General features: G+C 40.5%; 2 protein-coding genes and 1 pseudogene across 7 annotated transcripts in view; 1 reads left to right on the top strand and 2 right to left on the bottom strand.

Annotated features, from left to right (window-relative positions):
- Window positions 1–64,151: 64,151 nt before the first annotated feature.
- On the top strand, window positions 64,152–122,704 carry Aass (aminoadipate-semialdehyde synthase). Of its 2 annotated transcripts, none has more exons than XM_055608188.1 (24): window positions 64,152–64,241; window positions 72,463–72,687; window positions 75,452–75,628; window positions 77,043–77,127; window positions 81,647–81,714; window positions 81,812–81,958; window positions 83,119–83,197; window positions 83,314–83,441; window positions 88,274–88,422; window positions 89,912–90,034; window positions 90,400–90,511; window positions 102,614–102,673; window positions 102,910–102,977; window positions 106,901–107,022; window positions 107,177–107,303; window positions 108,306–108,416; window positions 108,505–108,613; window positions 109,555–109,695; window positions 114,427–114,594; window positions 116,136–116,231; window positions 118,451–118,566; window positions 119,214–119,302; window positions 119,793–119,969; window positions 122,042–122,704. In XM_055608188.1, exons 2-24 carry the CDS (start codon window positions 72,478–72,480, stop codon window positions 122,158–122,160), a joined length of 2,781 nt encoding a protein of 926 aa, XP_055464163.1. In that variant the 5' UTR covers window positions 64,152–64,241; window positions 72,463–72,477; the 3' UTR covers window positions 122,161–122,704. The 2 variants fall into 2 exon arrangements, with proteins under 2 accessions (XP_055464163.1, XP_055464164.1); XM_055608189.1 differs by lacking the exon at window positions 64,152–64,241 and adding an exon at window positions 69,489–69,552.
- On the bottom strand, window positions 97,553–98,181 carry LOC129677488 (mortality factor 4-like protein 1; annotated as a pseudogene).
- Window positions 122,705–131,835: 9,131 nt separating the features above from the next.
- Ptprz1 (protein tyrosine phosphatase receptor type Z1) overlaps window positions 131,836–144,179 on the bottom strand; it is a 176,234-nt gene continuing 163,890 nt past the window's right edge. For 2 of the 5 annotated variants that reach the window (XM_055608131.1, XM_055608132.1), the window contains 7 exons: window positions 141,481–141,574; window positions 141,101–141,174; window positions 138,864–138,992; window positions 137,592–137,738; window positions 135,861–136,003; window positions 134,430–134,565; window positions 131,836–133,029 (listed from right to left, as the gene is read on the bottom strand). In XM_055608131.1, the coding sequence (XP_055464106.1) occupies window positions 132,889–133,029; window positions 134,430–134,565; window positions 135,861–136,003; window positions 137,592–137,738; window positions 138,864–138,992; window positions 141,101–141,174; window positions 141,481–141,574 (864 nt within the window). In that variant the 3' untranslated portion in view covers window positions 131,836–132,888. The remainder of the gene's footprint in view (window positions 133,030–134,429; window positions 134,566–135,860; window positions 136,004–137,591; window positions 137,739–138,863; window positions 138,993–141,100; window positions 141,175–141,480; window positions 141,575–144,179) is intronic. The other 3 variants (XM_055608134.1, XM_055608135.1, XM_055608133.1) reach the window with 2 other exon arrangements.

The following is a 144,179-nucleotide window of genomic DNA, read 5'->3' as shown; positions in this document are numbered from 1 at the left end:
TGCTTTTCTGAGAAGCACATCCTTTTGCATTGTTAGCGTGCTGTATGTTTTCACAGCTTTTGGAATTGTGACTAAATTAGCTTGAGGTTACTGACCACAGGAGTTCTATATAAATGTTTTGTAAAAAAATATCATAAATCTTTTGTTTTCTGTCTACAAATATTTATATGTATTGGTAATAAAATATATGCATTTTCAAAAAAATGCAAAAGGCACAAAAATGGTACAGTTGTAGCAGTCAAGTGAAGAATTTAGCGTAGTAGCTATTTTTGAAATGTGTCTCCAAGCCAAGTGACTCACAGGGTTTATTCTCTTGTTTTTGTGTTAAAATATACTTAGTGTTACATATATATTTGTATGCATCTAATATTACATGATCAACCATCATTAGATTCTCCCACACCAAATAAATAACTAGACATAAAAAGAGATATGGCAATAGAAGGCAAAGACCTTCTCATTTATGTATACTATTTCAAAAGTCACTGGTATTTTATAACCCGTGATCTATCCTTCATGAAAATGTTCTGAACTACAAGTACATATTTTAAATATATATTAATTTTATAATAATCTATATTTACTGCTAAAGTATAAGGCCAGCATAAGGTTGTTATCAGCCAGGCACTAACTAGAAACCTGGGCAGGTTTGATTTTCTCTGATTGCTACTTATGCAATTTCAGGTAGATTTTTAAAAAATCTATCTAAACTTCCATTGCTTTAACTGTAAAATGGCACTAATCAGCCACAGAGAGTTGTTTATAAAGTTGAATGTCTTTCATGCAAAACATACTCCTGGCCTACAGTACTCAGTAAATACAAACTTTAATTATTATTTATGAAAAGAAGTATTGTAATGTCCATTTCAGTTAGATTTTTATAACAGTCTTACATGTTTGCATTTTTAAAAGATTTATGTTTATTTATGTGCATGTATGTGCATCTGTGTGCATGCCCACATGAGTGTGTGAGGACCTGTACAGAAGAGGGTATCAGGTTCCCAGGAGCTGGAGTTATCAGCAGTCGTTAGCTGCTTCAAGTGAGCACTGGGAACTGAGCTTGAGTTCTCTGGAAGAGCAACAAGAGCTGTTAGCTCCTGATCCACCTCTTCAGCCTCTTGTTTAATTTTACACTATTTCTGAATAATATTGTTATATATATATATATATATATATATATATATATATATATATATATATATCTTACTCAGAATTTGTAAATTTCAAAATTTACCCAGTATGAATGTTTATCTTTGGAAGATGAATTTATGTCATTTATATTTATTATTTATAAGTTATAGTTTTAATTTCTTGCTTTTTTTATTTTAGATTGAGAGCTTTACCAAAACTATTTCTTTTAGAATAAAATAAAATAATAATTCACACCCTGTCTTTCTCTTTCCTTACCTTCCACCTTTCCAATGTCAGCTATGTTAATTTTATGAACATACAATGTGTGCTGTATGTATATGTTCACATGTGAATGTATGTGTGCAGGTATCTGTGTAAGGAGACCACATGTCAAGTGCCTCCTTTGATCACTTTTCATCTTATTTTTTGAGTCAAAGTCTCTCAGTGAACCTGGGGCTTACCAGTTTGGCTAGACTGTCTGACCAATGAACTCCAGGGATCTGAAGGCAAAGCTTCTGGTTTCCTTGAAGACTCAGTTTTGTCATGTTTTTCTGCAAGCTGGGCATGTGATGTTCTGTTGTAGGTTGGCTTGTGAGAGGGCACGTGATGATTTAGTGTGAGATCTCTCATATGAGTGGCCTGACTTTGGCCAGCTGAGAACATCTGTGGGTGGACTCTGAGGAGAGGAGCTATAAGAGGCCTACACACAGTGAGACATCACTTTTTGGGTGGATATCATTATGCTGATCTTCGTGCTTTGACACTTGACTTCGTAGAGAGAAATGTTTCCAGAGGGCTTCTCGAGGTCATCCAACTGAGTCTTGCAGCTTTTGCTGACTTGATGCTTGGTGTTGGCCTTTGGACTGGACTGCTGGTATCCTGAAGACTGAGTTTGGTAATCCCCTAAAGACCATCAACCCTAATCAGCAGGAAGTAGACAAAGAGGTCTACAGCCTTTTCCCTACTAATTTCCTACCTAAGGTTGGAGGGTTTGAAAGGAGGTAAAGGTGTTTAAGAACCCTAAACAAAGTAGGTTTGGTAAAAAATCTAAGCCTACAGAGATCCACTTGTTTCTTTCTCCCTAGTCTGGAGTGTGCCATCAGGATCAGCTTTTATATGCCTTCTACAAGTCCAATGTCAGCTCCTTATGCTTGTGCGACAGGCACTTAACCCACAGAGCCATTATCCAACCCCTCCACACCCCATGTTAACTACATTCTTATTTTTAATCTATTTCCATAGCTTATTTCTTTTTTTCCATAGATACCTTGATTCATCAAAAATTATTATAGCTTTATTTACTGAGAAAGCTGCTAAAATTGTAGAATTAATATTTATTTCATTTCCTTTCTGTAAATTTGCTTTGATATATAGGTTTTAATTGAATCAGTATTCAAACTTCTTTCTCTGCAAGGAAGTTGCACAGTTGTTTATATTATTGATATATAGACTCAATCCATTGTTACTTGAACTTCCTTGTCTATTAAAGTTATATTTGTGTTTTTATATTCATATCTTTTGTGATATATTCTGATAATTTTCTTTCTTTTTTGCTTTGTCAAATGTGTTTATATAGTGATCCAAGGACATATCATTACTATTGTTATTAATTGATTAATACATTTTAATTATTAGTATTATGGTTCTTGGATTTAGTAATAATTTTCCAAAAGTTCAGTATATATATTTTAAAATTTATTTATTTATTATGTATACAATGTTATGTATGTATGTATGTATGCCTGCAAGCCAGAAGAGGGCACCAGATGTCACCATAGACGGTTGTGAGCCACTATGTGGTTGCTGGGAATTGAACTCAGGACCTCTGAAAGAGCAGCCAGTGCTCTTAACCTCTGAGCCATCTCTCCAGACTCCGCATATTTTTTTTAAGACTAAAAATAGACTGTTCTTGAGCATATGATTATTTTGAATTTTGAGTCAATGGTTGTGACTAGGTAAATTTAGCGGATATAACTTTCAATGAAAAGACTTCAAGTAACCTCAGATATTTTAATAGCTTTTTTCCCCACTTGAAATATTTTTATTTTGAAGTATTTCCAGTTGAATACATTTGAATTATGAGTCTTAATACAAAACAGCACATTAAAACAACAGACATGAGATATCACTACATTCTTCATACAGTCAATAACGTAAGAATGACTAGCAATATCAAATGTTGACAGACATACCCATGCAAATAGATGGTGCTGAGAGTAGAAGATGGCTCCACCTCTGTGAAAACACTGGCCACATCAATGGAAGCAAACTCATGCTTCCCGTGTGACCCTGCAATCCTACTCCCCACCTACATGCATACACATACATTAAACATGAATACAGACTCGTCACAGTACCATTATCCTACATTACCACTATGTTACAAATTGCTACAGTAGCGTTATCATGGAATAGCTCCAAGAACCCACCGACATTAGGATAAATCATAGTTTAGTTACATAGGAAAGTGAGAAAAGCAAGTGCAATGGAAACACGATATAGATTAATCTAAGGGTATAACATTTAAGGGACAGAAGCCTGATGAAATACTAAACACTAGGAATTCCATTTATTTTAAGTTGAAGAATGGGTACAAATACTTGGTAGTGTTAGAAATTAGTATATAGATTACCTTTAAGAAAAAAAAAGACTGTAAAATGGAAAAGCGTGTAACAGAGGGGACTGTCTGGAACACTACTAATGTTCTGCTTCTTGATTTTGCTTCATAGGTATATATTTTTATATGTAGGAAATTTATTGAGCTGCTAGCTAACATTATGACTGTGTACTGTATGTATATGTTCTTCAACAAAAAGCTTAAAATTAACCCACTTGAAATTCATTTTCAACTTTAATTGGACTCAAATTGGCTTTCTGAGTTATAGTCATCTAACATTTGCTGTTTACTAAGTAGAATACCAACTGTGTAGTGTTTACTGTTGCATCTTTTTAATCATTGGGGAAGATAAACGTTGGGCCTATTTTGTACATCACAGGTTAAGGGTATAAGAAATAAATTATCTTTCCAGGGTCACACGTAATTATCATATGCTGCCCTAAAAATGTTTAAAGTTCCCAATTAATTTTTAGAACTAAAACAACTAGGAACTTTAAGTTTTGCCTTGCGCTATTTGGGATGAATGACAAGAAAATGAATGCTGATCACAAGTCACAATTTGAAGGACATGAACCCAGAAATGAGTTCCTTTTCATGGGTATTTACTAGCTATATTAAAAATTACCATGAAATGCAGAGTGATGTATTTTCCCCCAAAATTTGTGAGCTTCAGTGAATGAAGAAAAAAAATCATAAACCATTGATAGCACTAAATATTTTAATGTAAATGTATCTACTTGATTCGCTTTTTAAATAGAATGATTTGGAAATTAATTGTTCTTTCTACATCTACTGTTGATCAAAGAATTCCATCCCCTAACTGGGCTAATGAGGCTGCGTGATACATAGTTGCTACTGTGTTTGGAAGGCTTATGCAGAGAGGCACACTGCCTAACACTCCAAACAGGTTCTCTTTCCACTCTGAAACATATTGTCTGACATTACATTAAGTAGCTTGAAAATACTGTAACCATTGATGCACAGTTGTTATTAAAATATCTTAGAATCAATGAAAGAAATTAATAAACAGAAAACTCAGTCTTAGGTGAGATCTTCTCATGGTTTTCTAGTTAAGAAAAAATAAATTAGCACTCTCAGCAGGAGGAAAGCCACAAATTGTGTGGGACTCTTTTGTCAAAGAAAGTCTTTGCTCTCAATGTTAATTTAATTTGCATGCACTTCTGAAGAAGTCGTTTATCACTTTACTTTGAATATACCTTGGATAATATTTATGCTTCCATAGAAGTTCTTAATAAAATATGCTACTTTCTCTGGAATACTAATTTAGGGTGAATTAATACAGGAAATAACCAAAGAAAAATCTGATAATTTTATATAAATTTATAACTTATCATCTCAGAGACTGTTGGATCAGATACTGATCCAAGTTTGAGAACAAGCAATTTCTGATGTATTTTACCCTCTCTTTGTCTTATTTATGATGTCCTTGGCTTCTCTTTGATTCCTCAAATGCACGCTGTTTTCAGTCTGTTGGCTCCATTTTCAGCAGTCATGCATTTGGGAAGCTCAGCTAACTTAAAACGATGACGAGAGCCGATTGGCCTTGCAGAACGTAAGTAGCGTAGCTGCTGTGTTGCGTGAACGAAGGCATGGGCATAGATACTCAACTCTCGGGGTGCACTGAACGGACAATTCAATCAGAAAATGAGATGCACTCTGAACTTGCCAGCGACTTTCCACCCCAGCTGAGATTGGTGCTGAGAGGGCCCCTCCTGTCTTGCTCCTTTTATGTCATCTGAACTCCACATTGCTCGCTGCTTAAGCCCAGAAAGATCTAGTTCTCATTAGATATCTGAGTGGTTTTGTCTCATTTTCTGCATAAGTTGTGTCTATTGCAAATAGTTTTTGTTGAGCCAATCACTGAAGTGGGTCAGCTCCACCCACTGAGGTGGGTCCCTTCCACCCTTGTCTGGCTTGTCATTGTTATATTGTTCTTGCTTTTTGAGACAAAGTCCCACTATGTAATGATGCAGGCAAGCCTCAACTCATAAGCACGTATTGCCATGCCCATATAGATAGGGAATTTTTATAAAGCCATGACATGCTGATGAGATCAGAACCAACCATATATTCTTTGGGCCTTTCACAATTTTTACAAGTGTGATATAGCAAATCTCAAAAGGCAGGAAGCTAAGCTGCTTGATAGCAGAGGAGGAGGACAGACTGAACTCTTTTCGCTGGAAAAGGGCCGCTCTTTCCACTTCTGCTATTGTTGCCAGTCACAGGGCTACAGAAAAGTGACCTTCTCGATTTGTCACGGAATCGTCGTTTTGGTTGGAGTTACCCAGTGTTCCTCAAAGAAGCTTTTAAAAAATTCTGCTTCACAATTAACTGGAGTGCATTGTTTGGATTTTATTTATTGTTCATGCTACTTTTATTTCACCGCTTAAGTGTGAAGTAAAAATGTAAATCCTAATGGCAGTCTTCTGAGTTGATGTGTGGTAACACAGCTTGAATGATTGAGTTACGGGAAGGATTTTGAGTCTTCAAACATTTTCTTACGTCCATTTTCATGCAGCAGATCGCCTCCATCCAAGCTCAGTGCTCAGGTCTTAATTCTGAGAACAGCACTTCCAGAAAGCTTGCTCTCCCTGTGATAAGCCTGGAGGGTGACATTTAGTAGTTATGATTTTGTTCTTTAACTAGTTTTCTGTTACAGTCAAACCCATGAGGGGTCATTGGTCATTCTAATATCTGGCCCATTCATGGCTTTTCCTCTCTACACGACAGAAAACTGCCCATATTAGAAAATGCTGCAAGAAGCAGTGGGTTCTGAACTGCCTGCTGCCATCTGAGTAAATAATGCTTTTTTTAAATAAAAAGATTCTGCGATTTAAAGGTCACATTATAACTACTCACTTTAGCCTTTAATGCGACCAGCCATCGAAGATGGAGCTAGCAGTGAGGTCTGGATGAGAAAGTCCTGCACTTCTGATTTTCACCTGTTCTCCTTGGCAACCCTTCCTGAGAACAGTGTGAACAAAATTCCAAGACTAAGTAGTCAGTGCTATAATATGGTTTCCAGCACGCTGAGAACTAGCGCGCGGAGCAAATTAAAGCTCTGATGGTTTCCTATGAAATATTTAATAAATTATTTCCTGGAACAAAACTGAAGTTGAAAACAGCTGTCACGACTTAAAAAAAAAAATACTTGTACTAGTTTTAGACTGGGGACAAAAGTTCAAAATTATGAGTTCTTTACACTGATGCTATAACTTAAATCTTAAATGTGTCTGAATATATGAGTATGTATCACATATATGCGTATATTTTGTTCTGATCCTTTTTTTTTTTTTTTTTTTTTTACTCAAGGACTCGCCATATAGCCCAGGCTAACCTTGGATTCATGATCTCCTGCCTCAGCTTCTCACGCACTGTAATTTATAGGCATGTACCGTTATGTCCCACCCTGAAAATAGTACGTACTCTCTGTCAGGCACAGAGATGAGGGGCTCACTAGAGTTAGTTCACTCTGTCCTCATGATGGAACAGGTGGGTGTTCTGAGCTCCATTTTATAGGTGAGACGCCGTAGCAGAGTAATCAGAGCTTTGGCCCAGTTCTTTTGACCACAGAGACTAGGCTGTTGGTGATGCTGTTCAATTTCTTTGTCTTTTTTTAAGAATAAATATTCACAAATGTATTGCTTCCCACAACTAAGCACACACCCTTCTATTGTTCTACACACACGCACATTAATTTTTATTGTTTAACCTTTAGGAGAAAGTAATTATAGATAGGAAAGAAGCTTGCCCATCTAAAGTGGATCAGGAGGTACTGCAGTAAAGGACCTGTTCGTTACCAGCTCCCACCAAAGGTACTACCAAGTATGGCTATAGCACACACTGGAAACCAGGAAATGGCTATTTGATTAAATGCGGCATCAGTACATCCATGCCCATTTGATCAAACCAATTTTACCAGCACTTTATGTGCCATAGTTCATGATAGGCTTGTAACCCTTTCTACAAATGGAAGCTATTCGTTTTATCTAGTCAAATATTTATATATAAATATAGTTTTATTTATAGTTTTATAGTTTTATATATATTTTCACACATACATGACTTTCATGACATACTTGCAAAGACTTTCTCATACTCGAACATATTTCTTAGCATCTTCTATTTTCTCTTAGTATCTTCTATTTTCTCTTAGTATCTTCTATTCTGGTATGTATTTTTTTTTTTTTTTGTATTTGATGAGGCAGGTTCCTATTTAGTATCTCTCCTCCCCTCCCCCACCAAATGTGTGATTGCTGAGGTACTCCTGAGCAGTCTGTCCTCACCTACTGATGGGAATGCCATGTAGTTGTACATCTCCATTTTTCTTTCTTTCTTTCTTTCTTTCTTTCTTTCTTTCTTTCTTTCTTTCTTTCGCTTCTTTCTGGCCATATAACCAAGATCATGGAATTTAAATGTAATTTTTAAGGCTGTAAATATTACACATGTGACACAGAGAAAGCATTGGTATAAGGTCATGAAACATAAATAGCTTTTCTTTCCCCAAGTCCAGCATGTTCCTGTGGAAGACTGTCACTGATGGGTCTCTGGGTATCCGAAACATATGGTTGGTGGATTGTCCCATGAAAGAGTGTATGTGTCTCTCCAGAAGGTGTTTCCAATGGGGTTTTCAACATACCTTTCTACCCCCAAATGTGTGTTTTTCCAAAGGTTGGCCTCTGGTCAAGTAAAGAGAATTCTGCAACAACTTTCTGTCTTCATCACTTACTAGCTCTGAAAAATTTGCAGTTGGTTTCCTTATTCTAAGAAGGTTGTGGCATTTACCTGCTGGGTTGAACACTAATTATTACATGAAACAATCTGTATAAAATACTATGCATGTATCTTTTATGTGCCTTTTACTTACTGTATATTAGTAAGTTTGGGAGAGGGAAATCAGGGTCTTTCTACACAGTTCTAGCTGTTCTAGAACTCACTGTGTAGACCACAGGCTGGTCTCAAACTCACAGAGATCTACTTGCCCCAACCTCCCAAGTGCTTGGATTAAAAGCATGCACTGCCTTGCTGGGCTTTGCTGGCGGATTTTAAGTGGTGATTTAGTACAGGAGAGAAGCCTGTCTTTTGATCTAGGCAAGGACTGCATATATTGCATCTAGGCAGCTATGTCTTTGAATATTGGTATTTATTATTGATTTATCTTTCAGTTAAACAGTGGTTATTCCTAAACCAGCTGTATAACCAAGTCACCACACAGAGACTAGGATTTATTTAATTTACCTAGAGCATAATGCTGGGCAGTAATTACTCCATCCTAAACCTCTAAGCCTGCATAGTTTCCTCCCATTCAGATTTTCCACATTACACTTACTTTTAGTCATATCTTAGGTCTAGTTCATCTCTCCTGGTCGTTCCCAGTCCTCTCCTGCTGATCTCTCCTCTCTGACTTCTCCCACTTGCTTCTTTCTCCTCCCCTCAGGACCAGGATGTCCCACCCTATTTTCTCCCTTCATCAGCATTGGCTGGTTGTTTTATTGACAATACATAGAACAAATGGTGACATGTTTACACAAACTTGAGACAGGTGATGTTTAGAATAAACATCAGAAAAAAGGGTCCAGTGTCCGGATTGAAAGCAGATAATGGGGTAGAGAAATCAGCACTTGAATGAACACGGGTAAATTGTATACATTCCATAAGAACATTATACCAACACAGCTAGAAAACTTGTAAATACAAACTTGTTTATAAACATTCACATAGAGCAGTTTTGAAGTATTATTTGACAAATGTAACTAGTTGTTAGATGCAGTTCTTATTCTTGTTAAATTTGTGATCTATAGACATTATAGAATATAAATGTCCTCTTTCTCTTCTTGATTTTGAGTATTCATTCTCAGTTCTTACGTTGGCTTGGGGTTCACCCAGAGATAAGCATTTATGTCATGGATCTAACTTTTGGACTCTTACTAGTTCTTGGGTTTTAGTCTAATCTGTACATGGATCCCAACTCAGATAAATGAGTTTTGATATTTTCCATAGAGTCATTAAGAAAGAAATTCACATAAGTTGTTATATTAGTAAAACTTAAACCCAAAGCTGATCACGAATCATAACTTTACCTCCTTAACATGGAAACAAAATGCTTAGGAAGGAGTTGATGGCAGAAGATGCCTGAGTTGGAAGACTGAGAGACAGGCCAAGGTTGGTACCATCTGGAACTCTGCCTATTCAGATGTATATGTCATTTGAACTTGTGTTTGCCTTCTTGGTATAGGTCATTGTGGGCTTCACTTAAGCTACTTTTAACTATGAGTCCTGGACATATGCTAACACCACACAGAGATAAAAAAGCATACAAGAAAGCTTAAGAAGCAACATGAAGAGTCCATCTGCAAGAAATGAGGGAGTCCATTTATCGTCTAAGTAGAACTGTTCCAGATTTGATTTAAAGTGTGTGTGTGTGTGTGTGTGTGTGTGTGTGTGTCTGTGTGTTTATGCATGCAAATTGGGGTCATGAAATTAGAAAAGACGTCATGATAGGAAAGAAGGAATTTTCAGGAGGCAGAGAATAGAGACTAATGGAACACATATAATAAATAAGCAGAAAGGTGGCTAACGGGGCAAAGGGAAAGCCAGCTAGAGAGGGAAAAAGGAAAGGTAAGCAAATGAAAGTGAAGTAGAATGATACACATGTATGATGATGCCACAATGAAATCTACTACTTCATGATACCTTAGAAAAGGGTAAAGAATATTCTTAAAGACCAAGGTTTCATGGATCTTCAAACCTATGCCTTCATGTCCCAGAATGATCTGTGTGCAGCTAACCACGTTTCAGCCTATTTTCTGACTAATTCCCATGTATTTCCTTGAGAAATGTGTAGGTATGAAACTGAATGAAAGGTTGGAGCAAGAGTTCTAGTTTTTGTACAAAAAATTTCTTCCCCTAGCTAGTGTTTCCCATCTTGTCCCCAGGAACGCCACTGAACATGAATAATTGCTGCCTGCTCAACATAGCTTCCTCGTCTGGCTCAGGGCCATGTTTCCACCTCATGTGAGTCATTTTATCTTTGCATCAACATGATATTGCTAAGCACTTATAATTGTGCTTAAGATAAACATTAGAAGGCATTAGGAAAAGATGCCAAGCTGCTCTGAGGTTCTTCTGGGTAAGCCCACCTCTCCGAATGCAACTTTTCTTTTGTTCTGTCTCTTTCAGATGGTGGCCAGAATGTAAATATACTTTTTCAGATACCATGGGCCTCCTTACTCCTTTTCTAAAGCCTACCTCCTCACCACCTGGTTGCCTGCCACTGTGTGATGGGTCTCCATGCTGGTAGCTCAAATGGCATGGCTCTTTTCTTTTTCTTCTCCATTCACCTCCTCTGGGTGGTTGCAGAGACTTAGAGATTGCTTACCCTATGGTTTATTTTTTCTCTTTCTTAAACTTTAATAAAGTTATCCTCAGGAGTAAAAAAAAAAAAGAATGCATTAGAAAAAAAAATTTGTCTGAGAGACCCACCAATAAAACTTCCAGGTCGAGAGATAAAATGTCAAGCTGGAAGGAGATAAGGCATTTAAAGCAAACAGAAGGGCAAGCTGTTGTCGACTCTGGCTTCTCTGTGACAATACGTGAAGGCACTTAGAATTAATCATGACCCTATGTTTACCTTGAAAGTTGCTAGAAACTCAGTATTATCCTCTACAAATTGGAGTGATAATAATATATATAATAATATTATAATGTCAGTGGTATCTAAAGTCTTTGTCCTAAATAAGCATACATTTCTATTGTTTGGAGGTTTCCTTCTCCCTTGAATTACAATTAATTCTGCCATAAACAGAAGTACCTCACTGCAAGAGCTGTCTGTGCTCTGACGCATTCTGATGCCTCTGTAGTTCTCAATTATCGATAGAATGTGAAGCACCCAGCCTGGGCTTCGCTGCGAAATCGCAAATGTCACCTATTTGGAAGGACTGACTCGTGTGACTGGATTTACCCTTTGTTTTCGTAGAGGAATCAGCCAGCCAGCCAGAACCTAGATCCAGAATGACATGGAGGTCAACCAGCTTCCGCCTTCAGTAGTTCTCAGCAGAAACAATATTTGTATTTGTATAAATTACGTACACGTGAAACTAGCACAGAATAAGGGTTGCAGCTTCTGGAGTCATGTGGACTAAGGTTAGACTTCCACAGACTCTTATTAAGCCTGTGAATCTGCCAGGCTCCCCTAGCTCCTGAGGTGAATTTGTCTCATCTGTAAAGCACAGATAGCCTCTGCTGTGACCAGGGGACAGGTAGGTCAAAGCACTGTCATACCTAAGAAAGACTGTGGCACGACGGCGCTCCTCAAAAGTCGAGCGGAACACAGACAAGACAACGATGAAAACCAAGTCAAGCACCTAATCCACGTCTCTTGCAGCCTGTAGTGCCTAGCAAGTCTACTTCAAGAATGTTAGTTCGATGTATACGCCCACATGCATGCAAGCAAACTTAGGGAACGGTCACTCAAGTATTATTTTAAACTTTTCTGGAGCAAATCCTATGAGCTTATCTCGGGTCTGCATAGAATTGTTCAGAGAGCTGCCGTGCTGCAGCTGATTTTAAAGGTGAGTCCTCGTATGGAGAAACGCTTGAAGATGAGAGCTACAGCACTGAAGTAATTTACAGAAGGCTGTGGCAGCGCGATGCTGTCTGTGGAAATGGCAGGTTCACACACAGCTCTCAAGAGCAGTTGCTACTGTAAGGAAGAAGACGGTGGCTTTCTACTAATTCTACTAATGTTTGCATTTTAGGCGGGATGGACTTCACTATTATGAGCGTGGATACATGCAATGAGGAACTATAGGGATTCCATCTAGAAAGTCACAAATCAGTGCCGTTGGATATCACCCTGAACAGCATTGCTGATCGGCTGTGCTGAGGGCAGACTGAAGGCGGCAAGGTGGTGGCAGGGAGAACAGTTAGAAGGCCGTGGAAGAAAGGATGGAGGCTTGTGCAGAGTCACAGCAGGGGTGGAAACCCGGTCCTGCATTTATGTTCAAGGCAAACTCAGTGAGGTCTGGCAGTGCATCGCGTCTATCTTTGCTCTAAGCCGTGGGCAGAGTAGCTGTCCAAGAAGAGAGTAGCCTAATGTTTTTTGATGTCCCTCTTTCTGCTATGCTCTTCCTTGTTTAGTAAGGAGGAGCAGTGCTCTGCAAACACCCAGCTTGTAAAGTACAATTTGGATTGGGTGTGTAAATTGCCATCAGAAGGAAGAGAAAAGAGAAAACTTGAGCCAAGCATTACCGCATCTTGGATGTTGACTGCCTTTGATATGAAGATCAAAAGATAGCTTGATAGACCTGGGAAAGCCCACGAAAACCCATCAAGAGCACAGAACATCAGTGTGATCACCAGTGCGGATCGTCAAGAAAGCAGGCGGCTTTCCTAAGCTTTAGATATCCTCCAACTAGACGCGTGTAACTGGAACCTCTCTGCTTCATGTTTTGTATCTGCACTATGAATTTCTTCATGTTTGTTGTGACTTAACAGATCTGAACAGTGTCTTCGGGATTAATCAAATGTCAGGTTTAAGTACTCAGCAATGTCGCATGCAACTTGAACGGGCTCTTTTGAACTGTGTTAAATACTTATGCACGTCAGTTCTTTCTTCAGTTACAACCAGTATGGTGCAAGTGTTGGTTTTCTGCATTGACATAAGGATTAGGGTACAGCTTTACCCGATTAAAGTATTTAATTCTTGACTAACTCCTACAACTTAAATATTTACTTTACAGCTGTGTGCCAAGTGCAAAAGGAAAACAAAAAAGTAAAAATCTGGTGCCACCCAGTGGCAAATTTGTAAATTGCAGCATAGAACTTTTTTTTTTTTTTTCCCCAAATAGAAACTAATTACAATCCACAGACAATTATAAGTGATTTGGAATCCTACTTAACTAAAGTGCAGAATTATAAAATGAGCTAAAGGATGGAATTAAGAGCAGGAGAGGCTGGAAAGATGGCTCAACAGCTGAGAAAGTTTGCTGCTCGTGCAGAGAACCTCAATTTGGATCTCAGCAACCGGCTCACAACTGCCTGCCTGTGACTCCAGAGCGCCAACGGGTTCCACGCCTCCTGAACAGCTTCTGCCCGGTCCCGTGTGCACGTATCAGGTAAAAACTCATGCAGGCAAACACACACATGTATAAATGAAATAAAATAAGTCGTAAGAAGAAAGATGATTTGCTATGGAATTCTCAAGAAAACAGCACCATGCTATGCACGTAATGAGCATGAAGTTGCTGTTTTGTTTTTATCCGTTTAAGATGTAAACACCAAACACAGTGATCTGCCGACTTCCACAGTAGGTAGATAATATTTTCACACTAAGTTAAATATTTGTCTCCACTTGAGAACTTTGTGGATTTTGAGCCACTTAGAAGCGACAATCTCCCGTAAGTAGAATGGCACGTGTATCTACATTCAGGCTCTCCACACGGGCACTTTGTGCAAGCACCAGGAGGTATTTATCTTCTAGGGAGAGTAGTGACTATATATGTATTGGTGAATACCTTTTTGAATAACAAATGTTCCTTTAGCAAGACTTCACACCCAGGACTTACCTTTGCTGGAGCATGGGCTTGGTTGTCGAATGAGACAGCTGAAGAATGGCTGTGGTGTCAGCACAGCATAAGGGGGAATGTTCCCCCTTACGCTGATGTCTGGGCAGGCAATTCAGGTCCGAAGTGCTGTAGCAGCCGTCTCCTCCGGAACCCAGGCTCCTCTGTCTGTGGCTCTGCGGCCTCAGACATAAGCTTTCCCCTCAAGGTGCATGGTGGCTGCCCAGTTCCTCCTCATCCTGTCTCCTTTACACCTACCCACTTTTTGTTTTGTTTTGTTGAGACAGGGTTTCTCCTGTGCCCCACATTTTTGCCTCTTTTCTATGAAAACTGTTGCTTCCAACGGCATAAAAAAGTCACCAATTTCCACCATGAACAGTATATTTAAATTGTCTAATTTATTTACACTAATATTTAGGTAGAAAGAAGCCCATGCAGTCTCTCTCACATACTCAGTGGTCCAGAAGGCAGCGGCTCTCCACGTTGGCTGAACACTGTAGTCATATCCCAGGGAGCTTGAAGCGAATCCCACAGTCCAACATTGTGCTCTACTTGGTCTGTGCTGTGGCTTGGACTTTAATTCCTCCTCAGGTGATTCTGAATGCAGCAGGATTTGCAACGATTGTCCTGGTCACTTGTAGACATTCGGATCATCTAGCTCACCCTCCACTCTCCCTGGTTCACTGTGGCACAGCAAGTTCGCAGTAAACTGTGGCTCTGTTCTCACTCCACTCCTTCTCTCTCTCTCTCTCTCTCTCTCCCAGAACAATTCTAATTGTAGTTGTGGGTGAGACAGCTACACATTAAAGATATTTTTTTCTGTGACCTTTCTGGTCATTGTATGTATACTGAGTCATACCTGAATACGTATGACTATTCTGATCTATAGGTGAACGTTATGGTATAGGAGAACTACAACTCTAACATGTATATATGAAAGTTTAGCCCTTCACACATGAACATATCTTTTAAAATCTTAAACTTCCTTCAAGTTTAGTTGGGATGCTAAAGTAGTTTCAAAACTGAAATTATCATTAATTCTTTTTTAAGTTAATTAATTAATTTATTATTTACACAGTGTTCTGCCTGCATGTGAGCCTGCAGGCCAGAAGAGGGCACCAGATCTTACTATAGATGGTTGTGAGCCACCATGTGTTTGCTGGGAATTGAACTCAGCACCTTTGGAAGAACTCTCAACCTCTGAGCCATCTTTCCAACCCTCTTTAATTCTTAAAAATACAATATACCTATCATTTTACAATGATGTAGTTTACAATGATGTACATCTAATTTTACAATTAGATGTAGTTCTCAATTGTTACATATGTTTGAACATCTTGATCACTTTTAAATGATAAACATTTGTCATTTTGTCATTCGAGGATCTCAGAGACAACTTTATCAGAAGGCAGGCTCTTCAGAAGCCGTGGCTATCTCTGTACCTACAGATTCTGCACTAACATGGAGGTTTTCCAGTTTATTTCCAAAGCTCTCATTCCCCCTGTGCACAGTGATATATTCCTGAAAGCCTGGTGTTATTTCACTATTACAAAGCCACTGGGAACCTGAGAATTTGGTCCAACAGGAGTTCAGCCATGCAGCCCTTTTTGCTGCAGCTGATATGGGCTTTTCCTACAGGGCTGTGCTTTCCAATCACACAAGCAAGCATGTTGACTCATGGATTATTTGGGACATTTTCAATTTAGAGACATTTAATCACAGACTCCTTCAAGTCCCATTTCACTCCAGTTCCAACTGTATGTGGTAACCTCACACACAGAAGGAAGGCTGACAAAGCGCGTGAGGACAGATGTCTGGAAACTGAGCGGAGCACAGGCATGCATCCGCTGCTGCTGACTTGAACGAGGTAACTCCAAAGGGGTTAAAAAAAAAAGTAATGTCATTGTTGGTGAAATCTTTTGCTTGCTCTTTTTCATGTTTTAATTCCTATTGTAAGGTCCATATGTCAAAGGAAATTATGTCTTTAAACCTGGGAATGCAGAAATAAGTGAAGATATGAAATTCTTCTAGAAATGCCCCAGTTTAAGAAGTGAGACCAGGGGAGGGGAAGAGGGGGGAATAGGGAGGGAGGGTGGGAATGAGAGGAGATGAGGGAGATTTGTGGCAACAATCAGGATATAAAGGGAATAAATATAAAAAAGATAAAAAAGAAAATGACACACACACAAACTCGGGGGTGGCTGGTTAGCACGATGGTTAGTAATTGCTCAGGAGGTAACAGGAACGTGCCTCATATGCAAGCGAGTCTCTCTGATTTCATCATAAAATTCTGCTCTGCCTTTCAACCCTGTCATCAAGACAGGAAAGAATTCTTCAGTGACATTGTAATATTCTCATCATTACCTCCACAGAGAATTGTTTTTCAGTTGGATGATTATAGTAAGAAACAAAATTTGTAATAAAAAGTGCTTTATTTTTGCTTTTTTTTGCCTTTAGACTTTCTATCAAAAGTTTTAGTTTACTTTTTTTTTAAAGAAGCTGCAGGTAATTTTCAAGGTGTGATGAAGATTCCCTAAGCTCTGATGGGATTTTAACGGAAGCCCGGTGTAAGTGTTGTGAAGGGCTGTTGGTAGACACCGTCTTTGTCTGCAGTTCACTCGTGGGCACATAATTAGGTTTAAAAATGAGAAGTCTGAATTGAAAGAATTTAGTGTCATGTTAGACTTATATAAGATTCCTTGGGAGACCTACTCAAGTGCTTTTGATTTTTAGCGACCGTTCGAATGAATGATTAATGAAAAAAAAAACCCAGAAATTTAGAAATATAATTACAAAATGCCTTTAGAAGCCCCAAATTTCTTTCTTTTTTTAAAAAAAATTATTATTATTATTTAAATTTTATTTACTTTGTATACCAGCTCTAGCCCCCTCCCTCACCTCCTCCCAGTCCCACCCTCCCTCCTTCCCTTTTCCTCCTCTGTCCCTCTCCCCTAGTCCACTGATAGGGAGGTCCTCCCCTACTGTCTGACCCTAGCCTATCAGGTCTCATCAGGACTGTTTGGATTTCCTTCCTTTGTAGGCCGGCTAGGTCTCCCCACCAGGGAGAAGTGATCAAGAAACAGGAAAATGAGTTCATGTCAGAGGCTGTCTCCTCTCCACTTAGAAGAGAACCCACATGGAGACTGAGCTGTTTATGAGCCATATCTGAGCAAGGGGTCTAGGTCCTTTCTATGCATGGACTTTGGTTGATGCATCAGTCTCGCAGGCCCCTCTGGCTCCAGCATTTCTTTGGCTTTGGGATACAGAAGGACCTGGAGGGGACAGGAGCCACACAAGAAAACCAACAAAGTCAAATTTCTTTGTGTCTCAGATTTCTATTGCTAGGAGTGGGGTGTCAGTTTTTTCCGTTATAGTAAATATAATGAATCCCATTAGAGATTTTTTGAATATTTGCAAAAGATTGGATAGTTTCATTAAAAATTAAGAACATTGGGTTTGTGAGGGTCCTGTATTACATTGTGTAGTTTGTGTGGCTTACTCAGGCACTATCGTGTGTGTGTGTGTGTGTGTGTGTGTGTGTGTGTGTGTGTGTGTATGTGTGTGTGTGTGTGTGCTTCCTTATATATCAGGAAAGCACCTACCCCTCTCCCATGGCAGCTTTTTATTGTCTTAGAAGGAAAAAGATTTCTATCTCTCTCACAAGGGAAAGAGATGCTGCCAGCTTCTCCTGCCTCTTTGCTTTTTTTCTACTTGTGGAAGACTGGCTTGCATAACTCGTGAGTTTTGTGGTAATTGAATATGCTTGGCTCTAGCTCTTCGTGTTCTCTTATTTTCAGATGTGACTGCACAGAAGAGTTCTGCCCTGGTCCTCTCTCACAGAACATCTGCTAATATATTCACTTAAGATTGCTCTTCAGTGTTTACCAAGCTCAGGCGGTTCTCTGGATGTTATCACATTTTCCCCAGTTCACCCAGGCTTCTATTTCCCTAGATGAATACTTTATATCTCTTCTGTTCTCCGACCAAATATGCAGCTCTTCTTTCCAGAACTACATTATCAACTTAAAATCTTGTTTCACTTTTTGCTGTGAACATAGAAGTTCTCAACAAAGAACATCCATAGGCTCCTACCAGTTCATCTACATGTACACCCATGTCTAAGCCCCATACCACCTTCCTTCTGCTTAAAGATTAATAACTTGTTATTCAACAAGTTATTCAACAAGCCAGCTTCTCCCTCATACCCTGAGTCTGGTTTCTTTTTCTCTTCCCAAGGGCATTTCCCCACCAATTCTCAATTTTTATATTGATCTATGAGGTCATTCACATGGCTATGTATGTATTTGTATACCTATCCATGTATGTTATGCTAGTTCTTGTCTTTCAAAAGCTGTTTTTATCCCATGTCTCCCATCAGTTTCAATTTCTCCAATCTTTTTTGATGGTAAAATTCTTCTGAAAAGTGGACTGTAGTATGATGTTCTGCTTCTCAGTTCCTATGCTTTCAGCAAACTGCTTTGTCAGGATTTTATCTCCCTCAGTTAATTGGTTCTCAAAACGAACTACCTCAGAAATGACCTCAAAATGACCTCTCCATTTGCTAACTCCAAAGGGAGAGTTCTAGCCTTCACCGGTGTTTTAAAGAGTATTTAATTTTCATTAGTTGGTTGATTAAATGGTTGTTTCTTGCTCAGTGGTAAGGCATGTGATTCTCCTACCTCAGCTTCCTGAGTGCTAGTATTTTAGGTGTGTGCCAGCAGGGCCTGCTCAATGAGATATTTTGATTGTTGTAAATATACAAAGACTTTCTCAAGCTAGTTGTTTTAGTTCGGGTTGCTATTGCTGTGGTAAAACATCGTGACCAAAAGCAACTCGGACAGGAAAGGGTTTATTTTAGCTTATTTAGTTTAGGGTTTATTTACTTTACAGTTTAGTTTACAGTTGTAGTTCAGCATGAAGGGTCAGAGCAGGAACCTGGGGACAGGAACTGAAGCAGAGATTATGGAAGAATTACTTACTCAGCCTACTTAAAAAAATAGTATCCTTTTTTTGTTTGTTTTTTGTTTTTGTGAAACAGGATTTCTCTCTGTAGCCTTGGCTGTCCTGGACTTCCTTTGTAGATCAGGCTGGCCTGGGACTCACAGTGATCTGCCTGCCTCTGCCTCCCTGAGTGCTGGGATTACAGGTATACGCCACCACACCAGGCTAGTACCCTACTTTTTAAAAGTATCCATGACTACCAGTCAGGGAGTCATGTCCACAGTGAGCTAGGCCCTCCCCCATCAATCATCAATCAGGAAAATGCCCCACAGTCTTGCTCAGAGGAAATCTCAACTGAGGTTCTGTTTCTGTGACTCTAGCTTAGTTGGTATACCCACGACCTCATCTACTGGCAGCAGTGATGATGGTGAGGATGTAAAAATATACCTTATCAGTTTTGTAAGATACCATATGTTAACTTAGTGCAATAGACTACTAAAACTTACTCCTCCCATTTATTTTTATCTTTAAAAATATTTATTTATTTTTATTTTTGGCGCATGAGTCATTTGTTCGCATTACCTTCGTACACCACATGCATGTTAGAGCATTGAATCCTCTGAAACTCCAGTTCCTGATGATTGTGAGCTGCCATTTGGGTGCCAGGAACTGAACATTTGTGCAAGGGCAGTGAGTGCTCTGAACTGAGCCATCTCTCCAGCCCTTATGTTCCTTCAGTTTAAATGAAACATTTACAATTTAACCAATGTGTTCCCCCTTTCTAACTCTCTCTCTCCTCTTTAGAAGTAGCTGGTACAGTTGGACACCAAGTTCTGTACCTCACTGGATGATCCCTTTCAATCTCTTGGTGGATTCTATTTTTTTCTTCTATCCTCAGAGGTTACTTATTTTCTCCTTGTACATTCATCCCCTAAGTGACCATATTGGGTTTTCATGGCGTACAACACTTTCCCCTTTCACCTGAACCTCAGACTTATAAAGTCAGGTGTTCACCCACTTCTTACGTCCAGAACAAGTTTCAAATCAGCATTGTTTCAGATCCCTTTTCGTGTTCTTTCAGGTCTGTTTAAACTCAGCTATTTTCTTCATAGCGGAAGCAGTCCCATTTTACTAGTTTCTTAACTCAGACTTGGGGGACATTTTTGACTCTTCCTTTTGTACCCTAAATCAACATGTTAAAATGTTGTTTTTACATTGAAATATAATGTATGGATACACACGAGGGAGGCAGAATCACTGTGAGATCCAGCAGCGTCTAGAAGGGCTTGCTGTAGTGGTCTGACCTGATGTGATGATGGTGGGACGTAGTTAAGGCATTAGGAGCACAGTGGTGCTGGATCGCTGAGTCCACTGACCGGGTAGCTAGGAAGAGACACGCACACGTGCACACATGTCTGTACACACACAGACACGCTCAGATCTATTTATTTGATATATATGGCATCTGCTGCCTTTATTTACAGATAGATGTATAAATATACATTATTCCTCCCCAGTCTTTTTACAAGAATCTTTTCTGACCCACTCACGTTGTTTAAACTTACGTGAACTGGAATCCTGAGAAATGGAATTCAGCCTAGCCAAGTAGACAAATGACTACAGTCCAGTCCTCCTCATCATTTGATCTCTGGTGGAATATTCACAAGGGTTCCCTGACGCGCAGACTGGATGAAGGTAAGCGTGGGGGAAGGGGCAAAGAGAAGCAGGCATCCTCATGGTGCTCTGTTCTAACTAACACCAGACTAGGTGTTGTTGCCACCTAGTCTGAGGAAGACAACGGTAACGCTCGACCCCAGCTTCAAGCCTTACCTGTAATAGCCAGAGGACTCTTTTTAAAGTAGAAGTCAGTTGTGTCATTTCCCCTTTCTAATGCTCCAATGACTATTAGTTAAATTTAAGCCCTTATCTCTCAAACTGTGTATTTATTAGTTCATTTCCTTTTTCCTTATCAGTTAGATTGCAGCTACATAAAGACAATGAGTTTTGTTTTCACTGTTGAATTCTCAGCTTTGAACCATCTATGGTCCATAGTGGACATTAAACAATTGCTTATTGAAAGAATAAATAGGTGTCTCTGCAGGAAAGGGATATAGTTTACTTTCATTGTTTCTGGGTAAATTTAATACTGGGCAAAGTGTTAGAAAATACATGGAGGTTGAACATCTAAGCTACATCTCTTCATTCCAGCTTTCATCAGTGTTAAGCTCTATGTGTCGATGTCTGTACCTCTGTTAAAGTAGGGAGAGAAAAGATAGGTTATTATTTTCCTCATCTGGAAACCACAGCCACATTTCAGGAAAAGTGAAAAAAGCATTTCATTTTAAACTATAATTTAAATTACTTTTAACAGATACATAAATCTCAAAAAAATGCAGGAAAAAAGGTGACTACATGATGTGTCAATACATTTAGACACTGTGTAATGTTGAATACACACATGTCTTTGAGGATTTATCACTTTTGTGAGTAGCCATGTGGTTGCTGGGAATTGAGCTCAGGACCTTTGGAAGAACAGCCAGTGTTCTTAACCAGCCATCTCTCCAGCCCTTATCACTTTGTTATAGTGAAAGAATTCAATGCTTTCTTCTAGCTTGTAGGACTCTATGACATATTGTATCCTTCAGTCACCCTGCAATGTAGGACAGCACACCAGAATTCTTCTATCCTGTGTAACTGGAACTTAAAACATGTCAATCACCTCTGTCCCCCCCACAAGTCTCTTTCCTTCTGGTAACCACAATTCCACTTTTAACTTCCATGAGATCAATGGAATTTAGACTTTCCATATGAGCGAGATTGTGTGGTGTTTGTTTTTTCTGTCCCTGGCTTACTTCACTTTATATAACCATCTCCATGCCTGTCCACATTTCCACAATTTCACATGGTTTCCTTCTTTTTTATTTTAAAAATTTATTTATGGATGGACGAATTATTTTTAGTTCTTGTCTACTGAGAAAGGTGCGCTGCCATGAACACAAAAATTAAGACTTTTCTTTGAAAGACTTTTCCCCCAAATACAAACCCCATAGTGGGATTGCTGTATCTATCACATGGATGCTGTATGTTTAGGTCTTTAATCAATCTCTATAATGGTTCCGGCAATTTTGAGCACTTAAAATGGCCGATGTTGAGACTTCCATCTTTTCTTTAAGAGTTAGACTAAACTCCCATGTTGTGATCCAGCATATACAACCAATCTCTGAGAATTTAGTGCTTCATGAACTCCACTGAGGACCTAAAAAGCTAGCTCTCCAAGAATTCACATATACACACTCAACAGGAAAATGTTCAACTATAGGTTCTGATTCTTATACCGGAGATCCCTTCGGCACGATTTTCTTCTCAAATAAAAGACTATACTCTTGTCAACACTTTTAAAGTATTTAAATGAGTAACAGATATAACATTAATACACTGAGAGTAGCAGATATAAAAAAGACAATGGATATAAAATGCCAGTGGGGATGCAGAGAAACTGGAACTCACATACCGTTGGTGGGAATGTACATTCATACAGTCATCATAGGAATCAGTATAGAGAGTCATTAAAAACCTGGTCTGGAGAGGCGGGGCAAGATGGCAGCGCCGGGAGGACTCTCATTCTGAGGAGCAGCACAGCAGGATTGGCACAGTGACCAGCAATCAGAACTCGCGGCCATAAAACACAAGTGGTTGTGTTTCTCAGGTGAGAGGATACCCCACGGTGGGGGATTCGATCAGCTTTAACTCACCCGGCAAAACCGCGGAAGAGATCCCCGTTCCGCCAGGCGCTTGGTCGCCAGCCCAGAGCTACCCGCCAGCGCGATCTGGTCACGGTCCCAGACTGAACTGTGGGCCCACAACACCATAGACTGGATCTCCCAGTCGAGAGATAACCCCACGGAGCAGGAAACAATTGGGACCGACCCCAGGTTACCCAGACATCCCCTGGAAAAGACTCGGGTTCCGCGGGTGCCCCAGGAGCCAGCCCGGACCCAGAGCCGGGAGGGACAAAGGCGCCTGCCTGCACAGAGCCCTGCCTGTGCGCGTGATTTGCCGCCTCAGATAGAACTGTGGGCACCAGGGCAACAGGGCACCAGACTGCGTGTCTCTGGCAGGAGGAAACCCCCACAGAGGGGGTCAGCAGCTCTAACGCTTAGGACACCCAGCACCAAAACACTTCCTGGACTCACGCAGACTCTAGTGCAGGCAGAAGCGCTGTGCTCTGCCGCCATTGTTGCGTTCCCCTGGGGCACTGGGACACACAGCTGCATCCTCGGACCTGCAGGAGTCGAAGAGCCATTACAGCAGCCCTCAGATACTGTACCAGGGATCGGCCAGTTGTCCCTGGCTGGACTGCCAAAACTGTAGGAATCCCTGATCCTTCAGGGGGGCTGCACCCACAGCGTCTGGACCAGAGCAGTGCATGTAGCCGCCATCCCAGACAGAGACACACAGCTTCTGGTCCAGAGTGAGGCACCCAGCCTCCAGACCAGAACAGTGCCCCCAGGCGCCAAATCAACCTAGGTGCACATTCTCCAGGTCCAGAGCAGAGCAATCAGCCTTTGGCCCAGAGACTTGCTGAGTGCACCTCCCACTTTCTCAGACAGAACTGTGCGCCCCAGGATAACAGACTGAGTTTCCCTGTTGGGAGAAAACCCCATAGCTAGGGAATCAGCAGTTTCTTCAAGAGGACTGTACATGGAAATTTAGTGAGCAGCAGCACACTAAATTTATAACAAGAAACCCAGCAGTGGGGCAGCTGTCTTGAGAAATTTTATGGGTAAGAGGAGATTCCCCCCTGCCTAACATAGACCACAGCTACTACTCAGGGCTATAAACCTGAGGTGAGCAGTGGCATCTCCGGAGAAACACTGGCCATACAGTGACCATAACCAAAAAGCAGAGAAGGACTCCTTCAGGAAAAATCATCTTCCGGCCAAGGGGATACTCCCTACCTCAGGACTCCAGGAAGCACAGAAACTAACAGCCAAAACCTAAATCAGCCCAATGGGTAGAGGTCAGCGTAAAGGCTCAACCAACAAAAGACAGAGCAATATGGCATCTCCAGAATCCAGCCATCCAGGGGCGAACAGCCCTGAACAATGCAGCATAATAGAAAATCAAGAAGAGGACCTTACATCTATGTTGATGAAGAGGATAATAGAGGAGACAAATAAAATACGTAAAGAATTAGAGGAAGATAAAACCAAACAGATCATGGCTATCCGTAAAGAAATGGAGGAAGATAAAGACAAGCAAATTAGGGCCATCCGTGAAGAAATACGGGAAGATGCAGCCAAACAGCTTGTGGCCTTCAGAGAAGAAATAATTAAATCACTGAAAGAAATCAAAGAGACAGAGTTGAAGGAACTAAAAGAAAAAGAGGAAAATACAAGCAGACAGGTGAAGGAAGTAAACAAAACAACTCAAGACCTGAAGATAGAACTAGAAAAATTAAAGAAAACACAAATGGAGGAAATAATGGAGAGGAAGAATTTAGGGAAGAAAACAGGAACTACAGAGGTAAGCATAACCAACAGAATACAAGAAATGGAAGAAAGAATCTCAGGTGTAGAAGATACAATGGAAGAAATCGATGTATCTGTCAAAGAAAATGTGAAATCCAAAAAATTCCTGACACAGACCGTCCAAGAAATCCAAGACAATATGAAAAGACAAAATTTGAGAATAATAGGAATAGAGGAAAAAGAAGACTCCCTTCTCCAAGGCCCAGAAAATATTTTCAACAAAATCATTGAAGAAAATTTCCCCAAGTTAAAGGAGAAGCCAATAAGGATACATGAGGCCTACAGAACACCCAACAAATTTGACCAGAAAAGAAAATCCTCCCGCCACATAATAATCAAAACAGGAAGTATACAGAACAAAGAAAAAATACTAAAAGCTGAAAGGGAAAAAGGCCAAGTAACATATAATGGCAAACCCATTAGAATCACACCTGACTTTTCAACAGAAACTATGAAAGCCAGAAGGGCCTGGACAGATATCATGCAGACCCTAAGAGAACACAGATGTCAACCCAGGCTACTATACCCTGCAAAACTCTCAGTTCTCATAGACGGAGAAAACAAGATATTCAATGACAAAAACAAATTTCAACAATACCTACACACAAATCCAGCATTACAGAAGACACTGGAAGGGAAAATACAACCCAAGAAAATTAGCTTCTGTCAAGAAAACACAGGAAATAATTAACCTTACTACAGCAAAACAAAAAGCAACCAAGCACACAAACTTATGAACACAGCCAACATCAAAATCAAAGGATCTAACAGCCACTGGTCATTAATCTCTCTCAACATCAATGGACTCAACTCTCCAGTAAAAAGACACAGATTAACAGAATGGATACGTAAACAAAACCCAGCAATCTGTTGCATACAAGAAACACACCTAAGACACAAAGATAGACATTACCTGAGGGTAAAAGGTTGGAAGATGACTTTCCAAGCAAATGGACCCAAGAAACAAGCAGGAGTAGCCATTCTAATATCTGATAAAATAGACTTTCAACCAAAAATAATAAAAAGAGATGAGGAAGGACACTTCATACTCATCAAGGGAAAATTCCACCAGGAAGACATCACAATCCTGAACATCTATGCCCCAAATACAAGAGCACCCACATTTGTAAAAGAAACATTGATAAAATTTAAACCACATATAGATCCCCACACATTAATAGTGGGAGACTTCAACACCCCACTCTCAACAAAGGACAGGTCAACAAAACAGAAATTAAACAAAGAAACAATATCTCTGACAGAGGTCATGAATCAAATGGACCTCACAGACATCTACAGAACTTTACACCCAAACACAAAAGAATTTACCTTCTTCTCAGCACCTCATGGAACCTTCTCCAAAATAGACCATATAGTTGGTCACAAAGCAAGCCTCAACAGATACAAGAAGACTGAAATAATCCCTTGTATCCTGTCTGATCACCATGGAATAAAGCTGGACTTCAACAACAACAGAAATAGCAAAAAGCCTACACACTCATGGAAACTGAACAACTTGTTACTAAATGACAGCTGGGTCAGGGAAGAAATAAAGAAAGAAATTAAAGCCTTTCTAGAACTCAATGAAAATGAAGACACAACATACCCTAACTTGTGGGACACAATGAAAGCAGTGCTAAGAGGAAAGTTCATAGCACTAAGTGCCTTCAAGAAGAAATTCGAGACAGCTCATTCAAGCAACTTAATGGCCCACTTAAAAACCCTAGAAAAAGAAGAAGCAGACACACCAAAAAGGAGTAGACGGCTGGAAATAGTCAAACTCAGGGCTGAAATCAATCAATTAGAAACAAATAAAACAATTCAAAGAATCAATGAAACCAAGAGCTGGTTCTTTGAGAAAATCAACAAGATAGACAAACCCTTAGCCAAGCTAACTAAAAGGCAGAGAGACACCACCCAAATCAACAAAATCAGAAATGAAAAGGGGGACATAACTACAGACACTGAGGAAATTCAAACAATCATTAGGACTTACTTCAAAAGTCTATATGCCACAAAATTTGAAAATCTAAATGAAATGGACAATTTTCTTGATCGATTTGACTCACCAAAGCTGAATCAGGACCAGGTAAATCAACTAAATAGTCCTATATCCCCCAAAGAAATAGAAGCAGTCATCAAAAGTCTCCCATCCAAAAAAAGCCCAGGACCAGATGGCTTCAGTGCAGAATTCTACCAGACCTTCAAAGAAGAGCTAACTCCAATTCTCTTCAAACTATTCCACAAAATAGAAACAGAAGGAACATTACCAAACTCATTCTATGAAGCCACAATCACCTTGGTACCTAAACCTCACAAAGACTCAACAAAGAAAGAGAATTTCAGGCCAATCTCCCTTATGAACATTGATGCAAAAATACTTAACAAAATACTTGCAAACCGGATCCAAGAACACATCAAAGATATTATCCACTATGACCAAGTAGGCTTCATCCCAGGTATGCAGGGGTGGTTCAATATACGGAAATCCATCAATGTGATCCACCATATTAACAAACTGAAAGAAAAAAACCACATGATAATCTCCCTAGATGCTGAAAAAGCATTTGACAAAATCCAACATCCATTCATGTTTAAAGTACTGGAGAGTTCAGGGATACAAGGCACATATCTAAACATAGTAAAGGTGATATACAGCAAGCCTATAGCCAACATCAAACTGAACGGAGAGAAACTTAAAGCAATCCCACTGAAATCAGGGACAAGACAAGGCTGCCCACTGTCTCCATATCTCTTCAACATAGTGCTGGAAGTCCTTGCTAGAGCAATAAGACAGTCGAAGGAGATCAAGGGGATACAGATGGGAAAGGAAGAAGTCAAATTATCACTATTTGCAGATGATATGATAGTATATATGAGTGACCCCAAAAACTCTACCAGGGAACTCCTACAGCTGATAAACACCTTCAGCAAAGTGGCCGGATATAAAATTAACTCAAAAAAATCAGTAGCACTCCTGTATACAAAAGACAAAAGGGCTGAGAAAGAAATTAGAGAAACAACACCATTCACAATAGCCACAAATGACATAAAGTACCTTGGCGTAACCCTAACCAAGGAAGTCAAAGACTTGTATGAAAAAAATTTCAAGTCTCTGAAGAAAGAATTAGAGGAAGATATGAGAAGATGGAAAGATCTCCCATGCTCATGGCTTGGCAGGATTAACATAGTAAAAATGGCCATCTTACCAAAAGCAATCTACAGATTTAATGCAATTCCCATCAAATTGCCAACACAATTCTTTACAGACCTGGAAAGAAAAATTCTCAACTTTGTATGGAATAACAAGAAACCGAGAATTGCTAAAACAATCCTCTACAATAAAAGATCTTCTGGAGGTATCTCCATCCCTGATCTCAAGCTGTACTATAGAGCAACAGTTATAAAAACTGCATGGTACTGGCATAGAAACAGAATGGTGGATCAATGGAATCGAACAAAAGACCCAGAAATAAACCCACACACTTACGGACACCTGATTTTTGACAAAGATGCCAAAACCATACAATGGAAAAAAGATAGCATCTTCAACAAATGGTGCTGGTCTAACTGGATGTCTACATGTAGAAAAATGAAAATAGATCCATACTTATCACCCTGCACAAAACTGAAGTCCAAGTGGATCAAAGACCTCAACATAAAACCAGACACATTAAATCGGCTAGAAAAAAAAGTGGGGAATACCCTAGAACTCATTGGTACAGGAGAAAACTTCCTGAACAGAACACCAACAGCACAGGCTCTAAGAGCAACAATCAATAAATGGGACCTCATGAAATTGAAAAGCTTCTGTAAAGCAAAGGACACTGTCATCAAAACAAAGCGACTGCCTACAGATTGGGAAAGAATCATCACCAACCCTCTATCTGACAGAGGACTCATATCCAATATATATAAAGAACTAAACAAGCTGAAAAGCAACAAACCAAGTAATCCACTTAAAAAATGGGGAACAGAGCTAAAGAGAGAATTCTCTGCAGAGGAATATCGAATGGCAGAGAAGCACTTAAAGAAATGCTCAACCTCATTAGCCATTAGGGAAATGCAAATCAAAACAACCCTGAGATTTCACCTTACACCCATCAGAATGGCCAAGATGAAAATCTCAAGGGACAACACATGCTGGAGAGGTTGTGGAGAAAGGGGAACGCTTCTCCACTGCTGGTGGGAATGTAAACTGGTACAACCACTCTGGAAATCAATCTGGCGCTTTCTCAGACAACTAGGAATAGCGCTTCCTCAAGATCCAGCCATACCACTCCTAGGCATATACCCAAAAGAGGCGCAAGTACACAACAAGGACATTTGTTCAACCATGTTTGTAGCAGCTTTATTTGTAATAGCCAGAAGCTGGAAACAACCCAGATGCCCCTCAACTGAAGAATGGATGCAGAAACTGTGGTACATCTATACAATGGAGTATTACTCAGCAATGAAAAATAAGGAAATCATGAAATTTGCAGGTAAATGGTGGGACCTGGAAAGGATCATCCTGAGTGAATTGACCCAGAAGCAAAAAGACACTCACGGTATATACTCACTCATATAAACATACAATATAGAATAAACCCACTAAAAGCTGTACATCTAAACAAACTAAGCAAAAGAGAGGACCCTAACTAAAATGTTCAATCCCCATCCTGAAAGGCAAAGAGGATGGACATCAGAAGAAAACGAAAATAGGAAACAACCTCGGAACCCGCTACAGAGGGCCTCTGAAAGCCAGAAGAAAACAGGAAACCACCTTGAAACCTGCCACAGAGGGCCTCTGAAAGCTTCTGCAGTATAGACTGTCAAAGCAGATGCTGAGCCTGATGGCCAACTGATGGGCAGAGTGAATGGAATTTTATGTAAGAAGTGGGAAATAGTAAGAGCTGGAGGGAACGGGAACTCCACAAGGAGAGCAACAGAACAAGATAATTTGAACACAGGGAACTTCCCAGAGACGCATACTCCAACCAAGGACTATTTGTGGAGATGACCTGGAACCCCTGCACAGGTGTAGCCCATGGCAGTTCAGTGTCCAAGTGGGTTACATAGTAATGGGAAGAGGGACTGCCTCTGACATAATCTGATTGGCCTGCTCTTTGATCACTTCCCCCTGGGGGGGGGGAGCAGCCTTACCAGGCCACAGTAGAGGACAATGCAGCCACTTTTGATGAGAACTGATAGACTAAGATCAGAAAGGAGAGGAGAACCTCCCCTATCAGTGGACTTGGGGAGTGGCATGCATGCAGAAAGGTGAGGGAGGGTGGGATCGGCAGGGGAGGAGGGAGAGGCTTATGGGGAGATACAAAATGAATAAAGTGTAATTAATAAAAAATAAATAAAAGATTATAAAAAAAAAAAAACCTGGTCTGCTGATAGGCTAGGGTCAGACAGTAAGGAAGGAGGACTTCCCATATCAGTGGACTCGGGGATGGACATAGGGGAGAGAAGGGGGAGGGAGAGAGGGTGGGGCTGGGAGGAGATGAGGGAGGGGGCTACAGTGGGATACAAAGTAAATTAGTAACAACAATAATAATAAAGAAAAATAAAAATTTAAAAAATTGGGGAAAAATTGGTCTGAGTTATCTCACTCCGTACAATTGTTTCTAGCTCTGTCCACTTACCTGCAAATTTTGTACTCATTTTCTTAACAGCTGAATAGTATTCCATTGAACAAAAGGACACCTCATCATTATCCACTTACCAGTTCACAAACTTCTAGGCTGTTTCCCAGTTTTGGCTATTATGAACAGAGCAGAAGCAGCTGGGATTCCTGGCATATCTGCAAAAGGAAATTGTGGGGTGAGTCACTTTGAAGCAAAGACAGCGAGCTTTCTAATCAGAGGAAGAGGATAGACACGTGGGGGGAGAGCCAAGGAAGGAACACACCAAAAATGCTTCCAAAGCCGCTACGTTAATGATTGTGGGCCTTCACATTTCAAATGTTTAAAGGAGAGGTAGTTTATAACTAATGTCAAGGAAGGAGAGAAAAGTGTATAGGTATACTTATTTTGGTATTAAAAGATTTTTCTTTAAATAAATGTAACCATAAATAATTTCTGAAGGCACTGGGTATGCTTACAAATAAGGAAAAAAATGTCATTAAGGCAAAAACGTGGATAAAAAATTTAAAAATAAAACTAATTTTTTTTGTACATGTGTGACATGAAGAAGTTAAAATATGCTTTTTAAACTGAGCGTGGTTCACAAGTCATCTTAATAGTATTGCTTGGGAAGGGAATCTAATTCTGAATTTGTTTTTTTTTTTTAAAGACATCTCCATTTAGTTGTGTAGAAGCTTAATTCAGCCAACAAGAGATATAAGAAAGATCCAGGTAGGAGAAGGCAGAGGCTCTTTTCCTTTACATATTCATTCTGCCATGATTTAGTCCTGCACAGTTACGGAAAATGTATGTCCCTGAGGGCTAACCACAACCCCAGCTTTCTGACTTGAATGAAAAGTATGACCCAGGAGTGTGGAAAATATGAGGAAGGTCATTGAAAGTGGAAATTAACAACAGCCACAGAGGATGGATTTTGAATTGCTGGGCTCAGATCTGAGGTGCATATGAGCAAATCTGATCCACAGACTTTGTCAACTGACTAAATATTTGCCAGGCCGTCCACTGGGTGGCACACATGTGACTCTGAAAATAGAATGATCACCTAAACCACAATTCAAACACAAACTTGTCTAAACTCGCCACTTAAACACATAGGGATCATTTGACAGATAACAGAATACACTCTCCAGGACTTAGACCAAACCCAGGCTGTCATGGTCTAGTGTTTAAATGTCCATGTTATATTATAAAAATATTTGTCATGCAGTGAACTAGGAAAGTCTCAAACTGCTGGATAAAAAAAAAACAAAAACAAAACAAAAAACAAACAAACAAACAAAATCAACTAACGTTAATGCTGAGATACTCAGATATTGAAATTATCTGACGAAACTTTAAAATAGCTATTCTAAAAATGCCCAAAGAGGTGGTAGGCAAAGTCTCTTAAAACAGAGTGAGAAGGTGCAAAGGCCAAAAAACTACAGGTGCTGCAAAGAACCCAGCAGAAACATTGTGGAGAAAGGGACCCAATGGAGATGACAGAATGAGTATACCAGATACAATGTCCTTTTCTGGACACTAACGAAGAAATAACTACAACAAAGCTGAAGGGGCTCATGAAACAAACCCAAATGTCTCACTTTATGTGTTTGCTGTTATAGAGCAAAAAAGAGAAAGTGTGATGTACAGAAGATTATTTGAAAAAAAAAAAAATGACCAAAACCTTCCCAAATCAATAAGATAAATAAACCTCTAGAGTCGAGGCAAACACTGAGTTACCCTAAACAGAAAAGCTCCAAGAAACTCATACCCCAGTGTCTTAGTCACTTCTACTGATGTGAAGAGACAGGACAACTTGGGCAACCCTTATCAAAGAAAGCATTACATTAGGGCTTGCTTACAGTTTCAGAGCTTAGTCCATTATCATCTTGGTGGGAGCAAGGTGTCACATAGGCAGTCCTGGAACAACAGCTGAGGGTTCTAGGTGGGCAGAGAGAGAGAGAGACTGAGAGAGAGACTGTTCTTGCAACTGGCTTCTGAAACCTCAAAACCCACCCTCAGTGACACACCTCCTCCAACAAGGCCACACCTCCTAATCCTTGTAATCCTTTCAAGTAGTGCCACTCCCTGGTGACTAAACATTCAAATAGTTGAGCATATGGGGGCCATTCTTATTTAAACCTCTCCTTCCTGTGCAGAACACGGAGCTATAATCTCAAGACAAAGCAAAGAAACTGTTTTCATTTTTTTAATTTTAAACACAATCTCACTGTCTAGAGTATGCTGGCCTCAAACTCACAGATGTCCTTTTGTCTCTTATCCTCAAGAGCTAAGATAAAAGGCATATACCACCACATACAGGGTGGAAAAACTCTTAGAGGAAAATACTACTATTTCCAGGTAGTATTGATATTGATACCACTGACTAAATCAGAAATTAAGGAAGGGAGAAAAGAAATGGCCCAACTTTTTCTTTTGTTTTAATCCCACCTCACTTCTCCTTTTCTTCTTCCCCACTTTCTCTCTTCCTCTCGCTCTTCCTCTCCTTTTTTCCAGACAGTATTTTATTGTGTAGTTCAGGATGGCCTTGAATTCAAATTTGCAAATCTTCCCACCTCTACCCCCAGATCACTGGCATCATATGCTTGCACCAGCACGCTGAGTTCATTCAGTAAGTAGTGAAAAACAAATTTGTCAAGCCCTGGCTCACTCTCTAGCACCACAAGAAAACAAAACGGAACAACCTCCCCATGGGACTTAACGTGAAGTAAAGACATTCTCAGATGAGTGGGTACTAAGAAAGCTGTCACTAGAAAACCTCTAGAGTGACAGGAAAAGTAGGCTTTTCAAATAAAAGAAAAATAAGAGAGAACACACACATCAGGAATGTTAAAATCATATAAACACTAAGTTTACCTCATCTTAAATACTTATTTACGTGTGTGTGTGTGTGTGTGTGTGTGTGTGTGTGAGAGAGAGAGAGAGAGAGAGAGAGAGAGAGAGAGAGAGAGAGAAAGCACATGCATGTGGCATTCACATCACAGTGAGTGTGGAGGTCAGAGGAAAGCTTACAGGTGTCAGGTCTCTCTCCTCAGGTTTGGCAGCAAGTGCCTGTATTCCATCAGGCATCTTTCTGGCCTTCATTTTCTAAGTTCTGTAGTAAATGTTTGATAGTTGGAAGCAAGGCATAAAAGCAGCATACAAAATCTTTTATATTTCTATGTATTAGCAATAAAAAGTTGAAAAAAATCTCTTTAGTAACTCTAACTTTTCTTATGAAGCTAACTAATTAATCACTTATAAGATCACTAAAATCTATAAATGACGATGAAGGAAACATTTTCTTTTTTGTTTTATTTATAGCTCTTTCAAGTATTTTCTTAAATTTACCTTTAAAAATGTAACGGATTCTTTTCTCATACAACAGATCCTGATTACAGTTTCCCCTCCCTCTTCTCTTCCCAGTTCCCTCCCTCCCCACATACCTCCTCTCCCATCTGGAATCACTCCCATCCTCTCTTTCATTAGAAAAGAACAGACTTCCAAGGGATAACAGCAAAACAGAACAAAGTAAAATATAATAAGCCAAAACAAAACCCATCACATTGTAGCTGGACAAGGCAAATCAACAGAAGAAAAAGAGCCCAAGAGAAAGCACAAGAATTGGAGATCCCTCATTCACACACTTAGGAGTCTCATAAGAATAATAAACTGAGAGCTATAATAAACATGCCTGGGCTTGAAGCAGACTCAGGCAGGCTTTGTGCTTGGTGCTTCAGTGTCTGTGCATTCATATGAGCTTTGCTTAGTCGATTTACATGGACGTATTCTCTTGGTGTCCTCTATCCCCTCTGGCTCTTACACTTTTTCACCTCCCCTTCTGTGGCATTCTCTGACCTCTGAGAGGTGGGAATTAATGGGGGCGTCCCATTTAGAGATGTCTGTTCCAAGGTCTCTCTCTGTAATGTCTGGTTGTGGTCTCTGTATGTGTTCCCACCTGCTGTAAAGGGAAGGTTCTCAGATGATAACTGAATAAGGCAACGATCTCAAAACATAGCAGAATAGCACTAGGAGTCGTTTTATCATTACTTTAAACCAGTTTTAAAAAGTTTTTTAGGCCAGTACTATTTGGTTTTTACCATATGTCTCTGAAATAGCTAGTCTCTGTTTCTTGTAAGACAATATTATCCTAGAAATAAAAGACCTGCTGCAGTACGTCTCACAACTCATGCTTTCAAGCCGGACTACAAAGCTGTAGTAATAAAAACAGCATAGCACCGACATAAAAACAGACATTTTGATGAATGGAATTAAATTGAAGACTAAGACATAAATCCACAAACCTATGGACGCATGATTTATGATAAAGAAGCCAGAAGTACACACTAGAAAAAAAAATATCTTTAACAAATGGTGCTGGTCAAACTGGATTTCTGCATGTAGAAGAATGCAACTGAGAAAGAAAGTTAAAAAACAACAACAACAAAAAACTAAATATAAAAAGATATGTTCAAAAAGTAGGGGACATAATGATAAATATATCAAATATTCTAAACTTTTATCTACAGAGTTGATACAATTCCAGTAACAATCAGGGCAGAAGTTTTTGAGATATTAAAATGTGTATGTATTTATAACAGTGAAAACCATTTTGAAAAGAAACAATATAGCTAGAACAGTTTCAATATTTGATCTAATGACATTATAAAATACCTATTTAAACAGGTATTTATAAAGTAGAACCAGTTAATAAAAAATAACTGTCAAAGTTATCAGTTTACTATTAACAAATACACAAAGGCAAAGCACACAAGAACAATTAGAAAATCTTATTAAAAAATTACAGGGCTGAGGAGATGGCTCAGTGGTTGAGATCACTTACTGCTCTTTCACAGATGTCCTGGGTTCCGTTCCCATGTGGTGGCTCACAACCATCCATAATTCCACACTTCTGACTCCCAGAGCTATCGGACATGCATGAAGTGCATAGACAAATACACAGGCAAAAACCCTTGTAAACATAAAGCTAAAACTTTTTTTTTTTTTAATGAAAAATGCTTTTTCTCGATAAAGTTGATTATCACAGTTATTTTATCTTTATTTCTATCATGGTAGAGGGAAGGGAAACTGATATCAGGAAAGTAGCTAATTTAAACGAACAAAGCAACAGAGAACAAATTGCCAGGGATTAGGAATGTGAGTAGGATGTTATTCAGAAGAAAGTTTTGGGAGACACATAACCGTATTACATTTTATTTTTTTTTGTTATGGTGTAGGTTACATAAATCCATACGTGCCTTACAATTCATAGAACTGGAATAAAAAGAAGACGCATTTTATTGTATCTTATTTTAAAAATAAAATTGTGGGTGAAATTTTTTTTAAAGTCAGGTGACAGATCAGATTCATTGGTCTTACTTCTCTTGCTGACAAGCTTCTCAGGTGAATATTGGATACCAGAAGTTGCCAACCCGGTTTATTCAGGGAATCTGTTCCAAGAGGAATTAATAGTTTTGATGAGAAAAAAAAATTACCCACTCAGCTCAGTCAAACAGCTCCTCTCCCCTCCCTTCCCCTCCCTTCCCCTCCCTGTCCCCTCCTCTTCCTCTCTTCCCTCTCCCTTCCCCTTCCCACTCTCCTCCCCCCTCCCTCTTTACCTCTCCCCTTCCCCTTCCCCTCCTCCTCCCCTCCCTCTCTCCTTTCCCTCTCCTCACTTCTCCTCCTTGAGCTTCCGTGCTCACCCCCCCTTCCTTTGCAAGGGCAACAATAACATATACAATCAATCATGCCTCATACTGTACCTCCAAATACACCATGAGGAACTCTGGAACTCCAGGGTATGGCTTCTTCCCATTAATTAATTTATTTATTCACTTTACAGTCAGATTGCAGCCCCTCCTCCCTCCTAGCCTCTCCCATTCCTCCTCCCCTTCTCTGAGGAGAAGGGGTACCACCTCCCTGCTCCCCACCCCATGGGTACCAATCCTCCCTGGCACATCAAGTTGCAGCAGGACTAAGCACATCCTTTCCCACATCCTGCTCTTTGGTTGGTGATACGGTCTCTGTGCGCACCCATGGCCCCAGGCTAGTTGACTCTGTAGATTTTGCTTGTGGTGTCCTTGACCCCTCCAGCTCCTCCAATCCTCCCTACTCATCTACAAGACTCCCTGCGCTCGGCCTGATGTTTGGCTGTGGGTCTCTGCATCTGTTTCCATCAGCTACTAGGTGAAGCCCTTCAGAGGACAGTTTTTCTTGTCTCCTGACTGCAATATACCAGAGTAAAACAGTGTCAAGGCATGGCTCTCTGGTGTGGCCAGTCATTGGTTGGCCATTTCCTTAAACTGTGCGTTAGCTCTGTCCCTGAACATCTTGTAGGCAGGAAAAATTTTATGTGGAAGGTTTTGTGGGTAGGTTTGTAGCCCCACCCAGCACTGTAAGTTCTGGTTACAGGAGGTAGTTACTTCAGGCTCCATAATCCCCACTGCTAGGAGTCTCAGCTAGGGTGACCCCTGATAGACTTCCAGAAGCCTCTCCAATCCCAGGTTTCTGGCTCTTCACAGGGATGCCCTCCCCTTCACTAATTTCAGTTCTCTCTCTCAACCTTTTCTCCGTATACATGATCTCCACCCTGTCCACCTTTCCACACTCTTTCCCTCCTAGCTCCCTTTCTCCATCCACCGCTGATATCTATTTTATTTCCCCTTCTGGGAGAGACTCAAGCATCCTCCCTTGGGACTTCCTTGTTTCTTAGCCTCTTTGGATCTGTGGATTGTAGTGTGGTTACCCTGTAGTTTACAGCTAATATCCACTTATAAGTGAGTACATACTATGCACGTCTTTCTGGGTTTGGGTTATGCACTCAAAACATTTTCTAGTTCCATCCACTGCCCTGCAAATTTTATGATGCCCTTCTTTTTAATTGCTGAGTGGTATTCCATTGTGTAAATGTACCACAGTTTCTTTATCCATTCTTTGGTGACAGACATGTGGGTTGTTTCCAGTTTCTGGCTTTTAAGAATAAAGCTCCTGTGAACAGAGTTGAGCAAGTATCCTTGATGTATGGTTGAGAATCTTTGGGTAATGCCTAAGAGTGGCATAGCTGGGTCTTGAGGTAGAACTATTCTCGATTTTCTGAGAAACTGCCAAACTGATTTCCAAAATGGTTATGAAAGTTTTCACTCCCACCAGCAATGGAGGAGTGTTCCCCTTTCTCCACTTCCTGGTCAGCATATGTTGTCACTTGAGTTTTTGATCTTAGCCATTCTGACTAGTATAAGATGGAATCTCAGAGTCAGTTTGATTTGAGTTTTCCTGATGACTAAAGATGTCCAATATTTGTTTAAGTGCTTCTTGGCCATTAGAAATTCCTCTGTCGAGAATTCTCTATTTAGCTTTGTACCTTATTTTTAATTTGGTTATTTGGTTTGTTGGTATCTAATTTTTTGAGTTTTTTATATATTCTGGATATTACTCTTCACTTGGATGTAGGGTTGATGAAGATTTTTTTCTCACTCTGTAGGCTGCCAAATTTTCTTCTTGACAGTGTCCTTCGGTTTACAGAAGCTTTTCAGTTTCATGAGGTCCCATTTTTTAATTGCTGATCTTAGTGCCTGAGCTATTAGTGTTCTGTTTGGGAAGTTGTCTCCTGTACCAGTGAGCTCAAGGCTCTTCCCCACTTTCTTTTGTATTAGATTTAGTGTATCTAGTTTTATATTGAGGTCTATGATCCAACTGAATTTCAGATTTGTGATAAATATGAATATATTCGCATTCTTCTACAAGTAGACATCCAATTATACCAGCACCATTTGTTGATAATGTGTTGTAGGCGGTGATTAATATTTACTATTGGCTTATCTTCTTGTAAAGCTTAAATCTTAAACAGATGTATTGCCAAATCACCACACAGAGACTGGGTTTTTAGTTAACCTAGAACACAATGCTGGGCACTATTTACTCCCTCCTAAACCTCCAAGCCCTCAGTTTCCTAACATTTAGATTTCCCACATTACACTTGCTTTTTGTGAAATCTTAGATCTGGTTCATGCTACATCCTCCAAGCTCTCTCCTCCAGCTCTGCTCTCCTCGATCTCTTCTCGACCCTTCTCTTCCCACTCCTTCCTGCTCTCTAGCTCCTCCCCTCTTTCCTGTCCTCTGGCTCATCCCATTGTATCTAGTTGCTTTATTTTGTTCTGTTTACACAAGAGTTGAGACAGGATGCTTATAATGAGTATCACAATGCAATATCCGGATTGAAACCAGAGAGTTGGGGGTGGGGAATTCAACATTTGAATTAACAAGGGTAAGGCATATACATTTTAAAAGAACATTAGACCAACAATAATGCTATCTTTTTTTCTACTGTATGTTTTTGGCTTCTTTGTCAAAAATCAAGTGTTAGTAGGTATATGGGTTTATTTCTGGGTCTTGGATTCAATTCCATTGATCTATCTGTCTGTTTTTATGCTAGTACCATGAAGTTTTTATTACCATTGCTTGAAATCAGGGATGGTGGTACCTCCAGAAGTTCTTTTATTGTACAGGATTATTTTAGCTATCCTGGGTTATTTATTTTTTTTCCTTAAGAAGTTGAAGATTGCCCTTTCAAAGTCTGTAAAAAAAATTGTCTTGGGATTTTGAAGGAAATTGCATCAACTCTGTAGATTGCTTTTTGGTAAGATGGCCATTTTTACTTTGTTAATCCTATTGATCCAAAAGCATGGAAGGTCTTTCCATCTTCTGATATCTTCTTCAATTTCTTTCTTCAGAGACTTAAAGTTCTTGTCATATAGGTCTTTTGCCTGCTTGGTTAGTTACACTAAGATATTTTATATTATTTGTAGCTATTATGAAGTGTGTTGTTTCTCTAATTTCTTTGTCAGACCATTTGTTGTTAGTATTAAGGAGTGCTACTGATATTTTTGAGCTAAATTTGTATCCAGCCACTTTGCCAAAGGTGTTTATCAGCTGTAGGAGTTCAGTGGTAGAATTTTTGGCGTCACTTATGTATACTATCATATCATCTGTGGATAATGATACTTTAACTTCTTCCTTTCTAATTTGTTTCCCCTTGATCTCCTTTAGTTGTCTTATTGCTCTGACTAGAAATTCAGTACTATATTGAAAAATATGGAGAGAGTGGGCAGCATTGTTTTGTCCCTGATTTTAGTGGGATTGCTTTAAGTTTCTCTCCATTTAATTTGATGTAGTCTATAGTCTTGCATTATATTTTGCCTTTATTGTATTTAGGTGTATGCCTTGTACCTCTGATCTCACCAAGATTTTTAACATGAAGGGGTGTTGGATTTTGTCAAATGTTTTTTTAGCATCTAATGAGATGATAGTGTGGTTTTATTTCTTCAGGTTTTTATATGGTGGATTACATTGATGGATTTCTGTATATTGAACCACCCCTGCATTCCTGGGATGAAGCCTATTTGATTATGGTGGATGATATTCTTTATGTGTTCTTAGATTTGTTTGTGAGTATTTCTGCATCAACGTTCACAAGAGAAATTGGTCTGAAATTCTCTTTCTTTGTTGAATCTTTGCATGGTTTAGGTATCAGGGTGACTGTGGCCTTATAGAATGAGTTTGGCAATGTGCCTTGTTTTTCTATTTTGTGGAATAGTTTGAAGAGTATTCGTATTAGCATTTCTTTGAAAGTCTGCTCTAAATTTTGCTCTAAAACCTTCTATAAAAGCCCTGGTGTTTTTCTTTTTGGTTGGGAGACTTTAAATGACTGCCTCTATTTCCTTAGGGTTTATATGTTTATTTAAATTGTTTACCTGATCTTGATTTAACTTTGGTAAGTGGTGTCTATAAGGAAAATGATCTATTTTGTTTAAATTTTTCCAATTTTATGGAGTACAGGCTTTTAAAGTAAGACCTAATGGTTCTCTAGATTTCTTCAAGTGTCTGTTGTTATGTCTCCCTTTTCATTTTTGATTATGTTAATTTGGATACTCTCTCTATGTTAGTCAGTTAGTTAGTTTGGCTAAGGCCATGTCTATCTTGTTGATTGTCAGAAAGTACAACCTCTTGGTTTTATTACTTGGAGCAATTGCATTCCACATTGGCAGAAGCAAGCAAGTGAGCTTCCTGGAGGCAGCCTGCTTGTTTTTGCATGGCAGAAGAATGAATATATTCCTGGTGTCAGCAAGGCCAGAAGACTGCTTATTGTTGCTGTACTGCCTTTCCATACTTGTCTCATATATCTGGCCTGTCAGAGACCCTCATTGCTTATTGCTTCACTGTGTTGGACAGATTTTTTGGAGATTATTTTGAAGATGTCTCTTCATGACATATTGCTGTTTAAACGAATTGATGATTTCATAACCCCTGATGATGATTTTAAAGAATTTCTGACTTGGTTTAGGTAATTTAAAAACCCTCCTGCAGTATAGCAAAAACTGCTAGGAGCTCTGTGGACCGCCTATGTCAAGCGCTTAATTTACAGCAAGAAGAGAAACAAGATGGAAAAAAATTAATAATCAAAGAGATACGTTCATTCTAGGTTTAGTCCAAGGATAAGGCCCAGGTGTACACCATGAGAAGAAAGACTATATGAATATAGAAACAAAGAATAAATGCTTAGCTATACAAGATGAGACAGATACTTGTTTTGAAATAAAAAAAAGGCAAAACTTCTGCTTTGACCTCATAATGGGCATATGGATTGAGTCATTGCTTTAAACTTATAATAAACAAAGTATCTAGTTAAGATATTAGGATCAATAGTCCTATGTAACTCTACTTTTATGTAATGATTGTATCTATTTTTGAATGATGTATTTTTTTCCATACATAGAGAACCTTTGAATTAGATAGTATAAAAATCCAAGACAGATTTAAACAGTTGTTGGGGTACCTACTTCATAAAAAAAAAAAAAAAAAAAAAAAAAAAATTGTCCGTCTAATTGTTTGTATATGTGTATGTATTTCTATTTATATCTGTATGTTTACATATATGTGGATGAATGGTGTCTTCAGGAGCTCCCTTGTTTTGTCTATTGTTTGAATATGCGCAGGTGTGTATGAGGTTCGTAAAGAACTGCTCGCTTTGTCTGCCAAATGTGCGTATGTTTTTGCATTCTTCTAAGTTTAGTACATTTAGTAATGATAAGCAGTCCAGAGCGTTATTAGGTTTCTACCTTCAGCAAGCCACTCTTCACTGCTGAGCCATTAAGTTAAAAGGAACTAAAGTTTTTCTTCTCACAACCCCTTGCATTTACAGTTAGAAAATGTCAGGGCTGTGGGCCACTTGTACTCTGCGTTAAAAGAGCCACTGGCTTAACTGATTAAGACCCTCTGCTGTTAAACAACAAAAGTTTTTAGCCAGAGAGCTGTTTGGTGGCAGAAAACCCAGAAGGCCTGAATAGCTCTATTGACAAAGCTTCAGACCCTGAATCTGATAGTTCAGGGTCCAATTTCCTGCTACCTCTTTTCTCCTTTAGAGGCTCTCACATCAGTGGCCCCTGGGAGTTAAACAGTATATATAGCTAAACTGTATATATAGAGAGAGCCCTAAATAGCAGGGCTACCAGTCTGAAAGATTAAGAGTTAAAGTACAGAGAGAAACACCAGCCACCAGCTGGGCATTGCCAACACTGAGATCTGCCTTGCTTCATCCTGTGTGCTGGAGCTGGTCTCTAGTACTTTGTTGATTCTTTGAACTGCTCTCTTTGTTTCTAATTTATTGATTTCAGTCTTGGCTTTGAGTATCCCCTTCCATCTACTTCTCTCGGGTGTGTTTGTTTCTTTTTGTTCTAGAGCTTTCAGGTGTGCTGCTAAGTTGCTAGTATGAGATCTCTCTAATTTCTTTATGAAGGTACCTATTGCTATAAACTTTCCCCTTAGTACTGCTTTCATTGTGTCCCATCATTGCATTCTAGAAAGTCTTTAATTTCTTTCTTTATTTCTTCTTTGACCCAGTGGTCATTGAGTAGAGAGTTGTTCAGTTTCTGTGAATTTGTAGGCTTTCTGTTGTTTATGTTGTTGTTTAATCCATGGTGGTCTGATAAGATGCAGGGGTTATTTCAATCTTCTTGTATCTGTTGAGGTTTGCTTGGTGAGCAAGTATATGGTCAATTTTGGAGAAGGTTCCATGAGGTGCTGAGAAGAAGTTATACTCATTTGTGTGTGAGTGAAATGTTCTGTAGATATGTTAGGGCCATTTGATTCATAAAGTCAGGAAGTTTCATTATTTCCGTGTTTAGTTTCTGTCTCAATGACCTCTTCATTGGTGAGAGTGGGTGTCAAAGTCTCCCACTATTAATATGTGGGTTGGATTATGATTTATGTTTTAGTAAATTTTTTAATGAATGTGGGTGCCCTTGCAATAAGGGCATAGATGTTCAGAATTGATGTGTCACCTTGGTGGATTTTCCCCTTTAATGTATATGAAGTGTCCTTCCCCATCTCTTTTGATTAATTTTTGTTGAAAACCTATTTTATTAGATATTAGAATGGCTATCTGGCTTTCTTCTTGGGACCATTTGCTTGGAAAACCTTTTTCGAGCCTTTTACTGGGAGGTTGCTCAGGTGCGTTTCTTGTAAGAGACGGAATGATGAATCCCATTTTGGGATCCATTCTGTTAGCCTGTGTTTTTTAGTGTGGAATTGAGTCCATTGATGTTGAGAAATGTTACTGATGAATGACTGTTAATTATTCTGTTGGTGGTGGTGGTAGTGTGTGTGTGTGTGTGTGTGTGTGTGTGTGTTTCCCTTCTTTTGGTTTTGCTGGTTTTGGGTTTATTTCTTGGGTGCAGTTAACCTTGGGTTGGAGTTTTTCTTCTTCTATCTTCGATATGGCTAGATTTGTGGGAAGATATTATTTAAATTTGGTTTTCTCATGGAGTATCTTGTTTTCTCTCTCTATGTGATTGAGGGAGTTTTGCTGGGAATAATAGTCTGGAATGACATCTGTGGTCTCTTAGAGTCTCTAAGACATCTGCCCTGGCCCTTATGGCTTTTAGAGTCTCTGTTGATGATTCAGGTGTAATTCTGATAGGTCTGCCTTTTCTGTCGAAGCTTTTAATATTCTTTTGTTGTTCTGTTCATTTTGCATTATTATTATTATTTGGCAGGAGGATTTTCTTTTCTGGTCCAGTCTATTTGATGGTCTGTAAGCATCTTGTTTGTTTATAGGCCTCTCTTTCTTTAAGTTGGTGAATTTTTCTTCTATGATTTTTGTTGAAAATATTCTCTGGCCTTGGAGCTGGGAGTCTTCTCTTTCTTCTATTCCTATTATTCTTAGGTTTGGTTGTTTCATAGTGTCCCAGATTTCTTGAATGTGAGGAACTTTTTAGATTTAACATTTTCTTTGACTGATATATTAATTTCAATTGTATCTTCTATGCCTGAGAGCCTCTTTTCTATCTCCTGTAGTCTGTTAGTGATACTTGTGTCTGTAGTTCCTGTTCTCTTCCCTAGGTTTTCTTTCTCCAGGATTCCCTCAGTTTTTGTTTTCTTTATTGCTTTTATTTCCATTTTCAGGTGAACAATTTTATTCATTTCCTTCACCTGTTTGATTGTATTTTCCTGTATTTCTTTAAGGGATTTATTAATTTCCTCTTTAAAGGCCTCAGTCAACTCTGTAAGATTGGATTTAAGCTCATATTCTTGTGCTTTGGCTGTGTTACAATATCCAGTGCTTGCTACAAAATGATAGCTGGGCTCTAGTGCTGCCATGTTGCCCTGGCTCCTGTTGGTCTTGTTCTTATTTGGTCCTTTAGCCATCTGGCTGTCTCTCTTGACAGCGGGTCACTGGATGTTGTTTGTGCCTTGGGAAGAAAGGCAGAGCTGTGGGCTGGATAGTAGAGCTGAAGAAATAGCACCCAGCCCACCACTGCTGGGCATGCCCCAGGGGGTAGGCAGGGGACTTGGTGGGAGAAGTCTAACCTCCATATTCCTGGGGCCTGGCAGGTCATCTCAGGAAGGTCATGGAGCTATGTGCTAGACAATGGAGCTCAGAGGACAGTGCAGCTCACTGCTGCTGGCTGTGCCCCAGGGGTACCCAGAAGGCAGGAGATTAGCATGAAAGAAGAAATGTACGTTCTTGGGGCCAGCGAGGTCAGCAGAGCTGCGAGCCAGACGATGGAGCTCAGGGGTTCAGGGTATGACTCTCAATGGAACATAAACATGTAGTTTATCATACCTCAACTTGAGACCACAACTAGCAAATAGATTCCATGTATCATTTTGAAAGTTATTCTTATTAGAATGTAATTTTAAAATTATTATGAGAAGCTAGGGAGATGGCTCAGGTAAGTATGAGAACCTGTTTGGATCCCAGAACCCACATATAACTGGCTGCAGTAATTTCAGCATTCCTATCACAAAATGAGAGGCAGAGATAGCAGGATCCTCAAAAGCTTGCTGGCCAGTGTGTGTGTGATGGGCATGTGTCAGTGAGTATTCAGACATGCCTTGGTGTGCACAAGAATGTCAGAAAACAACTTCCAGAAGTCAGTTTTCTCCTTACACCACAGTTCTGGTGACTAAATTTAGGTTGTCAGGTATATTCTATAAGCATTTGTCTTGCTGTGTCATCCCACCAGCCATGCCCATAAATGAATTCCTTTCTCTTCCTCCACCTCCTTTCTCCCCCGACCTACCCCTCTCTCAATGTTTCTAATCAATTCTAAGCCTTTCTACATGTCAGTCAAGTGCTGTGTTGCTGAGTTCTATCACCAGCCCAGTGAGTAGTCTTCAGTGTTAACATTAAATTGTATTTTCATTCTACATCTGTATTGTTACCATGAAAAACCCACCCTCTGGTTCTTGGTCTTTGCGTACAATCATGAAGGTTCTCCGAACTCACTAAAAACATGAGCATCTAGTATCTGATGAAGGGAAAAATGGAGAATTTCTAATCACTGAGCAAGAAATTTCAATAAGGGAATGCAAACTAAGTCTAGAGATCTGCAAAACAGCATTCTGACCCATGGTCAACAACCATTTACTACATACTAAAGAACACTCAGAGAATAGATGGAAATGGTGAGCCATCTTACACAATGAAATGGTCATGAATAATGTAAGGAGGCAAGAAATAGAAATTGGAACATGTACTAGGGAGATGGGTCAGTGGGAGAGTGTTTGTTGCACAAGTGTGAGGTTCGGTCTGCAGCCATGTAAAGACAGGAAGGTTGAGCATGGAGTGGGTGGAAGGGGTGTGCCTGCTGACCAGCCATTGTAGCCAAAATGGTGAGCTCTAGGTTCAGCCGGATTCCCTGCTGGAAAAGTACTACCGTTACACTGCTAAATGGACATGCTACTAATCCGACTCCTGATGGCTGATTATCCTAGATTAGTGCATCCCTCAACTCTCATCTGGGAAGCTCCGATTTACAATAGATCATAATTAACACAGAAACCCAGAACTGGCCAAGGAGCAGAGAATAAGAATGCACATGCACGAGCACATACACACACACACACACACACACACACACACTTCACCTGCTTCCGAAAGCTCAGGGATTACTTTGGAAGAGGGAGCATAAAGAGTATAAGAGCCAGAGGTGGTAGACAACTACAAGGAAGCATCTTCCTGACACAGGTGCTCATATACCCCATAGCGATCGATACATTATGCACGAAAGTCATGCAAGCAACCCAAGCCCAGCTTGGACAGAAAGGTTGCTCATCCAGTACTATTTTTAGCTGCAGAGTATTTGGCATTGCTAGCTGTTGGGAAAGGAAGTGTCAGTTTTCCCTACAAGTGTGGCCCCTAGGAGTTAGCCACACTCCACAGAAAGACCACAACCAACTATATTTTGGGTAGCACAAATCAGTTTTAAAGCTTTTTTTTTTTTTTTTTTTAAAAAAAATACAAAATTGTACAATAGGAAAGGAGAGTGGGTCAGGAGAAAGTTGTGGTGGGAGGTAAGTATGGTCAAAACACATTGTACTGATCTCCCAAAGAAATGATTAAGGTGGAAAATGATAGAAGAGAGCTAGCATGGACCTCTGGCTTTCACATGTACCACATAGGTGAGCGCACTTGTCCACATATACTTCCACATACATAACACACACACAGAACATAAAGAACAATTTTAAAGAACAAGGTAAATTATCGAGTATAGAACTAAGATGTAAGAATCCATTAGAGTCAGAAAATTACAAGGTCCACATGTGATCCACTAATTTAGCTTTCTCCAAAAGACATTAGCAAAGAAGTGTAGTATTATTGAAGATTAATTATATAAAACATAATTTATAATAAATTATATTTGAAAGCTGATAAATTCCATTTTAACAGAATTGCATTCACAAATTACTTGAACCCATTAAATCCCAACAAGAAAATATAATCAAAGTAAAACAATTAGAAGGCATTTTAATATTGGCTGAGTAATCTTTCTGTTTGGAAGACAAGTTTAGTGAGTGGGGTATCAGGCCTCTCTACACCAGAGAGTCATCCACACACTTGTTCATATACGCTTATAATTTTTTAAAGGGTTAAATGTTTCCATCTTTACTCTGTAAAGAACATTTAAATTTTCTCAACCTTAAATTATATAATTCCAGAGTCATAAGCTTAAAAGTGGCAGTATGTCCCAGTGTGCTGATTAACTACCTAGTTCTGTTTTTGTTTTTATGTTCCCAAAGAATGAGTTCTATGAACCATATCTTTGGATTCTCTTGAGTTGAGAAGTCAGTGGATCAATAGGATTTCCTGCTGCGCATCAGTGAGATACTCTGGTTAAAGTTTGGAGCTGGGAAAGAAAAACTACTGCAAGATCCATTGAATGAGTTATCTTGTTTCCCTGAGACCCTGACTCATAATGACCCTTGAAGAGAATTTGGCAGGCAGATGCTCAAAATCAGATTATGGAATCAGAATGTTCACATACTTGAGCAGATGGTTAACCTCCTAGTGAAGAGGAAAGAGGATGCCAAAAATTTAGAAATGGCTTCACACTGACCAAATAACTATTGAGGGCAGGATGCAGTCATGTTCATGGAGAGACTGAAATGTTGAGTTATCAGGGACACTTAGCTCTTACACCAACAGTGAGGTAAATGGTGAGGTTGACTGGACAGGTGTGGAAAGGACACCTAAAGAAAAAGGTAACTTTAAAGTCTTGACCTCTAAGATCAACACACTAGTCAAAGGAAAAGCCTAGTAACATTAGAAAGTTGAAGACAAGGACCAAGACTTCAATGAAAAGAAAATTTGGTCACTGTTCAGCCAAAGTTCCGGTGAAAGGATCAGACTAACTTTGTAACCTGTATGTCTTCTAAAGCCTATAGTTTTGAGTTTTAGGTCCAGGTTAAGCTAAAGCCTCTTAGTACCTTTCCAGAGAATGGAGAAATGTGACCCTATCTGTGATGACAGATATATATATATATATATATATATATATATATATATATATATATATATATATAGCGAGCAACAATGACCTTCACTCAGCAAAAAGAACGACCAGACCCTTGTCTTCAAGATGGTGTTTCTTAGAAACCAACCTAAATGGCCTCAGTCCTTCTGAGTAGCTCCTGACCTCCAGCCAAAAGCCCGCAGCCCCAGTCTTCAAGGATGAGCTAACCACCCCCACCTTTAATTGCAGCTGCATGCACACTTGGCAGGACTGGCCAAGCTTGAGCACCTAAGACTAACCAATTATCTTACTTTATAGCTTCCTCATCCAATCCTGAATTGCCAAGACTGCAACCTCAAAATTCCCATACCTTGTCCTTTAAAAACCCAAGGCCTTTGTCTCCCAGGGCTACTCTTTGCAGACCAGCAGGGGTGACCCCATTGCACAATGGTTAAAATAAACCTCTTGAGATTTTGCATTGATGAGATCTGGTCTCCTGAGTTCTCTTCATCCTTTCTGAAAATAAGGCTCATTCTGGGCCTAACACTGGTAGATGGTAATAAAACTGACCCTGGAAAGAGGTTAGTGTTAATCAATTCAGGCTCTGTGAGCAGTTATAGAACAGCTAGTAGTCAGTTAACTAGCTGTCTCCACTTCCATCATGCATTTTTATAAAGACAAGCAATGGTGAGTAGAGTATTTTATGTCTCAGTGGGAAGTATAACAAAACAGACACAGCTTGGTTAGGATACAGTGGCTGCTGAGACTAATTTTACTGTGTTAAGGTTGAAAGTCCTTTCATTTTATTTTATTTTTTAATTAAATTTTTATTTTTTATATTAGTTACATTTTATTTACTTTGTATCCCAGCTGTAGCCCCCTCCTTAATTTCCCCTTAATCCTACCCTCTCTCCCTCATCTCCTCCCTGTCCCTCTCTAAATCCACTGATAGGGGAGGTCCTCCTCCCCTTCCATCTGACCCTAGCTCATCAGGTCTTTTCAGGACTGGCTGCAATGTGCTCCTCTGTGGCCTAGCAAGGCTGCTCCTCCCTCAGGGGGTGGAGGGGAGGTAAAAAGAGTCCGCCATTGAGTTCATGTCAGGGACAGTGCCTGTTCCCCTTACTAGGGAAGCCACTTGGATACTGAGCTGCCATGGGCTACGTCTGAGCACAGGTTCTAGGTTATATCCATACATGGTCCTTGGTGGAGTGTCAGTCTCAGAAAAGACCCCTGTGCCCTAATATATTTGGTTCTTGTGGAGCTCCTGACCTCTCCAGGTCTTACTAACTCCCCCTTCTTTCACATGATTCCCTGCACTCTGCCGAAGGTTTGGTTATGAGTCTCAGCATCTGCTTTGATATACTGCTAGGTAGAGTCTTTTACGGGCCCTCTGTGGTAGGCTCTTGTCCTGCTACTTGTTTTCTCCTACTTCCAATGTCCATCCCATTGTTTTTCTAAGTGAACACTGATCATCTTACCCCAGGTCTTCTTTCTTGTTTATCTTCTTTAGGTATACAGATTTTAGTATGTTTATCCTATCTTATAGGTCTAGTGTCCACTTATAAGTGAGTATATACCGTGTGTGTCTTTCTGCTTCTGGGATACCTCACTCAGGATGATCTTTTCTAGATCCCACCATTTGCCTGCAAATTTCATGATTTCCTTGTTTTTAATTGCTGAGTAGTATTTCATTGCGTAAATATACCACAATTTCTGTATCCATTCCTCAACTGAGGGGCATCTGGCACCTGGGTTCCAGGTTCTGGCTATTATGAATAAAGCTGCTACAAACATGGTTGAACAAATGTTCTTGTGTACTTGAGCATCTTTTGGATATATGCCTAGGAGTGGTATAGCTGGATCTTGAGGTAGCACTATTCCTAATTTTTCCAGAAAGCGCCAGATTGATTTTCAAAGTGGTTGTACAAGTTTACATTCCCACCAGCAATGGAGGAGGGTTCCCCTTTCTCCCCTCTCCAGAATGTGTTGTCACTTGAGTTTTTCATCTTAGCCATTCTGATGGGTGAAAGGTGAAATCTCAGGATCATTTTGATTTGCATCTCCCTGATGGCTAAGGATGTTGAGCCTTTAAGTGTTTCTTTGCCATTCTATATTCCTCTACAGAGAATTCTCTGTTTAGCTCTGTACCCCATTTTTTAAATTGGATTACTTGATTTTTTGCTTTTTAAATTCTTTAGTTCTTTATATATTCTGGATATCAGCCTTTTTTCAGATATAAGGTTGGTGAAGATCCTTTCCCAGTCTGTAGGCTGTTGTTTTGTTCTGATAACAGTGTCCTTTGTTTTACAGAAGCTTTTCAGTTTCATGAGATCCCATTTATTGATTGTTGCTCTTAGAGCATGTGCTTTTGGTGTTCTGTTCAGGAAGTTTTCTTTTGTGCCACTGAGTTCAAGGCTCTTTCCCACTTTTTCTTCTAACTGATTTAGTGTGTCTGGTTTTACATTTTGTTCTTTGATCCACTTGGACTTTAGTTTTGTGCAGGGTGATAAATATGGATCTATTTGCATTTTTCTACATGTAGACTTCCAGTTGAAAGTCCTTTATCCAGGCAAGGGTTAAAGTGGATGCTGATTGACAGAAGAGGTAGTCTATGCTGGTTGGTTTCTTTGCTGCTCAGCACCCTTGCTTTGATCCATACCATGCCCTTTACCCTGTGTGCCCCAGGAGATTCACCTCTATGCATGCCATGATTACAGTTCTTGTGCCCTTTGACTTCCAGGTCACTTTAATCAAAGGGAGTCAGCTACAAGCACAGTAAAGTAGGGGGTCAGGAAGGATGCTATGCCATTTTCCTCTTATGTTTGTTTGGGGACATTATTGACAATGGCTACATCATATGTTTATGATTTTTGTCCAACATTTATTCTTCTATAGTGCCAAACAGTTTTCAGGCTTTGGAGAAACTATTGTTCATTCTTCCTCTCTTCAGTTCTGGGGTGGCAGTGATTTCCAGCTGCAATGAATCCTTGAGTATATCATCAAGTCATATTTGTTCCCTTAACCTTGCCTATAACTCTTTGGATAATGCTTCTTTAAGCACGGAAGCAGACTTTGTGTTTGCTGTTTCTTACTAGTTCACTGATTGGTACACCAGGCAGAAGGGACGAGGAGGGTCCAGTTGAGGGCCACCATTGACATTGCCTGCAGCTGGAATGGTCCAAAGAATCAGCTACTCTTGCAGAGAATCAGGCTTTGGTTCTCGGTGCATGGTGGCTCACAACTGTCTGCAGCTTCTCTTCTATGGTATTTGACACCATTTTTGGACCTCTGAGGACCCCGCACTGATGTGGTATACTTGCATATGGGTAAAAAACTCATACACATAAAATAAAATAAATCTTGTTAATAATTAACCAAGAGTTATCTAGCAGGGTTAAACACTAAATTCAGCACATATAGGCACAGATAGCAATTGATGAGTATTTCAGAGTAACAGGAAGGGACAGTGATGCCTGTTGAGTTAGGGAACCAGAATTCCAGGTTTGAGAAATCCTGGTAGCCGGGTAGGTAGCATGAGAAGGGGGATTCCAACTGCCAGGGCTTCCACTATCACAGCTCTTGTTTCTGGTTGATATTTGAAATGTACAAGGAAAAGTATCAGTTCATGTACTTGAGTTTTCACACAGACACCAAACATGGGTTTCTATACTCCATACATTTGTTTGTTTGTTCATCATTCATCAACATCAGAATTTATTCTTATATAACAGAGTGAGTTATCTCTGGTGGTGATGGGGATTAGTGTATGTATAACGAAAGAAAAATTAAGTATTTCTTCCCAAACATGCATACATACATATAAATACACATATATTTTTTATGTATATTGACTTGGAGCGAGATGATTTTTATTGGACATGTCAAAAACACAGTATGACTGGCTGAGTAACTCAGGATTCTGAGGGTGCTACTTAACAGTTATCAGCTTATAAGGTTTTTGACACTGACTGTGTAACACAAACTCAAAAGAAATTGTTCAGAAATAGAGAGACATAGAGGAGAGAGAGACAGAGAGACTGACCAGAGGTCAGTCCATTCGTTGGTAATAATAACTACAACCCACTACCTGCAGTATAGTTCGTCCTGTGCAGATGTCTCTGTGTGATATATCCACCCTCTCTCTCTATAAAAACGAAGGAAAAATATTTCAGAATTAGCCCTACTTCTTAAAATTTAAAATTTTAGAGATGCTAGTGCATGAGTACTATATTTACATAATTTTCAACCCTCTTCTCCCCAGTTTCTTTCATGACTTCTTCTATAGTTATAACTATTACGTATATTTTACATGTTACATATATCTTGCATAAGCTCTGTGAGTCCTGAGTTTATCTAGAATCCATGGAATATTCTAGATAGTTAAAAGAAGTCAGAATTGTAATCAGAAAACATTTCTTTTTCTTTTTTAAAAATAAATTTATTCATTTTACATCCCGACTACATACCCCTCCCTTCTCTCCTCCTGCCCCTACCTTCCCACTGTCTTCTTCCCACCCCCCTTCTCCTCAGAAAAGAGGAGCCCCCCCCCCCTTTACAAACCCACCCTGGCCCATCAAATCACGTAAGGACTTAGTACATCTCCTTCTATCGAGGCCAGGCAAGGCAGCCCAGCTAAAGGAAAGAGATCCAAAACCAGGCATGTCAGATATGATTAACACTCCCCTAGTTGCTCAGGGACCCACATGAAGACCAAGCTGCCCATCAGTTACATATGTGTCGTGGGCCTGGGTCCAGTCCATGCCTGCTCTTTGGTTGGTGTTTTAGTCTCTGTGAGCCTGTGGGCCTAGGTTAGTTGACACTGCTGGTCTTCTTGAGTGGTTCTCGTGCCCTCTGGGACCTTCTACAGGAAACATTTCTGTGTAACATTTCAGGCTAATTCTCTAGAGATATAGGGAGGATGTGGCATAAATTTTAAAGTCTGTAACAAGTAATTTTTTTAGTCTTGCATTTAATTTTGAAATTATAATTTCTACTATTTTATTAAAGAGAATTGCCCAGAGCCCAGAGAATATTTCAGAACACTGAGATCTGGATCCATGCCTGTATCTCTCTCTGGGGATATGGATATACCGTTGATATGAAAAAGGATTCCCTTTTCCGGGCAGGGCCCTCTTTTATCTTTTGAAAAATGCCATACATCTCACTATTATTTCCTCATCATGTCATTGCTTCAGGCAGAAAACAAGCAATGAAACTTCTGTTCTTTAGCTTTCATCAGTCTACCTAAATGATAGCCAGGAGGTGCAGACTTGTCAGGAATAAAGCAACTTAAAATGTGTTTCCATGTTTTTTATTGCTGAGTAATACTCCATTGTATAGATGTACCACAATTTCTGTATCCATTCTTCAGTTGAGGGACATCTGGGCTGTTTTCAGCTTCTGGCTATCACAAATAAAGCTGCTACAAACATGGTTGAGCAAATGTCCTTATTGTGTACTTGAGCCTCTTTTGGATATGTACCTAGGAGTGGTATGGCTGGATCTTGAGGAAGCCCTATTCCTAGTTGTCTGAGAATGCACCAGATAGATTTCCGGAGTGGTTGTACAAGTTTATATTTCCACCAGCAATGGAAAAGGGTTCCCCTTTCTTCACATCCTCTCCAGCATGTGTTGTCACTTGAGTTATTGACCTTAGCCATTCTGATGGGTGAAAGGTGAAATCTCAGGGTCGTTTTGATTTGCATTTCCCTGATGGCTAATGAGGTTGAGCATTTCTTTAAGTGTTTCTCTTCCATTCGATATTCCTCTGCAGAGAATTCTCTGTTTAGCTCTGTTCCCCATTTTTTAAGTGGATTACTTGGTTTGCTGCTTTTCAGCTTCTTTAGTTCTTTATTTATATATACTGAATATGAGTCCTCTGTCAGATAAAGGGTTGGTGAAGATTCTTTCCTAATCTGTAGATATTTGTTTTGTTTTGATGACGGTGTCCTTTGCTTTACAGAAGCTTTTCAGTTTCACGAGGTCCCAGGAAATCATGAAATTTTCAGGTAAATGGTAGGAACTGGAAAGGATCATCCTGAGTGAGCTGTCCCAGAAACAGAAAGACACACATGGTATATACTCACTCATATAGACATATAATATAGGACAAACCTACTAAAATCTATACATCTAAAGAAACCAATCAAGTGGGAGGACCCTGACTAAAATGCTCAATCCCCATCCTGAAGGGCAAAGAGGATGGACATCAGAAGAAGAAGAAAACAGGAAACAAGTTAGGAACCTGCCACAGAGGGTCTGAAAGGCTCTGCCCTGCAGACTATCAAAGCAGATGCTGAGACTTATGGCCAACTGTTGGGCAGAGCACATGAAATCTTATGAAAGAAGTGGGAAATAGTAAGATCTGGAAAGGACAGGAACTCCACAAGGAGAGCAACAGAACCAGAAAATTTGAACACAGGAGTCTTTCCAGAGACTCATACTCCAACCAAGTACCATGCATGGCGATAACCTAGGACCCATGCACAGATGTAGCCCATGGCAATTCAGTGTCCAAATGGGTTCCTTAGTAATGGGAAGAGGGACTGTCTCTGACATAATCCAATAGGCCTGTTCTTTGATCACCTCCCTGTGAGGGGAGAGCAGCCCTACCAGGCCACAGAAGATGACAATGCAGCCATTCCTGATGGGATCTGATAGACTAAGATCAGAAGGAAGGAGAGGGGGACCTCCCCTATCAGTGGACTTGGGGAGGGGTATGGGTGAGGAAGGGGGAGGGAAGGGAGTTAGGACCGGAGGAGGGAGGGGTTTATGGGGGGATACAAAGTGAATAAAGTGTAACTAATAAAAGTTAAAAAAAGTAAAAAGTAAAACAAAAACAAAAACAAAAACAAACATGTTTCCACCAGTTTCTTTTCATACAGTTTTATCAGTGAGATATTCTTGCTAAATGGGTCTCTAGACATTGTAGGCTGTTTCTCCAAAACCATAAACACTGTTTTGAGAAGCCATAGCTGAGTGCACAGGACTTGAAAAGTTGACTCTGATGGCTGTGGTGTATTTGAACTTCCAATTGGTTTTGGAGAGAACAGCCAAAGCTGTACTTCAGCTTGGTTTCTCTGGTTGTTGAAGGAAGCAGCCTTTCAAAGATCAAGGTAGCAAAGTGATCTATCTTGCCTTTGAATTCCTCTGTGCTCTGTACCTTTGGGGTTCACTGCATGCTTTTATTTGGTCTTCAGGTAATGAAACATGATATAGCTCCTGGTTCCAGGGTGCTGAAAGACAATATTAGTTTCTTGGAGCTATTATACTAAGTAGGTAGCTTGAAAGAATAAATACTGTCTCAAAGTTCTGGACACCAGAAATCTAAAGTCAAGGTACACATAGAGCTATATTCTTTCCAAAGCCACCTTGGAATCCTTCCTTGTCTCTTCTAACTTCTGAAGCCTTATGGAGCTCATTGGCTTAGCGCACCATAGCAGTGATTTTTCCTCCTTTTTCATCTGGCCTTCTTCCTGGGTCTTATAAGAACATGTCCAGTGCACTTGATGTTCATTCAAATTCATTTTATCTTGTTTTATGTCAACATTCTTTGAGACAGAGTGTCATTATCAGACTGTCCTTGGACTCATGGAGATGCCCCTGCTGATTTAGAAAAAAAAAAAAATTTTTTTTTTTTTTTTTTGTTTTTGTTTTTTTTGCAGAAAGAAGAGCATGGCATTGGGAATCCTCACTCAAAAGCTGTGTAACATCCCAGACGCATAGCTTTTTTTCTAAACAGCAGGGCTCTGTACTATGTGGATGGCCAGGACATTTATGTTGTCACAGTTAAAGCAATGATAATAGATGAGGCAACTAAACTCAGAACTTATTCTGGGCCACTGGTTCTAAGTCCTACCCCCTCACTAAGTTCAAAGTGTCCTTGGTATCAAAGGACACCAATGGTTAACTAGGGCACAAATTATCTAAATTCCAAGTCCTCTTTCTGGAATCACCAGAAATTGTCCTTAAGTTGCCAAACACTAAATCCAGCAACTTTGTTCTTGTTTCTAAAGCAAACAAATTAACTCACTTCTTTATGGGTCATAGAGAAAGTCTGTTCTAGCAAGCTTGCCTTGAAGAAAAAGCCCTTACCGAATTCTCATGTGAAATAGTTTACACACAGGAACAGGTACATAAACAAAGGAATCTGAAGGGCAGGATCTGTGCTGGTCAGCCTTCACAGGACAATAGAGGCTAAGTCTCCTCTAATACCTCAGCTCGAAAAGCTGAACTTTACAAGTGGGGAAAGATAAGTCAGTGCTGACGCTAACTCTCTACATGCCTGAAGAGTCCTTCATGCTCATGCCAGTGGATGGAAAGAAGAGGACTTTTAACAGGAACAGATGCGCTGATTAAATATGACCCTGAAGCTGTATCTCTTCCAGAAGCTGGTGAGGCACACAGCTAATGGCCACGCACCGCGAAGGACATCAGAAACGACTCCACTCTCACACAGAGAAGTAAACCGACAGTGCATATGCCAACCAGCAGTATTCCCGGGGCCAACAGACATGGCTCTGAGACCTCTTGCTCCAGAGTTAAACTTAGGGCCTTCTTATACACAAGCAAGCAAGGAAGGGACCACCCAATAAAGAGGTAGGCTCACTAGAAGGGATTGGTAAGAGTCTGTTGTCTCAAGCACATTGGTGAGAAATTATTAAGAGTTGATTCCTGCAACTTGGGAAGAAAAGCACGAACTATTTTCAAACACTTGTGCTTTGAGACTAAAGTCCACAACTAGGCCTGTGTCTTCTGTCTCTATGGTAACCCAGGAAGTGGAGTCAAGCAACTACCCCATACCCAGGAGAGGGACATGTCTTGGAGAAGAAACACGTCAGGAAGTTTTAGGGCTAGGAACTCTGAAAAAGAACAACTCTAATTCTTGTCCTTAGCCAGAAACTAAAGATGTCTTTGGTTCCAGTCCCTGGTCAGGAATATCATAAGGGATCTCTCATTTCCTGTTTTCTTTCTCTTATAACTGAGCATCTGTGATTGGAAGTTATACGTGACAGTGTGACTGAAACTCCCGATGCGACACCCATTCCTTCAGGTGAAGAGATCTGTGGAGTTTTATAGTGGAAATGGGCATACTCACTGCAGTCTTAACAGAGACTATCACTCTTGGGCTCTTATGCATTCAAGGCCCGTCTTAATTGTGTCTCCTCTAATTTATAGTTGACCAGTACTTGATGGTCCTGTCCACTCCAGCTCAACAATATGAGACCCTTTGATTGTCCTTCAAATCTTAAAATTTCAACAAGAGTGGAAACTCTTAAGTTCTCCTATGTCCCGTTTTCAGCCCATCTCCTAAGTGGGTCTCAACTACCAATGGGGGTACGTTACAGAGAATAGAAGGCTTAGAGGCCATTGAGGATGAACCCATTCCTCGTAGTCTGATTTGGGCTCTACCTCCTGTTTCTCTGGTAATACTAGAAAGGTAAGCATCACCTTTGCCACTCCTTAAGACTTGAATTACCAGAGCTTTGTTGAAGCCGATTAAGAGGAAGCTATCTGTTGCCTTCTTTTTGATCACTTTTCCCTTTGGGGGGCTGACTCGCCAGGCCATAGGAGAAGAGGATGCACCCAGTCCTGATGGCAGCTTCATCTGCTTGATATACTTGATATACTCCTTACTGTCTCTTAATCCACATGACCTGTTCTTACCTCATCAGGAGACTGCCTCACTGGAAATGTACTTCACTTGAAGACAAGCTAAGGAGACGGAAGGAATAAGTATTTCCTGAGTGAGGTAAGATGCTATCTCTTCTAGAAGCCTCTCTCTGGATGCAGCCCCTTGCAGTTCCTTTCACAGGCACACTGCGGTCTGCCTGTTTCTCTGGAAGATATAACTTTCCTTTTCCGTTTTCTTTTTTTTTGACCTATTGGCCACAAGGCTAAGCATGTTTTCTCTGATACTCTGGCATTTCTCACTCTTTCCCTGAGGGTCCTCTTCCTCTGCCTTGCAGCTGTTTGTCAGTATTCATCGCTGAGTGTGCCAGCCTTCCTGGACCCCTGACTCAGAAGACATGCTTTCTTCCTCTTGTCCAACCTTCTTATCTTAGTGTTGGCCAAGGTTTACAGCTTTCCTGCTCGACTGTTTGCTCTCACACTCTAATAAAGTGAATACGTCCTTCTGAGTCTATCATGAACTCTTGCTAACAAATTTGTCTTTATTACAAAGGGAAGAGGATTTCCCTGGTTTCCTGAGTAACACAATGAAAACTGGTCTTGGAAATAGTAAGAAATTAGAATCTTCTTGCCTTTTTTTGTTTGTTTGTTTGTTTTGTTTTTTTTCCAGGCAGAGGAGGGGAATTGAAGATTGATGTTCTCAGCTTCTTTCATCTAAGTGTGGTGGGTGGTAGAACATTATGGATCTCCACCCACAGCTGGATCACAAGAATTCTAAGCCAGATTTACCCATGAGAGGCTCTGCTCTTGCCTTACCTGAAGGGATTCTTGAATATAGAGAAGGCAGGCTTCATTCTCAAGATAACCTGGGAGTTAAGGGAAATAATAGTTGTCACTTAAAAATTTGTACTTAATAAACTTTAAAAATAATAGTTGAAGTTTTTCTGTTAGAACAGCAGTTATCAGTTGGGTTCGGTGGCACATGCCTGTAATCCCAGCACTGTGGAGGCAGAGGCAGGTGGATCTCTGTTAGTTTGTGACCAGCCTGGTCTATAAAGTGAGTTCAGGATAGCCAAGGCTACTCAGAGAAACCCTATCTTGAAAACCAAAAACTCAAAACAAACTTTTGGGGGTCAAATATCAGATATCCTGCATATTAAGTATGATTCATTATAGTAGCAAAACTACATTTATGAAGTAGCAATGAAAATAATTTTATGGTTGGGGATCACCACAACATGAGAAACTTTATTAAAGGGTCACAGCATTAAAGTTGGAGAACCACTGTATTAGAATATTCCACTGATCATAAGATATACAATATATCATCGCACACAGATTATATACGTGGTGCATAAGAATCGCAAAGCTTGAGAACCATAGGACAAATTTGGGAACATGTTAAATTCCTCCCTCTTTATCTCAAATACCCACCTCTTTCCTCTTCGTGACAGTCGGGACTGGGACACTAGCTTCCTCCATGGAGACAGGGGTGAAATGGAAAACTAAGCCCAGATATTAGGTCACATATATTGAGAACATGCACTATTTAACCTTTTACAAAGGTGATTTGGTTTTATTTTATGTGTCTGAGTTTGCCTGCATGTATGTTATGTATGCATGTATGTCATGTGTGTGTGCCTGGTGTTCTCAGAGGCCAGAGGAGATGTTTGGTAGAACTGGTCTTACAGATGGCAATAAGCCATCATGTGGGTGCTGGGAACTGAACCTGGGTCCTCTGCAAGAAGAGCAAATGTTGTTAACTACTGAGCCATCTCTCCAATCCCACACCGTCTAATGTCTAATCTCGATCTTTGCTGCTCTTCTGATGAAGGGAAATGATACTGAACCCTTAGAAGCATAGTTTAGTTTCAGAGAGGTGAACATTTTTGTAAATTAGATTTTTTTTTTTTTGTATAGAAAATGAGCTACATGGGAAAAAGAAATAATTTACCATTTTTAAAATCTAGTTACTTGTTAGAACACTTGGGCTAGCGAGACACTCCCCCAAACCCGTACCTCAAGAGTCCATGAAACAGCTCTTATCATCATCAGTTTGTCACACAAGAGAACAAAAGGTTAAAACAATCAACTAAAAATGAAGCAGCCAGCCCATGACTTACAACTCGACAGGAAAAAATAAGGATTGTTAAGCAGGCTGTTGTTCCTTATGGAGGCAAAATCGCACACTGTATTCCAGGTTGGTTTTAGGCTGGCTCTGCTGTGGAAATAAAGTTGAGTGAGAAAGCTGTGGGAAAATGACTAAGGATTTGTGATGGGGTAGGTGAAGATAAAGACAGAAAACAAACCAACCTATTTCCAAGGCAAACTCAAATTTTCTCTTCAGTTGGAGCTATGAATGGAATTCCAAAAATGTTCTAATTTCCAAAGCAGTGGTTCTCAACCTGTGGTTCCTGGCCCTTTGGGTTCACGTATCAGACGTCCTGAATATCAGATATTTTTACCTTCTGATTCATAACAGTATCAAAATTAAAGTAATGAAGTAGAAATTAAGAAATTTTATGCTTGTGGTCATGACAACATGAGGAACTGTGTTAAAGATTCACAGTATTAGAAAGGTTGAGAACCACTGTTCTAAAATGTTGATACAGGAATTCAATAGCTAAGCAGACCTGCAGCTATGAGAAAAGAAGCAAGATACAGCTCTCACCTCGGTGGGAGTAAGGGACAGTTTCTGTTTGAACCAAACAGGAGTGACCATGGCCCCGGGGAACACAGAGTTCAGGTTTTGACACATTCCACGTTCCAACAAAGCAGCAGTTTCTTGCAGTGTTGTATTTAAGCACAACAACAACAACAACAACAACAACAAATGAACACATCAACATGCTGCTCAGACACTGCTGTTCCCAGTGACTCGGGAATCTCTGTAATAGATCTTGGAGACTGTCTGGCAGCGTTCTTTAGGTCAGTGGATAAAGCTTTACCTGTTAGTCATAGGATGTTAGGTCAGACACAGAGACGGCCAAGGAATCGTTTTTAAGAGCCTAAAGACGGTAAGAGCTAAACTCTAAGTAGCCTGTGGACACGCAATACTCCCATTTCTCAACAATGGCAGTTGTAAGTAGTTAGCCTCCTAGAAAGCTGGAGGTTGGGTTAAGTGCCTTAGTTGGGGTTTCTATTGCTGTGCAGAAACACCATGGCCGAAAGCAATGTGGGAAGGAAAGGGTTTCTTCTGCCCACAGGTTCTTCATATAATAGTTCACCTTCAAAGCAGCAGGGTAGAAACCTGGAGGCAGGAACTGATGCAGAGGCCATGGAGGGGTGCTGTGTATTGGCTTGTTTCCCATGGCTTGTGCATTCTGCTTTCTTGTAGAACCCAGGACGATAAGCCCAGGGATGGCTCCATGTACAATGGGCTAGACCCTCTCCCATGAGTCACTAAATTAAAAAAAAAAATTCTCTACAGGCTTGACTATAGGCTGGTCTTAAGGAGACATTTTCCTGATTGAGGTTCCCTCCTCTCTGATGATTCTAGCTTGTGTCAAGTTGAATTAAATTATCCACCTCAATTGACCCCTTGTCAACCTGGCACACAAACACATCACCATTTAGACACAATTTTCCCTTTCTCATTCATTCCTAATATCTCACATTGAAAACATGTAACTTTAAAATTCCCACAGTCTTTACAAATTCAAACACATTAAAAGCTTGGTCTCAGCCAGGCACAGTGGCTCACTCCCAGCGCTGGGGAGACAGAGGCAGGAGGATCTCTGTGAGTCTGAGACCAGCCTGGTCTACAAAGTGATTCCAGGACAGCCAAGGCTACACAAAAAAACCCTGTCTCAAAGAAACCAATAAAACAAAAACAAAACAAAACAAAACAAAACATCAAATAATAAAATATCAAAAAAAAAAAAACAAAAAAAACAAAAAAAGCTTAGTCTCATTAAAACATTCCAATCTCTTTAAAAAGAAAAATCCATATAAGATATAAACATAATGAAATCTATATACCTAAAGAAGATAAACAAGAAAGAGGACCCAGGGTAAGATAATCAACCCTCACTTAGAAAGACAAATGGGATGTGCATTGGACGTAGGAGAAAACAAGTAATAGGCCAGGAGCCTACTGCAGAGGGCCTCTGAAAGACTCTACCTAGCAGTGCATCAAAGCAGATACTAAGACTCATAACCAAACCTTTGGCAGAGTGCAGGGAATCATATGAAAGAAGGGGGAGTTAGTATGATGTGGAGAGGATAGGAGTTCTACAAGGACCAAATATATCTGGGCACAGGGGTCTTTTCTGAGACTGACACTCCACCAAGGACCATGTATGGATATAACCTAGAACCTCTGCTCAGATGAAGCCTGTGGTAGCTCAGTAACCAATTGGTTTCCCATATAAGGGGAACAGGGACTATTTCTGACAGGAATTCAATGGCAGGCTCTTTGACCCCCCCTCCCCTCCCAAGGGAGGAGCAGTCCTGCTAGGCCACAGAGGAGGACTTTGCAGCCAGTCCTGAAGATACCTGATAAAACAGGGTCAGATGAAAGGGGAGGAGGTCCTCCCCAATCAGTGGACTTGGAAAGGGGCAAAGAGGAGATGAGGGAGGGAGAGTGGGATTGGGAGGGTATGAGGGAGCGGGATACAGCTGGGATACAGAGTTAATAAAATGTAGCTAATCATAAAAATTAAAAAAAAAAAAAAAGGAGGGCAACAGAAAAAAAAGAAAGAAAGAAAAAAAAGAAAAATCCAAAACATCGTTTGAAAGTTCAAAGTCTTTCGGCTGTGGGCTCCTGTAGAAATTAAAATTAAGTTAAACTCTTTAAGTGGGAAGAACCATGTGAGTTCGAGGCCAGTCTGCCCTACAGAGCGAGTCTAGGACAGCCAAGGCTACAAGCAGGGCTTAGACGCAATCTGAACCAAACTCCAAACAGAGAGAATAACTCAATGTCCAATTATGTGGGATTCACTCATGATCTGGGCGTCCCCAGGGGGCCTGGGTCACTTCTCCAGTGCTGCCCGGGCAGCCTGCAGCACATGCAGCTTGTCTTCTGGGCTGTGGCTGGCTCAGCTCCACCGCTGCTGCTGTTCTTGGTGCTCATCTCATGCTGCTGCCATCTCCACAAGTGCGAGGGTCGTTTGCTGCAACCGGGCTTCGCTTTCACCAGCAATCTCCGCTGGGCTCTCTTCAGGGACTCCAACCCTGCCATACAGTGCCGGACCTTAGCTTCTCTCCATGGACCTTCACACCTTCAAAACCAGCGCCGCCTGCGTGGCTCTTACCCCACCAAGGATGGCCGCCACTACAAGGAACAACCTTAGCCATGTCCGGAACACAACTTTTCAAATACTGACTCCCGAAAAACACTTCCCAGAAAATTTCACCTTGGTAAAATGGTCTCTTCTTAATCATTGCCATTTTCTCACCTCCAGCTAACCGGCACTGAATATTCCAGGAAAGCAAAAGTTTCACTTCAGTAGTTCTGGTATCTTGTTAATCACAGCTGATTCTTCAGCCCCAGCTAACTGGAACCACAGACTCTTCATTCGAAACAACAAATGGCCCTGAAAGAGTTTTTAAACTTCTCTCTGAAACTTGACAAACCAGGCCCACATTGTCTGTGTTGCCCTGACATTCTTATCTTCTAAGCTCCTACCAAACAGCCCACTGCGATCTCAACACTCAGTGGCTTTTGTAGTTCAACGTTCCAAAGCCTTTCCACAATCCTACTCTCTCACAGCAGGGCTCTCACAGCAACACTCTGCCATTCTGTTGCCAGTTTGTCTATTTCTGTGATGAAATACCAAGGCCAAAAACAATGTGAGGAAAAAAAGGGTTTATTTCCCTCACAGTTCCACATAACAGTCCATCATCAAAAGCAGTGAAGGCAGTGACTCAAGAGCAGGATCCTGGAGGCAGGAGCCCATGCAGAGGCCACGGAGGGTGCTCCTACTGGCTGGCTTTCTTACAGAACCCAGAACCACCAGCCCAGGGATGGCACCACCCACCTCATGGGCTCTCCCCATGAATCACTAATTAAGAAAATGCCCCACACACTTGCCTCAGCCCAGTCTTATGGGGTCATCTCCCTGATTGATGACTAGCTTGTGTAAGTTGATGCAAACTATGGAGCACTTTAAGTTATTTCCAGAAACCTGGGTCTAAACGAAGAGAAACTTGTGAAAACAGGAAGGATGACACCCTTCTGGCCACTACACCGAGGCTCCACTATCGCTGAGGCTAGTCTATACGAAACACACTTTTCAGCAACACTGGACTCTAATACAAATTCATCATCCACAAACTTCTGTTCCTTGAGTGTGGCGTTTCTCAGGTTCTCAGCTAACAGGATTCTAAAATCACGCTAGAACTGTCATCAGGCTGGGCTTCCTAGTCCTGTTACAGGCTGTGAGAAGGCTGTGTAAAGTGTGTTTCATAAAAACAAACATGACACGTGCGCTTGCAACTGTTTTTCCAGGAGATGTGCAAATCTACTTAGGAGATACTGTCCAGACATTTCTTTGGTGCTTTTTCTGCTCTTGCAGGCTTTCTGCCACAGGCAGTGACAAACATGATCAATAACCATCTAGGGGGGACCCCATGTCTTGAACTAGGTAAGCTCTAGGGTCAGAGATCTTGCAGGCAGATGAACTTTAGGGTAGAGCAGGGGCAGGGCATGACCTAGTACCTGGCAGCGCCGCCGATTGGCGGAGGAGAAGGTTGTTCCTCCGAGGCCGCGGCTGATTGGCTGCAGGAAGGCAGACTTGTGACGCATTTAAAAGTTAAGCAAACACCTCCTCCTTCGTCTGGCTCTCCCACACCCCCCCGCCCCCCCGCCCCCCAGGCCAATTTTTTTGCAGGAAAATCAGAGCCCGCAGGGTTCAGACTCAAGAGCTCTGGGCGGCTGGAGAAGATCAAGGACCCACAAGGTGAGAAGGGAGCCGGGGCGACGCGGATGCAGGCGCGCCCTCCGTCTGCAGGATGCACCGGGAGCTCCCCCGCTCAACCGCGGGACTCCAGCTGTTTGGCCCGGAGGTCCGTCCGGGAGCCGCAGGGCGATCTCGAGAGCCCCACTGTGACAGAGCTGGGGGACAGGGGCAAGCTTTACGCCTGCCTCGCCGCCCAGCCTTGCTGGGGGAGGTGGAGAGGAAGGGCTGTGGGCTCAGCTCCGCGGCTTCCGACTAGGAAAGGGGAGGGGGCCGATGCACTTTTTGGCGGGTGGGAACTGCTGGTTGTCTTCTGCTGCTGGGGAGTACGAGTCGATGTTGAAATTAAAGTTGCAGCGTGGATAACTTATTTGTGGATAGCTTCTTTGCCGGTGGTGGTTGATGGAGGGAGCAAGAGTCCCCTCGAACTGCTCTCCCCCCGCCGCCTCTCCCCACTCCCCTTTGCTTGGTGGAACTCTTGACACCATACTTTCCACGCCCCAGCTGCAGGTGAAGGGCTGGTCGCGGTGTCCGTGACAGAGACCTGGTTGGATCTGTCAGGAATCTAACTGACAGACTCCAACTGACAGTGCTGTAACCAACAGTACGCTAACTGTCATACTCCAACATGAGTTGGGCACGAGAAAGTTGGGCAAATTAGGTTTCTGGTCTCCCAACTCTCCATACTGTGGGCGGCTGTGCAGGCCAGGCCAGGGCTGAACGAGAGGGCTCTGTGGACACACCACACTTTGTGACCGACCCTGCCTGGTTGAATGGAGGGCGAGCGAGCCAACAGCACGACCGAGGAAGAATGAATGAACTTGTTCCCAAATCTGTAGAGACTGACGTTTCTTGGATATTATAGGTCATGAATTGTGAGAATGTGGGCAAGGAGTAGCTGAGATGAGGCTCTGTAGCCTGCTCTGAATGGCCAGTGATGTGCACGGGGTCCTTCCAGTTCTTTGTACAAAACGGCATGGTGCGTGCGTGCTTGTGTGTGTGTGTGTGTGTGTGTGTGTGTGTTTTGCTACCCACTCCTCCCGCTGTGAAGATGAGCAGACCTAGGGCTGCAAAACTGGCTGGCTGTGTAATTTGGTGGTGGTTCTCTGAAGAGATTTAGGGGGACAAGTTGGATTTATTTGTTGAGGTATTTCCCCAGTCTTCTAGAAAAAAAAATCGTATTTTTTTAAAATCACAATTACTGTATTCATTGAATCTGAAGTGTCGTCAGTTTAAGGTGCCTCCCTACTCCAGAGAAGATAAAAATGTGAAAACATGTCTTAAATTTGTTGAAACAAAGAGTTGAAATGGCAATGGATTTTACATGTTCACCTGTGTCAAAAGAGTGACGCTCAAGAAAGCCTCTTCCAATTTGGGTTCTCCCCACCCCGCCCCCTGAGAAGCATAATTTACTACAGAGTAGCAAAGAGCAAGGACAGGTGGTGTCTTCTACTAGGGGGGTGGCGATGCTAAGGTTGGAGGCGTGGGACCTTTTCCTTCCTCCACATTTATTGTCTATGGCATGTGATAATGGCTCAGCTCACTAGCTCCATGAAGGTTCACAATTGCCTAGAGGGTTAGTTGAGTTTTGTAGATGATGCGCAGATAGCCAAGGTGTGAATCGGCTTCATGGGGTGAGTTCAGGTGCTGGGATCACTTCTAGGAGCGCCAGCGGCTGTCTCCTGTTGGAAACCTTGGCTTCTGGTTGGTGTGGTTAACGATATACCGCTGAAGACTTCGCTGAGTGTCCGTGCTTTGCTCTCCTGCTAGTGTGTTTCAGCTGGGTTTTTACAGGCTGACTTGTATGTTAAGACTCCAGTGCGTTAGAGTTCACACTGACCATGTGGGTCTGGGGGACCAAACTCAGATTATCAGGCTTAGAGGCTATCTCAAAGAGCACGCTACAGGGACTACAGTCTGGATATGGAAACTAAGGTCAAGGGAAGAAGCCCACAGCAAATGATATATTCTGCTTCAAAGCAAGTTTCCCAACTACACCGTAATACATTGGCCTATGAGGTCTTGGCAGTGAACTGTGTATGTGTACTGGGGTACGGAAGATGAGTTGACAATCTAGTTCTTAATTATATCACGTGTGCCCCACTGTGTAGATTTTTATGATGTCTATTTAAATTTTCTCATTTTATTTTAAAGTAAGTTATTTAAAAACTTTAACTGGCTCAAAGAATTATAAAACTATGTATATTAATGAGTATCACATGCTGTTTTGATGCATGCATATATCATGTGCTGTTTGAATACAGATAAATATATCTCAAACATTTGCAATTTCTTTACTAAAAAGATGATAAAATCCCTCCTAGTTTTTCAAAATACATAGTGCATTAGTATTAGTTATCTACTTGTGCAATAAAATCTACTCTTTTTTAAATGGTTGAGGTTTTTCTGATGTGCCAATCACTTGGAATACAAAAAGGAATAATTCACATTTCCTACCCTGGACTATGAAGTTTAGCAAGGAGACATGAGTGTAGCAGATAGCTGCAGTTCAGAACGTTGTTTTCCATTTTACTGAGTTTCAATCTAAGCTAGGAGATTCAGGTTTTGTGTTGGATTGCATGTTTTATTTGAGTGAGGGTTCCACCATGTAGCTCTGGCTGTTCTGAAACTCTCTAAGGACCAGGCTGGCCTTGTCAGGGAGATCCACCTGCTTCTGCCTCCCAAGGGCTGGGATTAAAGGCCTGCACTGCCACACCTGACTTTGAGAATCAGACCTTTATATTATCTCATTACAGCACCTGAGGGTTGATACAATATGAATATTCTCAGGTCACATAAATTAACACTATGGGAAATAGCCTCAAAGTCTCCATATGGTTACTTTGTTGTTGCGACAGAAATATCTGATGGAAGCAGTCTGAAGGGGAAAAGATTTGTCTTGGCCCACATTATAAGAAGGGATCTGCCTGTCATGGAGGGAAGGCGCGAGACTGTGAGAAGGAGGCTGTTGCTCACGTGTGTTCCTTAGTCAGGATGTAGAAAGAGATGGACGTGGGGACTCAGGCTTTCCTCCTCTTCCTTTCATTCAGTCCAGGACCCCAGCCTGTGAAATGGTACCGTCCACATTCGGGGAGGCTCCTCCCTCCTCTGTTAAAACTTCCCTGGAAATGCCTCACCTACATGCCAGAGGTGTGTTTCCTAGGGCATTCTGAATCAGGTAAACTGACAGTGAAGATGACCCACGCTCCAGGTGTTTTTGTTTGTTTTCTTTTTTTTTAACATTTATTTCAATCATTTGGTTAGGACTTATATAAGAGGTTGCACGTGGCAGTGTTTGAAAAATGTTCTGGGGAAGAGAGAGTGAAAATCTGGGGCCAGTGCCTTCAAAACTCCAGGCTTCATTCCAGCGAGCCTTGAGCTGGGCGGGATTTGGCTCAGCTGGGCTAAGCCATTGTTGTTAGCACTGGAGCCCTTTTGAAACTCCCAGGAACACTATGATCCAGAGAACAGGGGAGGAAGCACAGCCCCAGAGCCACTGTGTTAGTTTACAGGTACTAGGCAGTTACAGCATATGGCAATACACTTCTGTGTACTTTGTTTTGAAGTACTAGTTATATGTGGCTGGGGAGGTGGCTCAGAAACGAAAGGCGCTTGCTGTTTTTGTGAAGAACTGGAGATTGGTATGCAGCTCTCACATCAGGCAGCTCGGAAATACCTGGAACTGCATTGCGAGGGCTTGGATGTCCTTTTCTGACACTAGGGGCTGTACTAACATAGATATGGACACACACACTAGCATAAAATACATCTTAAAAAAAATACCAAGTATATTTAAAATATATATCTGCCGTTTTTGAATGAATTAAAAAGAAAATATAAATAATTTGCATTTCTTACATATTATTTCTTCGTCTGAGGTCTATGTTAATCCTTATTTAATGCAGGTGAATGTCTCTTGATAATTTAATCCAGGTGTATATCTGATTGGTGCAACATAAGTTGGCATTGAAAAACCTCTCCATGTGATTTAGTAGTTTCAGTCACTGAATTATGGGGATTGGGATTGTTTTAAAATAAATTGCCCCTAGACATGCCTGAATATGGACAGCAGAAATGGAACATTTGGTGTTAATTTTTTTAATAATCAATGTTCATTCCTAAGCTTCCCAGTGGAGGTGGCAAAAGTGAAGGTAAGCCATGCTTACTTAGGTCTTTATATTTTGTGCTTGCACATTGGTCTAGTGATTTCCCAAGTTGACAAGTATACAAAGTGTTATGCAGAGGGCTGGAGGAACTAAGGGAATTTTTGATGCCCAATAGAGGAATTAAAAGCTCCACGAAAGGCCTGGGGAGATGGCTCATTGTGTGTGAGGCTGAAAAAGAGCAGCTGGAGATGTCATGACATAGCAGGTTCTGTTGCTATGGAGTGTCACTATGTGTCTATCTCTGTGCAGCTCACCACGATACTGTGGTGATGTTCTGGTGAATCCTGTGTGAGCAGGAAGATACTGTTGAGCTAGTCCTCCCCTCCACAAAGACACAGAGCATACTTTTAAACTTACATTTTTGTATTTGGAATGTTGCCTTGCCCTTGTGTCTTCCCCAGCCCCTTCCTCTTCTCCTGTTCTCAAATCCTCCTTCCTCAGGCTGCCCTCTCATATCAGCACTCAGTAATGTCAGCTGATCTCACTGGAGTCAATGGATAAGCCAAAATCAGTCCACCTTGCCAGAAAATAAACATGACATTTTCTTTCTAATGTTTCTGCAAAGACCGTAAAACCCTGGGCCAGGAAATCCAGAAAGGCTGTGCCAGGCATTGCAGGTAAATGCCTCCTCGTGTTGGTGCATTTCCAAAGCCCTCCTTGCTGCTTCACTGATTTCCTCCTATTTTCATGGTGCTGGGGGTGGGGCCTGCTTTTGTGCTAGGCACGTGCTCTTCCTCTGAGCTCCATCCTCAGTCAATTTCCTATTTCTTGATGACCTCCGGTGAGGTGAATGGGAAGCTCCATCCTGAGACCACGTTTCAAAGTTCACTAGGTTATAAGTGACCAGGAATACCTCCCATAATCTCAGTGCTGTTTGTTCCCAAACACCCAGAGGTCTAGAAGCTACCTTGGCAAGGACTCAGGAAAGACCTTCTGTGGACAGAGGAGTAGGGGTCAAAAGGGGAGAATTGATAATTGACTAAAGTGGACAGTGGACACTAGATTCGCTTTTGAAGCCAGAGCCGGTAAGAGTAGCAGCTGGCCTTTGGCAGAACACAGAGAACCACAGGTTTTAAGCTTCATCATAGGAACTCTGCTTCTACTCAAAACTGAACCAGCCACTAGACTGTCCTTTCCTCATCTGTGAGGTAAGAACAATGATATCATCTCCTTAAGAGTTTTGCAAGAGGGAAATGAGTTGGTAACTGTAAGGGTGCAGCGTAGTGCTAGGCTTAAATATTTAGTCAGTGCCAACTATTGGTTTATTTATTTTAAAATATCAATTTCAGGAATATAATGATTTTAGAATTCCTTACAAAAACCTATCTTCCTAAGGTTCAGTCTCTGATTTTGTCTTTCCCTAGTTCCTTTAGGCCAGCAGTTCTCAATCTATGGGTCTCAACCCTTTTGTGTGTGTGTGTGTGTGTGTGTGTGTGTGTGTGTGTGTGGAATGACCCTGTCACGGGGTCACCTAAGACCACCTGAAAACACAGATATTTACATCATGATTCATATCAATAGCAAAAATATGGCTGTGAAAGAGCAACAAAAATCATTTTATTGTTGGGGGGTCACCACAACATGAGGAACTGTATTAAAGGGTCGCAGCATTAGGAAAGTTGAAGTACTGCCTTAGACTGTATGGCTTTGCACGGTATGTGTGTCTCCTGCTATGTCCAAGCCCACACCAACCCCAGGAAAGGAGAGAGTGTCACTGAGTTCAGGAAGGTGACTTTGGGTCATAACCAAGCTTGGGCTGGGGCCTGGAAGAAGGGTACTAAGTAGTGGGATTTAGCACCAAGAAAGGAAGCTCAAAAGATGGCCACCTAGAATCCAGGAAATGCAGTGTATGTGCGCGCGCACGTGAGTGTGCGTGTGTGTTCATGTTCAAAGGAGACACTGTCTCGGGAGTTACTTAGGAAAAAGATGCACGGGTTCAGGAGACATTGAAAGTGGTTCTTTGGTTGGGAAGATTAAGGGTTATTGGGCTAGAGTTTAGCATAGTTCCTTTGAAGAACAAAATTATATAAACCAAAAATGCATGCGGTGTTGCCTTTTACTGAAATGTTAAATATCTGTTTTCGGTTTTTTTGTTTGTTTGTTTGTTTTTCTCACCTGAATGATATGCACAGTGTTCAGGCAAGCCTTTCTTGGCTCTTGGTAAGCTTTACTTGGGGAGATAGGGTCCCATAAAACTTATTGGTCATGAAAGCTGCCCCCAGCCATTGACTTTCAGGCTCTTATTTTTGGAATTCAAAGAATGAAGTGCATCCCACAGAAGGTGAATTTTAGACAGAAGTTCATTATACATTCATAGGTGGGAACTTAAGAGTGGTAGAGAGGGCTTTGATTCTAAATAGCAAGAATGGGCCTAGGAAATCGGGTTCTTTCTAGCTGCTACTCTGGGATCTTTAAAAGGACTTATGGCAGGAACTTGGATGAGGCATGGGAAAAGGAAGGGGCTGGTCAATCCAGTTAAGTCACCCACAAATTGTTCAGGTACTTCCTCTTCGATTCCACTTCCTATAGTCTCTTCTGGAATTCTTGGCATCTAGCAAGAGCATGCTCAGAACTTTCTTTCTGGGGTCCCTACCTACCCGACCAGTTTCTATCTCTTGTTCTCATCACACAGTTTGTCCTGGCCAAAGCCTACACTGGTCTCTTGCTGTGTGATTTCTGCAGTGTGTAGCTGTTTCTTCCTGGACTTCTTCCTTCTCTCTTGGTTCTGTTATGAAGTGCTCTATTTTTTTCATAGCAAGTATTTCCAAGTTTCTGGCCATTTTCCCCATCTGTGAGAAAAGTGTTCCTTAGAGCTTAACAGAGACATGTTTCATAAAACTTCTACTGTGTGCTATCTGCAATGAGTAGAACATTTCCAGAAGTATAAAATCATGGGCATTTTTTTAGGGAATATATAATTCCCATAATTTGCTGCCAATGTTACATAGAAAAATAACAGTGTCCGAATGATCTGGAAAATTATCATCAGCAACAGGTGGCTTCAAGATGTATAGAAATATTCAAAAAAGATAAAGTAAATACTTCTAGACCTAGATATTTGTGTGGAAAAAACTATATAAATGTTACTTCTCTAGGACACACAATATAGTTTGTACATACGCTTGTTGTGACTGGCCAAGTGAGTGGAATTATACATGTCTGCCTAGCAGTGAGAACTGGTTGAGACCTGCATGGGTTCTGTACCGAGCGCTGAGTGTGGAGGGAAGCTGAAGATCTGTGACACAGAAGGCCCACTCTAAGGTGGAGGTAGGGTGCTTCGGTGTAGGGCTGTGCTTAAATGACTTACCACTGTGGCGCAGTGTGTGTGATTGAATGCTTGGCTTTTATTAACTGAAAGTAGTTGAGGAAACAGCCTTATTAAGTCCAGTAATACTGAAGGTCTGGAAAAAACGAGGTTTTGTTGCTGTTTGAATTTTGTTTCCATTTTTAGAGACAGGGTCTGGTTGTGTGTTCCTGACAGGCTTTGAATTCATGATGATTCTTTTGCTTCAGCCTCCTGAGTACTGGGATTACAGACATGTGCCACCAAGCTTCATTGATCAGGTGGTATTAAGGTTATGCATTCTTTTACTGCTGCTGATACATCTCTCTGTGGACATTTAAAAATAAACCCTCTGTGGCCGTTAGGGGGCAGAGCACACTGAGTGACTCCTTTTTAGTAAGCATATGGAGAAACCACAGGAGGTTATTTGAACGCTCTTGTATACTATTATAGGAATTTCAAGCTTTATACTATCAAAATAGGGAGCTGTTTGTAAGTACTAATATCTGTTATCTTTTGCTTTTGTATAATAGACTTACAGTGTTTAAATTTTTGTACTAAAAACATGTTTAATAAAACATATAAGAAGTTATGTTGACCAATGTTTGGAGACTTTAATTTGCTTTGTTAAAGGCACATTTACCATCAGAGATTTGCCCTTCTCTTGTCTATCAACTGGGTTGGTTCTATTTTGCAACAGATTTCTAAGGAGACCAGAACTGATCTGGGAGCTCTCTACCCTTTTCTGTGCTACTGTTGAACCTTCCCTTTACAGCTACCAGATTTGAAGATGCTGCGGGCGTGGAGGCCGAGACTGGCCAGGCTAAGAGCCTGCCTCTCCAGGAGTCTCCACCACAAGCCTGTGATGGCGCTCCGGAGGGAGGATGTGAATGCTTGGGAACGCAGGGCACCCCTGGCTCCCAGACACATCAAGGGCATCACCAAACTGGGATACAAGGTCTTGATACAGCCTTCCAACAGACGGGCCATTCACGACAAGGTGACTACTTTCAACTTTTTTTTTCCAGAGAAATAGAAATACAGGGGCCCATTTTAATATAATAAGGGCAATATACAACACCTTAGAGCCAATGTCTTCCCATATGAAACAAAATGCAATGCATTTCTCCTAAAATCAAAAGAAGACAAATATGCCCACTCTCCTTCATATGCTTCAAAATAGTGATTAAATTCTTAGCCAGAGAAAGGATAAAAGAGAAGGGATAAAGGAGATACAAATAGAAAACCAAGATTCCAGTGTATCTTATTTGCAAGCAATAGATTTCTATGCATATGGCTCAACCAGAAAAAAAATCCAACAGCTTTAAGCACATCTATTAAAGTACCAGAATACAAATGAAGACAGAGAAGCAAATGGCTTTCACAGTGAAATAATTAAGATACCAAAATTAAAAAAGAAAAGGAAAAAAAATCAAAAAGAAAAATCAAAGAAAGAAATCAAGAAGGTACCAAAAGGCAGAGCATTTTTAACACCGATTCTTAGTCATATGGTTTTTCTTTAAAATAAAAGATTTACTACTACACAAGAGCCAAGGCAGAGAAGCTATTAATAATATGGCTCAGCTATGACACTCATGAAGCCCAACAATGACCAGCATGGCAAGATGTCTATAAAGGTGTAAAAACTGACAAATAAGTGGCAAATAAGAGCTGTCTAAGTGGGCTTAAGGCCTCCTTCACAGGAAGAAAATCATGCATGGTATGGATAATCTACCAATTACATGCTGCTTGTGAGATCATTGACTGGCCCTACAGTATAAAATGAAGTTAAAAATTGTTTAGGACCTCCTCCCCTTTCATTTGACCCTGTTTTATCAGGTATCTTCAGGGCTGGCTGCAAAGTCCTCCTCTGTGGCCTAACAGACTGCTCCTCCCCTGGGGGGGGGGTGTCAAACAGCCTGCCCTTGAGATCCTGTTAGAAATAGTCCTTGTTCCCCTTACTTTGGAAAACTACTTGGTTACTGAGCTACCACGGGCCACATCCGAGCAGAAGTTCTAGGTTGGAAAGGGGCAGGGAGGAGACCAGGGAGGGAGTGCGGGGTTGGGGAGGGAATGAGGGAGTGGGATACAGCTGGGACACAGAGTTAACAAAATGTAACTAAAAAGAAAAATAAAATTAAAAAAAATGAAAAAAAATTGTTTAGGATTGTTTTATCTATTTTATGTCTTTTGTGTTTCCATGTAAATTTTAAGATATTTTAAAATTTCCTATAAATATTGTGTTGAACTATTCATAGGGATTCTGTTGAATCTGCAGATTGCTTTTGATATAATGATCATTTTTCACAATATTAGTTCAACTAATCCATGAAAATTGATGTTCTTTATACTTTCAGCTTTTAAAATGTCTGTGAATACAGCAGTGCTGGGATTCAAGGCACCTGCCACCACCTGGCCTGACGGTGTTTTATTTAGTCAACAGCATATCTCTGGCATTGTACCATGTTTTATTCTATTAGTGGCTGTGTGGTAATCACTGCGTCATATGTGTTTGCCATGGCTTATGTATAACCAGACTACTCTAAATGAAATGCTTTTTAAAGGAACCAGATAGAAGATATATATTTGTTCATTGCCTGTCTCTTATCCACCTACACTTTGTCTGAAGTAGATTCCTAACTAAGTGCATCTTCATTTTATTTAACTGTTACTGTAGATGTTTTTATAATTCTCCTCAGGCCATGCCACTCCTTTATTGAAAAATTATTTATGACTGCCTCTTACTTCTATTGGCTAACTAGGTTATCATGGTTAAGTAAGTGTGTTACCTTGATGTTTTCCAATGATAAAACTGGGATAGTTCTATCTCATGGGAATTAAATTTGAATTAGGGACAGCAACTCATGCAAAGAACCCATTAAAATGCAACGGTAACAGTCAACTAGTTTTGTTGTTACTTATCTGGTAGATCTCATATTAGCCACGGTGGCATTTTGCACATTGTGTCATCCACACACCCTACGTGTTGTGTACCTGCCCTCAGACCTCTCACTGATGCTGCTGTAGCTCCCATCTTCACCTCTCAGAATCCACCCAACCTTTTTGATGAACTTGATGTTCTGTTTCCTTAATTACCCCAGCTGGGAATTGTCTTAATGGCCATTAGCCTAGAATGTCCACAGTCTCCTGGCTATAATGTTCTTTTGGGTGTAACCCCTCGCTGTGCCTTATTTGAGTCCATGGAGGCACACTGCCCGTCTTCCACTCTGTCATGGCCAGCACAAATCTTCATATTAGAATTGTAATAAATGTTAACTAAAGAAAAAAATCAGTGTTAGGTATATATTCTATCTTTTAATACTCATAAGTAACAAATCACCGCTTGATATGGACTGTTTCGGCACACTATTGGTACTGGTTAAATTTTTACAGATTTTTTTTTTTGTCTGTTTTTGTTCTTATTGTTAGAAAGGGCCTCTTCAGTTCAGACTAACCTGATGATGACCTTGATTGATGGTCAGCCAATGATGACCATGAACATCCTCCTGAGTTCACTTGTGATCCATGTATAATCTGCTTTTAAATATGAGTGAATAGTGGATTTTCCAAATATTTTTCCTATGAATGTCAAGCCAGGTAGATTTTTCTTTACTAAGGAAGCATAAACATTAAAAGTAGCTATACTGTTATTTATTCTAATTCATCAAATTCCATGTTTCTCAAGGTTGTTTGTTCTTTTTATTGGAGAAAGCATGGATACTGTAATGTAGGGAAGTAACGTTTGGTCCAAATCGCATTCCCAGGAGTACGTCAGGGCTGGCGGCATTCTTCAGGAGGACATCACAGAAGCCCGTCTAATTTTGGGAGTAAAAAGGCCTCCAGAGGAAAAACTGATGTCTAAGAAGACTTATGCCTTCTTTTCCCACACAATAAAAGCACAGGAAGCCAACATGAGCTTGTTGGATGAGGTTCTGAAACAGGTAATTGTGGCCAGGATTCATGAGGAGTAAATGGCGTTAAGCAGCAGGCCCTGCCACTCAGTAGGAGATATGGTCCATGGACGGGTGCCGCGTGAAGACCTCTTTTCTGTCACACAGGCTTGGAGTTTGAAGAAATCCTGCATCTCACTCTTTTATCTTTTCTGAAGTAGAAGGATACATGTGTCCCCGCCCCCCTCCCCAAACAGTAACTAATTTATAAAGCTAAAGTGTAGCTACCACCATGTAGAATTCCAGAGCTGGAAATTGCCTCAGGGATTGTGCAGTTTAACAGCTTACTTTTCAGATGGTACTCAGGGTGCTGCAGTAGCTTAACTGAGTTCGCACAGCTCTGTGACACCAGAACAAGACTGGAGATGTTTTTACATTCATTACTATGCATGAGAGTCAAAGTATATTTTGAGGTATATATACTGTGAAGACATTAGCAGCTACTTAAAATGGGAATACCCACTGAATGAAATCTGCGCTGAGTGCCCACCATGTGTCTGACGCAATTTAGTGCAATGAAAACAGGGAATAGCAAGTACCCTTATATTCTTGATGCCATGTTCACTGGGGGGAGGTAGGGATAAGCAAGTAAGACCTCACGCATGCTAAGATAACACAGTGTTAGACTTAGCAATGTACTCCAGGCCCTTAGCTTCTACTGTCTTCAAAGAGAAAAAAGGACTGCTAAAAATATTGTATAATTTTAACGTAGCTTTTAAGAACACATTAATGAGGCTGTCCTGAGAGAGGGATGGGCTTTGAAGACAGAGAAAGAATTTGTATTTGGCAAAGATGAAAAGAATTGTAAACAAGGAAACGGAAGGGAGAGAGAGGGAATAAGATAGAGAAGAGAGAGAGGGAAAGAGAAAGTGTTAGTATTTTTTTTTTTTTTTTGCTATTTTTTAAGGTAAACAAGGTATTTAAAATGTACAGGAGTAATGTACAGAAGGACTGTGCAAGAAAGGTAATGGTTCAAGAACACTAGCTGGGAAGGACTTGGGATGAGCCAGAATTTGCTCACACACAGGGATTCATCTTAGGAAAGATGTGTTTTCTTTGGCACCATAAGATTGATGATAAGTAGGGACCAGTGTGTTTCAAATGGTTTTGGGTAGGTTGGGGGTCATGGTGACTTAAAGGAAACTTTCATCTCAGTTGTTTCCTTGCCTCACATCAAGGAATGTTTACTACATATCTCATTGCTTTAGCTCTCATTACAGCTGCCTATGACCAAGCATTTTCAAAGCATTTCATCGTGTACCTGCTGGTAATGGGTTTGGAAGTCAACATGTATTTTCTAAGAGGAAAAAATAGAAAATTCTTACTTTTTTTTTTTAATGTGATTTACTCATTGATTGAGTCTAATTTACCTGCTTGCTACAGTTTCTTCTTTCCCTTTCTTCAGGAAATCCGTCTTATTGATTATGAGAAAATGGTGGATCACAGGGGGTCTCGAATAGTGGCATTTGGACAGTGGGCAGGTGTGGCAGGTAGGTATGCCACGGCTCTGTGCAGCTTCCTAAGTGTTTCCCAGGAGTGTGTGTGTGTTCTCTTTTTCCTGTGTTTACTTACGCTGGTAAAACAAAACACAGGAACAAAAAGAAGCAGGCAAATGGTAAACACCTAGGAGCAGGTTTCAGCCTTTTAGATGCTCATATTGGAGAAACAGAGCTATGTTTGGTAATGTCACACCATAGGTAGAAAATCTGCTGGGGTGGTTGATGCTCCAACATTATAGAGAGTTATTGGTGATTGTTCAGGCAGCAAACTGTCTCTGTCAATTTTTTTATTTTTTGGAAGCAGCTAACATGTACTTCCTAATTACTCCAATAACTGATTTTAATCCTTCTCAAGTCTCTGATGGGGTAAAAGACCAAATAGTTATAGTGCCACAATTAAGCTTAAGTTGTTTAGAAGTTAAATGCTTTCATATAAGTAATACCAATAAGGATAAAAGTTAATTTAGGTATAGAATTTTAAATTTGTCAAGATAGATAGGATAATCAGATACTCTCTCTGAAATTGCTAAACACACATGGACTGGACATTGCACATGTAGATTTTATCTAACAGTTTCCATAATTTCATAATTATTATTGTATTGAAAGAAAAGGAGCCTTTTATTGGACTTAAAGGGGGAAATGTTGGTATAATGTTCTTTTAGAATGTATACAATTTATCCTTGTTCATTCAAATGCTGATTTCTCTTCCCCACTCTCTGGTTTCAATCTGGACATTGCATTGTGATACTTATTCTAAGCATCGCCTGTCTCAACTTTGTGTAAACATGCCAAAATAAAACAACCAGCCACAATGTTGAGCAATGGAGAGGAAGGAATAGGAGGGAGAGGGGAGAAGCCAGAAGAGAGGAAAGAGTGGGAGGAGAGGAGGAGGAGGAGGAGCAGCAGGAGAGAACCTGGAGGAGAGGTCTTGGAACCATGTGGAGAGATGGACCCAGACCTAAGATATCACTAAAAGCAAGTATAATGGGTAAAATCTGAATGGTAGGAACCTACATGGGCTTGGAGGTCTAGGATGGAGTAACTATAGTAAGCATTGTGATCTAGGTTAATTAAATAAATCCCAGTCTCTGTGTGGTGATTTGGCTATAGAGCTGGTTTATGATTAACCGCAGCGTTACTAAAAGATTTATCAATAGTAAATATTAAATGCAAATACAACAGGTGGTAGGGGACATCACGACCAAGTGTGGGGTGAGCCCTGATTACTGTTCCCAGGCCTTTGGGACTCACCCAGGTAAATGTTCTGTTTCTCTGGAGAGAATGAACACACCGGAAATTAGCTGATTGATTCACAAATAACGCCATGCCTGCGAATGGCATGTGGCTCTTATTCCTTAAAAGAGCATAGAGGCAAGTAGTGTCAGTGCTACTTGCTAGTGGAAGGGCGTTGAGCTGGAAGTAGCTGTTAGGAAGCTTGCGAAGCTGGGGCTTGATGGGTGATTAAAAGCTACTGAAGCCAGGAAGGAGTGAAGGCATGTGTAAGGCCCTGCTATCAATAAAATTGAAAAGAAGTATCTAGACAGACTAAGAAAAAAAGGGAGATGACACTATTTAGAGTAAGAGGTATAAGAGAAGACATAGCAATCTATTCTGCAAACACTGATAGAACCAAAAAGTATGAAGGCTTATGAGCTTGACAAACTCAAGAATCAAACAAACATTTAGAAAACAAATGACCAAGACTATGGCAAGAAGAGGGAAGAACGCTTCTAGAGTACAAGATAAATTCTACCCATAATAAAAGAAAAACATTTGTTAAAGGAAATTTTAATTGTTAATTTAATTAAAATTTCTTTTAACAGATGTTAAAATTAATTAATTGTATTAATTAATTACAATTAATTAATTGTATTAATTAATTTACTTTACATTGCAATCCCAGCTTCCACTCCCTCCTCCCCTCCAAATACCTCCCTCTCACCTCAGCTGCTCCCCTTCTACCCCTTCTCTCCTCAGAAAAAGCGAGGCCTCCTATGGATATCAACCAGCCTTGGCATATCAAGTTTCAGTAAGATTAAGCACATCTTCTTTAGAGGCTAGACAAGGCAGTCCAGTTAGGGAAAGAGGATCCAAAAGCAGGCAATGTGGTCAGAGCCCCAATTTAGGAGTCCCGTATGAAGACCCAGCTGCACAACTGTTACATACGTGCAGAGGGCGGGAGTCCATCCCATGCATGCTCTCTGGTTGGCAGTTCCATCTCTATGAGCTCCTCTCGGCCCAGGTTAGTTGACGGTGTAGTGTCTTTGACCCCTCTGGCTCCTAAAAGGAATCTTTTAAATGCTGGGCGTGGTAGTACTTGTCGTGAGAGACTGGCATTCAGAAGGTTGAGGCAGGAGGATTGTCATCAGTATGAGGCCAATGTGGGCTATACCAGGAGGCTCTCTCTCAAAAAGAATTTTACTTTACTTTAAAGGGTTTATGAATTTCATTCCTGAGTGCTATATTTACATTATTTCCACTTCTCCCTCTAAAGTCCTCTTTATGTTCCCCACGCTCCTTCCCAAATTCCTGGTCTCCTCTTAAACTGTTACTGTTGCATGCATATATGCACACCATACTGAGCTCATTTAGTGTTGCCTCTATGTGCGTGTGTCATGGCGGAGCACTTGGCGTTGAATAACTAATCAGAGCTTCTTCCTGGGGAAAACCGAGTCTCCTCTCAGCAGTCATTGGTTCTGGCATTCTTCATCTAGGGCTGGGCCTTATGAAGTTTCTCTCACGCATGCTAGCATGTCAGCTGGTGTTACCACCATGCAGGACTTGTTTGGGCAGCCATTTTACGGATGCTTCATGCTTACCGCTTCCGTGTCTCATCTGGAAGACACTGTTTAGTAGCAGACTACTGTCCTCTGGCTCACACAACTTTTCTGTCTTTCTTCCCTCTTCCACTCTCGTTAGATAGTCTGTGGTTCTTGGGGAGGGAACACGATCATCCCTGCACCACTCTAAGCGAGACAAAAAAACCATATTATACTGTGTAGTGTAGTGTAATGTAATGTAATGTAACGCACTGTGTGTCTGTGCCACAAAAATAATTCTTTTACAGAAAATTGTAATAGTTTGGAAACAATCCAAAGTGCATTAAGAAAGACGTGGATAAACAGATTGTGATATAACCATAAAATGGGAAACTTCAGCAATAAAAGCAAACAAAGTATTGATGTAAATCTTAAAATATGCCAGATGAAATGAGACAAGCAATAGAGTATGTGCTTATCACTTCATTAACATAAAGCCAAGGAATCTAATTTATACAGACAGTGACAGTTAATTTCAGTCTTAGATCTCTGATACATGGACGTGACTATTTCTTAATAGCTATGAAACTATAGACTTCAAATTACATTTTATTGCATATAAACAATTTATTTAAAAGTTGGCTTCAAAAAAAAATAAAATAAAAGAAACCTAGGTAGAGTTGTAAATGTGACAGAGGTGTTGGGAAAGGCATGGAAGAAATCGAGTCATATAAACAAAGGAAGAATAGATAATGAGGTCATTGCTATAGGCATGCTGAGTTTTAGATGTCTGAGGACACCTCATTTAAGACATAGAAAAGATGTTTGGCTACATCCTGAAATCAAAAGAAAAATCCATACCAGATGTATGGATTTGGGAATCATCCATACACAGAAAATACTTACATTTAGGTTGTGATAAGATTATCTAATGGGAAATGAAGATGTTAAGAGAATGAAGCCCCAAAGAGAATCAAGACGGTGATAATACCATACACACAGAGAGGTGCTTAGAGAAAGTAAGATTAATTCTGGCCATGAGTAAGATACAATCCTAGTACCCCAGACTGAGCCAGAAGGCTCTGGAATTTGAGGCCAGGCTGAACTACAGAGTGAGTTCAACACAGCCTGGGTTATAGACAGGAAGGATGAAGGAAGGATACTTTCAACTCCGAGATACTGAGGAAGATTGAGTGTCAATCCAAGAAGGTCTATGTTGCCAAAAAATTCTGACCAGCAAATCGGGATCTGGAAATTCTGTCAAGTTTAGTGATGTAAGCCACACACACCTGTTAGGATCCCTAGGCCAATGGTGACTTGTTCGTTTGCCTGCTTGCTTTTGGCATGGGAGAATGTTTAAAAACTGGTAAGAATGAACCTACAGAGAAGAACTATGGTGAAACTATGAAGAGGCAGGATATGTTGGGATCTGAAGACAGTGGGAGATGTTAACCTTTGATAAGAGGGATTTTCTTTTATCAGGCCAATATTAGAAAAGCAGGTGAGAATGTAGATGGATAAGGATATTTGATAGAAAGTAGCGGATATGGCCAAGATATTTCTAGGTCCTTTCTGAAATTGAGGTAATACGGTCTTTGCTTCCTTGGGGCACTGAGCAGGTTTAAAATGGACAAGGAGAAAAATTGTATCATTTCTTCTGATAAATGCCTATGAACAGAGTTTATTTTGTGCAGTGTTATGTAACTCTACTAAATTGATGGTCTTTTATTGATCTGGTTCTATGACAGGAATGATCAATATTTTACATGGAATGGGTTTAAGGCTCCTTGCTTTGGGACATCATACGCCTTTCATGGTGAGAGCTTCTTTGTTGATTTATCAGGCGTATATCAGCTTTTCAGCATAGACTCTGAGCTAGTGAACTGACGCCCATTGTGTGTGCTTGCTTTCAGCATCTTGGCATGGCTCACAACTACAGGAACAGCAGTCAGGCTGTGCAGGCTGTCCGTGATGCTGGCTATGAAATATCTCTGGGTTTAATGCCGAAGTCGATAGGGCCCTTAACCTTTGTATTCACGGGAACTGGCAACGTATCTAAGGTAACTCCACCTGTCCTCCCTGGCAAGCAATCTGAAATGCTAAACACCTCACGGGCATGTTGAATTGAATGAGTGACCATTCGATTTGAAGTATTTTTTTAAAAAAATCATTTAATTTTATGTGCATTGGTGTGAGGGTGTGAGATACCAATGGAACTAGAGTTACAGACAGTTGTGAGCTGTCACGTGGGTGCTGGGAATTGAACCCAGGTCTTCTGGAAGAGTAGCCAGTGCTCTTAAACCACTGAGCCATCTCTCCAGCCCCTCGGACTTTATTGTTGTTGTTATATGTTTTTCTTGCAGCAGAGAACAGTAACATCCCAAGTATTCTCTTTGCCTTTAGTTGATTTCATCTACTAGAGCAGCTCTTTTCAACCTGCCAGTCTCAACCCCTTTGGGTATGAACAACATTCTCACAGGAGTCGGAAATCAGATATTTTCACTATAGTTCATAACAGGAGCAAAATCACAGTTGCGAAGTATCAACAAAAATAATGCTATGTATGGTGGGGGTCACCACAACATGAGGAACCGTGTTAGCGGGTCACAGCATTGGGAAGGCTGAGAACCACTGTATTGGAGGCTTGACATGTCTCTTCAAGCTTCCATCTTCCCTCTGTCCTTCCTTCTCTGCTCCCTTTGATAACACCTTGCTAACGATATACAGCACTACTCTTCCGGTAACAGGCTGTTCCTTCATTAACTACTTGGAGTCTTGTTAGTAACTATGCAAGATTAAGACTGGAATTAATGCTTCCTTCTGGAGAGATGTTGAGGTTACACCTGTGATCTCCCCGGAGAAACTTGTAACTGAGAAGAGGTCTGTAGTGAAGATGCTCCACGAACAGAACCTCTGTTAGTGTTAAGCTGTCCAGCATGCACCTGATCTTTTCCTTCTGTCGTGGACCATTTTCCCCCTTAAAATATTTTCTAAAGCAAATCAAAAAGTAAATAGGCATGTATTACACCCACATTTCTAGATATTGCTATTCTGAAGAAAATGTTAAAATGACAATTCATTCTAATGCAATTGTCAGGAAAGCTCATTTGTGGGCTTTGTGCGTCTGTGTTGTGGTCCTGGTTATAAGGCAGGGCAAGTGGAACTATGCCATTGCTAGTCCTACTGAGATTTGTTTCTTTTCCCCATGCACTATTTACAGGGAGCCCAAGAGGTCTTTAACGAGCTACCTTGTGAATATGTGGAGCCCCATGAATTAAAAGAAGTTTCGAAAACTGGAGGTAAGGGATGAGGGAAAACCCTACCTCTAACTGTTTTTAATAGTCCTTGTGTTAATATTTTATCACCATAAATCATTATCATTTGTCACTTTACTGATTTCTCCTTTCTTTGTAAGACCTCAGGAAAGTGTATGGGACGGTGTTAAGTCGCCATCATCATCTTGTCAGGAAAACAGATGGTGTCTACGATCCTGCAGAATATGAGAAATATCCTGAGCGCTACACAAGTCGCTTTAATACAGACGTGAGTTTCTGTTTGGCCTTGACTTGGTTGCTATGATGTACCGTAGTTAAGTTGTTTCCTGAGAGGGAAGTTGAAATGTGTACCTTGGTTCTTCGGTTCCTTGTAAGATGACTATGAGTTCTTTGGTATCATGTAGTCTCTTTCCTTCTTGTAATTAAACCAGGTGTTGGTTTTAGTAGTTGGGTTGAGATGGTCTCTTCTTCCTGGTTTGGTGGCTTCTGTGGGGATGTTCATATCTCTGTTTAAGAACGCGTGTTCTCATCAGTTCTACCTCAGTTCCGGGTGAGCCTTGGTTCTGTGTTAGCCCATGCTAGTTAGCACTGTTGGCAAAAATGCAATGTATCTGAGGCTTGGTGTAACACAAATGTGTCCTAACCTTTATAAAGTTGTTTTCTCAGTACTAGGGGGTAAGGTTAGTGTTTCTCACATCTCAGCACGTTCTCTGTCAGTGAGCGACATCCTCAAAGGTTTACTTTTATGTGGCTTAAATTGTAACCACAACCTCAGCTAGCATCTTAGTTGGCTTTAAAAGAAAAACCCAAGGCTTGGTAAAGAAAAGAGGTTATTTAGCTTACCATTTGGGAAGCCTGAAGGACAAAGCATGGCTCAGGCTTTTTCATAGGTTTCCATTGGCTGCAACACGTCATGGTGGAGAACATATGTGTACTCTACTTATGTTGTCTCCTTCCCTCTTCTAATTAAACCATGAGGATTCATCATGGGTTTCTCATTTTCTCTAATCTAATTTTATCCCTTTTCAAAGACTCCACCTCTTAAAAGCATGGTTGCATTCAGTTTCTACTCTCTAAACACCATGAACATAAGCCTTTGCTGGTTAATCTTTGTGTGAGTTCAAGGGACGACTGCATTTCAACCAGAGTATTATGTCCCTGGCCCCAAAAGTGTATTTCCTCACATTTAACATATGTGCATTTCATACTCCATATTTCCAAAGTCTTAACTCATTAATTAATTCAAAGTTCAGAGTTCCACTTGGAACTCAAGTTTAGTGTTTTGTTTGTTTGTTTTTGGCTACAAAGGCATATAAAATAAAAACCAAGCTGGATATTTCTAAGATACAGTAGCAGACTAACCTCATAGTATACATTCCATTCTAAAAGTCAGACACAGACAAAAAGAAAGGAACCACTGGGCCAAGGCAAAACCCAAACCCATAGGGACAGACTTTAACTCTGAAAGCTCCAAAACAAGCATTTTGTGTGCAGTGTACCAGATTTTGGACACCTTCACCCTGGCTTGGGAGGCTCTGCCTCTGTCAGGCTGTTGTCATAGGCTGCATGCTAGAGTCTAAAGCTTGCTTCGCCTAGGAAGCATGCTACCTGACGCTTCTCCCAGTAGCTGTCGTGTATTTCTGGTGGCCTTACCTTTCTGGACTCCCTTCTTTGTCTCCATTCTCAGGGCTCCGCCATGCATCACCTCACTTGGAGTACGTTGTAAGCATCAACTCTAGGAAGCATTTGCCTGGCTCCTCAGACTTTCTTTTGAAATGTTCTACTTCAAACATTTTACTTCACTCCCCCTTCCCACCTTTCTTTATTTTCTTTCCCTTTCTTCCTTCTTTCCATCTCCCACTTCATCTCTTCCTTTTTTTCATTTGTTTTCCTTCTTTTTTTTTTTTTTTTTGAGACAAGCCCCTTCTCTGTGGCCTTACATTTTATGCTTTCCCAAACTCTTAAACTTTGTCTCTGTCTGATGAGTACCAGCAGCGTAGGCACAAGCCACCTCAATGCCTACAGACTCCTTGTAACTTTCTTTATGATGCCAGGGACAGAAGCTAAGGCTTTGTGTATGACAGGCAAGCACTTGTCTATTGAGTGGCATCCCCAGCCTATTTTGGGGTTTCATCCTTCCATTTTCAATTCTGCCAGCCAGTCAGTTCCAAGTGCCTAAATGTTTTCCAGCGCAGTAACAATGCCTTCTCTTGGTATTAATTATTTTTTAAAAATAGTCAGTGTTGCCTATTTACAACAAAATACCCAAAGCAACTTTTTAAAAAGAAAACATTTAAGCATACGGTTTTGGGAAAGGTTTAAATGAAAGATTAGGCAACCGCACTGCCTTGACATCTGCTGAGGGTCGGGGATGGCAACGGTAAGGATCAACTGTTTGGATTAAGCATCTCAGATCATAAGAAAGAAAGGTAGCAGAGAGGCTGGCATTCTAATATTCCCTTAAAGGCATCTCGCAGTGACTTGAAGACTTTGTACCAGGGCCTACCCTTTGAAGGTTTCACTTCATTTAAGTAGTGCCAAGGCTGGACCTTCAGGTACATTTACCATCCCAAACACAGCAGCCAGCTATCTTCAAATCATGTGACTGATTGTAGGAGGAAAGGAGAAATGGTCCAGCTATAGAAGCCCTGGGCCTATTCTCATTGCCCGAAATATAACTTACAAACCAAGTCCCTCTGCTGGGCAAACAGTGGCTTCATCTTCCGAGAAATAGTCATGTAACAGCTCACCTCAAAATCAGCCAAGAAACTAAAAGCTGAACCCAACTCAAAGTGCACACATATACTATGAAAAGAAATGCTTGAATAATTTTAAGTGTGTTTGCACAATGAAGCACTTATAGACTCTAGTGTAAAATGTAGCTTTTTTTTTAGCATGTATAGTGTGCTACAGAGAAGGTTCTTCTATGCAGGGCTGCCTCAAGATACTCAAGGAACAAAACATGTATGAAAATATTTAAGTTGAAAACATATTTTTTTGGGTAAAGAACAGAAATTTAATTGTGTGAGAAAGTGCCAGATCGCTTTTCAAAGTGGTTGTACAAGTTTACATTCCCAACAGCAATGGAGGAGGTTCCCCTTTCTCCACAACCTCTCCAGCATGTGTTGCCACTTGAGTTTTTTATCTTAGAAAGGACCAAATATATCTGGGCACAGGGGTCTTTTCTGAGACTGATTCTCTAACCAAGGATCATGCATGGAGATGACCTAGAACCCCTGCTCAGATGTAGCCCATGGCAGCTAAGTCTCCAAGTGGGTTCCCCTAGTAAGGGGAACAGGGACTGTCTCTGACATGAACTCAGTGGCTGGCTTTTCGACCTCCCACCCCACACACACACGAGGGAGGAACAGTCTTGCCAGGCCACAGAGAAGGACATTGCAGCCAGTCCTGATGAGACCTGATAAGCTAGGGTCAGATGGAAGGGGAGGAGGACCTCCCCTATCAGAAGGGCAGGGAGGAAATGAGAGATAGTGAGTGAGATTGGGAGAGAATAAGGGAGGGGTCTACAGCTGGGATACAAAATAAATAAACTGTAATTAATAAAAAAATAAAAATTTAATTAAAAAAGAACAGAAATTTATTTTTAATGGTACTAGACACTGGGAAGTAGAAGATCAAAGTCCCCAACAGGGTTAATGTACGCTGAGGTGAGGGCCCAATCTCTACTTAATTTTTATTTACTTATTATTTTTTAAAAGTTCACTTTACATTTCTATCACTGCCCCTTTACTCCTCTCCACCCAGTTCTGCCCTCCCACCCTCTTTCCCCTTTCCCTCCTCTCATCCTTCTCAGAAAAGGGAGCCCTCATCACCAGCCCACTTCAGCACATCAAGTCACGTCAGGACTGAACACATCCTTTTCCAATGAGGCCCAACAAGGCAGCCCAGCCAGGGGAAAGTGATTCAAAAGCAGGCAACACAGTCCATATTGGAGACAGCCCCCACTCTAATTGCTAGAGGACCCCCACAAAAAGCAAGCTGCTCATCAGCTACATATGTGTCAGGGGTCTAGGTCCATTCCATGCATGTTCCTTGGTTGGTGGTTCAGTCTCTGTGATCCCCCATGGTCCTTGGTTAGTTAAGTCTGTTGGTCTTCTTGTGGAGTTCTTGTCCCCTCTGGGTCTGTCTATCCTTCCCCCAACTCTTTCACAAGACTCCCCAAGGTCTCCCTAATGTTTGGCTGTGGGTCTCAGCATCTGTGAGAACAGATTTAAATTTAGTACATTCCGGCCCTTCTTTTTGGGTTTCATATATTTTGTTTATTCTTGCCTCTGGCTCCTCCCAAGTACTATGTCTTGATTACTCTCAAATTCATGACTTCTTTTTGCTCTTTCTTTAAATATATATGTATGTGTACATATGTGTATATAAAATATAATATATGTAAATATGTGTATGTAAAGCATGTCCACATATGTCTGCTCAGTCTGTTTAGTGTTACTTGTGTGTATATGATTTTTCTTGGCTGACCACTCCACTAGACAAGGAACTATAGGCAATAAGGAATACTGAGAGTGGAAGATAGCCCCCTAATTGATTTTCTGTCCCTAATTTTATCTTGAACCTCAGGTATTAGTGATTAGGTATAGATGTGTACTGAAACTGACAGTGACCCTTTTGCCGCATGTGTATGTACATGTGTGTGCGTGAGTTCCCCAGAAAGGTCATCTGATTAATCCTCAATGCATTCTTTAGAGGACTGTTATCCCCTTCTGGCAGATAAGGGCAATAGAGTTCAGAGAGGTTGAGTATGACTAGAGTTATGTTCTATGGTACTTGAACTAGAAATTAGAGTCTAGGTCACTTGATTCTTTGTTATGTTATTTTCCTAGCTATGCAATATATTATAGAAGAAATCTGGGTATATTTATTATATCCATGTCTTAACATGGAACAATCCTATAATGCAAGATGGGTGAATATTACCTTTTCCCCAGGAGATAGCAGGTGACGTGGACAAGAATATGTTCCGTAGACGCAACACTGATGATGTGCCTCAGGAAGTACTCCTAGCTCTAACACACACGGTATTAACATAAGCTGCATCCTGTTTTCTTGAACATGGAACTTGCTTTACAGATTGCACCCTATACCACTTGTTTAATTAACGGAATCTACTGGGAGCAGAACACCCCTCGCCTGCTGACTCGCCAGGACGCTCAGAGTCTGCTGGCACCGGTGAAGTCCTCCGTTGTTCCCGTTGAAGGATGCCCTGAATTACCACACAAGTAAGGACTACACGTCATCAAATTGTCATCGAATTCTATTACTTGTAGCAAGTAAGGGGCACACTTGGGACAGCTCCCAAAGCAGTGTCTCCTTCAGCAAAGAAGGCAAGGGGCTTTTGTTGGGGAAACTTGTATATTTACACAAGGATCACACATCCTGGCATGTAGAGGTGGGCACAATCCTAGATGAGCTCAGTTCAAGGCAGTGATTCTCTATTTGTCTATGCATCATGTATTCCGAAGACGGAATAGGAAGCCCTTTTAGCAGAGAATCGCTATTTCAACAGCAAACTTTATCTCATTTAAAAAGTATGGGACAGAATGTGTTACTAATTTTGTCCTTGTGAATTTCACTGAAGGGCCTGCTAGGAAAAAAAATGGAGGGGGGAAGTCCTGTTCATAGTTTAAAGATAAATCAGGACCCCTCCAAACTTAGTAACTGTTCTTACAGTGTCTAATGAATGGCTAACTCTGGGCTCAGCAAAATCTTTCAAAAAAGAAAAGGGAGGATGAGTATCTCAGTGCAGAACTGTTACTTGATAAACACAAAACCCTTAAAGTACAAGAGAGGTCAAGGCTAGCTCTAGTACCCAACCCTATGTGGGCATGTGGTGACTGGAGACAGGACAGGAATTGTGACTAGTCTCTCTTCTAGGGACTATGACTGCCATTCATAACTTTAGAGATTTCTGTATAAGCACATGGAGAGTTATGCGGTACAGTCAACTCTTATCTGTCAATGGGGGATGGTTTCCATGCCCTAGTAGGGCACAATATCTACAGTTACTCAAGCCCCACATATACTGTAATACTATGATGCCTAAGACATGAGTACAATTATTGAGCCTGTTGGTGTTGGCCTGAATTCAGAACTACATGTTGGTGAGAAGGAGAAAGATTACAAATGTAAAGTCTGTCTGAGATAGAGGGGCTTCAAGGCCAAACTGGGCAACTTAGTGACACTCTGACTCAAAATGAAAAGGAAAAAATAATAGCTAACAATAGAGAGCTTGAAGTTCTAGGTTCAGTGCCCATCAATGGGGAGGAAAGAAAGAAAAAAGAATATGATTAGCTAAATCGTATACATGTATGAAAAAGTAAAAAATACATGTATGGCAAGGCATGTTGGCAAGGCAGCTGTACTATCTGGAATAGTGATTCACAGATGATGGACCAGGCCACCTTATCCTGTCTGCTATCAAATTTTTTTCTGTAGGGAAGGGATTTCCCCCACCCCTTTCTTTCTGCTCTCTTTCCTTTCCTTTTTTTTTTTTTCGTTATTTTTTTCATTACTCTCATGGAACCCTCTGTCTTAGAACAACGCAATGTTCCAAAGACTGAACTGTAGGGCAACGATTCTAAATGCCTGAGAAATATTTGTCATCCCCATTGCAATTTGTTTCAAGCACATTTTATTTTTATTCACTGTTAGTCGTCCCAAAGGCCCGAGAATTCCACCCTCTCATGTGAGTGTTGATGTTATTTTCAGACTTGTGGCAATATGTGACATTTCAGCAGACACAGGAGGGTCTATAGATTTTATGACTGAGTGTACTACAATCGAGAGACCCTTTTGCATGTATGACGCAAACCAGCAAATTATTCACGACAGGTGAGTTTATCAAAGCTGCGTTTTTTTTTGTGTTTTTTTTTTTTTTATAACTAGTTTGAAACATTCAACATTTCACTTCTTTATAAGGGTGTGAAAATTTCGAGGTATGTACTCAAAAACAGTTAAAAATAGTGGAAAAATCACATTGAAATTTGAATGCTTAAATACGTATATACTATATTTAGATTCGAGATGGGATGCCAAGTTTAAAAGAAAAGGTTTTGTTTGCAAAGTAGTCTCATTTATAGTGATAATGCTTTTTATCCCCAAAATACAACTATAAAAATAACAATGAAACAAATGTAATGGAGGAAAGCCTGGGAAAATGTACAACTTTCTTGAATAAAGCATGTTGCTTCTCTTAGTGTTGAAGGCTCCGGGATTCTGATGTGTTCCATTGACAATTTGCCAGCACAGCTCCCAATTGAGGCTACGGAATACTTTGGAGACATGCTTTACCCTTATGTTGAAGAAATGGTAAGGAGACCGGTAGCCTCCACGGCAACTCTGTGACCTTAAGTAGAACTATGAGTGAGCTTATGAATGTTCTAGTCTTCTGTATCTGAGAAATCTGTTGTAAAATGAAATGCCAACCCTTCTACCAAATATACTTATAGGTCATTTTAATTCTACTTATTCTCTTACTTGCCTCATGGGAACTATGATTATTTTGCTGAATTCATGGTCACTTTCACAATTACATCCGTCTCATTATATACATTTTACTAATGGTATTCATAACATGGAGGACAGTCAAAATTACTTTATCATCAATTCCATCGTTACCTAGATCCATTTATCTTGAGGGCATTTTTATTTTGCTATAATTAACAGAACTAAATAGTCAGAAATATAGAGACTATCACTGGATGCGAGCACCAGTGTTTTGTTCAGTGCCGGCTTGTGCTGAGATGGCATTTGTCTCCTGTGACTGACTTCTGAAATGCTGTGTCATCTAGATTCTGTCCCTCTGTCAAAGAAACTCTTTCTTCCATCACTGTTTGTCTTGGGCTCAGACTTGCCATGCACCCTCCACTTTTCTCCCACTGTGAAATGGGAACTTAGCGAACAGTGGGCAAATAATAGTCTGAAGTTGTCTTCTCTGCGTAACCAAAGGGTTAGTAAGGAGAAATTAGAGGATGAACACATTACAAAACATTGTGGATTGATAGGATTGATTGATGTTTTTGTATGTATACATGTACATACAGGAGTATGCTCACACCATGATATGTTTGTGGAGGTCAGATGGCAACTAGAGAGACATGTTTCTTGCCTTCTATCACTGCACAGCAGGCTGACTATGCAGTGTGTCTGAAGTTGGTTCTGCATGGGGAGATAATGGCATTAGGAGAGCACCAATGGCGAGTGGGATTGGGCATCAGCTAGATTTATGACTCAAATCTCATCTATAATTTGGTGGTTGTAGTATCTCAAGTTTTAACATTTTAGATATGTAAATGTCTCAGTGTGTGTCTAGGGAAAAAAGGAACAGTAACTGTCCCAGCTGTGTTTCACATTCGCTTTCCCTTGTCATCATTTCTCTGCTGACTAGGTTTATTTTTTAAACAATATTTATTATCATTATTATCAATTGTATGTATGTATGTATGTGTGGGTTTGTGCGTACGAGTGCAGATGCCTTCAGAATTCAGAAGACTGCTTCAAATACGTAAATGCCAAAGTAGTTTTTGTCCTGGGAGCAAGCCTGTCTATGCACTTTTTAATTTCAGTGATTATTTGTTTTTTGATAGTTTTTCCCTGCTTTCATCATCATCATCATCATCATCATCATCAATCATCATCATACTCATTAATCATAATCATTTTATCTTTTTGGCTTTTCATGTTTATTTATTTTTTATTATTTTTATTTACTATGTTTTTTATTATTTAACTTTTCATTTTAATTTTTGTGAATTTCATATCATGTACCCCAGTTCAACTCATCTCTCCATCCCTCTGTACCCACCCTCTGCCCTTGTAACCTTTCTCCCTTTAAAAAAAAAAAAACTCATTGGGGAAACTGTAGTGTGTCACAATGTGTCCCACAGTATACACTTTTGTCCACACTTCTTTGCCTGCGAATGTTCATTTCAATGAGTTGTTTGTCTGGTTTGAGGCCTCTGTCTTCTGCAACACTACCAATACTGGTCTTTTCTTTTCTTTTGAGATAGAGTTTCCATGTGTAGCCCTGGCCATCCTGGAACTTGTTCTGTAGACCTGTGTGCCTCTGACTCCTGAGTGCTGGTATTAAAAGTGTGCACCACTACTGCCCAGCTCTATGCTTTTATGAGTGTATTTTTTTATTTATTCCCAAGGAATATGGTTATAAATGCCATTTTGTGATCTTTATGTTAATTTTTTTTTATCTGCAGGGGATACATTCTAAGACTCCCCAGTTAATGTCTGAAACTGTGCATAGTATTAGAGCCTACATTTATAACTTCTCTATTCCTGCATACTTATGACAAATTTTAACTTATAAACTAGCTGCAATAAGAGATCAATAATAGCAACGAATTAGGAAATAGAATGATGACAATATCTGGTAAAATTTATGTCGATGTGGTCACTCAGTCTTAAAATAGCTGGTGCAGTGCAGATCATTCTTATTCTTGATAATTTAGTAACCATGTCTGTGTGATGAAAGGAAGTGTGAAAGATGTAGGGCCCGAGACTTCTATTAAGCTACTGAAATAGCGCAACTGCTGATCTGAGAACTGAGACGGCTTCTAATGTGGCTTGTGAGTGGGTGGCATATTCAGTATAAACAGTGGTCAAGTGAGGTGCAGCAGGACAACACAAAATTACACCTGCTCCTCAGAAGGATGTATAACTTAAAACTTGCTGTTTGTTTCGAGAATTTCTATGTTACACTGTAACTGAATAACTAAAACTGTGGGAGACAAAACTGTGGAAAAGGGAACATTGCTTTATCTTATCCTTCCAATGCTCTGGGCAAATATAGGATTGAACTTTGTGGATTATTTCTACTTTTGAGAATAGGTCATGGGCATGTGTTTTGAATGTTATATCATAGGGATTTTGGAAAAAAATTTTCAGAAGATTTAGATTCAGTGTGTTTAGACTTAAATTAAAAATGACTTCTTGCCTGTGGAGCAAGCTAACTGAAATAGAAATTCCCGTCTTTTATCTCTACTTGAATGTTTATCATACTCTGGCCTGCACGCGCTCAGTGTGTGGGTCACAAGACAGAAGAGAATTACGTAGACGCTGACCTTCCTTTTTCTGAATCTGTTATTTTTGTAACCTTAACACTCTGGAGTCTGGTTGCTCTTGGCCTGGTACATTTTCAACACCCCTTTACCTCTCCACTTGTCCTGGTTCATCTTAATTGTCAACTTGATACAGTCAAGAGTCATCTGTCAGCAAAGCCTCAACTGAGGACTTGTGCAGAGCAGTCCCGTTTGTGGCTTCTGTAGGAGGTTGTCTTAATTATTGCTTTGCAGAAGGGTCCCACTGCGGTCAGCATCTCTGCTTGGACAGGCCATCTTGGGCTGTGTTTAAAAGCTAGCAAAGAAAGATAGTAAGTGATCCATGATTTTTTCAAGATCTTGGCCAGACTTCCCTACATGATAAACTTCCCCTGCAGTAAGTTTCTCTGGTCAGTATGGTTTACAACATTGACAGAATGAAACTAGAACATTACCCATCGCTTGTCCTCAAAGCAACACCAAAGAAATGGGAAACTCAGCTTTTCCTGTAGATGCTCTTCCATTTTGATGCTTTCCTCCAATCCCGATGTTCCTCTATTTCTGAACTCCTCATGCAGTCTTTTATTGCTTCACTTTTATTCTAGGATCTACACTTAGTCCTTAAAGTTTTTAAAGTTTGTAAGAGCTTGGTCCCCTAAATCTAACATGAAACTGTCTGGTACTAATAAGTGGATTGAGCCACCTTGGAGTAGCCAGATATACTGGCAACTGGCTTTAAGTCATCCTTCTCAGTGCCAATGTTATATCCTTTAGCCCAACTGTTACCTTGTTAAATACTGGATATTGGTCAGTCACGTGGATGAATATGACTATTAATAGTTCATTTTAAAATATTTATTTATTTAATTATTTATTTATTTATTCTTCCCACATATAATACATTGTGACCTCAGCTGCTTCTCCCTCTACTCCCTTCCCCCTCCCCCACCTCCTCTGGCCCACTTCACTCCTCTTCATTTCTCTTTAGAAAAGAGCAGGCCTCCCAGGGATATCATTTGAACTCAGCATAACAAGATGCAACAAGACAAGGCATATTCCTTCATATCAAGGCTGGATGAAGCCACCCAGTAGGAGAAAAAAGGTCTCATAAGCAGGCAGAAGAGTCAGACACTCCCACTCCCATTGTTAGGAGTCAAAAACAAAAACAAAACCAAAAAAACCCCAGGCTAAATAAACACATCATGCATGCAGAGGGCCTGGTGCAGCCCCCATGCAGGCTCTGTGATTTCTGCTGCAGGCTCTGTGAGCTCCTATGAGCTCTGCTTAGTTGGTTTGTTTGGTTGTGTTCTCCTGGTGTCTGAAACCCCTCTGGTTCCTGTGGCCCTTCTTCCCCATCTTCTGTGGAAGATCATCTGAGCTCCACCTAATGTTTGGCTGTGGGTCTCTGTATCAGCTCCCATTGGGAGGAAACCTTTCTAATGAAGAGTAGGGTAGGCACTCATCCTATTAGTAGAGCAGCGTATCACTAGGAATAATTTCATTGACTCTTTGTTTCTTTTTCTTTCTTTCTTTCTTGCTTTATTTTCTCCTTCCTTCCTTCCTTTTTTCCTTTCTTCCTTGCCTTCCTTCCTTCCTTCCTTCCTTCCTTCCTTCCTTCCTTCCTTCCTTCCTTCCTTCCTTTCTTTCTTCTTTCATTTCATCAGTCTTGTTTGTTTGGTTCAACCCTAGGTCTCTGCGCTATCTAGCTTCTGGATCCTGGCCATCTAGGCTCAGCTTCCTCTCTTGGTGTAGGCCTTCGGTAAGACCAGTCATTGGTTGGCCACTCCCACAAGCTCTGAACCCATTTTGTACCCTAACATCTTGTAGGCAGGGCAGGTGGTAGGTTGTAGATTTTGTGGCTAGGTTGGTGTCCCAGTCTCACCACTGGAAAGACTTGCCTGGTTATAGATGGTGGATGGTGCAGGCTCTGTAGCCTCCATTATAAGGAAGTCTTGCTAGGGCTAACCGCATTAGTTCCAGGAAGTTTCCACTGCACTAGGTTTCCACATTGCCTTCTAAATGCCCACCTATTTTAGTCTTTCTTCATGCTCTCTCCTTCTGTCCCTCTCTTTTCCACCTGATCCCTCCTGTTCCCATCCCTACCCGCCCCCAGTCTACCCACAAAAACTACTCTATTTCCCTGTCCTAGGGAGATGCATGTATCCTCTCTTGAGCTCTCCTTGTTACTTAGGTTCCTTGGGTCTATGAATTGTTGCATGATTATCCTTTACTTAGCAGCTAACACCTACTTAGAAGTAATACATACCTTCTTTGTCTTTGTGTGTCTGGGTTGCCTTATTCAGGATGATTTGTTTTTCTAGTTCCATACACTTGCCTGCAAAATTCAAGGCGTTAATTTTCTTTTAAAAATATAATGTATTTTTATCTTTTCTATCCCTACCTCCAACTTTGCCCAGAAGCCCACAAAATATCTTTCTTCCTAATTTATATTAAAAAAAAAAAAAGACTGCAGAGGCATGTTAGTACTTCCTGTATGTATTGCAGAGCCACCTACTAAATCATGAGCATCTTACCATTGGCCACATCCCCTCCAGCAACCATCAGCCACCAATAGCATCTAGGAACGAGGCCCTATGAACCCTTCCCCATCCATACTGGTATTTTGACTGTCCTGATCGTGTATAGCTTTTGGGCAGGTAACCGTAGGTGCTGTGAGTTCATGAGTACAATGGCCATGACAAGCCAGAAGACAGCTTTTCATGCCCTTCTCCCCATCCGTAAGCTCTTCTGTTCTTTCTACCTCTTCTTCCATGATGTTCTCTGAGCCTTGGTGTGTGTGTTGGGTGTAAATGCAAACATCAGTCATGTTGAAGGCCGAGAACTTAGACACTTATTCTAAACACTTTGACTAGTTGACATTTTTACATCAACTGAAAAAAGAAGCTTCTCAGACTAAGGTTGAGAGCAGCAGAAATTTATATATGAATGTAAATAGAAGCCAGTTTAACAACATAACCATTTAACAAACCAATGTTAGGTTTCCTCCTGGAGCCCATGATCTTCTCAGCCATGGGATTTTGACAAGGTTTATGGTATTAGATATAAACTCTTTCCCTGTGGGGCAGGTCTCAAATCAAATAAGAAAGTAGTTGATTATTCCTTCAACAACCATGCCACTGTTTTACCAGTGGACACATGTTTGCTTAGTATGTTGATATTGGAGTGTGGAGGGTTCTAGGTAAGACCATCAATGTCTTTTGTTTCCTTTTGACCTGAACTGTGCCTTGTAGCACTTTCAAGGCTCTATTAATTTCTTCAAATGTATGTTTATATTCCCCAATATAATTTTCTACTCAAAGAAGTTAGTATAATAGGCTTTAAGCTCACAAATTGTTATGTCACAGAGTTTCCATTGTAAATTTAAGTCCTAAAAAGAAAAATTGAAATTCTTGTTTTCATATTTAAAATTATAAGTCATTTTTCTTACAGTTTCCACATTTATTTATTTTGTCCTGTATATATGTATGTATGTACGTGTGTGTGTGTGTGTGTGTGTGTGTGTGTAGGTATGGGTCTGGAGGTCAGAGGACAACTTGAGATGTCAGTTTTCTTATTTTACCATGTGAATACTGGGAATTAGAATCAAATTTTCAGGCTTGGTGGCAAGTGCCTTTACCTGCTTGGCCATTTCATTTACCTCCTTTAATAAAAATCATTACTCTGTGTAGTTAGTGTCACATAGCTGAGGGTGTGTGTGTGCTCAGGAAAGTCAATTCAGCTACTTTGTGCTGAAGCATCATGAGATCCAGCCAATGTATCTCATCCTGACAATGCACATTAGAATACATATATTTAATTTAAGTAATAAAATTTATTGAAGATCTAAGAAACAACTCCTACATGAATCAACTTTTCCATAAAACTGTAGCTACACAATGCATTAGGCATGAATACAAAAACCATGAAAAGGAGCAATTTAAACGACTGAGCAAAGAGAAAATGCCTGGGGAACATGTTTGACTTGCAGAGGACGGGCTCTTTAAACACCATTAAGACAATAAAGAGCACAGGCAGACGAGTGTTCAGTTACACACGTTGAGGTGAACCTTTGGCACTAGGGACCCGAGCCCTCTGTCAGAGCATTACGTAAGGAGAGAGTGCAGTGTCAAAGGGACAGAAGAACCAGCATTCAAAAGCAGCTTTGTCAACTAGGCAATAAAACCCTCTGTAGCGTGTTTCTGTTGTCCATCACGGAATACACTGTAGAAACTGTGAATTGGAAAAAAGGAGCAGTGACTACATTTATTTTCTCTGCTTAAAATCCGACAGGAAACAAACATCAACTGTTATCCTCCAAAATGGAGTCCATATTCTTCCTGGCAGGAGGATAAAGCAAAACAAAACAAAACTGTTTTTGTCTGGTGATCAAGTCCCAGTCAGCCACAAGCCACGCTTTCAGCTCTTCGGGGATCTTTACTTTAACCTCAACTCTGTTCATGAAAGTTACTTCATTTTCAACGGTAGAATCTCCCCCCGGGGCTCCTTTCTTCCTCGGAGGCTGTGGTGTCTCACTGGTACTGCCACCATCTCCCTTTCCAGGCGTTTTCTGCCTTTCTCCTTTTACCAGGCGTGCTCTCTTTTATATTCGTGTCAACACATTTCCTGTTGCAGACACCGTGTGCCTTCTTTCCTGGAGCAGCCCTTCTCATCTTGTCTTCTGCATGTTGCTCCGGATTGGCCTGCTGAAGTTTTCGCTTTTTCTGAAAATTGGTGTCCACGTATTTGAATGCTCTGCTTTCTGGAACCCATTCATCCCAGCTTTTATTCCAACCACTGTAATGGATAAAGTATTTCACTTGTTTGTCCTTTATGGCAACCGCAACACACTTTGCTTCATAAAGGCCCATGAAAGCACAGCACTCATTCGCCCTCCTAGAATTCAGGCTTTGGGTCCCACATTGGCGCCATTTATAAGTGATTCACTGACGCCTCCTTCCACCATCCCTGACTGCTACCCCTAACGGTACCTCACCCAACTTCATGAATAAAATTTTTATTAAATAAAACAATATTAAGTTTTTATATTATGTAAAATATAAAGTGTTAGGAAATATCAAAGGTATGTGATCTATAAAAGTAAAACATACATTCAAGTGACATTTATATGGACTGAGTAGGTTATATCTAGGAATATACATGTATATACATACACATGTATACATGCAATAACAATGATAAAAGAGGCCATGAATTTGCAGGAGCTTGGGGAGGAGTATATGTGAGGGTTTAGCGAGAAGAATGGGAAGGGCGAAACATTATCACCAATAAAATAGTAACATTACGATGAAAGCCACATTAAAAGACAGTGCCAGCGTCCCCCAGCCCCTTTTCCCTAACCCAGTACTTCCTTTCAAAGCTTCTATAGCTTCTGTCCCAACTTGTAAGCCTGAACAATTTTGCTGTCTTTTGAAAGTTGTTCGTGGTTTTCTGGTGAATAATAAAAACAGGCAAGTTTGTGTCTTTGACCCTGTAAGTCCATTTTTGTTGGTAAAGTTTGTTCTTTTAAAGTTTTATACATACACACTATGTATTCTGGTTACTCTCTCTCCTGTCTTCTTCTGCTGTCTTCTCCTGGGTCTCTTCCTCCTCTGCCAGCCCCGCCTCATCTCTTTTTTCTCTTTACACATTTTGGTTCTGTCTAGTATTCTTCAGTGTTAAATCATAGCCATCTGTGTGATCATGCATGGGAACTAACCATCGGAATTTGGTCTGATTACCAGGGGGTACACACACGGTTACCGTCTCTCCCTAACGCCAGAATCTGTTGGCTGTCAGCATATCAATAATAAATCCCACAGGCCTGTGAATCCTTCCGTCTCCATAGCCTACTCTCAAGAAAGGCTAGCTTCTGTGGGTTCGTGGTTGTCATATCTGTGTTCTTAGAAGATGGTATTTTACAGCCTTTCTCCCCATCCTCTGATGTTCCCATTCTTTTCACCACCTCTCCAGAGAAATGTTTCATCGGTAAGTCTGAAATTTACTGTGAAGTTCATGCATTCTTTACATATCAAACACTTTTGAACTATTATAATGGTTGTATTTTATGTATTTTTCATTCATCAAGATTATATGATTTTGTTTTTGCTAATATGATAATTTCTGTCAACTGATTTTCAAATCAAGCTAATTTTACATTCATAAAATAAGCCCACCTTGGCCACAATGTATTAATCTTTTATTTATGACCAAATTAACATTGCTAATGACTATCTCAACTTCTGTTTATTTTACTGTTGGTTGACATTTAGGTGGTTTTCTATTTGGAGCTATGACTAACAATTTTACTATAAAGAGTTTTTCTGACTTGTCTCTCATGTGTATATTTGTGTGTGCATGCACCTATGCACATACGCATTAGCTGTACTTATTAGCTGAGTTCATATTGGTTTGGCTTACCTAGGATTAGTACATCTGTGCTTAACCTAATGCTTTATCATGCCTTGCTTTTATTTTGTTTAATTGGCACTTTTATAGATTACTTTTAAATTTTTATTTATTATTAGTGTGTGTGTGTCCGTCCTATGCGTGTGGATGTGCTGCTGTCTGTATGTGGAATCTATTCTCTCTCCTTTGTGTGGGTCCTGGGGAGTGACCTCATTGCCCACATTTGCTCACTCTCACAGTAAATATGAACAAACACACAAAATACAGTAATACCTTCAGGGGCAAACATAGCCATACCATACTCTAAATGTTATACTGTTTTCAATTTTTCTTCACTAAACAAATTGGTTCACTATTTAATTCTTTAAACATTTAATTTTATGTGTATGGGTTTCTTACCTGCATGTGTATGAGCTATGGAGGCCAGAAGAGAGTGCCACACTCCCTGAAACTAGAGTTATATAGATCATTGTGATTTTGTGGGTTGTGGGAACCAAATCTGGTTCTTCTGCAAGAGCAACAGGTACACCTAATGGCTGGGCCATTTTTCCAGCCACCTGGTCCCTAGTCCGCCACTTTTGAGTTTTGTCTCCATTAAGATTTTGGACGTGAGCATGTGAAACTGGATTCTTTACTAGAATGTAATACGAATGGCTTCTGATCTAGTTCCCACCACAGTGCTGTTTGTGTCTGAAACCCCACGGCCCCAGACTTCACAGCATGCCTCCCATTGATGTTTTGGTCTTTCCAGTTCTCATCAGAATGGCCTGTTAAACTCTGGGCTTCTTTAGGTAGGAGTTCCACACTCCTCCACCTTTCTCTAATAAGTTGCTCCAAAGAACCATGAGTCCTATAGTCCAGGTTAGAATAGCAAAGGCCCCACTTCTCTGCTCCAGTCTTCAGTATAGATCTTCTTGTTGCTGTGACAAAAAGCAACTAAGAAGCACGTGGCATGAGACCCTCAGCTGTGCTGGCACGAGCATGAGGCTGCTTGATCATATTTGGGAGGACCAGGAAGCAGAGAGAGGATGCTAAGCACACCTAACCTATGAACCTCAAGGTCTACCCTCAGTGTCCTTAGCTGGACAACCCAAAGGCTCCACAGTCTTCAAAGCAGCACTATCAGCTGAGGACCGAGGGTTCAGTCAGACACGTGACTTGTGGGGACCTTTTACTTAAAAACTGTAGCAGGAAGTATTTTAGAGTATATGCACTACTCCCCTTCATTTTCACCTTTTTTTTCTTCAACACATTTTTCCTTTTATTAAAAATAGATATTTTCTCTCATGTAATATATTCTGATTACAGCCCCCCCTCCCCCTACTCCTTCCAGTTCCTACCACAGCTCTCATCAGGACCTACCTACTCCCTTTCTGTCTCTCATTAGAAAAAAAAAAAAAGGTTGTTAATGGAAAATAACAAAATATAGTGAAATAAAACATAAGATAAAACAAAAACTAACAGGAGAATTTGATGAAACAAGTGAACAAAGAAAAAGGCCAAGAGAAGGCACAAGAAATAGGGACATAAACTCAGGGTCCCATAAAAAAAACACTAAACTGAAAGACAGGAAATATCTGCAAAGGACCTGGTGGAGACCTGTGCAGACCCTGTGCATGCTGCCTCAGTCTCTGAGTTCCCATGGCTTTGCTCATGCTGATTTAGAGGGTCTTGTTTTCCTGGTGTCCTCCAGCCCCTCTGATACTCTTTCGGCCTCCTCTTCCATGGAGTTTCTTGGACCCTGTAGGGAGGGATTTAATGGAATCGTCCCATCTAGGCCTGAGTCTTCTAAGGCCTCTCACTCTCTGCATGATGTCTGGCCATGGGTCTCTGTATTTTTCGCATCTGCTGCAGGAGGGTGGTGGCTGAGCAAGGCACCGATTTATGAGTGTATCAGAATGTCATTAGGAGTCATTCTATTGCTATCTTTTGTTAATTGTTTTTTTTTTTTTTTTTTTTTTTTTTTACTTTTGACTTAGAGTCCATATAGACTTTATGGTGTTACAGGGCATCGACTTAGGAATGACAAGGCTTTGTTTCCCTTTGTTCAGTAGATAACTTGTTGAGTATCTTTAGATACATGAAAACAATGTCATATTGTTTCTAGCATCTCCTGTGTAAGTTTTGTTTCTTATTTGAATTCGTCTTCCAGACCTTAAAGTTAGAAAGGTAGAGGAAGGCAGTCATTGTTTTTTCTTTGATCATCTGACCTAACAGCTCTGCCTGACACCCCACTGTTGGAATCTGGGTCATAGGAACAAGAGAATACTTCACAGGTGTGGTGGCTCATACCTCTAAGCCCAGCACTCCTAGGCAGAGGCAGGAAGAGCTCTGTAAGTTCAAGGCCAGCCTGGTGTACAGAGTGAGTGTCAAGACAGCCAGGGCTCCTATGTAGAGAGAACCTGTCTGAGGGTGGGAGGAAGTATCTTCTGCCAAAGTCAATCCACCTCAATCTTCAAAGAAAACGTACAGATTCTAGATGGTATTTTGAGCTCAACGTGATCAAGTCATTATCCCTATGAGTTTTGAAACGTTTTCGTACCCATAAAACAAAATATAACCAAAGGGTGACCTCCTCCGCTGTGAGGTTGTTGGGACTGTCTCACAGAATAGCATGGAGTTTAGGGATGGGACAGAGACACTCAGAGGGAAGGTTATAATACTTGGGAAATGTATACTGTATTCAATATAATACCTCTGATTGCTTAGGAAAGAAGAGTTTTTGTATGCTCTCAGCAAACAAAGATTGCAATCAAATTTTAGTTTTAAAATTGGACCTTGCTTTGCAACGCTATATTCCGGAATACAGAATTATTTACAGATTTTTATGATGATGTATGCATATTCAGCAGTATTTAGAAAACTTTTTCTTAAGTGAAATTTCGTTATGGTTCTAAGATGCCATTAAGCCATGGTTGCAGTCTCGCTCACATCTTCCCGTTCTCTCTCCTCACAGTTGCTGTCAGATGCATCACAGCCTCTGGAAAGCCAGAACTTCTCTCCAGTCGTGCGAGACGTAAGTTATGAGAATTTCTTCATGTGAATGTAACTTGTCCTGCCTTCCTTTTTAACTCTTTTCTTTGCTGTGTGCATTCTTTCTCCTTCCTGCTTGCTCTGTCTGTCCGTCTCTGTCATTGCCATTCTCTTCTCCCTCCTTCTCCCATATGTCCTAAATTCTATCTCTTCTGCCAGTCACGTTTCTAGGATTAAAATGTTGAATACTAAAGAAATGTCTTCTGTATATATGTCTAGGCAGTGATTACATCCAATGGTATATTGACTGACAAATACAAATATATACAGAAACTTCGAGAAAGCAGGTACGTACTGTTAAAGATCTTGTATTTTATATTTATTCTGACCTTGGATTTGACGAAGATGCTTAAAGGCTTCAATGATAATTATTAATGTTATATTTACATAGCATGTAAATTTTGATAGTTAGAAATCCAAAGTAAGCAACTTCTGAAACCAGTGTAAGTTCTTTTTGCCTAAAGAGCAGCCTAGCATCTCCAGAGCATTAAAATCCAGTGGAATCTAGCCTGGACCGTCAACAGATGTGAAACAGTGTTGCTTTTCGCTAGTTTGTGTTCCTCTTCAGTTTGCAAACAGTGATTTCTAAATTATTCTTTTGAAGGAAATGGGCATATTAACCCTTTCTGCAGTACTTTTTGCTTGGGCTTTTGTTTAGAAGGTTCGGACTTTCATTTGTTTGGTATAATGTTTATCAAAGTGGGATCATAAATAGGAATTAATAGAGCTAGTGAAGAAGGCAAATGAAGAGAGGAGAAAGATTCCTGTAGTAGGCCGGGAATCTGCCAAGGTCTCAGTGAGAGCTCTGCCTCCTTCATTGGCGCTCCTCTTCAGAGTCAGGAAATAGTTGTTTCTCTGAAGCAGTCTTGTTTCCCCCACAGGATTGTATTTCCACTGCTCTTTTTTCACATTTTAAAAAATAACACACAAATTGAATTAATTAGAAAAAAAGCAGTGGGAAAACACAACACAGTAGAACAACTACCTTTTTACAAGTCTGTTTGTTTGTTTGCTTGTTTGTTTATTTTTAAAAGTGGTTCTTGCTAAAGAAATGGAGATGTGTTAGAATCAGTTTTTTTTTTGTAATTTTTGTTTTGGTTTTAGTTTTGTTGTTATACATATGTGTTAGTTTGCTTAGAACTGCTAAGTTTAATGTGGCAATGGAATCTTCCGGTGTAAAACACTGACTATTTAATTCTTTCTAAAAATCAAGTTGCCTTTACAGTTCTGTAAGAGAATTTCTTATAGGGGAAGCTTCATATTTACTTGTATTCATAAATCTGTTTACTCTTATTATCTGATAATTCCTTACTGTGATAGTAATGATGTGTCAACCAGTAGATCATTTCTTTAATCTATGCATCATATTTCCTAGAGCAGTTGGTCTGATTGGCTACTGTTGCTGTAACTTTTTACTTTCATTCCCTAATGTATTCTTATGCCAGGAATCTGATAATGGAGATATTTTTTGCAGTTAAAAATTATTATTATTTATTACAATTTATTGACTTTATATCCTGGCTGTGGCCCCCTCCCTCATCTCCTCCATATCTCACCCTCCGTCTTCTTCCCCTATGCCCCTCCCCTAGTCCACTGATTGGGGAGATTCTCCTTCCCTTCTAACTGGCCCTAGCCTATCAGGTCTCATCAGGACTGGCTGCATTGTCTTCCTCTGTGGCCTGGCAAGGCTGCACTCCCCAGGGGGAGGTGATCATAGAGCCAGCCACTGAGTTCATGGCAGAAACATTCCCTGCTCCCCTTACTAGACTTGGAGACAGAGTCAATGGGCTATTTCTGAGCAGGTGTTTTAGGTCCTCTCCTTGCATGGTTCTTGGTTGGGGTACCAGTCTCCTCTGCAGGGAACCCAGGGCCCAGTTTTGTTTTTTTTTTCTCACTCTGTTGCTCTCCTTTTGGAGCTCCTGTCCCCTCCAGGTCTTTCTATCTCCCCCTGCCTTCTTTCATAAATGCCATGCATTCTGCCCAAAGTTTGGCTATGAGTCTCAACCCATGCTTCAATACCTCTATCAGTGGAGTCTTTAAGAGGTCCTCTGTGGTAAGCTCCTATCCTATTTTCTCTGTCTGCTTCTGCTTCCAAATGTCTATCACATTTGCCCTTCTGAATAAAGATTGAGCATCTTCTCTAGGGTCTTCCTTCTTGTTTAGCTTCTTTAGGTGTACAGATTTTAGTATGTTTATCCTATATTATATGTCTACTAACCACTTATAAGTGAGTATGTACCATGTGTGTTTTTCTGCTTCTGGGATACCTCACTCGGAATGATCTTTTCTAGTTCTCACCATTTGCCTGCAAACTTCATGATTTTCTTGTTTTTAATAGCTGGGTAATATTCCATTGTGTAAATGTGCCACAATTTCTATATTCATTCCTCCATTGAGGGACATGTAGCTTGTTTCCAGATTCTGGCTATTACGAATAGAGTTGCTGCGAACATGGTTGAGCATATTTCAGATAATGGAGATCTTAACTAGAAAGGGAATTTACTTTATTTTGAATGCTTCCTTATTCTTACATTCCTTCCATTGTTTTTGCAATGATTAATTAACCTGAAATTTGGTATTTAGGGGTACTGTTCATGCAGAATGAATTGGAATCTAGGAGTGGATTTTTAAACATGTTTTGAACGTTTTTTATTTGTGCATAAAAAGAATGTTTCATTTACACAAATGATATAAGGCACTACTGAAAAGATCATCTAATAAACAGATAATGTTGATTCTTTCAGGTTAAATGATGGTAGTAACTAAAGGAGATCTGTTATCAATAATTTTCATGTGTTTCTGGGTGAGGAGGGATGAGAACATTTTATATTCATATTTATTCACTTATTATAAATGAAAAGGCTGAAAGATTGCAGTGTGAGTTTATCCCAAGATCACAACATCTGAGCCTGTGGTTAAGCCCTCAGGACCAGATCACGCCCGTAGTTTCATGATACCATCTGGCAGTCTTCTTCAAAAACATTTGATAATCACTCCCATTACTAAACAGTACTGGGTTACAGTTAAGTGAGACTCCATCACTACTGTGGAGGTCAGTTTGTCAAAACAAACATCCTCTTCCCCAAAAGCACAGCTTTTAACAGAATAAATGGTTTAAGTATTAAAATCCTTTCTGGTCTTCATTTCTTTTTATTATTATTATTATTATTATTATTATTATTATTATTATTATTATTATTTATACTTTATTCACCTTGCATCCCCCCACAAGCCCCTCTCTCCTCCCCTCCCGATCCCATCCTACCTCCCCTTTCTGCATGCATGCTCCTCCCCATGTCCACTGATAGGGGAGGTCCTCCTCTCCTTTCCTCCGATTTTAGTCCATCAGATCACATCAGGAATGGCTGCATTGTCCTCTTCTGTGGCCTGGTAAGGCTGCTCCCCCATCAGGGGGAGGTGATCAAAGAGCAGGCCAATCAGTTTATGTCAGAGGCAGTCCCTCTTCCCATCACTATGTAAGCCATTTGGACACTAAACTGCCATGGGCTACATCTGTGCAGGGGTTCTAGGTTATCTCCATGAATAGTCCTTGGTTGGAGTATGAGTCTCTGGGAAGTTCCCTGTGTTCAAATTTTCTTGTTCTGTTGCTCTCCTTGTGGAGTTCCTGTCCTCTCCAGCTCTTGCTATTTCCCACTTCTTACATAAAATTCCATTCACTCTGCCCAACAGTTGGCCATCAGGCTCAGCATCTGCTTTGATAGTCTGCAGGGCAGAGGCTTTCATTTCTTACATCAGCCTAAAGATATATGGGAAAACAGTTTTTGATGCAAGCAATACTAATCTATTGTTCAGATGGCTCGTTCCTTGGACTGCTGTGAGGAAGAAGTAAGATTTCCAGCATCCAGACTCAACATAGGTTTGAATACATGCTTCTGGAAGTATAAAGTATGAAACAAGTTACTCTATTGTAAGTCAGCAGAGAAAAAATGGTCAAGTCCTCACTCTAGTCCTAGGAACTCATGGAAGCCCACAGACATTGGGCATCTCAGATGCCTGGTTCTATTATCCAAGATCTAAAACAAATAATGAAGTGCATTGGCCTAAGGCATTTCTGTTGAAGTTCTTTCTGTAAGCAACGCAGGGAGATTGTGTTGCTTTGTCATTTAGGTTTGTGTTTCATTCGGGGATTGCAAGATTCTGTTATTTTAAAAGAAGCAAAGTTTAATCACACCTCCTTCTTTTTAAACAGGGAACGCGTTCAATACCTTTCAATGAGTACCAAGAAGAAAGTTTTGGTTCTTGGGTCTGGCTACGTATCTGAGCCTGTTTTAGAATATCTGTCAAGAGGCAAAAATATAGAAATAACAGTAGGTAATAGGTCTTTTTATTTTTAAAGAAAAACTAATTTCATTGCATGTTGCTTCTGAATTTTAGCTGATTTTTATCACTAAGTTTTGCAAAGTTGTTTTGTGGAGATATTAACATGTGGAAGGAAACAAGGCGGATTTTTGTATTCTTGAAATAGGCTCCGACATGATGAACCAAGTCCGACAGTTAAGCAAAAAATACAGCATTAACCCTGTTAGTGTGACCATTGGCAAACAAGAGGAAAAGCTGCAATCCTTGATAGCGCCGCAGGATCTTGTCATCAGGTATTTGGCAAGAGAAAGTTTCGTATGTGTTTTACCGTTTTTAATCTTCTCTTGCTCCACCTTTGTCTTTCTTCCATTTCCCCCTTTTCTATTATGTCTTCTCTCTCATAAACATTTAGTTGAAAACCATATGCCTGGAAATACAGAAAATGTAAATACGTCTGGGCATTGTGGAACCTTCCTGTATTCCCAGCACTTGTGTGAGACTAAGGAGGGTTGAAAGTTCAAGGCCAGTCTGGGATAATTAGTATTATCCCCCCCTCATTTTCTCTATTTGTCTCTATCTTGCGTGCACACACACACACACACGAATGCAAACAACAACAACAACAAAAAAAAAAAAACCCAAGTGTGTTGCTCAGTGAATTTCTCCAATGTTAACACATTTTATAATCACAATTCACATCAAGAAACAATGTTTACAATATCCCGTTAGCCCTCTTATTGAACTTTTTATTGTTGGCTCTATCCCATAAGGTAAACATTGTTTTTCTAATATTTAGATTAGTTTTTGCATGTTTTCAAAGTTTGTATAGTTGAATCATTCAGAATATCCTTGCTTGGGATTGCTTTCATTCATCTGATATTGTGATTATGAGAATTAGCTGTATGAATATGCTATTAATACTCTTGTGACTTTGATGGAGGTTAGTTTTGATTCGGGCTGTTATGAACATGCTGCTATATATACCATGTATGTATATATACGCTCTTAGTGTTAGAAAACTAGAAATAGGATTTCTAGATTATGAGACACTTGTGATTCATGTATGTTCCATGAATACAAATACACATCTCATAACTGAACGTAAAGAAAGAAAAAAGGCGGAAAGGATTAGTGAAGACCGCTGTGTGGTAGAGAGCAGCATGAATTTGTTCTGTAGTTCAGAAGTCCTTGGTCATTTCTGAGAACGACATTGCACTGAGGTACAGTTCAGCATCCCGGAAGGGAGGAAGGGTTGGAAAGCAAAGTTTCTGAATCCCTTCTACCTCTGTTTCAAGCTTGTTACCTTATGCGCTGCATCCTGTTGTGGCCAAGGCATGTATCGCAAACAGAGTTAACATGGTCACTGCAAGCTACATCACACCAGCCATGAAAGAACTGGAAAAGAGGTAAGCCCCCACCTCCAGAAAGGGCCTCCATGGCATTGTTGCTCTTCTATGTCTGACTTTTTCATGTTCTTGTTTTTCTCCGTGGCAGTGTGGATGACGCTGGCATCACAGTCATTGGTGAGATGGGGTTAGACCCTGGTCTTGATCACATGTTGGCAATGGATACGATTGATAAGGCCAAGGAGCTGGGAGCCACGGTGAGTCCAGCCCCTATGAGAATTCCACCTAATGAAGCATTGAAAATCTAGCTTCCTCAGTAGAGATAGGCTCCTCTTTTGCTTCCCATAAGTGATTTGCTATACTATAGCCCATCCTTTGACTAGAAATTGCAGAACCTACAGATACATCTGCAGAGGCAAACAATAACTTTGGTCTTACTAAGTCTTAGAGAAATAAATGTTACTGTAATATTTTTTTAATAATGATCTTTGCTTTTGAGATAGATTCTTTCAGAAAGTTTTGTATTTAAAACTGAGAAAAAAAACCTTTGGAATATCAGTCTGTTGGTTAATAAGCATTTACATATGACAAAGAATTATTGTAGATGTAGATATGGTCACTCAAATTAAGTGCTTTAGTTTTTAGCATATATATATATATACACACACACATAATACATATATGTATATTTTTTATTATAAAATTTGTAGGAACTAACCAAGAAAAAGTAAATTAGTAGTTGAACTTCTGTTTATTCATTTTTAATATTTGCTTTATTTTTATTTTTGTGTATGAATATGTTTGTATATACATGTATACACACAGATGTGGATGCCCTCAGAGGCCAGAAGAGGGCACTGGATTCTCTGAGGCTGACTGTTGTCACAGGAAGTTGTAAGCTACCCAATGAGGCTGCTGGGAACCAAATTTGGTTCTGCTCAAGAGCAACAAGCACTCTTAGCCACTGACCCATCTGTCCAGTTCTAATAGTTGATTTTCTTAACTGAATAAAATATTAGCCATATATGGCTCTATGTCAATAAGTGTTCAACTTCCAGGGTGTATATTTGAGGGCCCCAATAACTTAAAAAAATCAATAATAACATATTCACCAGATTGATATCATTAACCCTGACTAATAGCGTAAATATTCACCCCAATAATATTGATTCTTTCTAATTTATTCCTTAATTTTCAGGTTGAGTCTTACGTCTCCTACTGTGGTGGCCTTCCAGCCCCTGAACATTCAGACAATCCCTTGCGATATAAATTCAGCTGGAGTCCAGTGGGAGTCTTGATGAACGTAATGCAACCTGCTAGCTATCTGCTCAATGGAAAGGTAGCATAATCAGCAAAGGCTGGAAAAATGTCCATCCCCATTGATTATGATGCTTATGTTCATACATTATAAGAAAGAAAAGAGTGAACAAGGGATGTGAGCAAGGCGTTGAAATCAGAAGGCCTGGCTTTGTGCTCTAGTTCAGCCACTGCTGCCTCCTTTTCTGACAACAGGATCATAATAGTGACTTTGCAGCCTTTGTGATGTGAATTAGTGAAGCCAGGTAGCTTAGGATCTTCCTAACAGCATTGGCAAATATTAGCTGCAGAGAGAACTCAGTGCTCTGGAGAGCCCAGGAAAGGCAACAATTCATTTCTGGCTGCAGAACTGTATTTGTTGAATTTGACTTACCCTCCTCTCCCCTTTCATCCTGAACTCACTTGCTAAAATGGAGGGTTTTCTTACTTTTTTTTTTTTCTGACATTGGAGGATTTGAAGAGAAAGCATGATGCTTTTCCTTTCTCTGCTAAAGTGTTACTTTTTCAAGGTCTTGTTCAGATTTCCTCTTGTAGAGTTTCTTGACCACTCCAGCCTTTGTTCACAGTTCTTTTGTCTGAACTCAATCAGAGTGTCTGACACTTAGAAACTTGGATTGTCTGTGTCTAAGAATTTTCAGTGATTCGAGTCTGTAGATCTGTTCCCGAATCTTTACTGTTAAACTTCTTTAAAATGTCTCTTATATTCTTGTCCTTCTCTCCTCTCTGCCACCATCTCCTCTGCCACTTTCACCCTCAGCCACACAGTAGGCTTTAACAGAACTCACAGAACATGATGATGAAGATAGGTGACCTTTCTTCCTCTGGCTTAACATTGAAGCCTTAAACTTTTCTAGTGATTAGAAAGGAGCCTGAGAATAAGAACATATCCTGTGTGCCGTATCCTTGTGAGTTCTAGTCATTGGTATTGTTCTGACTTCTAACAAATATGACTCCCTCCCACGTGTCTGGGGGCAGTGACTAGTCTCTCAGTTCTGCCCCTTCACAGATGGTGGTATAATTCCCACCCTCGAATTGTGGGAAATTCATGCATGTGGAAGGAAGAAGCCTCTACTCCTTTTTTAAAAAATCAAGAGTCACTGACTATTCCTTCTGCCCATAGCTGTCCTAGCACAGCTTTCAGAAGATGTGCTCACATCAGGATCCTCCTGTGTTAATATCCTTTTGAAAATACTGGTCCAGAAATAGGCGAAACCAAGAAGTTCGTGTGATACAGTAGAAAGAACGCAGGCTGTGAGTCAGGTGAATATGCTCAGATCTGCTTGTGTGTGACTCACAGTCTGGTTTTACTTCTGAAAATAAATGTATACTTAGCATTGATTAAAAGCAAGCATATAAGGCACCAGAAAGACTGAGGGTCCCAAGTAAATAATGACCTATACATTCACCACGTTAAGTTTCTCATCAGTTTAGTGATCAAGCTTATGTTAATCCTAAAGATGGGAGAACTGACCCAAATCATCATGGTCATATTAATTAAACTAAGCAATGAATTAAAGCAACCTTTCTAATTTGTGTCCATGAGCTCCCTCCTCCTAAGGCAGCATTCAAAAGGTCAGCATTGGGTATGAGAAAGACAAGGTTTTTGTAGCTCAAGGATGGGGTGTTTCTGGTGAGGGAATTGGTGGGAAAAATTAGGTTACAGGAGCAGAACATAGGCCTAGTAAGTTAGCCATGATGACCTTCCAAAACAAAGACATGATAGCAAAGGTGGTTATAACAAGGTAGTCAGAACAACCTTTTGAAACACAGGTAGGGTTCAAGATGGTCATAATAACTCTTTGAAACAAAGGCATAGCTGCCATTTCCTGGAACAGGCCGTGCAGGACCATTTGTAGTTCAGGTTACAGCTGGAGAATAGCCCAATGCTTCAGAAACAGGTTTAATCATGAACAGGAATGAAGCTAGGTTGTCTTTACTAGAAGACAACTTCCAAGGCCAAGATAAAGGCAGGGCGGTTCATCACTCAGTTGGAGTATTTGTTCTAGGATAGATACCTGTAATTCTCATTGGTCGGACGATTATGTTTGCAAAAAAGAATTGACTTCAGAGAAGCCTTCCACCAAAACACACGAGCTGTGCTGCTGTCGGGGGTGGATCTGGAGCACAAGTATTGTCTGAGCAGAGAGAAACACATGTTCTCTGCAAAATGGATAGATGCATTTTTATGTCTTCATTGACGTTCTTAATAAAATGTTGAACTGGATAGGGCCTACTTTTGAGCCTATGACACTGGACATTGCCTACTGCTATCAAATGCTGGGAAGCGTGACTATGGAAGAGTCTTAAATGGCTCATCTTTTCTGCCCGTTAGTAAGTTAAAACGCAGGAAAAATCTTGAGTGTGACAGGTAGCGGTAGAGAAGATCTCAAACAGCAGACAGAATCAGTCCGTGAAGAGAAGCTTACCAATGGTGATGAGCCACAGCACACAGCAGGGCACTGAGAGAAAAACCCTCTGCAAAGTGGGTGTGTGATGGGGGAGCCATGGCAGTTCCAAATTCAGTTTCTTCATGAGAGGCTAATACTGGGAGAGACGTCTAGCAGGTTTTAAGCTTCTGGTCGGGAGAGTGATGAAGAAGCTAGCATCCTGGAAAGAAGAAGACGCCAGCAATCTTGAAAGTTCAAAATCTTTATTACCTAACTATGTCCCCTCTCCCTATCTGTCTGCTTATTAGGGCATCTTTCTAGCTCTTAGTTCCTCATACCCACACTGTTAACTTGGGATTAGATCCACTGACTGTTAGTTTTTCTAAATAAATCACTAGCAGTCAGTTTAAATTACTTGATTTTATTTACAAGAATTACATGAAACCAGATGATTTATTTTACGTTGGATTTTTTTTTCTGTTTTCTAATTATGTAGGGTCTTAACACATAGTCTAGGCTGGCCTTAAACTTTTAGCAATTCTCCTGCTTCAGCCTTACAAATACAGGGATTATAGTTTGGTTTTTTTTGTTTTTGTTTTTTTTACTACAACACCTGACAGCTTGTTTTCTTCAAAATTTGTCCTGCTCTTCAATTAAAGAAGCAGGACTTCAGAATTGCCTTAGGTTACCTTAGGAAACCTTAGGTTACAGAAGAGAGATGGGTATAGAGACCTGGCATGTGGCTCCTTTATTAGGTTGTTTTTAAAGCTAGAATCCTATTAGAAGAAATTCAATACAGTCCAAAGAAGGCACTCTGAGCAAATTAAATGGGAAGCATTCACATTCTTTGGAATCTTCCGGATTCCAGAAGGTCCTGTGCAAGTGACCTTTTCAACTAAAAAGGTCTCACCTGATACATTCTATGTAGAGTGGAACCCTTTTCTTCTGGGCCCTCAGTTGTGTATAAGTTAGTTTCCATTTTCACTCTCACACCTTGGTACAGGTGAACTCATCAGCAAATGGTTCTGGCACCATTGCATTTAGCCCGTTTTCCTTTGGGAAAAATCCTTCTGAATCCTGGCAAGTCCCTCATGCAGTCTTGGTTTGTGCAGCTTTAGAAACACAGTCAAATTGTTTCCAACAGGACAAAGTCCAGCTTGACAGCAACCTCTGCTCCAATCTTATCATTCCAGAATGTTTTATCTGAAGGACAACCAGACTTCAAGCTCTAATAGGAAATGTAATACTTTAAAGTTAAACATGAAACAGTGTCTCCTCGCAATTTGGAAGTGTGCTGGGGAGGGATAGGAGGCTCTAGGGAATCAAGGCCTAGCTTCTCACAAGCAGTGAATTGTATGTGAGCGTCACTATGTAGTTGCTGCATTGTCTCTGTTGTGAAGGGAGGTTTCTTTCTGCTGCCTCTTCAGCCACCTCCAACACATACGCATTCAGTAAATGTTTTCTCCCTCCAATGAATGAAGAGTGAGAAGAAGATGTGAATTGTGTCTCATTTATCGCTTTTCTATTCTCTCCACAATTTGTGTGATCTCTGGCACATACATAATGGTATTCAGTAAATGAGAGGTGGGTGAATGAAAAGTGCAAGACTAGTGCCGAGTTCAGAAGAGATGAGAGAAAAGGAAAGAAGATTGACATTCCTATCAGAGCATACAAGCCACTCAATGCACATTTGATGTCATTATATTACAAAAGAGCAAAACAAAACAAAACCAATCAACCAACCAACCAACCTACCTACCAACCAACCTACCAAACAGCCTAATGCAGTACAATACTAATTTTTTAATTTTAATTTTATATTAATTACAATTAATTCACTTTGTATCCCAGCTGTAGCCCACTCCCTCATCCCCTCCAATCTCATCCTTCCTCCCTCATCTCCTCCCAAGCCCACTGATAGGGGAGGTCCTCCTCCCCTTCCATCTGACCCTAGCTTATCAGGGTTCATCAGGACTGGCTGCATTGTCCTCCTCTGTGGCCTGGCAAGGCTGCTCCCTCCTCAGGGGGAGGTGGTCAAAGAGACAGCTGCTGAGTTCATGTCAGAAACAGTCCCTGTTCCCATTACTAGGGAACTCATTTGGATACTGAGCTGCCAGCACAATACTATTTTAACCAAGAACTAATGGAAAACAAAACCTTTGTTTAGAAAATAACGTGTATTAGGCTTTAGAAGTTTGGGGAAAAGCCCAGCAAGTTATTCCAAAAGGAACAGCTTGGCTGATGTCTCAATCACAATTTCATTGATGTTTTTCAGAGCTCTGTCAGTTTCTTTTGTATAAATAATGCAAATGAACCCAGCGGAAACAAACTGTTGTGAACCTCAGCTTTTTTTCAATCTTCCTCAGGTTGTAAATGTGACAGGAGGAGTCTCTTTTCTCAGCTCTGTCACATCCATGGATTACTTCCCAGGCCTAAACTTGGAAGGGTATCCTAACAGAGATAGTACAAAATATGCTGAAATTTATGGTATTCCATCTGCGCACACAGTGTTGAGAGGAACACTGAGATACAAGGTAAGTACTATATTTTAAACACATTGTTAGTTATGTTATAAGTAGTGTGTAGTCTTATTTTTCTAACAATTAAAATGAGAAACCAAGTTGAAGTTTATTTTTTTTTCAGAAATCTTTATTAAGTTAGTTCCTTCACAACGTCATACTTTTATATAATTTATTCTGGTTATACTCTTTCTCTAGTCACTATTTTTTCTGTAGTACTCTTTCTGACAACCTTTTACCCACTCCCTTACCCACTCATTTCCCCACTTGTCCCTTTGCAAGATTTATGATTTATTTTTGTTGTGTGGCTCATTTAGTTTAATCATGGCTGTTTGCGTGACTGCTGGATTGGGAGTCTCTTCTCTGTGCTCTGCCGCTCCTATAGTCTTCCTCCTCCTCTTCTGCAGTGTCTCAAGAGCTGTGGAGGGAGGGAGCAAAAGTCTCTTTTGGGTGTGAATACTCAACTTCCTCTTATTCTCTTCCTCCTGTGCAGCTATGACACTGTCTCCATCACACTTCACTATTTAAAAAAATATATATTTTTATTAAAAGTATTAGGAGACCCAACTCAAAATAGTGAATTTACTGTATGGTCTAGTTGAGGATTGGGAGCATGTAGGAGGCCAGCTTTAAGTATACCTGGATTTGAGCATTTAGTTTCTTGGTCTTGCCAGAGTTACAGGGTCTCAGCTTTCATGCAATACCAGGTGGGTGCTGACTTCCTATTATGGCCTGTTAGGTTCAAATCCTTCTTTCTCCAAGAGCGAAAAGTATAAATTTCGTTTTGTTAGTGGCATCATTTGAAACACATGGATTGGGGCTAGGGGAAGTGACAGGGTTAGAGGGACTTCTCAAGAACAAATCTGCAATGTTTTCTTAACCGTGAAATAGGGACTTAAATTGATCACATGTGAGAAGTTACAAGTATGTTCAAAATGAGAAAACCAGGTAACAGAGACATGTAACAGGTAGCATGACAGCCTTCTTTTCCTGTTCTGTACACATATCTTCATTGTAGGGTGTATTCCCTGCTCAGTGTGTGTGTGTGTGTGTGTGTGTGTGTGTGTGTGTGTGTGCATGAATTAGTATTCCTCCCTTCACAAGAAAGCTAAATAGAAAGAGCTAGGTTGATAGGGTATTTTCCTGGAATGCAAGAGGCCCTGTATGTTATCCTTAGCACTTAAAATACATAATAGTACGATAAAGAAAGATTATAGCTGACTGTTCCATTAAATAATGATCTGTTAAGCTGTATTATAAAATTCACCAGAAAATTATCCCTTATGCTGCCTGAACATACCACATAACATAGTACTGAGAAAATGAAAAAGGACTCATTTACAAAATCTTTTATGTAAACCAGTTGAATTATCATGACACTGTTAATTTTAATCAGCAATGAAGATTATTTCTGAATGAGTTATAAAAATAAAATGCTCCTTTAAAAAAAAGGTTAATTAGTTGTAAAGGTAAATCCTTCTTCAAAAAAAAGAAGCTAAAAATTAATTTCTTTTCAGAGGGAAAAATATTCACTTGCTTATTAATTCTTGCTTCAGGGATATTCCAAAGCTTTGAATGGATTTGTAAAGTTGGGACTCATCAACAGAGAAGCATACCCTGCCCTCCGACCTGAGGCCAACCCTCTCACCTGGGTGAGTATCTCAGAAATCTGGGCCGTCTGCTGCACACACACCTTCTGATCTGACCAGGTGTGATCTCTGCTCTGTACCAGCCAAAGCATCCCTTCTCTAGCTGGAGTAAGAGGATGAGGCCTCATGAGCATCTCCTTCCCGTTCAGCACTTTGCGAGGATGCTTGCTGAGAGATCTTGCCAGTCCTCGGGCTGTGGCATTTATGATCATGGGTAATAAGTTTGTTACTCAGTTTTAGGCATTTCCATGTTATACCCAAATCCAAGGAAGCAGGTTTCTCCCCGTGGGCTGTTGCAGGATGCTGTTATAGTCTAGAAAACAAGCAACAGACTTATTTATCTTCCTGAACAAAACTCAAGTCCAAGGGGATCAAGGACCTCAATATAAAACCAGATACACCAAGTCTGCTAGGGGAGAAAGTGGATAAAAGCCTTGAACTCATTGGCACAGGAGACAACTTCCTGATCAGAACACCAACAGCACAAGCTGTAAGATCAACAATCAATGAATGGGACTGCTTGAAACTGAAAAGCTTCTGTAAGGCAAAAGAAATTTTCAATAGAATGAAATGACAGTCTACAGATTGGGAAAAGATCTTCACCAATTCTATATTTGACAAAGGACTAATATCCAGAATATATAAAGAATTCAAGAAATTAAACACCAACAAACCAAATAATACAAACAAACAAATGGAATACAGAGCTAAACAGAATTCTCAACAGAGGAATCTTGAGTGGTAGAGAAGAACATAAAGAAATGCTCAGCATCCTTAGTCATCAGGGAAATGCAAATCAAAACAACTCTGAGATTCTATATTACACCTGTCAGAGTAGCTAAGATGAAAAAACTCAAGTGACAACACATGCTGGAGAGGATATGGAGAAAGGGGAACCCTCCTCCATTGATGGTAGGAGTGCAAACCACTTTGAAAATCCATCTGGAGCTTTCTCAGAAAACTGCAAATAGCTATACCTCAAGACCCAGCTATACCACTCCTGAGCATACACACGAAAGATGGTCAACCATACAAGAAGACATTTGCTGAACTATGTTCACAGCAGCTTTATTTGTAATAGCCAGAATCTGGAAACAACCTCGATGTCACTCAACCAAAGAATGGATAAAGAAACTGTGCACATTTACACAATGGAATACTACTCAGACATTAAAAAGAGGAAATCATGAAATTTGCAAGCAAATGGATGGAACTAGAAAAGATCATCCTGAGTAAGGTTGACCCAGGAAGACACACATGGTATATACTCACTTATAAGTGGATTTTAGTCATATAGTACAAGATAGACATATTACAATTCACAGACCCCAAGATAAGCCCGATGGGCATCTTGGGCTTCATATCAGCCCAGTAGTTAAAGGAATGGGGGATATCTCTCACATGGACTATGTTGCCTGCTTCTTGATCACTTCTGCCTGATGGGACTTTCCTACAAGGCCAAACTCAGCCCTCATGTGCATAGAGGAGATGTGGTGTCTGGATGGGGGGGGGGGTACCCTCTTCTGAGGAATAGGGGAGAGGGGTTGCAGAAGGGAGGGTAGGACTGGGAGGAAAAGAGGAAGAGGCCTATAACTGAGATGTAAATTGAATTAATTTAGAAATCAACTAAGTGCGAACCATGCTGTACAATAAAAAAAAAAAAATGAAAAGAAAAAGAAGAAAAGAAAAAGAAATGAGAAAAATCTATGGCCGCTCTTTTAAGTGTTCTTTTGAAATTTGATTCTCTGCAAGGTATTTCTCAACTATTGAAGCTACAAAAGAACTCTGGTTGCCAGTGGAAACCACAACAGTAAAGCCCTTGTACTTTAACCTGCTCCACATTGATTGCTCCAGGGTATAGGGGTGGGGAGGGTGCAGGTGGTGGGCACGACTGAAAAAGTGATGGAAAGATACACGAGCAGAGAGTACATCAGTGTTTCTCCTTTTTAGCATTGAGTGTGTAATAGACACTGTTCTGGAATTTCATGCACTTGTGATGTCAAGATATTGTATGTATATATGTATAAAATATATGTATAAAAATATATGTATGCATATATTTATACACATATCATTTGTGTTTTAATTTTTTATTTTAATTATTTCTAGCATACTTCTGAGGTATATTTGGTGTCTGATGTCCTGTTAGAATTATTTCTCAGATAACTGATGTTTTACTACTTACATAATTAAACTTTTTTCATGTTCATTTTTCCAATCAGAAACAACTTCTGTGTGATCTCGTTGGGATTTCCCGCTCGTCTTCATGTGAGGAGCTTAAGGAAGTAGTCTTTACAAAGTTGGGAGGGGACAGTAGCCAGCTGGAGGCTGCTGAATGGTATGCACTCATCTTTTCATTTAGACCAAAACACGTTGGACAAATGATTAAAGACTTAGCCATTTCTGGCTAAAGAAAGGCTATGACTCATACACTTTGTACTTGTGTTTGATTAGTTAGCTGTTTATTAGCTAATTAATGCTCATTAGTTGGTCTTATATACAGATTATAATTTATTGTTCTAATATTGGAATAAAAAGTAAGTAAGTGAAAAAAGCTGATAGCAATTATGACCTGGAAAGCATTTATTTTTGAAGCATTTTTTCAGTCTGTTTCTGGATAAATTGGGATTTCTCTGATTTTCTGTAGCAGATTTTCTGAGTGTTTCCTAACGATTGCAGACTATTCATTTATGTGACTGTGATATATCATTCAGACAGGTATACATAATGTGAGACAACTTACCTACAAATTAACTCTTAAAATTCCATAAATGAACTTGCAATATATCATCTCTGCTCTACGAAGCAGTGTCTCAAGGAACCTTGGGAGATTGCAAAGTTAAGGCAATCCTGTTCCTATCATTTTTCAGTTTAGGAGAATCTTAGAACCTGTGGGTCGACTCCTAAGGGCCCAGGGCTCTTTCCTGCTCCCCCAAGATAAACGTGCCTAGGTTGTGAACTAACAGCAGCACCTGTGCTTTTCAGGTTGGGCTTACTGGGAGACGAGCAAGTCCCTCAGGCAGAGTCCATTGTGGATGCGTTCTCCAAGCACTTGGTCTCAAAGCTCTCCTATGGTAGGTCATGTTTTTTTCTCAAAACCTTGCTGAAAAAGAGTCACGAGTCAGCTTGGCCGGAGGATCAGTTCCAAGAGCAGCAGCCATGCAGTAGGAAGGGAGAAGTGTGAGAAGGGGAAAGGCTCTGGGCTTGAGGCAATAATAGAAAAATTGTCAGGAAATTGTGAATTCAGGAACTATTGGAAGGAGAAAAAGAGTTTTGGGTTTACTGTATCAGGTAAATACCAGGGCAGTATTTTAGGAGCAATTGTCTGTCTCCCAGAACAATGCCCTGTCACACCAACCACATTGTTTGATACTGAGAAAGGAACATGGTCAAAGTTTTCATTTCTTTGAGGTTTTCACTTGATCTTCCAGTGAAAAGCATAACAAATAGTCATCTAAAGATCACATGTAATAGGACGGGAAAATTGGAAGGGCAGAGAACTTGAAGTACAGTAATAGTTGAGCTAGGATGATGGTGATTTAAAATGCCTGTATTTATTTCGAGGCCCCAAGGAAAAGGATATGATTGTGATGAGAGACAGTTTTGGCATAAGACATCCCTCTGGACACCTAGAAACTAAGACCATCGACCTTGTGGTTTATGGAGACTTCAATGGTTTCTCAGCAATGGCTAAAACTGTGGGGTTACCAACGGCCATGGCAGCCAAAATGTTGCTTGATGGTAAGTTCCATTTGCCTCAGGGCCACATCTGTCTGTTTCTTCATTATCCTCAAGTCACTCAGTGCCTGGACACCAAATACTTTGCTTTATTGAAAATGAGCCATCTTGCTGGCTCTTTGACCTCCCCACCCCTGAGGGAGGAGCAGCCTTGCTAGGCCACAGAAGAGGACATTGCAGCCAGTCCTGAAGAGACCTGATAAGCAAAGGTCAGATGGAAGGGAGGAGGACCACCCCTATCAGTGGACTTAGAGAGGGGCAGGGAGGAGATGAGGGAGGGAGGATTGGGAAAGAATGAAGGAGGGGGCTATGGCTGGGATACAAAATAAATAAACTGTAATTAATATAAAAAATAAAATTTTAATAAAAAAACGAGCCACCTTAGAGGACACCTGGCTGACGTCCACATGATGTTGAGGAAGGAGCATGGGGCCTGGTGTGGAACCAGATTTCTCTCCAGCTCATTCATCCATAGGATAGAACAGATGCAGCTCAACACGTGGAGGCCAGGGTCTCCTCATGCTTCATACAACCTGTGTAGTCTTTCCGTGGAACACCACAGAAAGCTGCTGAAACACAGAGGGTCTTCCGGGAGTGATGACTCTCCTATTTCCTTTTTACTTGCATATTTAGAGAGGGATTGCTCTGAATTAGCAGAGGGTGTTCATTTGTAGATCGTCAGAATTAGAGACTCTGATGTACTGATTCGCGAGTCTTCACATCACTGAGCAAATATTTCCAATGTGCTCCTTGACTTACGATGGGGTTTTATTATGAATAGTTATTGTTAAGTTTAAAGATACATTAAGTAGAGCGGAAGAACTGAAAAGTGTAGTTCAGCAACACAGCCCCCTGTAGAGAGTCCACTGCTTCCTTTTTGACCTTGTGGTTGACTGGTATCTGTGACTGCCTGCTACTTCCCAGCGCCATAGCACAGTGGCATAAAGTAAATCACTAGCTTGGACAAACCTCACACCCTAAGCATAATTATTGTAGTGTTTTCACGCCATTAACAAAGTTGAAAAGCATTCAGCCAAACCTTTCTACATTTTTTTCTTTATTCTTCTCTCATACAGTACAGACCAACTGCATAAAATCCTTCTTCCCCCTTTTCTGTGGGATGCCCCGAGCTCCACCTAGTATTTGGCTGTGGGTCTCTGCATCTGCTCCTGTCAGCTGATGCATGGTGCTTTTCTGATGACAGTTAGACACTGATCTATGAATACTGCAGAATATCCTTCAGAATCATTGACTTCACTTCTTTCTCTCTCTCTGTCTCTCTGTCTCTCTCTCCCTCCCTCTCTCTCTTTTTCTTCCAGTCATGATTGGTTCTCTCCTAGGTCTCTAGGCTATCCATCCAGCCTCTGGATCCCAGACCTCGAGGCAGTGTTAGGGATGAGCTCCCTCTCGTGGCAGGGGCCTAAAGTGAAACCAGACATTCGTTGGCCTCCCCCACAGCTGAGTCATCATTACCGCAGCACATCTTTCCGGCAGGACAAATTATAGGTCAAAGGTTTTGTGGCTGGGTTGCTGTCCCAGTCCCACCACCGGAAGCCTTGCCTGGTGACACAAGATGGCTGGTTCAGGCAATGTATCCTCCATTACTAGGAACTGCGCTAGGGTCACCGTAGTAGATGCCAAGGAGTTTCTGCTGCACTAGGTTTCCACATAGCCTCCCAAATGGCCTCCGGTTACAGTCATCTCTCCCATATTTCCTCCTTCATCCCAACGCCCTACACCGGATTCCTCCTGCTGCTATCTCCATCTGCCTCACTATACCCATGGAATCTATTCTATTTCCCACGCCCAGGGAGGGCCATGTTTCGGCCCCTTCTACCCTTCCTCCTCATGAGCGCTCCTTGTTACATAGCCTCTCTGGGTCTTAGTTGGGACTTCTTGTAAGGACTTAAAATTTTAATTCTCTATGCTCTTCCTTTATGGTCACATAAGACAAATTTAATAACATTTCTTTGAATATATACCATTTGGCCATGGTATGGGACTCTTGCCGTGGAAATGGACCTTTAACATCACCTTTAAAATGAAAATAAAAAAAAAAATTTTTTTTCTTTTAGGTGAAATTGAAGCCAAAGGCCTAATGGGGCCATTTACAAAGGAAATCTATGGGCCAATATTGGAGCGGATTAAAGCAGAAGGCATTGTATTTCCTACACAGAGCACAGTCAACCTATAAACGGGAATTTATTTTCTTAGGCATCGTAGCTGTCACCTTGTGTATGACAAGCACACTTGCTGATGTGCTAAAGCATGAAGCATGATATGTTTTGAGTAAATTCATGCAATGATGTTTTTGAAACCCAAATCTCTATTTTAGTAAAATTTTTGGAGTAGGATGCCAGGCATTACAGAGACCTTAAATAAGTCTCCTGTGTATTTTTTTGTGTGTATGTAAAAGTGATGATGATCATAGTTTGTTAATTTATTGTTTCTTTTTTCTTATAAGAATATATCATCAGCAGATGCAGTTGTATTATTTCTTTTTTTGCCAGAAAAAAAACTTTATGTAGTTCTATTTTTGTATTTTTCAAACTGATTCTGTTATCATGTTATTCTGTTATCATGACTAATATGGGTGCCATATCTACAAACAATTGCAAAAGTACTGTTTCATGCCTTTTGTAAAGTTATGATTTATTTAGGAAATTTTTTGAAAATCGTTTTCTCTTGAAGTTTTGGAAAAGGGAATTGATACAATAAATTCAGTCCTCATAGAAAAACTCCAGCACCCTTCCATGATTAAAAACAAAATGAGGAAACAAACAAAAATTTAAAAAAACATAACAAATCAAGAATAGAAAGAAATGCCCTTATAGAGGATAGCTATCAAAACACCACAGTTTGTATCATATTTAATGGTAAAATATTGAATGAATTTCACCTAACATCACAAGACAACACTTGCCTCAGTGATCCAACCTGTATTTCAGGGTTAGGCCAGGGTAAGTAGGCAGAGAAAGAGACCAGAAAAGAAAATAAACTCGATTTACATAGAATCTCCAAGAATTGCACAGAAAGTCTAAGATATAGTCAACAAAAATACAAAAAAGATTTGGAGTCATGAATTTGGAAAAAATGCAGATTCAGGAAGAACTTGGAGAAATTGCCTTCTCATAACTGTATGAATAAGTGAACCAAAAGTGGTTTTAGAAAAACAACATTAAGGAATTTAGAGATCAGAAGTAACATTCATGTTTATGTTCCATTGCCTTTTTTAAGTGTACTAAGACAATTAAATGAAGAAAAACAATATTTTTTCATCAAATGATAAATGAAAACATGAATATCCAGAAACAATGAAGTTAGATCATTACCTCATAGCATGTAGAAGAACCGACTAATGGCAGGTCTAAAATATTTTTTTTAAAAGACCTACTACTGTAAAAATTTTAGAACAAATCAGAATAAATCTTCATGTTTTTGAATTAGGCAATGGTTTATTAGTAATTAAAGCAAAAATCACAAGCAACACAAAAAATAGACAAACTGGACATAATAAAAATTTACAACTTTTGAGTTTCTGAGGAAACTGCTGAGAAATAAAACATCTAATATCTCTTCTAAAACCTGTAGAATCTGTATTTTTTGTAAGTCACTTATTCAAGGAATAATATGTAGCTAGACTATATAAAGAGCTGTTATAACTCAATTTGAAAAAGATAACTCAATTTTTCTTTTTTTGGAAGTCCATGATCTGTGCTGCTGTAGACTATAAGGACTAGAAAGTTTGACTACAGACTCATGGTTGAAGTGAAAGACACAGAAGGCTTCTGTGACAACTCACCCCATCTGGATTTTATATGAGTGTGTGTGGGGGGATCCGAATTCTAAGATCAAAGTTTTCACACTTGAATGGCAAATATGCTACTTACTGATCTATTTCTCCAGCCCCAACATGGAAGCAGAACAGCACCAATCATGGAAAAAATTACATCTTGTTGAATTAGCAAACTTTTGGCAAAAATTTATTTTCAGGTTGAAAGAAATACTTAGAAGGGATAGAAAAACCAAATGGAATTGAACTTGCGCAGGGAAGAAACCAGAAGAGATGTTGTAAAGCACAGGCCTGACTCCTGGGCTGGGTAGTGAGTTAGAGCTGGCCCTAGTGGCCTGGGCATGGGAGAACCAGCCTCAGGGCTTGAAAGCAGGAGAGCTGACCTGACCCTAGCAGAGACTGTGTTGGAGAGCCGCCCACATGCTAGGAGAGCAGAAGAGTCAGTTCTGCCCTTTGGCGGCTGCCACAAGCAGAGGAGTTGGGTCTACCCCTCACCTGGGCAAAGCAGAGAGAGCTGCCAGGCTGAACAACACAGACATCACCCTGGCGCAGACCCAGAGCTTTGAGTTGGCTGACTCCAACATCTACCTCATCTCTGATGTGCACAGGGCAATGACAGGCTATCTGAGAACAGTCCTGGTGAGGATCCAGTATTGATAGTGGAGCAGAAGTCAGAGCCTCAAACAGACCATTTGCAAGTAAAGATGTCTGGGAAAAAAGATGTCTGAGAAGTTTCTCTAAGGTCAGTCTGGGGTGAGAACTGTTTAGAAACTGTCACTGGTGATGCAATAGTTAGAATTTCTTGTTAGGGATGTAATAAGACATTTCTATATCATGCTCTTATACCATGTGACACACAGTGACAGACTGCCGCTTCCACAGCAAGATGGCTTTATTTATTTGTTTACTTTTGGGGGGAGGTTGCAAAGGCTGAGAACGGATATGGAGGGAGAGGTTGATGAGTGAGATTTGGGTACAGGGTGTAAAATTCACAAAGAATCGGCAAAAAGTTAAAAAACAACAACCTAAACATGTTTTAAAAGATGACCTGGTTGCCAAAGAATTTCTGTTTTTTGTTTTCTTTGTTTTTTTAATCAGTCCCCAAGTACAACAGCTTGTTTGGTTTCTCACTATGCAGTTTGTGCCTGGCTCAGTGTGAAGAGCTTGTGTATTCCAGGAAGTGTTGCTTGGGCCATGGTGATGGAGACCAGGAGACCTTATTTCAACATGTCTCACGTCATAGATGGTCAGTTGGTTCTGGTTATCAGCTGAAGGCTGGGGTCAGGACCTTAGGTTCCTTTCATTGCTACGTGGTTTTGTGTCACAGCCTTGTGGCACTGTTCCAAGAAAACATCCCAAGAGAATCAGATGCAAGCTAAGCTGAATTCTGTTACTCAACCGTGGTAGTCATAAACTGTCCAGGTGACAGGGGCCGTCTGTTCCACTGGTAAATTGGATGACTGGCAAGGGATATAGCTGGAACTAATCTGGGCTTTTGAAAAATAACCCAAAAAGACCTGGAAGGAATAGGAGCTCCACAAGGAGAGCAACAGAACCAAAAAATTTGGACACAGGGTCCTTTTCTGAGACTGATACTCCAACCTAGGACCCCTGTACAGATGTAGCCCATGGCAGCTCAGTCTCCATGTGGGTACCCTAGTAAGGAGAGCAGGGGCTGTCTCTGACATGAGCTCAGTGGCTGGCTCTTTGCCCACCTCCCCCTCAGCGGGGAGCAGCCTTGCCAGGCCACAGAGGAAGACAATGCAGCTAGTCCTGATGAGACCTGATAGGCTAGGGTCAGAGGGAAGGGGAGGAGGACCCCTCCTATCAGTGGACATGGAGAGGGGCATAGGATGAGATGAGGAAGGGAGGATAGGATTGGGAGGGAATGAGGGAAGGTACTACAGCTGGGATACAAAGTGAATAAATTGTAATAAATAAAAAAATAAAAAGGAAAAATAAATAAAAATAATTTGCCCTAGGTTGGTGCCCTAAGGACAGTGGCAGGGAGATTTCAGTGAACAGCACTGACTCTCACAACTCAGCCTTTCTTCTTGGCTTCGATTTTGTGTTTTCTCTAGAGAGTTACTGCGGCCTTTTTGCGTGTTCTCTTGTGCTTCAAACTAGAATCCCACATTGGTAATCTAGGGAAGGTTTCTCATTAAATACTCTCTAAAATCAAATAACCAACACATTAATAAAACAGAAAATGCATAATTTCAACTTTCTATGTTTAAAGCAATTACTTGAAGTACTAAGTGTAGTAATAGCCTTTGCTATTTTAGTACCTTAATTTTGGGAATCCTGATGCTAGTAATTTTTTAATATAGAGACATTAAATGAGTTTGCAACGTAGATAAAAATTCTTTGCATCAGCCATCTCCCTGTGGATAATGCAGAGCTATTACAACAGGATAGAAATAAGATAGCAGGAATCTGAGAGCATGTGGAGGGAAACATTTCAAATTAGCCTATCAGAGAAGTTTCTCTAAAGTCAGTCTGTGTCCATGAATTGTTTAGAAACTGTCACTGGTGAAGGACTAGTTACAATTTCTTATTAAGGATGTAAAAACATTTTTGTTTCATGCAATGTTTTCCTTATTCCTTCAAATCTTGTTTTTAATTTTAAAGAAAATTATCTTTTTAAAACTTTTATTAACTGCACTTTATTTACTTTGTATCCCCCCCTAAACCCCTCCCTCCTCCCCTCTTAATCCCACCCTCCCTCCCCTTTCTGCATGCATGCCCCTCCCCAAGTCCACTGATAGGGGAGGTCCCCCTGTCCTTTCTTCTGATCCTAGACTGTCAGATCTCATCAGGAGTGGATGCATTGTCATCTTCTGTGGCCTGGTAAGGCTGCTCCCCCCTCAGGGGGATGTAATCAAAGAGCAGGCCAATCAGATTATGTCAGAGGCAGTCCCTCTTCCCATTACTATGGAACCCACTTGGACACTGAACTGCCATGGGCTACATCTGTGCAGGGGTTCTAGGTTATTTCCATGAATGGTAATTGGTTGGAGTATGAGTCTCTGGAAAAACCTCTGTGTTCAAATTTTCTGGTTCTGTTGCTCTCCTTGTGGAGTTTAAGAGGGGAAAACACTTGTGAAGTATAATTTAAGGCCAAGGATGTTTGTTTAGATTCTTAACACTGATGTAGTATTTTTCATTTACCTCAATATTTAAAGCCACCCACTTTATAGGAGAAAACAAGTAACAGGACAGGAGCCTACTACAGAGGGCCTCTGAGAGACTCTACCTAGCAGTGTATCAAAGCAGATGCTGAGACTCATAATCAAACCTTCGGCAGAGTGCAGGGAATCATATGAAAGAAGGGGGAGTTAGTATGTCCTGGAGAGGACAGGAGCTCCACAAGGACCAAACATATCTGGGCACAGGAGTCTTTTATGAGACTGATTCTCCAACCAAGGACCATGTATGTATATAAACTAGAACCCCTGCTCAGATGTAGCCCATGGCAGCTCAGTCTCCAAGTGGGTTACCTAGTAATGGGAAGAGGGACTATTTCTGACATGAACTCAATGGCGGGCTCTTTGACCCCCCCACCCCTGAGGGAGGAGCAGCCTTGCCAGGACACAGAGGAGGATACTGCAGCCAGTCCTGAAGATACCTGCTAAGCTAGGGTCAGATGGAAGGGGAGGAGGACCTCCTCTATCAGTGGACTTGGAAAGGGGCAGGGAGAAGATGGGAGAGAGGGTGGGATTGGGAGGGAATAAGGGAGCAGGCTATAGCTGGGATACAAAATTAATAAACTGTAACTAATATTAAAAAAGCTACCCACTTTAATGTCTCAACATACTACTATAGGGAAATTTATATTGTGCCAGAATATCATGCAATGAGAATATTTGTCTTCCAGGTGAAATATTATGCAAACTTGATGGTAGGCCCAAAAAGGATATGTAACAAAACAAACTTTGCAATATCGAAAGTATATGTAAACACAATGAAGTCATAGCTATGTAATAAGATATTACATTAAGCTGTGGAAAACAGCTATAGATGTAATGAAACAACAAAGTTTCAGTAATGAATGGAAGTGACTGCTGGAGGCTCATCTTACCAGTTCAACTCAGCTTCATTAGTTATGAGTTGTCTTGGAATGCAATGCTATCTCAAGAGTCAAGATCTGAGGGATGAAGAAAGAATTCCATATCTTCCAGATACTTTTGTTTTAATCTGTCTCAAGACATGTGTTAAAAACCTTTGTAAACTGCTCCATTGTCATGTGTGTTAATTACATGACCGTTTTCCATCGGACAAGATTCTGTAAGGGACATCACTACGAGAACAGCTAAAGGGGGAAAAGATGTTTCATCACCTCTGAAACTGTTTTGGCGGAAGAAAGACTAAGAAGAAATTGGATAAAATGATGATGGAAGAAACAAGAAGAGTAGGACAGCATGCTGGGAAAGCAACTTAGAAATACAAAACTAACCTTGGGCCTTCCTCACAGGAAGATGTGAGACTTAATTATTTTCTTAAAACCTGTAAGAATTGTTTTCCCACATTTTGGGATGTTTGATGTGCAAACTTACTGGAGTTTTTTGTTTGTTTTCAGCCATTTAATGACTATTATTTTAAAAGGAAAGATGTAAAACTGAATAAGGATGAGGAAGCTTATGACTTATACCTTGAATTTTTTAATTAAGTTTTTATTTTTTATATTAGTTTATTCACCTTGTATCCCAGCTGTAGCCCCCTATCTCATCCCCTTCCAATATCATCCTCCCTCCCTCATTTCCTCCTATGCCCTTCTCCAAGTCCACGAATAGGGAAGGTCTTCCTCTTCTTCCATCTAACCCGAGCTTAACCTGTCTCATCAGGACTGGCTGCATCGTCCTCCTCTGTGGCCTGCCAAGGCTGCTCCCCCATCATGGGGAGGCAGTCAAAGAGCAGGACAATCAGTTCATGTCAGACAGTCCCTGTTCCCCTTATTAGGAAACCCACTTGGATACTGAGCTGCCATGGGCTATATCTGAGCAAGGGTTCTAGTTTATATCCATGAATGGTCCTTGGTTGGGAATAAGTCTCAGAAAAGACCCCGGTGGTTCTGTTGCTATCCTTGTAGAGCTCCTGTCGTCTCTAGATCTTACTATCTCCCCCTTCTTTCCTAAGAGTCCATGCACTCTGCCCAAAGTTTGTTTATGAGTCTCAGTATCTGCTTTGATACAATGCTGAGTAGAATCTTTCAGAGGCCCTCTGTGGTAGACTCCTGTCCTGTTTCCTGTTTTCTCCTTCTTCTAATGTCTGCCCCATTTGCCTTTCTGAGTGAAGATTGATCATCTTACTCAGGGTCCTCCTTCTAGCTCAGCTTCTTTAGGTGTACAGATTTTTATAGGTTATATTTGTTCAACCATGTTTGTAGCATCTTTATTTGTAATAGCCAGAACCTGGAAACAACCCAGATATCCCTCAGTGAAGGAATGGATACAGAAATTGTGGTACATTTACACAGTGGAATACTACTTAGCAATTAAAAACAAGGAAATCATGAAATTTGCAGGCAAATGGTGGGAACTAGAAAAGATCATCCTGAGTGAGGTATCCCAGAAACAGAAACACACACACATGGTATATACTCACTTATAAGTGGGTACTAGACATATATAGGATAAACCTACAAAAATTTGTACCTGGATTTTAGGGACTTGGTAAAGCTTGTCCCAATGCTGCAGAAGGGAACTGGAAGCTCCCTGAAGGGTGACTGGGGAGCCAGGCTGGCTTCAGCGTGCCTGGGACTTGGGTCCTGCTCTGAGTTGCTGATACAGTAGATCTTGAGTGGGCATCTAGGTTGTGCTTTTTTAGGAGGTATGCAGGTGCTGTGGTCTGGGTCTGTCTGAGTGTTCTCCAAAGCATCATTTGTTAGAGACTTGTCTCCAGTATTGTGATGAGAGGATGGTGGACTCCTTAAGAGGCGGGACTTAGAGCAAGTTCCTGCTGGTGCTACCCATTCAAGGGGGATCTTGAGAGAAGGAATTGTTGTTGGGGTTAATGTGATCTCTCTCCTCCCTTGCTTTCTACCTCATCATGCCACCTTCCCCCATCACCCACATTTGTATGTGTATATATACACACATGAGAGCTCTCACTATAGGCTGAATTGGTAGGGCTACTAAATCTTGTACTTTCAAACTTAAAAAGAAAGTGCTCAGATTTGGGCATTTCATTATAGCAACAAAAGCTGGACTAATAGATGCTGCTGATTTTCTGGACACCACAAACTGGGAGAAAGTGGCTTAAATGTCAGTTCTCTACCTCTCTGCTTTAGGTCCTGAGCTTGAGGGGCCAGTGTCCTCTAAATACTTTTGGATGAGGCAGGCTGCTTCAAGTTGGCTAATTTATGATTTTGTTTCTCTGCCTCCCAGTTCTACACAGCTCTTGGCTCCTAATGATAGCATAGGCTCTCTCTCCTTTTTTCATTCTGAGATGTATGACTTTTTGGTCCCAGGCTTTTTTCTGTCTTGACTAGATTGACTTTTCCTTAGATTGGAATCTGTGGTACATCCAGATGCTTCTAACTTCAAGCTTGGCTCCATCATTTCCTGGCACATATCTTGGTGCTCTTGCGTTCATGGCAGCATTTTGATAATTCTTCATAGCCAGCTTGGACTAATAGAATAAAACACCATCGCCTGGGTGTCCATATACTACACAATTTTATTTTTCACAGTTCTAGAAATAAGAAAGGCCAAGGCCAAGATGCTGGCAGTTTCACGGTCTAAAAAAAATCCTTGATTTTTAAAATTGTTTCACTTTAGTTATTTAATATAATTATTTTAAACTTGTTATTGATTCTTTTTGAGTTTTACATCATGCACCCCAATCCCACTCATCTCCCTAGCTCTTCCTATCTGTCCTCTGCCCTTGCAACCTCCTCCAACCACAAAAGGAAATAAAAAAAATAAAAAATAAACAAAACAAAACAAAGCATAGAAAACATCTCGTAATGGAAGCTGTAGTATGTCACAGTGTGTCTCACATTATTCCCTTTTGTCCATTCATCTTTACTTGCAAATGTTCACTGCAATGAGTCATTGGTCTAGTCCAAGGCCTCTGGCTTCTGCTATCCTAACAATACAGGATCCTTACCAGGACTCCTTTCAGTTTTCCTGTTGTTACCTTGTGTCATAGAGACCCTGCAGCTTTGGATCAGCAGAACTGGCCCTTTCATGCACTCCAGTAGTTCAAAGATGAAGTAGATTTGAGGTGGACCAACTCAAAGCTCTGGATCTGGACCTGGGTGGTAGCTGAGATGGTTAGCCTGCCAGCTCTCCCTTACCCTTAACACCAGGGCAAGTTTTTCAGCACTGTGCCAGCTAGCTCACCCAAAGCTGCAGCTGGCAAGGGGCAGGGACAGCTTTCCTGTTCTCATGCCCTTGGGCTGGCTCTATGCCTTTGTCCTCAGGGCCAACTCTACTATGTTGCCCAGGCAAGGTGCAGGGCCTGCCCTCCTGAGTGATGTAGCTGATGAAGGGCAGGGACAGCTCTCCTGCTCTCATATCCTTGGGGCCAGCTCTGGAGAAAGAAGACATCTCACCTGTGCCCAAACTACCTCATGGCTGAAGAGTGGCAGGACAAGCTCTCCCAAGCTCACACAGGAGCTTGTTTTTTATTTTTTTGTTTGGTTTTTGTTAAAATGCACAGCTGTGGTCTTCTCACTTAATCTCAGGTAGCAAAAGAGTCCAGGGATTTCTATCAGGTCTCCTTTTTTGTTTAAGGACATTATTGCTTTTTGAACGTAAAGTGTTCTCCATTGACTTGTGTTTAAACACTCTGTGGTGCCCTTCTGAAAAGTTAAGGAACCTTTAGGAGGTAGAGCCCCACCTGGAAGAAGTGAGTCATGGGGGTGGGCCTTGAACTTTTACAGCCACTTCCTGTTCTCTTCTTCCTGCCTAAAGATATGAAGTGACCATAAGCCTCTGCTCCTATTGCTATGCTTTCCTCACCATGATGAACCCTCTTCTCTGTGTCTTCCTCGGAGTGAAAATGTCGACACAAGGGTTTTTGGGAGTCATGCATATTCAGGTCACAGCAATCCCACAAGGCAAAAGAAGTACATAATGGTTCCACTTCTTAAGTAAGTGGGTCCCAATAGTTTATTGCTACATTTCGTAGGGCCAGCACCAGCTGCTGTGTTGAGCTCAAAACCATAAAATTTTGTGAGACTCCTGTGTATCACAGGAAAAACAGTTTGGGAACCAGAGCTTGATGGTCTGTCCCATTTCTTTGGGCTTTTTGTCTATTTCTCAGTGGAACCCATGGTCACAATTTTCTACTAGAGATCAGTTCCCACCACTTTCCATAAGTGAACACAAGTTAATGGCAATATTTATATTTATTTTTGCAACTTCTCAGATAAAAACCATTTAAGGAATGTCTGGTAAAGTATTATTCTCATAAAAACATCTTTTTAAAACAAGTGGTTTTCTATTTTCCACAAAAGTTAAAATGACATGCAGAAACAGGGTTAGTTTCTTAGATAACACAATACAGTTTTAGAAGACACGTAGAGTAAGTATGACCAGAGAATAAGCTACATCATTAAACTCAAGTACACCACTAGAAAACTCACGCAGTAGTAAAATATAAAAATCTACAATTATAAATATAAATTTGGTCCATGGAGACACCAGAGTCGTATTTACATAAGTTGCTATCAGTCCTACTTCAGGTGAACACTGCATCGGGGATAGAGTAGTTTACTTACAGTCTACTATATTAAAAGTTATATTTCTAGCAAACCCGATGATTGCCACAAATACAGCTAATAATTTGACACTTAAAAACAAACATCTTTCAAGGTTGGTGATTCCTATTATCTATAAATCGATTTGTTGTTGTTGTTGTTGTTAAAATCAACATGGAGAAAATACCACAATTCAATTCTTAGAAACACTGTAAAATTCAATCATTTTAGTTCAAACATAATGAGTGAATTACAAGAAGTCTTTCAAAAAGGCACACGTTGTTAATGGTGTCAATTTGGCAGCAGAATGAATTACCATCAGGTCATGGGAAGTAAACAGATAACAGAACCGAACCCATTTTTCTAATTTTGGAAAGAGGAGAGCAATGCTTGGATGGGAGTTGTCCTTCCCCTTTTCTTTGTTAAACTAAAGACTCCAGGCTTTCAGCTATATTTCCGTCAGGCAAAGCTGCCCCATTGCTGTCCAGAGAGGTGGACGGATTCTCTTCCTGCCTGGTGCTGACAAGGCTGAGGACCACTTTGTAGAGAAACTGGTACTGGTCCTAGAAAACACAGAAAGGTAGATTACACAGAGGATGCTCAACAGAGACACGGGGTTGCAAAAACAGGAATGATTTCAGATGCACTTTGGCACTGTTCATGGAAGGGACAGGGCTTAGCTGAGGTGCACGATCTACATTTGGTTGAATCTGTTTGGTTAAGCCAAAATCGCTTTGCAATGAGTGAATAGTCACTGAATTTAGAGAAGAAGCCTACACATATGTCACAGCAATAATCACTCAGTTCTTACTCCCTTGTTTCCTGGAGTTGGAAGATAATACAACTAGGTTTAATCTGTGTTCAGCATCCACAGCTCTACAAAAAGAAGCATGTTTCCTTTCTCTTCTTTTTCTTTTTCATACATCTGAGTCTAGTCTTGAGCTCACTATGTAGTGGAGGATGAACTTTGATCCCCTTGTCCCTACCTCCCATGTGACAAGATCAAAGATGGGTTGTGTATTTCCAATTTCTGTGGAGGTAGGGATCAAAACTAGCTCCTTGTGCATGTTAGGGAAGCACGTTGCTGAGTTATATCCCCAACCTCATAACTAAGTGTCTTATTTTTCTTTATTTAATTGCCATGTAACCAAATGCTTCTGTCTATGTCTGGGAAGAGCTCAACAATGGCTGTATTATCACCAGAGAACAGCCCTTCACCAGACAGCCTGCTCACCAAACGCTCTTCACAGTATCATTCCTCCTAGCTTGATGGTCTGCCTTGAGAAAAGGGGTGTCATGCTCCCCAGTGATCTCTCTGGGGCCCTCATCTGTACTCAGCTAAGAAGCTGACCCTGATATCAGGACTTTGAAATCCACCTGAGACTCTCATCAGCTTCTTATTATTTTGCCACAACAATAACATCTTTCAGGTTATTTCTAAGCTAAACCTTGAAACCAAAAGTGCTGTGTCTCTTTCTTGACATGTCTCTTTTCTCTGAAAAGTATCCAAGAATTAGTTATTTGTTAATTTCAGAAACTGGATTTGGCTTGAAAAAAAAAAAAGAGTAAATAGCTCTAACATTTAAGTCTTTGATATTTGTATGTATGTATGTATGTATGTCTGTATGTATGTATGTATGTATGTATGTATGTATGTATGTATGTTTTGTGAAGCCCCGATTTGAACCTCAGGAATATAACTACTCAGTTTGTTGGTAATTCTACTAAAGATATTTTTAGGCATCACAATGAATCCTGTAAAAAGGCATGGAGTGATTTAATTTTTTTAAAATATATTAGTCTTCTGCAAGGTGCAGACTTGTAATTCAGCTTGAATGCTGTTAGCTAATGCAACCTACCAACTACTGTGACACTGTGACCTTCCTTACAGGTGATAAAACAAAACTTTACAAACACCTAGGGAGGGTTATTTCAGCAGTAAACAGTGAGGTTCATCACTTACAATGTCAGTGAAGACTCCTGGCCTCATCAAATTGATCATCTTGGCTACTTGGTAAACATCCATGGAGTTTTCTCTTTCTAGTTGGTGCATAAGTGTTGTCAGAGCACAGAAAGTTCCTGCTGTTACTCCTCCATGCCTTGTGGTAAAGAGAAAGGGCAGACTCCATTCAGATGGAATACATTTGTAACTCGGAGCACACAGTCTTGAAATGGCTTGTCTCTCTTTATTGTGCATAGAGTTATGGTTGAATTGGAGACAGTGTCACATGCACCATTAAAAACAAGATCCTTTATGAAATAGTTTCCTGTTTAAAAATGCTGTGTTATTTTTATTCTGTGAAAGAGGCAGGCAAAAAATGTTTGACTGAGGATATAATATATAAATTATATACCTTATGGAATAGGTATATAACACAATTCTAGCATTTTTCATTGTTATAGAAACAAAAAAAATCATGGAAAAAAGGTTTCTTTTTTAGGCAAAAGGGAAACAACACAAAACACCAATGAACAGTCATTTGTATTCCTTTCTCAAGAAGTAAATAGCTGAGACATACCATGTGTTAGCTCCTATAAAAGTCCAGTGCTTGAACACTGTCTCACATCAACACATGCCCCCACTATAAGACATAAGAGCAGATTCCCACGCTCATACATAAGTCTTCTGCCATCACCAGCAGTTACAAGGAAGGGACAATGTTCTCTGTCACCTTTGATGATAAAAAACAGCCAATCCCAGGGCCTCTGAAAGGCTCTGCCCTGAAGACTATCAAAGCAGATGCTGAGAGTTATGGCCAACTGTTGGGCAGAGTGCATGGAATCTTATGAAAGAAGTGGGAAATAGTAAGATCTGGAGAGGACAGGAACTCCACAAGGAGAACAACAGAACAAGAAAATTTGAACACAGGGGTCTTTCCTGAGACTGATACTCCAACCAAGTACCATGCCTGGAAATAACCTAGAACCCCTGCACAGATGTAGCCCATGGCAGTTCAGTGTCCAAGTGGGTTCCATAGTAATGGGAAGAGGGACTGCCTCTGACATAAACTGATTGGCCTGCTCTTTGATCACCTCCCCCTGAGGGGGGAGCAGCCTTACCAGGCCACAGAAGATGACAATGCAGCCACTCCTGATGTGATCTGATAGACTAAGATCAGAAGGAAGGAGAGGGGGATCTCCCCTATCAGTGGACTTGGGGAGGGGCATGCATGAAGAAAGGAGAGGGAAGGTGGGATTAGGAGGGGAGGAGGGAGGGGTTTATGTGGGGACACAAAGTGAATAAAGTGTAATTAATAAAAGTTAAATTTAAAAAAAAGCAGCCAATCCACCATGGCTGAATCAGCACATGGACCGAAGACATCAGGCTTATCCAAGGACAGCAGAATCATGCACATATCCAGAGGTGTACAATGATTGGAATCATGAGACTTACTCATCGTGAACAATCATGGGCCCATCCCTGTTAGCAGCTTCTTCTTTGATAATACTTATAAGTTCGAATGTTTTACTAATGGGACTATCCGGATTTGGCCATTTGGGGCACTGAAAATGCCTCACTTCCAGCACATAATCATCCTATGAGAAGAAAGAACAAATCACTATTTTAAAAAATGCTAATACTGGGCTAGTGACAGTTTATAATGAGTAGAATAACTGAGAGAAATGGAAACTGAAGCTAGATGATAAAAATAAGTCATGCTATATTGGAAGTACATTCCTCATTGTCTTGGGAGAAAATCATTGCAATGAGACATTAATCACGAATAGATCAGTTCGCCAGGATAAAAACGAAACATTATCTCCTTTTCAGCTCTTTGTGTGTTGGGGTGTCTATGTGAGCACCTGTGTGCGCATGGAGGTAAAAGGTGGATATCAAATGCTTACAATTTTTCTCTACCATAGCCTTTGAGACGAGATCTTTCATACAGAGCTTACTGATTTGGATGAGACTGGTTGGCCAGCAAACCCTTGGTATCTCCCTACCTCTGCCTTCCCAGGACTGGGATTACGGGTGTGCACCGCTCTGCCTGGCTTTCATGTTAGTGCCTGGACTTGAACTCAAGTTCTTATGTTTCAGTGGCAAGCTCTTTAACAACTGATTCATCTTCCCAACCCCTCCCTTTTAGTTCTAAGAAGAAATCTTGTTTGTGGGTGAATCATATCAATGCTGGTAAACCATGAAAGCATGCCATAGAGATGTGTCTGCCCTGCTCCATTTGAAGTTACAAGAGGAACTCTTCAGTGTTAAAGAAAAGAGCACAGATTGCCAGACACAGCGGTACTCCTCAGAATGAGATGAGGCAACAAATAAGAAGACATCTGGAAAGGGGGTAGAGGTCTACTTTGATCTCCAGTCTCCTTTACTTTTTGTGTGCTAACCAGACTATGCCACTTGATGAAATAAACCTCTAACCTCCAGTTTCCTAAAGTGAACTTAATGTGATGCGATAATAGAATAGGGCCCGAAAGATGGGTTAGCAGCTGAAAGCACTAACTGCTCTTCCAGAGGACCTGGGTTTGATTCTTCGTACCCTCACAGTGGCTCACAACCATCGGTAGCTACAGATCTAGGGGATTTGATTTCCTATTTTGGCCTCCATGGGCATTGCATGCAAGTGGTGCCCAGACATACAAGCAGACAAAATGCCCATCTACAGGAAATAAACAAAAATCTCAAAAAAACAAAAAAGGGAGAGAGAGAGAATTAGAATTATTTTTGTAGCTGGGCGTAATGGCACATGCCTGTAATCCCAACACTCAGGGAGGCAGAGGCAGAAAGAGCTCTATGATTTCAAGGCCACCATGGTCTACAAAGTGACTACAGTACAGCCAAGGTTACACAGAGAAACCATATCTTGAAAAAAATATATATATAGTTTGTTTGTTTACACCCTAAGTTCTATCAGCAACCAATTTTGAGTAAAAGAGAAATTTTGCTTTCCTGTGTACACTGAAGATAAATATTATATAGTTTAGCAAAGATTAATAGTTTGAAGATTCTGTAAGACTTTGGAAGTAAAAACGATAAGTAAAAGAATATTCCTGGAATTATTTCAGTTTGTAAGAAATCAGAATCATTTCCACTTCGAATAAAGATTCCCACGTCACCACATGTGTCACAGGTGAGCAGGAGAGAAGTGCATCCTTTAATCTGTTCCCACACCTGTGTGGCTTCGAGGATGAAGTCTTGAACTATCAGCTTTTCCTCATTTGATAGACATTTGTGCTCTTCAGACATAAGAGTGACTTTGAAGCTTTCACAATTTATGGGCTCATCCTTGTTTGGCCAGTAAACGAATTCATCTTCTGCCTGAGAGAGAACAAGGAAAAGTGTAGGTTTTCATGAAATACCTCATTGGTCTGGTTGTAAAATAAGAGCAATTGGTTAGCATAGAAATTTCAAATACATTTTTCTTTCAATAACAAAACTTGCCATTGGATTTATTTATAAAACGAAGTGTTGCACAACCCAAACTATCATTTTGTGCTCTTGGCTCATCGGTCGCATCGGGAAGCCTGTTGCTTCTATAACGGATAATGAAGTAGAATGACTGAAGCAAGGGCTCATCAATTCCTAGCATGATTTGAACTCTCTGTGACTTTTGATACAGAACTGAATCTGGAAGTTAAGTATATATGCCAAACCCAAATCAAAACATTAATTTTGACTGACTCTTTTGGTTCTATAAACATAGAAATAAGAGTAGACTTGTCATTGATATCGTGAAGAGGTCTTTCCAAGTTTATATTTTCTAAATGATGATGATGATGATGATGATGATGATGATGATGATGATGATGATGATAAAGCAGCTTTCCAGCGTGGGCAGGAGAAGAACTTATGAGCCACCACCCTAGCTGAGGCGCTATTGGCAGATAAGAGAAGCTTGAGGAGGAAGATTCACTCTTCTTTGGGACTATGGGCACTTGTAGGGTGTCCATGTTTCAGTGGATAGTGCCAGACTCATGCTTATATCCTCATCAGTAATTATACTGAGTTATTCAAAATCAAGTTGGGAGAGGTGTGCATTGGAAAAATCTAGAAAGAATTGGGGTGGGTGTAATTCTATTCCATTGTATTCATGTAGGAGACCCCGAAGGAATACATTGGAAAGTTTTCTAAATCTCTTCTACATAAAGAGACTTTTACCACCAAATCTACATGAAATAACCTTGGTTGGCATTAGAAAGAGGATGTAACTATGTAATCAGTGCCACAAATACATATTTAGCAACTTTTCTACTGCACTTAGATCTCTCATCAATTATTTTTTTTCCAATGGAACTGTGTAGCCACTCCAGACCAGCAAAGCATGACTCCAGTGACATTAATCTACTAGCTGAAAATAAGATTACTTCTCTTGTTTGTATGATAGGCTTCTGGCTACTACCATGTTATATTTTCCATATAAGAAAAGAACAGGAAGTGACCTACCATGTTCTGACCATCTGGAATCATAACCACCAGCTGGGCATTGTGATCCCATATCATTCTCCAGAAGTCCTTGATAGTGTGCAGAAGAGGATGCTGGGTGATGATGAATTCATGGCTCTGGTAATAACCCTGCAAAACCAACGACAAGATAAACGACATAGGAATAAACAGAGAAACATGTTTTTACGTTAAAGTAGTGTATTTAATTATAGATAGAATGTTGAAATAATAATGTATTGCAACCAAAATTTGCTGAGCACTATCTGTATGCTAGGTGCGGCTTTCTTTGTACTAAGGGAACTGTGAGATAGAAACTATAATCCTCATTTTAAAGGTGATTAAACTGGGTTATTCCAAGCTAAGTGCTGTGGACGAGTTTACCTTAAGAAATACCATAACCTCTAGAAGTAGATGCACCAAAATGGCTTGTGTACGTGTCTCTTGCACTACTTAGGAGTATTAATCCACGGTAGAGTTTACAATCCTTATTGTCCACAGGCTCCAGGCTTCAGAATACTAGCTCTCACTCCCCCTCACCTCAGGTCCTGTCCTGACCCCCTGGCTGCCCCTCCTATGAGAAAGAAAAGGCAGGCTCCTTTCTGTTGTGCCTAGGAAGACTGGAAAGTGGTGTTAACTGGGTCAAACAATTTCCACACTGTTAACTGAACTCACAACTCTCCTCTTGCAGAATGGTCTTTCACTACCTCCATGGGCCCATTTGGAATATGGTGTGTGTCTGACAGTGGTAATCGCACATCTGCCTGCTGTTTCCCGCATGCACAGTCTTTAGTCATTTCTTTGATAGCTGGCTAGAACAGTGGTTAGGAATGAAGATTAGGACTCTTTCATTTGAAGCCAAGTTGCATGATTGACTATCCTGAGGTAATGAAGGACACATAAAAGCCAGCAGAGTACTCATCCATGCAGCAGACAATCGTGTTGCAGAGGAGGTTTTTAATTATTTATTTATTATAATTTATTCACTTTGTATCCCAGCTGTAGCCCCTTCCCTTGTCCCCTCCCAATTCTGCCCTCCCTTCCTCTTCTCTGCCCATGCCCTTCCCCAAGTTCACTGATAGGGGAGGTCCTCCTCCCCTTCCATCTGACCCTAGCCTATCAGCTCTCATCAGGACTGGTTGCCTTGTCTTCCTCTGTGTCCTCCATCAGGGGGAGGCGATCAAAGAGCCAACCACTGAGCTCATGTCAGAGACATGAACTGTTCCCCTTACTAGGGTACCCACTTGGACACTGAGCTGGCATGGGCTACATCTGTTCAGGGGTTCTAGGTTATCTCCATACATGGTCCTTGGTTGGAGTATCAGTTTCAGAAAAGGCCCCTGTGCCTAGATATTTTGGTTCTGTTGCTCTCATTATAGAGCTCCTGTCCCCTTCATGTTTTTCTATCTTCTCTTTCTTTCATAAGATTCCCTGCACTCTGTCCAAGTTTGGCTATGAGCCTCAGCATCTGCTTCGATATCATACTAGGTAGAGTCTTTCAGAGTCCCTCTGTGGTAGGCTCTGGTCCTGTTCCCTGTTTTCTCTCTCTCCTGATGTCCATCCCGTTTGTCTTTCTAAATGAGGATTGATCATTTTACCAGGGTTCTCCTTCTTGCTTAGCTTCTTTAGGTGTACATATTTTAGTATGATTATCCTATATTATATGTCTAATATCCACTTATAAGTGAGTATATACCATATGTGTCTTTCTGTTTCTGGGACCTCACTCAGGATGATCTTTTCTAGTTCCCACCATTTGCCTGCAAATTTCATGATTTCCTTGTTTTTAATTGCTGAGTAATTTACAGAAGGAAGGTTTTGTATCTTTAGAAGTCCAATAGTGCAAACAAACCCAGCACATAAGAAAGAACTGTGCTGCAAACCTGGGGTGCTAATTTTAGGGAATTGGGCTCTGTGGAAGCTGGTGTGCCTGTCTCTGCCCCAGATCTGTGACTTGGTAAATGAGAACCTATGTTTTATGTCTCCTCACCATCTCTGAATGGTGAATGTGGAACTCTGTATTTACTTATTTATTTTGATTGAGGTTTCTTCAGTTTTATCATGCTTGAAAACATCAGGTTGTGCTGCTGTTCTTCTGGCCACTGATGAGTGTGTGCCACAGCCATTATATTGGACTGACATCCCCCATCAGCTGCTGTTCCTGCATCAGGGAGCCCTCTCTGCTGCTAGTTCTGGTAACAGGCAGGCATGCAAGCTCTTCTGTGATGTTTCTTACTTACCATGATATAGGATGCATTGATGTAGTCCGTGCCTTCCCCACTCAGGGATGAAATGCCCACCCTTGATCTTTCCACTGGAACACAGAACATTCCAGGTAAGCAAACATGCTCACTGCACTGAGCCATCCCCTCTCCCAACAACCCCCAATGCAAAGTACAGTTGCTTTTCTCATTGAATGCCTTTGATGGTTAAACTGATTGTTGAAGTTAAGCTTTGCATTTTTGATGGAGCCAGTTTTAGTAGTCACATACTGGGTATAATTAGAACAATATGACAAAAGATTTAACATAATTAGTATACATAATAATTATGAAACGTCTTGCAAAAATGAAAATTAAAAAAAAAGGAGTTGATTTTTGTAAGATCCTGTGTGACTTACCAGGGATGATGGAGGACGTTCTATTCTTCTCTCTGTTACATTGCTTCAGGGCTGTAGAATAGTCACTCTGAAGAATATTCGACTGACCCAGAAGCTGAGCAAGGGAGGCATAGACAAATGCAGGTCATTTCATGCACTTCACCCAGATACCAAACACACACTGACATGGCTCAGCAAAAGGATAATATTTAATGGATACACAGCTGATGTGTTTGATCCCAGGGGTTCTTTGAATTAAGCCCCCTTTTAGGGATGTCCCAGGAGCAACTATGCTTCATCTCAAGGCCTTCAGTCTTGAGAGGATCTCCCTGATGGCTTCGGCTGTGGTCATATGACCTCCATTTCCTCTGCTTATTCTTGCTAATGTTAAGTAGTTACTTAATTTTTGGAATGATCCTACAACCTTCATCAGGATGCTAGAAGCTATACTGTTGATTTTCAGCCACTGAAACTTTAAATGCAACTTTACGGCTACCACCCTGTCAGTGTTTCACTCATACAATATCTTGCTGTCAAATATTCATGTGTTTCATAAAATACATGGGCTAGATTTCCACTGACTTTTTAAAAATCAATATTTGCACATTTAAAAATATCTGGCAAAGCCTTGCCTTTCCCCCCACCCTCCCTTACAGTATGTTTTTAAGTTTAGAAAATATTTAAAACAGGGTCTCACTCTGTAGCCCAGGATGACACTGAATTTGTCATCCTTATGTCTCAGCATCTTAAGCGCTGAGATTCCAGGTAAGCTATCACACCCAGCATGTCCCTATTTTGTTTGTGGACACTTCCTCCTTCCTGCATCAAGAACAGATTTGTCTTCAGAAAAGGGGAGCTCCCTTTCCCATCCGCCCCAGCTAATCAAGTTGCATCACAGGCGAAGGGGAGGGGAGAAGAAGGAAGGGTGAAGCTGGCAGGGGAGGAGGGATGGGGATACAACCAGGATGTAAAGTGAATAAAAAATAAATATTTTCTTTATAAAATGAACAGATTTGTCCGAGTTACTAGTGTTTTCTCTCAGCTGCCATCCCTAAAGGCTGTACATTTATTTCTACGCATACCTGCTCTGCAAACCACAAAGGTCTTCCTGCTTTAGAGCCCATTCCCACCTGTGTCCTTTTTTTTCCTTTCTCCAGAGCTGAGGGCTGAACCCAGGACCTTGCACTTGCTACACAAGTGCAAGCACTCCACCACTGAGCTAAATCCCCAACCCCTTCACCTGTGTTCTTAATCCTACCTCTTTGTACTTGCTAAGGATCTTTGCTAATTCCAATTTTCTCCCTTCCCCTACTTCTAAAGGGAACTCAGATATCTCTTACTAAGACACAACCAAAATCAAAATAAGCAAGATAAAAACTGTCCTACCCTTTCAGCTCCTATTTCCTAGCAGCTGTCTTTATTACTCCTTTCAGTGCCAAGTTTTAAAAATATTATTATTATTATTATTATTATTATTATTATCATTATTATTATTGTGTGTATCTCTACGTGCATGTCACATGTGTTCAGGAGCCTGTAGAGACCGGAATATGGTATTATGTTCCTTGAGCTGGAGTTACATTAGCTGAGAGCCACTTCATGGCGTTGAGACATGACCCTGCATCCCCTGAAGAGCAGCAATCAATCTTACCAGCCGAGATATACCTACAGACTTCAGAAAGCCAACTTTGAAAAGAGCTAGGTGACTCTTCTCTATACTTCAAATCCAGTCAGGTTTTGAAATTTAGTTTCGAAACTTGGTATGCAAAGTATGGGTGTCAGCAGAACGTTTTCATAGACGTAGGTCAGTACTTTTTCCTCTTGTCTCTTTCTCTAGTGCCCTTCTCCTTCTTCTCAGTCTGCTTTTTGCTGTGCACTTTTCATTTGGGTTTTAACTCTTCAATGCCATAGGGATCGCAAAGCTCCTCAGTGCCCCATGGCTCAGCCCCACTGCCCTTTCTATAAGGACTCCATTTGTTATTAGCATTTGTCATCTCAGTTCTTTTTCTCCCCTTGAAACCTTACTTTCTTTGGATTCCTTTATCCCTCGCTATCTCTTACTCTCATGACTTCTATTTAATCCTCTTACCTCCCCTTATTTCTGTATGAACTTGAATAAATATTGTGTTTTAAATAAGACAGTGCACATTTACACCAGGCTGACATTGAATTTGTGGCAATCCTTATGTCTCAAACACTGAAATTCCAGGTAAGTTTTCACACCCAGTATGCCCCTATTTTGTCTGTGAACACTTCCTACTTCCTGCATCAAGAACAAATTTGTCCTCAGAAAAGGGGAGCTCCCTTTCCCATCCACCCCAGCTCACAAAGTTGCATCATAGGCGAGGGGGGGGGAAGGGTTTGAAGGTTTATATTGTGAACAGAAACAAGAAAGTCAAATCTCTCTTTAAATTAAATATTTAAGTTGTATTTCTATTTAAATCCTGGATTATTCAGCTTAATCCATATTAATTCTCTTATGTGACTCTGTAGTAGGTTAATCATACTTAAATAAGAATTATGTTGACAACAGGTGATATAGCTTTAAAATTAGATTGATGGGATAGCCTTTCATGTCTGCAAAAGGTGTTCTTGCAAATTAAATTTCATGCTTTACATTTTTTTATTTCTTTACCTTTTCTTTTTTTATTTTTTTTCTTTATTGATTACACTTTATTCACTTTGTATCCCTCCTGTGGTTCCCTCCCTCCTCCCATCTC

The sequence above is a fragment of the Psammomys obesus genome, unplaced genomic scaffold (genome assembly GCF_907164565.1).
Source record: "Psammomys obesus unplaced genomic scaffold, mPsaObe1.curated_primary_1811, whole genome shotgun sequence".
Taxonomy (NCBI): Eukaryota; Metazoa; Chordata; class Mammalia; order Rodentia; family Muridae; genus Psammomys; species Psammomys obesus.
Note: the sequence above shows the minus strand (reverse complement) of the source record. Positions and strands in the feature narration are given on the sequence as shown.

Coding starts and splice junctions, on each gene's coding strand:
- Aass (XM_055608188.1), top strand. CDS start 72,478: ATGCTGCGGGCGTGGAGGCCGAGACTGGCCAGGCTAAGAGCCTGCCTC. Junction 75,629..77,042: donor TGGATGAGGTTCTGAAACAG/GTAATTGTGGCC, acceptor CCCTTTCTTCAG/GAAATCCGTCTTATTGATTA. Junction 108,417..108,504: donor ATGAAAGAACTGGAAAAGAG/GTAAGCCCCCAC, acceptor TCTCCGTGGCAG/TGTGGATGACGCTGGCATCA.